Source organism: Agelaius phoeniceus, chromosome 2 (assembly GCF_051311805.1).
Source record: "Agelaius phoeniceus isolate bAgePho1 chromosome 2, bAgePho1.hap1, whole genome shotgun sequence".
NCBI classification, from domain to species: Eukaryota; Metazoa; Chordata; class Aves; order Passeriformes; family Icteridae; genus Agelaius; species Agelaius phoeniceus.
The window spans coordinates 38,172,148-38,315,036 of record NC_135266.1 but is presented as its reverse complement, the minus strand read 5'-3'; the positions used below and the strand labels follow the sequence as shown (position 1 = coordinate 38,315,036).

At 40.0% G+C, this 142,889-nt stretch overlaps 5 protein-coding genes across 13 annotated transcripts; 4 read left to right on the top strand and 1 right to left on the bottom strand.

The window, feature by feature from the left end:
* The first annotated feature begins 26,222 nt into the window (after positions 1–26,222).
* Positions 26,223–31,358, top strand: TEX30 (testis expressed 30). Of its 5 annotated transcripts, none has more exons than XM_054627714.2 (5): positions 26,223–26,300; positions 27,275–27,505; positions 28,532–28,583; positions 29,661–29,875; positions 30,986–31,358. In XM_054627714.2, the coding sequence occupies exons 1-5, from the start codon at positions 26,283–26,285 to the stop codon at positions 31,157–31,159; spliced, it is 690 nt and encodes a 229-aa protein (XP_054483689.2). In that variant the 5' UTR covers positions 26,223–26,282; the 3' UTR covers positions 31,160–31,358. The 5 variants fall into 5 exon arrangements, with proteins under 5 accessions (XP_054483689.2, XP_077029624.1, XP_077029623.1 ...); XM_077173509.1 differs by having other exon boundaries at positions 26,286–26,300; positions 27,333–27,505; XM_077173508.1 differs by lacking the exon at positions 26,223–26,300 and adding an exon at positions 26,307–26,693.
* A 945-nt stretch (positions 31,359–32,303) lies between these two features.
* Positions 32,304–41,475, bottom strand: POGLUT2 (protein O-glucosyltransferase 2). 2 transcript variants are annotated; one of them, XM_054655045.2, is made up of 10 exons: positions 41,055–41,475; positions 39,461–39,666; positions 38,844–39,049; positions 38,024–38,101; positions 35,841–36,013; positions 34,662–34,899; positions 33,876–34,085; positions 33,435–33,524; positions 32,794–32,898; positions 32,304–32,566 (listed from the first exon to the last, which is right to left on the bottom strand). In XM_054655045.2, the coding sequence occupies exons 1-10, from the start codon at positions 41,459–41,461 to the stop codon at positions 32,549–32,551; spliced, it is 1,731 nt and encodes a 576-aa protein (XP_054511020.2). In that variant the 5' UTR covers positions 41,462–41,475; the 3' UTR covers positions 32,304–32,548. The 2 variants fall into 2 exon arrangements, with proteins under 2 accessions (XP_054511020.2, XP_077029621.1); XM_077173506.1 differs by having other exon boundaries at positions 39,461–39,632; positions 41,055–41,320.
* Positions 41,476–44,148: 2,673 nt separating this feature from the next.
* BIVM (basic, immunoglobulin-like variable motif containing) lies at positions 44,149–58,828 on the top strand. Of its 3 annotated transcripts, none has more exons than XM_077173503.1 (11): positions 44,149–44,293; positions 45,436–46,036; positions 46,920–47,046; positions 47,971–48,066; positions 48,152–48,256; positions 50,028–50,122; positions 51,299–51,431; positions 53,662–53,733; positions 54,591–54,674; positions 56,263–56,359; positions 57,343–58,828. In XM_077173503.1, the coding sequence occupies exons 2-11, from the start codon at positions 45,547–45,549 to the stop codon at positions 57,631–57,633; spliced, it is 1,590 nt and encodes a 529-aa protein (XP_077029618.1). In that variant the 5' UTR covers positions 44,149–44,293; positions 45,436–45,546; the 3' UTR covers positions 57,634–58,828. The 3 variants fall into 3 exon arrangements, with proteins under 3 accessions (XP_077029618.1, XP_077029619.1, XP_054510512.1); XM_054654537.2 differs by having other exon boundaries at positions 44,251–44,385; XM_077173504.1 differs by lacking the exon at positions 53,662–53,733 and having other exon boundaries at positions 44,248–44,385.
* Positions 58,829–60,135: 1,307 nt separating this feature from the next.
* ERCC5 (ERCC excision repair 5, endonuclease) lies at positions 60,136–75,237 on the top strand. 2 transcript variants are annotated; one of them, XM_054654536.2, is made up of 16 exons: positions 60,136–60,281; positions 60,425–60,542; positions 61,240–61,415; positions 61,899–62,014; positions 62,111–62,203; positions 62,995–63,055; positions 63,991–64,134; positions 64,963–65,170; positions 65,433–66,578; positions 66,948–67,180; positions 67,532–67,651; positions 69,158–69,371; positions 71,170–71,314; positions 72,127–72,329; positions 73,206–73,288; positions 74,580–75,237. In XM_054654536.2, the coding sequence occupies exons 2-16, from the start codon at positions 60,455–60,457 to the stop codon at positions 75,132–75,134; spliced, it is 3,585 nt and encodes a 1,194-aa protein (XP_054510511.2). In that variant the 5' UTR covers positions 60,136–60,281; positions 60,425–60,454; the 3' UTR covers positions 75,135–75,237. The 2 variants fall into 2 exon arrangements, with proteins under 2 accessions (XP_054510511.2, XP_077029617.1); XM_077173502.1 differs by having other exon boundaries at positions 67,532–67,654; positions 69,161–69,371.
* Positions 75,238–76,985: 1,748 nt separating this feature from the next.
* LOC129117568 (protein-lysine methyltransferase METTL21E-like) lies at positions 76,986–92,704 on the top strand. Its single transcript, XM_054628311.2, has 5 exons — positions 76,986–77,142; positions 78,877–78,961; positions 87,659–87,813; positions 90,253–90,370; positions 91,287–92,704. Exons 2-5 carry the CDS (start codon positions 78,892–78,894, stop codon positions 91,709–91,711), a joined length of 768 nt encoding a protein of 255 aa, XP_054484286.2. The 5' UTR covers positions 76,986–77,142; positions 78,877–78,891; the 3' UTR covers positions 91,712–92,704.
* Positions 92,705–142,889: the final 50,185 nt, after the last annotated feature.

The following is a 142,889-nucleotide window of genomic DNA, read 5'->3' as shown; positions in this document are numbered from 1 at the left end:
ATTCTAAGTAATAATTTTAAATTGTGCTGACATGTAGGGGATCTTTATATTCAGGAGCATGAAGGAGTGAAGAAAAGCTCCAAGATTTATGCTGAGAAGAGGGGCACCCACCTTGCCATCAGCTCCTGGCTGCTGTCAGCTGTGTATAGTGCATTTAATGCCTGCTCTGTCCTTCCCTGGCAATGCAAGCACTACAGCTCATTAGCAAAGCTGTTGGGGAAACCAGTGCTGCATCACTTGGACCTATCACAAATGCCAAGATGGTGAGGAATGGGACTCTAAAATGAATGTTTATTTCCATAATCTAACCTTCCTCTGAAATTTAGGCTGCTCTGGATTAACCTGAAGAGCCTCATTCATGTGATGATAGGTGTGTTCTGTACCTTCTGTATCCATCTGTGTTGTCTGTTGAACCAAGATGTCTTCCTGTCTTGCAAAAAAAACAAGGGGACAGGTGAGTCAAAAATTTTTTGTGGGCTGAGTAGGACCTTCCTTCACTTTTCTTATGTGAAGAGTCCTGGAGTATTATTTAAGCACACACTGTAATACCAGAATTAACAGGTTGTTTGTTTTTTTTTTTAACTAGTAATTTCCTTGTTGAGTTTTTTGCCCAGCTTCTCTAAGTGTCTCTTGTCATGGTAAAGACCATTTAGATGCCATGCACTTGCATGAAGAGATTGGCTAGAGAGGTACAACTGCAAAGAGAAGGCAGGGAAGGAACAGAGGCACAACCTCTGGCTCTGCTGGATGTGGAAAGTGCCTTTGACTACATGAAATCATGGGCAAATCAGATCCTTTGCCCTCATTTTCATATCTTGACAGCAGAGGTAATATAACTCATCCACGGATTTCTTTTTTTTTTTTGACACTGATTAGTTCCTGTTTAATTATAAAGTCACACACTTCTGCTTCCCTCAGCAATGAGTTTTGAGGATATATTCAAGCCTTCTGTAGTTAATTTTTCAAAATCTGAAGCTGTTTGCCTTATTGTTTTAGTTTGAATTTCATCATTAATCTCAGTTCTTCTCTGTTTTAAATAGGGACAGATTTTTCTCTTTGGTGCCACCTCTTTCTCATCTGCTTATTCATCCCACCTGTTTGGAGAGCTGCTGCTCCCTGCAGAGAGAAGTCACTAAAGCTGAACTTTCATCTGAACTCTCTCAAAGCTCTTCACAGAGGAGCCCCCTGCCTTGCCATGGGGTGTTGTCTTACCTCCTGTGGTCCCTCTACCATTTCTCTGCCACTTGTTTGGAGAAGGACTCAATGCCATCTGCTATTTTTTCCTAATGGCAAGGAAAGATCTTGAACTAATTCCATGTGGCTTTTTATAGAGCTAAGATTGTAATGGTCCTAATATGCTGAACTGGAAGTTTAACAGCAGGGGCTGCCCTTACTCAATCTGTTTGGGGCTGGTAACTATAGACACAAATGAGGAACCAAGTGAAGCTGGCTGTGTCAAGGATGAACACTCTCAGGGCTGCAGACTTCAGCTTACTTTTTTGTTTTTGTTGGGCTGTTAGGTTTTTTGTTTTGTTGAATTTTGGGTTTTTTTCTGGTTTTGTTGTAGTTGTTGTTTTGTTGTTGTTTTTGTTATTTTGGGGTTTTTTTGTAGGATATATAACTATCCCCTGTTGTACCAATATTTGCTAAGCAATAAATTCTTCAAGTTCTTGTTCAGGTAAAGCTACTGAAGCCAATGAGGATTTTGTCAAGGTAGGGTTGATTAAATGGCTGAATTACAAGAATGCAGGTTCTGATTAATGGTATCCCACTGAAGAAACTCCTTGCTTCTCTTCCACTTGTGAAAAATATGGTGTTTCTCTAGAAGGAAAATAAAAGTGTATTTAAAGTAATTTCAAATGAATGACTAATGAGTAGCCCAAGCAATATTATAATGAAGCAATTTGTTTTGTAACAGGAATAAGTATTCAGAAATCAGTCTTTGCAGCCTAATACAAGCAGTATTAAAAAAATTAGATGGAAGAACCTCTATTGACTTAGAATCCTAGAATCATTAAGGCTGGAAAGGACCTCTAAGATTGAGTCCAACTGTTAACCCAGCACTGCCAACCCCACCATTAATCCCTGTGATTTTTAACAAACCTGGACTTGTATGAGCTTCACTGTACAGATGCACAATATAAATACAGAGTGTGTTTCCTTAACTATTGTGTGTGCAAATCAAAACATTTAATGCAAATCAAAGCAGCTCTGTGCCTGAACTAGTCCTCAGACTCATGATGACATTATTGAAACCATAGTGGAAATGTCAGGTGGTTACCATAAGGTAAATTTCTATGTCACTGGAGAGAGTGGGCTTTTTTTGCATTGGACTACAAAAAATTTATTTCATATTTTTTATCAAGTTTAGGTTTAAGAGGGCTCTTGTATACTTGGTATTATGCTTTTTTAAAGGTTTTTTCTTTCCTCTCCTTTCTTCCATGTATAGAATTAGTCTGGGTGCAAAAGGGATCGTTTTGAGACCTCCAGTTTAACTCAGATTTAATCAACATCTGTGTGCTGTGGTGTGCCTCATCTGAAAACTCAGCAGATTTGTCCAAGCAAGAACTGCAGAATTTAATCCTAAGTCACTAATGATATTTATTTTTTAAAAATCAAATGAGCTCCAATGTCTATCATCACATCTTTTTAACTTCTGGCTGAAGCTATAAAAGGGCTATAAATTCAGTGTAGCCTTATCCTGCTCTGTGTGTGCTCTCCATCTCATAGGTAAGAACAGGATGCCGATTTAGCTGTGTAGAAGTTTAAAAGGATTGCAATGTGGATGTTTAACAAACATCTTCAGTCAGAAGTGAACATTAAGTCCTTCCTAGCTCACTAAAGCACAAATTAAGTCCTTCCTAGCTCACTAAAGTGCAGAAGCACAAATTAGAGACATAAATCAAAGTCTGACTGTTTGAAAGGAGAGACTTGGCTTTTTTTATTTTATCAGAGGGACAGCTGAATCTTAGCTTATATCCTCAGCTTCACCTACTTTATCAGTGTGTTTTGTGAAGGTGAAAGGCCAGAAGGCCCAGGAACTTGGTGCCAAGGAAGAAGTCAGCCTTGGCAAACCTTTTGTTGTGCCCCTGCCTCTGCAGTCATGCAGCTTGCCTGTAGTATGTTAGGAATGGCCCAGAAAAAGCAGAATTACGTTATCTAGCAAGTACCAGTAATACTTAAAGCTATGAAAGATTTGCCTGGCAGCTTTTGTAAGGCTATTCAGAAAAGATATTTTGGGATAGCTATTACATCAAGGTTAAAATGATTCCCTGCCAGCACCACCAAAAAGATGAGGGGTTACTTTATGCATTTCACACCAGTGATGGGCCCCACAAATACTTTGTTGGCCCCCTCCCCTCCCAGGACATGGTTTCAGGCCTCCATTTTCATGCCAATTGGTCAAAACCACAGTTGTTTTAAAAGCTCTTTAAGGACTGCAATTGCAGCACTGCAGCACAGACAGATGCTCAGAGGAGGGGTAGCTGTGCAGTGCAGGAAATTATAATCAAGTGAAATGTATGCCATGAGTAACAATACTGTGTCACATAGCACAGGCTAATCCAGTGTTACAGCAGTAGCAATCCTGGACAGCTACATCTGGTGTTCCAATTTTGTGTCCTTTGCTCATCCTCTCCTCCATCCCAGAGCTCCAGCCTTCCTGCCTGCATGCTTGCTGTCACTGGCAGGTGCTCTGCCTTTCTGCTCCTGTGTCCTTGTGTGGGAGTGATGCTCACACCTGTCTGAGTGTTTGTGACCTGCTCTGGTGTCACTGCTCTGTGTGAAGCCTCTCTTTGGGGAAGTTATTACTCACATATTATTACTCACAACAACTGTGCTGTTGTGTGGATATTTTTATGTTGTTTCTCTTTCTGGTCAAACACTGAAATGTACTGCTAAGATTGCAAGGAGTTCTCTCCAGCTGTTTCAAATGTAAATAGTTATTATGGATGTTATGCAGTAAATGCTTTCCTAGGTAGTTCTCCATGCATGAGTTATTAAATTCAGTTAGAAGAATTATAGTATAATTTAGTTTTAATTATCACTTCTGCAATGCAACTCTTCTAAAGAATATTGCTAGTAGTAGTGCCATGTAAGCTAAACAGTAAAGCTCCTCCATTGATGAAGTGGCTTCTCCCTGCATGTGTTTTAGGAGACAGTGAGCAGCCTGAGGTGCCTGCTCATTGCTGATGGATGTGGTTCTCTCACAGCTGTTGGTCCTCCTGCCCTGCACTTGCAGAGGTATCTATTGCAAAGGCACCTGTGATGGGGTTTTTCAGTCCTCACCGACCAGATTCTGCCATGTCACGCAGGCACTGAGGACAATGAGAACTCAGAAATGTGCTCTCAAATAACAAACCATTTTAAGTTTGGGTGTCATCTTTGCTCTCCTGTATCACTCATGTGGTTGTGTCAAACTGATAATGGAAGCCCTTCATCACCTTGGCAGGGAGGTTTCATTTCACAGAATCACAGAATCACTAGGTTGGAGGTGACCTTCAAGATTGAGTCCAACCCAGCCCTAACACCTCAACTAAACCATGGCACCGAGTGCCACATCCAGTCTTTTTTTAAACACATCCAGGGATGGTGACTCCACCACCTCCCTGGGCAGACCATTCAGTACTTTATCACTCTTTCCATAAAAAAACTTTTTCCTAATATCCAACCTGTATTTCCCTTGGTGCAGCTTAAGACTATGTCCTCTGGTTCTGTCAGCTGCTGCCTGGTGAAAGAGACCAACCCCACCTGGCTACAGCCACCTTCAGGAAGCTGTAGAGGTGATAAGGTCACCCCTGAGTCTCCTGTTCCCCAGGCTAAACACCCCCAGCTCCCTCAGCCATTCCTCACAGGCCTTGTGTTCCAAGCCCCTCACCAGCCTCGTTGCCTCCTCTGGATGTGCTCAAGCATCTCAAAGTCCTTCCCAACCTGAGGGGCCACAACTGGACACAGCACTCAGGGTGTGGCCTCACCAGTGCCAAGTACAGGGGAAAATGACCTCCCTGCTCTTGCTGGCCACACTATTCCTGACACAGGCCAGGATGCCATTGGCTTCCTTGGCTACCTGGGCACACTGATGGCTCATGTTCAGCCGACTGTCAACCAGCACGCCCAGGTCCCTTTCTGCCTGGGCACTGTCCAGCCACACCATCCCCAGCCTGTAATGCTGCAGAGGGTTATTGTGGCCAAAATGCAGGACTTGGCACTTGGACTTATTAAACTTCATCTTATTGAACTCTGCCCATCCATCCAACCATTCCAGGTCTCTCTACAGAGCCCTCCTGCCTTCCAACAGATCGGCTCCCAGCTTAGTGTCATCTGCAAATTCACTAATGAAAGACTAACTTGTTCTAGACACCCTATTTAGGCCACTTAATCCTGCTGGGAGAAGGGATTCAATGCCAGGTGAGAACATCTAAACTCAGGCATCAATGTGGGAGTTCAGTTCACTCCAGTCCATGGAGATCTATTCTGTATGACTGATAAATCTAGAAATAATTAAACTCTCTAAACCCAGGATTCAGTAGCCTAAAATAAGTGTCTAATGCTATTTTAGGTGTTCTGGAGTATCCCAGTTGGCATCCAGTTGCTTCACCAAAAAGAATGTGGGCTTTCTCCATCTTACATCACATCTACCAGCCTTGTGCAGATGTCTCATCTGCCCTGGAGTATCAAATGGCAGGAGGAGGCAACATTAAAGAGCTGAAGCCCATCTGTGCTGGTAGGGCATCTGATTCCTCCTCCAGGCTCCCTTGACTGCATCAAACTGATCTCTGCTGATTGAAGAAGGAGCTAAAGTACTAAATTTTGAGATAAGATATAAGCTTGACTCCCCAAAATAAAGCTATCTCACTAGAAAAATAACAAGATTTGGGAACTGAAAGTGACAACTAGATAATTTTTGGGTGCAACTATCTCTATTCCATCCTTCTCTTAGCACACCAAATGGCAATCCAGCTTGCAAGGTAATGATTATTTTTAAGTCAGTTCTTCACAGTCCCTCTTGTTGTGACTGCACCCCGATGTGAAACTGGCTTGAGAATCCCTTGTCACCTAGACAAGGATGCCAACTAGGGATTCAGAAGCAAAGTATGACAGGAGGCAAGAAGTAGACTTAAAATTAAGTCTTGCCTTTGCAAAGTGAAAGAGGTGGGAAAGTGTCTCTGGGAAATTCACCAGAGATTTTTTTTTATGCTCAGACAAAAACATTTGGATTTGACTTATTGCATCTATGGCCAGCATCTGATGACGTGGAATTTTTACGATGGAAACAGAGCTACAGGGCATATTTAGCCAGAGACAAACAACAGCTTAGGGTGGGAGTTCACAAGATTGACATTGGACTTGGCTGCCCAAGAGGCTTACAACTGCCTTTTATGATCTAGACTTCTTTTCTGTCTGTGTCAACACTTGAGAGAAGTGACAGGTAAAATGGGATGGAAAGTATGTCCTCTAATCTGTAAGCTGAAAAGCATTCTCTTTCCAGCAGGAAACCATTCTCTTTCCCCCAGTCTCTTCCTCTTGGAAGTGATGCCTAAGTAAAGTTAGAAAGGTTTAACAGCTACAGAAAAATCTGAGTAATTAATATTTGTTTTAATTTTGGCTACTAGCTAGTAGCTGTAGTTGTCATCCATCTAATAATCTAACCATCAGGTGGCATAATTTCCTAGAAATTTTAGAAAAGTGGGTTGAAATTGCTTGTGGAAGGCCATTCTTCCAGTCCCAGGCAGGAGAAAGTACACCTGAGCCATTCCTAGGAGACATTTGACTGACCTGCTTTTCAAGACCAGCCAAGAGGTGCAGTCTTCATTTTAGTGAGATCTGTGAGGAGAATGTCACAGGTGCTGGGTGCAAGGGTGAAAGCAGGTTTGCACTGTTTGCTTTTGTGCAGCCTCTGGTTGAAGCTTCAGGTCAGATGATTGCACAGCTGTAGCTCAAACCTTGGGGACACTCCAAATCCCATTAAACTCAATAAGATTAAATTGAAAAATATATGCAAGCTCATTGCTGAATGACAACCACAACTGTGTTTGAGCATGAGGTGGCATTATTTGACACCTTTCCATATCCTTGGTACCTCACTAGACTGAGACTTACATGGCAAGAAGTTGCTCCAACCCCTTATGAGCCAGCAAGTTCCACAGTTGAGTGCCCTCTGAGTTAAATTGTGCTTCTTAGCAAGGTTAAAGGGCAAATGCTCATTTAAAGAGAAGAAATAGCATAGGTAGGCAGACACCCTACTCCCATCCCCACGACATTTCAAAACGTTTGTAAACTGAAAGTTGTGTGTGACTCACTTGGCGGGCACAGATATTGCAGCCATCTGTGCTGAAGGAGGACCACATGGAAGAGAACTGCTTTGGCATGTTGTTTTTTCCAAACTATATCACTATGAAGACCGGACAAGAATGTACTTACTCCTCAAAACTGGAATGAGAGCCTGCAAACAGAGCTATATCCAGCAAAGTTTTATAGACTCAGAATTATCTCCAGCATCTGTGCTGGAAACATGAGAAAGGACATTCATGCAGTGATTTAAGATGTTCCTAATGAGGATAAGGTTGCCTCTACCAACTCTTTTCAGCTTCCCCATGCACATTCAAGCTATTCCATAATTTTAAGCCCTTCTTTTGAACACCAAACTGCTATGGGCTCTCTTCTAAAGGCTACCACCCAACAGGTCTCATGAGCTCTGATACACCTTTACAAGCAGAAAGACTTGTCTAAGAGTATCCTCTTAGAGTGGCCACTCTTCTGCAGAAAGCTATGTCCCTGGTTTGTCCCTGGTCTGACTAGGAAAACATTTCTCTGCTGGGAGAAATGATGGGACAATTCAGGACCAGATAGTCATTGCCTTAGTTCTTGGTGACAAAATGCATCTTCCTAAGAGCAGTGCTGCTGGCATGACTATCTTGAGCCTTGTAGCACAGCTCCTTAAGTCAGCTCCTCCCTAGGACTAGAAGAGCAATAGCCAAAGAAGTATAAAATCCATTTAAAAGAATAGCACTTTCAATTTTTCAAATTATTATTTTTATGACAAAACAAATATAGCTTCAGTTGTCAGTTGAAGGGGACAATTTCTACAAAAGCACTTCTTATCTTGCAGTATTTTAAAGGCTTTGTCCTGCACTTCTAGCTTAAGGTCTGGCTATGCTGCTCTGAATAGAAGCAGCTCCTTTAATAAGGACCTTTGATTTGTTGGTTCTTAAGTACAGCTTCAAAAACACCAGAATTCTATCTGCTACTTTAGAAATATGTAATAAAAACAGAAGCAAAACCTGCATAGAGCTAGGTTTGTGGCATGTAACATTTATCTTTTCATTTAAATTCAGCAGTGAGTAATAGTGCCATATTACTTAGGAGAATGCCTTGCCAGTGTTCGCTAATCACTCTTCCTAAATGTAACAGATATCCATGGTCCAACAGATATGTATGGTCCAACAAATTGTAAGTTAATCTTCAAGTTCAGTGAAAGGCAATATCCTGAAAGAAAAATCACTTTGGCAGTTTGTGATCAGCGACTTGAGTTACAGTCTTGGTACTCTCAGCATCACACTGTTTCATTTAAGAAACATGACCACATATTTTTGAAGTGAGGACTGGCTTTTTATTTCATTGCAGAAGCCAAGCTAAAATTCATAAAGGCAACAAGAGAGCAACAGCCTGCCTCATCCAGAGGAGGAAAAATCAGAACGTAGCTGTTAAGTGTAAGAAGGAAATAATTATATTTAATATATATACTGGTTTATATAAGATATATAATACCAATTATAGCATCAGGCTGATGGTTGTTTAATAAGAGACTTCTGTACTCATTCCATTGCTCTTATCTCTGGATAATGTGGTATTTTTTTCCATTGTGAGTACCAATTTATCAGAAACAATGAAATGCCTGTTGTTCCCTGTCTCTGGAAACATCCCTTTCCTATACTTAGGGCTCTAAAGCATTGCTGAAAGGTGGGACAGAAGTGAAGCAAAGGCCAGGGGCTGTCTCACTTTGTGTCTCCCCCAGGGACAGGAAGAAAGAGGTGGTGGCCCTGCAGGCTCTGCCCTTGCTGCCAGAGCTGGCTCGGCTGAGTACCTGGGATTAACCCAAACAGTGCCAGCAGGTGCAGGGAGAACCTGCTCCGGTTTTTAATCCAGGGGAACAATGACAGTAGATGAACACAAAACAGCAGGCCTTTTAGCGGAGCCAAAAGAACTCAGGAAAAAGCATTTGGAAAATCCTTTATCCCTCAGCCTTCGGCAGAAAAGGCAGGGCTGGGCTGGAGCCAGCCAAGACTCACCTCACGGCGTGTGCCGGGCGAGAGCACAGAATGAGAGAGATGAGCTTTCCTCGTCCTTTCCCACCATGATACCAAGAGCCAGACAGGTTATTTCTGAACTGCTGTCTTCAGGGACTAATTAGCTCAGGCTTAGTTTCAAATGAGCCATGAGACCCTCTTAAGTCAAGCATCAAAATTCCAATCACTCGATCCTAGGTCTGACCTACTCAGCTCCCTGTGAGGCAGGAGAGGCCAGCCTGAATGGGCACCTAGGATGGTTCCCACTGGCTCAAGGATTTTTCCACAACATGGAGCCATCAGCAATCCAGGTCTTGGGGAGCTTGGCAGAGTAGCACCCATCTATTCACCCAACTCCACATCAAAAAGTGGATGCCCTTGGTGCTCCCACCACTGCAAGGAGGAAGTTTTGCTCCCCATGGCTGTGCCTGCCTTCCCAGCCACCTCCCAGCTTTTAGGTGGCCCTGGCACTCACTGGCTGTGACATCACTGAGCTTGGTAAGCCTCTCCCCACAGGAGAGGGGTCTTCTCCAGGAGAGTGTTTGTGTGTGCCACAGTGGCCAACCAGCACCCAAAGGCAAGGAAACAGTGGCACTGTGTGGTGGGAAGCAGTGGGAAGAGGAACAGAAGTGAGGAAGGAAGATGCACAACATTCTCATTACCATTCACCATTCTGTGCTGGCACAGAGGCTCCCACCCTACTAAGAGTCCTGCAGCTGCCTCATTTAAATCAATCAACGGGGTATTCACACACCAGGAATGAAGCCTTTGGTTGGAGGGCTTGTCCTGTGCAGGAGTGCTGCAGCCCCTTTCCCAGCCAGATTCAGTACAAGACACACCAATTTGCATTGTACATTGACAGCAATAGAGATGTTGAGAAGTCATCTCACTTGTCCATTTCTTCCCCATCCTCCCTCTTACTCTGATGTGCTCCCAGAACACTCTCCTCATTTCTTGGCTAGAGAAGTCCACTGGCAGTTTTATATGAGCAAAGACTACTTTCACAGGAACAGCAGCTTTTCTAATCTTACCCTCCACCTGCTTTAAAGGCCTGCATTTTGACCTCTGACCAGATGTCATTTGCCATGTCTGTTATGACATTTCTAGTGCAAGAGGACAGTGACTAAGTCAGGCTGCCTTTTCTGCTGGGCTGCTGGACCAGTTATACCACCTCACCCAGGTGGCTTGAGACTCTAGGCACCAGGATTACTGGGTCTCTATGCAAGGGAATGATAGTTTTCTGATGGAAAGCCATGACTAAAACTTGTCAAAATGTAATTTTAAAAAACCTGAATGGACGCTACTTATTTTATCTACAATGCAACCTGGTCTCAGCAGACCAGAGACTCTGGCCCTCCCAGTCCTGCTAAATTGGTACCTCAGCAACTGCATCATTCATTTTCACTTTCAACTGTCAAAGACTTCTTATTAGATCACATAGTGTTTAGTTTTCCTCAGTAATGACCTTGTCTGTTTGCCTGTAAAGCACTCAGGATACTGAGCTTGCCATAGCCAAGTGTCCTATCATCCCATGGAGCTGTCACATCTGGACAGGGATTTCCTCCTTCAGACACAGGCAAGGAGGGAAGCGATGAATCCTTTCAATTACAGCCTTTCATATACACGTGCTGTAACACCTCTGATCCAAGCCTCCTGGGCAGTGGGACACATCTGTGCTGGAATGGAAACACAGTCCTGTTAGAATAAAGCTCACTATACCAACAAAGCCACCTAATTCCATTATTTTATTTCACTAAGCCAGCACCCCCAAGCTCTAATTTGACCAAGGTCACAGAGGTACACATGTAGGCCATGACTCAAGCATTGGTAGCCATAACCACTGAGTAATGCCTGGCATGTTCAAGTTATGAATGTGCCTATGAGCACATGTTTGACTTTGGCCCCTAGATGTGAACTCCTTTGGATCTGATGTGGATGTAATGTTAGTTCCTTCTTCAGTTAAATATGGCCTGGAAAGCAGCTGTTCAATAAACTGCAGGTGCATTTAGGGGTCTTCACATTTAAGGTTATTTCTTACTTTAAAAGAGCCTGTAGGTGTTTATTTCTACCACAGGGTGCAACACTTGCCAAGTAAATATTCTTGAATCCTGGAGCTTCTCAGCCTAAAACTTCTCCTAAAATCTTTTGACTTTACTGTACAGAAGGATCCTGAAAGTGTTGGGAATGACGTGTTTCCTTATCTCAGTGTGCTACAGATGCATAACCCACATGGAATAGCCCCAACTGTCCCATTCAGTGACTGTGCAAACACCTAGCAGAAACCAAGTTTAGGCTGAAATATGTATATCCATAGGAGTGTACATGGACTACACACACATGCACACACATATTTCTTTCAAAAAGGGCTTCACAAGGTCTTTGACACACGAGGGAACAGCATGAAGCTGTGTCAGAAGAGGTTTAGGTTGAACATTAGAAATGGGTTTTGGATTGAACATTAGAAATGGGTTTTTCACAGCACAAAGCCTGCAAATATTTCAAGAAGTGTTTGGAAATGCACTCAGACACATGGTCTGACTCCTGCGGCTGTCCTGTGCAGGGCCAGCAGCAGGAATTCAACAATCTTTGTGGGTCCCTTGCAGATCAGGATATTCTATGATGTCCATATCTTTTAACTGTGACGCTGCATCCCTGTGGCACCAGGAAATACACTGAAGCTGGACACCTGACCCAGCCAGGCACACTCCTGATGCTGCTCCCCACACCTCTGAGGAAAGAGGGAATACCCTGGCATGGGCCTCCCCTGGGAAACTGAAACCTGAAGTCAGAAGCAGCCCTGTCATGAGCTCAGCTACCAACCTGCCAGAGTTCAGTGCCAGAGTGTTGCCTTTGATATCAGTCGCTGTCAGAGGTGTTAATATCCAATTATAGCAAAAAATGAGCTTTGCAACCAAGGAAAAATGATGTTGCCTTTTCATAAGCTGGGAAGTCTTTGTTCCTGGGAGAGAGCATTTTTTAATCAACTATGAAATATATCAAATCACTGTGAGATATGTTTTCATTAAATTGAGAATGAGGGCTTTTTTTAATGCATTGCTATTCTTCCAAAGTAAAAGAGACATTATACACAGAAAGATTTTGCTAATATGAGTGGGGAAATTAAACTGTCTAGCACTGTCAAAGGCTAAAGTTATCTTGATCAATATCTGACACCTCACTAAATTTCAGAAACACAATTTACCTTTCTCCATTTTTATTCCATTTTACACATCCATGGGCATGGCATTTTATTCTTGTTTTTTTCAGTCTGTGGCAATCTGCTGAGTGAGTTAAAAAGGCTGACACGAAGAATGGCAGCAGAATTGCCCTCTGCACCTCAGTATACAGGATCCCCCTGCCTCTGTGGGGATTAGATTACTGCTGAGTGAGAAGGCCTGCATGGTCAAAAATACCCTGAAAACAGTCCACTTCCTGACTTCCCATAATAAGCAGCAACAACAGAAAATCTGCCACGTGTACCTGCGGACAGCTCTTTTCTCTTCACTCTCTCACAGAGGTTTGGGGTGCTGCTGCCTCAGCGAGCTGGGCTGCTTTCACTCACCCAGGAGGAATGGCTGGGCCCCAGGAGAGTGGGGGCAGAATGTTCTTCTTCTCCAGCAGCTCAGAGATGAAACCAGCCATCATCTCTTCCTTCCCAGCCTTCACAGAAGCCTCGGCACGCTGGGGCTGCCTCCTGCCACCAAGAGATTTGTCACCTCTCCTGACAGACTGGTAATGGTACTCAGGTTGATGAAGATGAGATGGCAGTGCCCACTCGCCCAGAAAAGGAGAGTCCAGCCAGGGAGTGGGAATTGTGGAGTCAGTTCCAGTCAGACTTTTTCAAGTGGCACTCTGCTGCCTGGAGACATTCCTACTCAACCATAGCCATGATGGAGGTCACCTCATGCTTCTGGCAACCTCCCACAGCTGTTCCCAGCACTTCTTTCCTGCAAACACATGGACATTTATTAATCATATCCTGGCATCATTTCAAATCCTGCTAGGCCAGGCAGCCTGAAATTACTGTTTGGAACATGGTGGCAGTCGGGTGGGAGGCTCCTCCAGAGCTACACATTGCAAGCCTTAGGGAAGAGAATACTGAGAAGGGCTTTGTGCTACACTCAGGCCACTTCTACCTCAAATATGTCCTCAGATACAGTCTTGTATTAGCAGGGAGAACTCCCTCACTTGCTGACCTCTTGCTCACAGAGCTGCCTCACGAGCTGCTTACCAACACTACATATTTCAAGCATGACCTCAGAAACATCTCTGGAAAGTCCCATTCTCTGGGGACATTGATCTTGCAGCATCTGTATGCTTAAAGCAAGCAGGGCCCTGCTGCTGGCAGGCATGGCCTTGCCCAGGTGCAGGCACTTTCCAGAGTTTTCCATGAGCCCTGTGGGGCACATGGAGAAGTGCTGTCCTCACCTCCACAGCACTTTTTGCCTAAGCTGCAGACCAGATGCCTTTCATGAAGGTAGTGTCCCTTGCACAAATATTTATTTATTTCCTATATTCCTGATCAATATATTCTATATTGATCCCAAAGGATGTCACTCTGTAGGTGTTTCTGCCCCGTGGATGCACCTTCCAGCTCATTCCCCTAAGCACTGGGGACAAGCTTCCCCCAGGAGCCTGGGGTGCAATCTAGGCTTCAAACCCTACCCCAGAAATGAACTGAGCAGCTCAAGCTGAGCTCCAGCACTGCAACATTTAATGGGCTGACATTACTGGCCTAGCAGTGTTTTTCACAGGCTCATCTGAAATTAGGGCACTCCCCAAGCTGTTTGCACAGTGCTGCTGCTCTTTCCCTTCTGATGGGTGTTTTGACAGGGATTACTTTCATCCAGAGAATATCTGGGGAAGAATTTTCTGAAGGGAGCAGCTGACTGGCAAGGGATCCATCCACCTTCAAAGCTGTCATGTGAGATTTTTCACAGGATGCTAGAGAGGGCACTGAAATAATCAAGATCACAGGTTTTCCAGGCATGGATTCCTGGTCATCCTACCTCTAACTATTAACACAAGCATTACTTCACAGTGAATGAACTCTACCCACTCCCCTTGCAGAGATGTGGCATAGGCTCCTGCAACATTTAATGCTATTTAACCTCTCAGACTGGGGCTTTAATGAGACCTAAATGCTGAGTTTGTGCTAGACTGTCCAGAGGAAAGTTTGCTTCATCCTGCAGGCCTGAACTTGTAAGAATTCTGGTATAATATTAAAAAAAAATTTCTGCTTTGCATGTGCATCAGCATACCTGCACATTTGTGTGGGTATTCCCATGTGCTGGTATTTGAAAAAGCACCCCATTAGATTTTTGACCAAAGATTAAATGGTATAAATATAAACATGAGCAGGGATGTTTGTTTTGGGTTTTTTCCTGCTGTATTTTATTGGCTGCAAGAAGCACAACATTAACACAGCAAATTAAGAATGGGAAGTTCCAACACTGTGAACCTATCTCACCAATGTGTACATATTGCAAGTGTCTATTTGTGCCTCCTCTGAACAGAACAGAACAGAACACAAAGGATGATCCCTATGGTCCCTTGAGGCACAAGATGCTCTAATCAGTCTTTGTGGCTTGGAAAATCCTTTTATCCATTGCCTGAAGATTACTTAAAAGACCTAGTGTCATATAAATGGTGTAGTGAAGGTACATATATCTGCCAAAAATGCAGTCTTATTTTCACAGCTGTTTAGGGACTGGAAGGAGTAAACTGGGAAATAGAAAACCTTCTTGATTAATATTTCAATCATTTTCTTCCCTTGATTTTTCTCAGCACTTTCTCAACATCTGTAAGATGCAGAAGAAGGAATCCTACACTTACTACGCTCCTGCAGTTCTGGCTAAGAGAGAAACTCAGTAGGCTCTGGGAAGACCATGCACTTCAGGATGCAGAGCCAGCAATAGGCCATCCATGAAGATGAACACCTGACTTCAGCATGTGTTAGCTTTACCAATACAGCTACCACTGGGGTTGCTTCAATGCTTCTGCTGAACCAATAACCCAAGGAATGAGCAGGAATAGTGCAGTTTAAAAATGTCTGCACTTAGCATGGGAAACTGTCAGCACAAGTAGCACATGACTAAACCTTCTTCAAGGTGATTAAAAAAAGCTACTGGCACTGGAGAAGTTAAAGCTCTTTAAAAATAAAAAAAAAAAGAAAGAAAGAAATATAGTTGAGGTGAGCGTCCTTGGAAAGCTAAAGAAAAGGATGCAACAACTGGAGGAGGCAAAACAACACTTGATATATTTGAGGTATTAACAGCTTCAAACAATAAACTAGAAAACTTGTGAAAGGAGGTCAGAAAAAAAATCCACAGGCACAGGATCTTAAAGGTTAGATCTTCATGAAACTATGAGTTCTCTGCCCAGAATCAGATTGCCCAGAATCTGATGCTCTTGGCAAGGTCTGCAGGTGAAACCCCTTGGTCTCACACAGAGCATATCCAGTAGAGTGGGCTGTCAGAAGAGACACCAACTACCCAGTTTCACTTCTTTGGTAGCAAACAATGTTGTGACATATTTAAGAGATGACAATGAAACATTTCTGACTGCTCTGCTACTCCAAAATAAGGAGATGGGTCTGCAAGTGTCAAGGAATGGTAGAGTGGCAGAAACCAAACTCTTCTACAATGCTCCACTGAAACAAATCAGAAAGAGGACAGAGAAAGATCAGTCCATGAAAGACAAGATCCCAAAATTGCAGGCTGCATCCTCCAGCTTCTCCTTGAATGATTTGGCTGGAGTTATCTGAGGGCCCTGCCTGGTCAAAATTCAGCACACCCTGCTCAGGTCAGGCCATTTGACCTGAGCCCACTATGTGCGCCAGTCTGCAGAAAACTTGCCTGCCCTGCCAAACAAAAGGAGGAATGCTCTTGAGAGCTGAATACAAACACTGTGAAACTCTTAAGTGCAGGTCTGTATTAAACCTTGTAAGCCAGCATTCATTACTAGGTAGGTGAGGTCTGGGACTGGGACCTTGCACATAAACACTTTATCATATGAAAATTAAACATTCACTACTCTGCACTGATTGTGCAAAGAGAAAAGGAGCATTCAATTTCAAACGACAGCATTTGGTTGGCTGCACACTTCCTCTAGGCAGAGGGGGAGAGAACAAAGAGCTGATGTTAATGACACTGATGTAGGCATAAACTTACAGGAGAGAGCTGCAGGAACAAACAGAATTATCTACAGAGGATGTACTGGCACAGCCTCTTCCATCCCCTCTGTGGGCTGGGTCACTGCAAACACAAGGGCTGCTGCCATAACATGGTCTAAAAAGTTCCTGACAGTCACCACAGCAAATGCCACATAATGCTGCATCAGCAGGGATAGGGCTAGATGACATGGCTGGATTCTCTCATTTCTGCAGTCCTAGGAAAATGCCTTGCCATTTAAAAAATATTTAACTGCAGTGATGTCAAAGCATCTACTGAGATATGTTTCTGCTGCATTTCATTTCCACTAGTAAATACTAAAAGGGACATTTTAAGAATTCTAACAGATTGATGCAATATCAATGCAAAACCATTACTTTCTTCCAACTCTTCTTTGAGAAATCAACTGACCTACCTCACTGATTAATTGATCCAACCTGCTTTTTTGCAGATACAAATTAATTCCTCACCACATGAGGGCCTATAACCTCAGCTCAGCATTTAAACAAGGCCAAGAGCTCAAAGTGAACAGAGCATCTAAGAGAATGACAAGTTCATAAACATAGTTTGCTCCCATTGGGTCCTAAACCTGATTTGGATACAGTTCTACTCTGGGCTAAATCTGATCTTGATCCAAACTGAGGGTTTAGAAATCTCCCCTAACCTGGAAAAGGCTCATTTCTTAAGGGTCAATATTCTTGAAAACAGAACCTGCAGTTATTTTCTTTGAGGAAAAACAACAACAACCACCAACAAAACAAACAAACAAAACCCCAAACAAAACAAAATAAAAACCACTAAAACCAAACAGCAACCCAAAACTCCAAAACCAAAGTAAAACTTGCATCTAAAATTGGAAGGACTGAAAGCAGCAATTAAACCATAAAATAAATAGCACCATAAATTCCATCCTGCACATGACCTTTTCCTAGGTCATCTTTTCACCACCCCTTTCATTAGCTCAGTACCTGTCCATCGTGATATCAAGCACAAGGCCAAAAGCTCGCTGTGTGCCCTGGCACAGGCTGGCATGAGCTTGATGCAGTTTGCCAAGTCTGCCTCCTTCTGACTTTATCACCAACTTGCCTCTTGACTCCACAGTGTGCCTGATGTCATTGCTCAGACATCCGCTGTGTGATTTGCTGCAATTGGCAAAGACCTACAAATTCCCCATGAAAACAAGTCCTCCAACTTGTGAGTGTAATGTTACTATCCTTAGTGTCTTCCCAGAATGCTGCAGTGCAATGATCTTCTTTTTTTGTATCTGTTTTTCAGTTAATGAGATTAATTGTGGAACAGACATTTGAGAGACCTGTGGTTTTAGATCCAATTTCCAAAGGGCTTTGCATGCTGAAGTATTCAGGTAATCAAGACAAGGCTGCATATCCAGAAATTCAAAGGTTAACCCTGAGATGACATTAATCCCACACAAGTAAAATCCCACATAAATAAAAGTCTTGTAATGCTACAGGGTCTTAGGAGTACTCACAGTGGATGAAATCCTGTGCTTCATCTTTCTTCTTGTCATCTTCTTGAACTTATTCATATCATATAATCTATTGCTTTATAAGAGCTGAGGAGAAGAGCCAAACACGTCTGAGGCTGAAAGCTGTCATGTTGACTTCAGCAATCTGTTGCCCTTGCAGCATCTCATGAAAAATCTTCCACTTGGCAATCAAAGTGCCCATGTACAAGAAATGCACACTTTGTGACATGCAACACAACTTCAAGCGGAGGTCAGATACCTGACATGGTTAATTTCACCCAGCAAGAAATTCTCAGAGGAGAAATAGGTCGGGACACTCTTAATGGTATATCAGAGAAATACTTATGAGGCTCAGCTTTGTTTAAATTAAGGATTTTAAATGAGTCCAGGTACAACATGTGTCTTACTACCTGCATCGTTCCTGAGTCTTCTCTTCCAGCCTATCAAAGTCTTTGCAATGGCTGCAAGAGTCATACCCATACAGTTTTATAACAGCTTTGATCCATTAATCCCCGCTGAGTTCCAGCTGAGTAACTGCAGGGCACAAAATGTTTAGTCAGAGCAAAGAACATTCTTAGTTTTGTCACCATTTAATGCTATAGTTTCCATGCATCTCTGTTAAAAATTTTGCAACCAAAACTGCAGAGCATGAAGAGGTGTGGGAGAGATCACTCAGGCCATACTTAATTATTGCTCTTCAGGAAGCTGTAGAAGATGTGAAGAAATTCTTACACTTTGAGAACTGAAGTGAGAATATACTTGATGAGGACTAAAAGGCCCTGAAAAATGTTTCCAGCTGGTCTTTCCTTGGGAGGGAGATGGCAGATAAGAAAGAAGGGCGGTCAAATATCATCTCCCCAGATATGTTCAGATTGGTTTTAGATATGGCACAAAATGCAAGACTTAGGAATGTCCACTTACCTGGATTTGCAAGGGCATGGAGTAATAGGACAAAGAGCAATGGCTTTGAGCTGAAAGAGACTAGGTTTACATTGGCTGTTAGGAACAAATTCTTCACTGTGAGGGTAGTGAGACATTGGGACAGGTTGCCCAGAGAAGCTGTAGATGTTCCATCACTGGAAGTGTTGAAGGCCATGTTGGATGGGGCTCTGAACAACCTGGTCTAGTGGAAAGTGTCCCTGCCCTTGGCAGAGGGGCTGGAACTGGGTGATCTTTAAGGTCCCTTCCAACCCAAGCCATTCCATGATTGTGTGATTACCAAGTGCATCAAGATGCTAACAACTCAAGAACTGATGCATGGATCATCGGAACTGAGATGAATTCACTAGTTGGTTGAGCCCTGAGTGCAGCTTTGCATGACACCAGGAGGATTTAAAATAGCTGATGACAGCCTTGCAAGCATTAGAGCACCTAAGACTCCCTGAGCACAGTCAGAGGATGTATGAGCTGTCCTATGAACACACAATGAGCTCTAAGACTGTTCTGAGAAGTAACAGTTCTTTAAAAATTCTGCTTGGGGTCACTGACAGCTGCATGTGTCAGGCTTCAGACTCATTTCCTGGCATGCTAACACTTCTGGTGTGCATGTATATGAGCATGAATGTTTATATTCGAAAGTATATAGCTGGTAGCAAACTAGATCCTCTTGCACATGTAAATTTATGACAGCTTGTAAGATAAAAGGGGAAAATAAGAAGGTAATAATTAGACCTTTCAGTTTGACTTCAGTTCCATGCACTAAGCAAATACACATTCTCTGTGTACACTGAAATCAACTAACAAGTGAACAATATTCAGAATGGATTTGATAAATTGTGTGAAATCAAATCATTTCTCCACCTACTCCAGAGTAATAGACTTTGTGAACAGGAATAGATGTTGACATTATTACACTTTTCCACTGCTTCTTTCTATCAGACTAGAGAGTCATAGCATAAATTAACTTTCAACAGCACACATGCAAAACCAAAAAACATTTCTGACTGAGACTGATATTCTGTTGGAACAGAAGAATAAATCAGAGAGAGTTCATTACACTCTTTTCTTGAACTCCCTATGTTTAGAAATATCTTGGACTCCAGAGTAGATAAGATACTTCTTAACCATACAGGTAATGTGAGACTAAAAGGAATTCCTGGAATGCTTCGGAGAAGAGAGTTTTCCAAAGCATTCCAGGAAGATAAGGAGAGGATAAGGAGAGAGCTCCTTATGAGGAGCAGCTGAGGGAGTTGGGGTTGTTTAGCCTGGAGAAAAGGAGGCTCAGAGGAGACCTTCTTGCTCTCTACAACCACATGACAGGATGCTGTAGCCAAATGGGGGCTGGTTGGCAACCAGTGACAGGATGAGAGGACACAGCCTCAAGCTGAACAGGGGGAGGTTCAGGTTGGACATGTGGAAGAATTCTTCAAAATTAAATTAATTATTCCAATTAAACACTGGAATAAGGTGCTCAGGTAGCTGATGGAGTCATCATCCCTGAAATTCTTCAAGTGAATGTGGCACTCAATGCCATGGTCTAGTTGATATGATGGTGTTCAGCTAAAGGTTGGACTCAATGGTCTCAGAGATCATTTCCAGCCTAAATGATTCTGTGGTTCTGTAATTCTGTCTGCTTAAATGAAAGAAGTGACCTGGAGGAATGATAATTGAAGAAGGTAAAACACATATCTGCAGAGACTCTGCAGTTATTCATTCTGACAACTTCTGGATAAACAAAGGGCTTAGTTTTCTGTCAACCTATGTGAGAATTAAAGGCAAAGAGAAGTGCAATGTCACTTCCTGCATCTCATAATAATCATATTAACAGAAGTGAAAATGGCCTAGGATCTTGCAGCAAGATGCAAAATGTACACAGTGCCCATATTTAGGGGCTGTAGCACAATGTTTATAATTATAACTATCAATAAACTCCAGATAAGTAACTTGAATGATTGATGACACAACTGCTGAGGGGATCTGATTTTTGAATTGAGAATTAAAGAGACTAAAATCTTGAAACACTGTTCACAGCAAAAGAAACCCTAGCAGCAGCAATGATGTTCTTTACCATCCCTAACCATGTTAACCTTTTAAAAAAGCAACAGATAGAGTGAAACTTCAGAACAAAAACATACATGGAATTGAGCTTAGCATTCAAAGATTGTATGAACATGCCAAAACTACTAATTCTTTCCTTTCAGCATTGAGAACAGAAAGGTTTGTTCCACTGACTCCTGGCCAGGTCAGTTCACCATCAGCCAAGGGGAGAGAATAATGAGAGAGACCCCTGCCAGCAGTGGCCTGTGCAGTCCCAGCACACGCAAGAACTGTAACAGCTGCCACTGGAAAACAAAGTGGTTGCATTTATCAAGAACAATGAGGGAATTCAAAGTCTCTAACAAAGACTCTGAGAAATGTATAGCATCCAAATTTGTCATGCAGAAGCATGTGTTATGATGACACCTTCCTTAATTAAAGTAAGGAACTTTCATTTAGCACCACAACTACAAAGCCAGAAACATTCCCAAAGAGACTCGTGCACAGGGAGAGAAGTTTTTACGCACTACACATTTGTCACCTGACGTTAGCAGTGCTCCCAGAGTTTGTGACCTATATAATGCTACAAAAGGCACCATGTACCTGACATAATTTTATAAAAATAGATGCCTAATAGATGCCTAATATACACATTATATATTTATTATATACTATACATTGCATGTCAGTAACAGGCTTACAATAGTAAGTCTGAATAGACTAAAACCAGGTGGGCTTATTCCTTCACCCTTCCTGGAGAAAGTGGTTCTGCTTATCGCCTGCCCATCACTTCCTCTTTCATGGAGGACCTCAAAACTTCTTCAGACCCTCAAGAAGTATGGTGCAATAGCTAAAAATTAAGTAGTGTTATGGATATCACCACTTTTAAACACAGGAAACAATAGTGGCTTATCAGGTAATAGTTGGGTGATCACTTTCAGAAAATTATTAAAGGTTACTTTTGATACCTGTGAACACAGCACGTCCATGTGCTGATGTGTATCCACATCCTCAGGAAGAAAAAAATGAAGGTTCTTGCTCAAAAGTCAAGTTTGTAATTTAGAGGGAGAGTTGAACTTTTGGAACAAATATGTGTCTCCAGCCTAAAAAGGTTTTGCAGTCTTCTATTAAAAATCTTAAGGAAAAAAAAGTTTCTGAGCCCAATATCCTCAAGATTATATTTATTTTACACTGAAATACAGACCCCCCCAACATATGATTTTATACTTTTATAATTATTTTTATACATTTCTCTGAACAAATATATTCCAACAAAAGATTAACGCAAAAGGTCATCTCTGTTGTTCCCATTGTGTGTTAATCTAAGTCTCTGGTATGAAATGCTGTATTTATAATCCAAAGAAAAGAACAGGGATTGTCTGATGTGCTACTGAAAGTTATCGGGTCCCAAGTTTAGACCAGGGATAATGTCATTCTTTGGTAAACTGCCACTGTTTCTTTAAACCCAGCTGCCTTTGGCATATCAAATCTGTCAGAGGTGCTTACAGCAGTGCATAGGTTATTTTAACGCTCGACATATATTCCCATTGAGAAATGGCAAATCACATACCCTAAATGATTTTCATATTTGGAGACAGACTTAGATTATTATGTACTATGTAGTTTCCAGAATCAACTTCTATTTCCAGGAGTGATGTAAGGTTAAAGTTATGAAACGATGCCATGCTCCTAAGAAACCATGTTTCCTTACCTTACATGTTAAATTAAAAACATTTATTCAGAAGTTCAGAAAAGATTCATAATTGGTTTTTTGGGGGAGCTTTAACTTACAGTATTAATTAATATTTAAGTGTGTAAAAAAAAAAAAGTATTTTCAATGCTCCTGGAAAGGAATAAAACTGGATTTCGGAATAGTTACTCAGCACACTTGAAGATCAACAAGAATCTATCTAAAAGTCCTCCTAAACCCAGAAAGACCTAATTTGGAATAGTTTGATATGAGAATTGCTTTATGATGCCAAATTAAAAAAAAAAATCATTTGCACATTAATTAATGCATTTTATTAGATATGCAGAACTCAATAAAACCCAGAATTTATCCATCATAAAGAATTTGCCCATGAGTTGGAATCTAATATATGCATTTATAATTAAATTGCCTTTGACATACTAGCAATACTTGGAGTCATTATCTTCCAGAAAGAAAATTACAGCAGGAAAAGCGTGACAAAAATGTACTGGTCCAACCCTATTGCCACAGACCAGAGGATTAAAGAATGACAGAGTCTCTCCTTCCTCACACATTCTCTTCATCACAGAATCACAGAATGGTTAGGGTTGGAAGGGACCTTAAGGGTCACCCAGTCCCAGCCCTTCTGCCATGAAGAGGGACACCTTCCACTAGACCAGGTTGCTCAGGGCCCCATCCAGCCTGGCATTTGTGATGTTCTCAACTCTGCTGGTATTAGCTACCCTACCTCAAAAACTGTGCTTATGCACAGAAGAGTTTCACGTGTTGAAAGGAGATTGGAGCCAAGAAAATGAACTGAAAAAATAGGATGTAAACTGGTAGCAGCTTGATGTATGGAGAGAGCATAAGAAAGTAGTTTTCCAGTGGGAAGGGGTTACACATGGGTAGATTTAATGGGATACAGGTTCCTTAAGGACTACTCTGGAGACAGTATGTGAGTACAGAAGGACAAATACAGCAGGTGGACTCAAGAGGGAGGAAAAATTAAAAAGAAAGAGAATGCAAAAAGCAGACCAAGAAAGGAGCAAAACAGCACCAAAAATATAAACTATACCAGAGCACAAAAACATCCATTACATATAGAAATGAAAGCAGTTATAAAAAAACCCCAGAAATTAATATGAAGGAAGATTTTCTTAACCTTCTTCTTGCATACCTGTTTTCTAGCTTGAGGTTGTAACTACTTTGGCACAACAAATCTTCTCAGTCCACTTTTGCCAAGAGGCTTAACTGGTGTGAACTACCAGTTAGAATAGTGTGATCTCCGATCAAGACAAATTAATTTCCCTAGTCTGCTGCACTCAGATGTGAGCTACGGATCCAGGAGCAGCTGCCTGGACACCATCTATGGTTCAGCTCAGTGGAAGGTGCACAACTCACACAGGCTGTGCCTGACTTTCACTCAGCTTAACGCTTCTGCATCCCACTTTAGCTTGACATCTTTTAGGCAAGGTAGAAATCCAGATAAATACATCTCCCTGTAAATCTCCCAGGTTCTCTCTCGGGGTCTCTAGCTGGTCAGAGTGACCCTGAGGTGTGTTAGAAAGTTTCTTTTCCAAGCCCGGTGCTCGAAGAAGGAGTCAGAGCTCTTCATTTCTCAGTCTCAAGGTTGTTTATTGTATCTTATCTATAAAATTCTTTCTCCTGCCCTGCCGAGGTCTGCTCAGCAAGAAAGTCAGAGGCACTCTGCCCACCCCCAGGGCAGTGTTATCTTTTTATACTAAAAACTACGTGTACAATATTTACAATTACTTTCCAACACCTATCATCTATGTTAGACAGTGAGCTTCTACTCTAAACCAATCTAAAAGTGCCAACATCACAGCAGAAGATGGAGGCCAAGAAGAAGGAGAAAGGCTGAACACACTCAGATTCCTCCATCTTGCCCCCTGAGCCCCCATTCTAAAAACCCCAAAAAATCTATTTTTGACCCTGCGATAAATTCACTATCATTCTACTTAAACTTTCATGGCTTGTAATTCTTAATATAAGGTTGGTAATTGTTTTTTCCAAGGGCTAAATCAAAGGCACAGGGGTCTTGGGGTCTGTGCCAAGGTCTCTGAGCCCCCTGGGCAGGGACTCAAGTCCTCCAGGGCAGCCAGAGGAATTTCCTGGGTTCCCACAGTTCTCCACTTCTGTGTTTCACACTTACTATGATAATGCCTGGACTGGGAATTGGCCTGTGAGGCAGCAGGATGGTCACTGAGACCGCAGCTCAGAACCTGAGCTACCCTGCCAGGTTCACTTCTCAGAGGGCTGCAATATTTCAGTCCCAGTGTTTGACAATGTTCAGCTGGCAGGCCGACAGTGAGGCACTCAGAGCACAAGCCAGAGTGAGCTTATTTTCCATCAACTGAACATATGAAAAACAAAGTGCTGCTGGGTGATGCCATCTTCAATCAAGTAAGTAATAGGGCACCTTAATTGATATGAGCGAGTTTCATACACTGATACTGGAAGGAAACGTGAGCTCTGGCTAAATACCTTGCAATAGAAGATTTTGGAATTTTAATTGGCCTGTGAAATACTCAATATACAAATACTGCAAGCACTGCTGCATATTGTTGGTGCTGTCTCCCACCAGATTAAGGCTGTGTTTTGAACACAGTAGGTCACTACTGTACAACAGAGCACGGCCCCGGGAACAGATGTGTACCTAGAAAACCAGCCACCGAGTGTCTCTCCCCTGTTTGTCAATGTCACACAGATCAAGTGTGCTGACAGCTGCCAAAAGAAAATTGCCTGCTGTCACTCTGGACATCTAACCTTTCCCTCTGTACTTGGCTCTGCCGAGTCCACACCCTGACTCCTGTGTCCCATTCTGGGTCCTCACTTCCACACAGACATGGAGGCACTTGAGCTAGTCCAGAAAAGGGCAATGGAGCTGGTGAAGGGTCTGGAGCACAAGTCTCATGAGGAGCAGCTGAAGGAGATGGAGGGGACAAAAGGAGGCTCAGGGTGACCTTATCAGTCTCGACAACCCCCTGAAAGGAGGCTGTAGCTAGATGGGGGTTGGTCTCTTCCCCCAAGCACCCAGCAACAGGACAAGAGAAAATGGCCTCAAGCAGCGCCAGGGGAGGTTCAGGATGGACGTCAGGATAAATTTCTTCATGGAAAGGGTTTCTAAACATTGCAATGGACTGCCCAAGGAAGGTGGTGGAGTCACCATCCCTGGAAGGTGTTCAAGAAATGACTGGATGTGGCACTCAGTGCTGTGGTCTTGTTGACACGGTGGTGTTCAGTCATACGTTGGGCTCGATGGTCTCAGGGGTCGTTTCCAACCTAAATGATTCTGTAACTCATGCTAAGCATCTCATCTGTACTCCTTGAAGTCAGTAAAAACCTGACTTTCCGAGCAATCCCTATGCTATTTATTTGTGCCGAATTACCACCTAGCAGTCCGTAGAGTTTTTGTTCACACGGGTGAATAAGAACAATTTACGTGGGGCTTTATTTATTTCTGGGTGTTTGATGTATTTAACACGGCCCAACCCGCTCCCATCCACAGCTCCCTCTCCCCCGCGTAGGCCGCTGCCCCTCCCCTCACCGGGGGGAGCAGGGCCTCGCCGGTCCTGACCAATCAGCGCCGCGGCAGCCGGGCCGCGGAGCGGGACTGGCGCAGGGAGCTGTCACTCCGGTGACGTCACGGCGGGATGGGCGGGCGCGTGGAGGTATGGCTGCCGCTTGGCCTGTGCCTGCTGCCCGTGGGGTGTGCGGGTTTCTGCCGCCCGGGGCAGCTGCCCTTCCCTCGGAGGGAGCTGGACAAGGGGCCAGACTGCCGTCGCTGCCTTCCCACTGGAAAACTGCTGTGTGCAGGCTGTCCCGCGTGTCCTCCGCCATCCCCTGCCGTGTCTGGCATCTGCCACCCGCTCCGGGGGCTGCGGGGGCAGGAGCTCGGCAGGGCCGCTGAGCGCCTCCCCCGGCCTGTGCAGCTCCTCTGCGGAGCGCTGCAATGGAACGCCTTCGGGACATTGAGTTTATCTCAGCCCCGGGGTGTCCTTCTTGCTCTCAGAAGCCGCCACAGGGATGTTTGTGTTGCCCAGTCCCCGTTCATGCCGTAGAACGTGAGCAGGTCTTGTGCCTGGATCAGCTTCTCCAGCTGGCTGTGCTGATGGAGGCCCTGTGTCCTCCTGGAGCTTTGGCCGAACCTGTGCTGTCCCCTGTCCCTGGGGAAGGTTCAGTCCTCCCCTCTGCAGGCTGCTGCTTCACTCAGTGGTGATTGAAATCACTCTGTGATTTCAAAATGTTTGCTTAATGTCTTAATGTCACATATTATGGTCTAGGCAGCTAGTTAGGTCTGGAAAAGCTAGACATAGATATATAGAGAGGGTCAGAATCATTTTAGCTTATGCTTTGAAGCTTCATTCTCTAATGGAGAACATAAGGTGAGGAGTCATAAAGTGATTTGCCCATTATTGTACAGAAAATCTTTGAACCAGAGGTGCAGTCACTCATTTAGTACTCTTAAACAGAAGAAATAAAAACAGGCTTGCAATTTTGGTTTATTTCTTAATTGTCTGGGGTTTTTTTTCATAATAATGTGTAGATGTATAGACTGGGAACACTCCCTCTTGGGTTTTTTGGGGAAGGCTTTTTGCGTTTGGTTTTTTTAAAATAATAATACTGGGTTTTGTTTCATTTCTAGGTTAAAGTGAAAATACCTTTTGGAAACAAATACCTTGATGCTATTTTTTCTGTCCCAGAGAAGAAACCAACATATGGAGTGATTCTTACTCATGGAGCTGGAGGAGACATGAATTTCCCTCACTTGGTGTCCTTGGCAGCTTATCTTGCATCCCATGGAGTTCTGTGCCTGCGGTTTACTTGTAAAGGCCTTAATGTTGCCTACAGGACTAAGGCTTTCAAAGCAGTTGTGGTAAGGAGTGAAAAAATTCTCAGACCAAAGCTTAGATCCACAGGTGCTGTCTTCCAGGTTTCTTAAATTACAGCCAGAGATTAGCCAAGCAACAGTGGGAAAATTAGAGCCAATGTTTAGGTAAATGGAGCACTGTGTGTGAACAGAAACAGCAGAAGCGGTTCTTAGATGGGCAACAGCTGGAACAGCTGCCACAAGTGTGAGGGTTTGAGTGTAGGGAAAAAGAACAGCCTGACAAAGAGCAAGGGTGTTTCATGGGAAAACTTACAGTTTGCAAAAAGCGGAAGAATTTAGGATGGAAATGAGCTGGGTGAAGAATTTAGGATGGGTGATCTGCTTGCACTGAGCAGGAGGCATTTTCATAGGGGAACAAAGTCGAGTTCTAAAGGAATTTTGTGTGATATCATTGTGATTATATGTACATTAATTTGAAGTCAGACTTTACTGTCTTTCGTGGGCATCTTCAGTCTTTATGGAAGAAGCATAATGTTGTTAGCGTGTTTATGTTAATATGCTGCAATGTAAAGGTAATTTTAAGGCATCTGCTAAGATAACTAATCAGATGCCATCTTATCAGATGCTGTCTCCTAAAATGTGAAAAAATGTTGCTGAATTTTATCTTTTCTGTTGGACTTAACTGATTGTGTCACAAATACATAACCTCAATGAAGGGCATTTTTGCAAACCTGCTCTTCCTTTTGATGGGCCAAGAGTGTGCACGGGGTCTGTTACTGTAACTGAGTTGATACATAGTATTCACTTATGTTTTGGTAACTTTATAGGGCATCTGATATTTTAGACTTGCTGAAAGCTAATGTTAAATTGATTGTGTTGTTGCTGCAAAACCTTATGAAACCATTTATGTGATAAAACCCAAGAGAGCACCTTATATGTACCTGTTCTTTAATCTTCAGTACTGAAAAAGCTTCCCATTTTCTGTGTAGTAACTACAAACAGAAGAGATTCCCAGCTTCCCAGCTGTCTTAATTCTGACTTGTAATGCTTCTCTTTCTCTTATTTCTTTAGGAATACTTAAAACTTTGTGATGATTATAAACTTTCTGGTGTTTTCCTTGCAGGTATTGTTTTTATTATCAATAATTTTCTCTCTTATACTGTCTCTAGTAATAGCATTCTGTAAATATTCCAAGTCTGTCCCACTTTGGTGACAAGCAAATGAACCCTCCTTATGATGCCATAGATCTTACTGCAGAAGAGGATAGAAAGAGCAATAGATTGTATTTTCCAGGTACTTTGGGAAAAAACTTCCTTGTCACTTAGAATCACAGGGCATGACTTTTCTGATTATCCATGTGTACTTTTTAACTGCAGGTCTTGAAGAATTCTGGTTACTGATAAATGGAAAACAGTTTTCCTGAAACAGGTTTTGGTAATTAAAACCTAGTGGCAGATAAAAAAGTTAGCTATGTTACGTGGGAAGGGGAATAGATGGGGGTGGTTAGGAATATCTTGACAGGGAAAATTCTAAGTTTTCTCTTGAGTGAACCAAGTCTGTGCTGCTATAAGAACTAGTGACTTGTAGCACTCAATTTCAGTGCATTGTCAGCTCATATGCCTCCTCTTTGAGGAGATACTTTGATACTCGCTTGCTGTTACTGACTGACATCATGTTCCAAGTTCACACTTTTTTCCCTCCCTTCTACTTTTACTTTTAGGCTGAAGTTCAAGGTGTACATAACACTGGCTGGATTTGTTTTGTGAGCCAAGTGAAATCAAGCACAGAATTTTGTTTTGAATTTGAGCAAATTGAGGTTGCGTGAAAATAATGATACAGGACACTATCATGGCTATCTCAAATTTCCAGGCTCTGGAGCATAGGACCAATCCTTCTCTTCCTTTGCCCCAGGATGGAGTGTTGTTCCTTCCAGTATTGCAAGGGATCCCTATCCATTTATATTTTCTTTCTTTTCCCCTTCTTTTTTAAGCAGGAGTGTAAATGTTACAACTAGACAAATAGCTTAGCAGAAAATGTTGAAATTAGGATTAATGTTTTTCATGAAGGAGAACATCCCTAGCGTTTTGTGACACTGAAATACACTCAGTTGGATTGGTTTGGGGAGTTGTTTACTAAACCAGAATGTGGATGAGGTGACAGCAGATAATACATTTTTCCTTTATTTCTGCATGGGAGAAAGGCCGTTCCATGGGCTCACGAGCTGCTGCCTCTGTGATACGTCAGCTGAGCCAGGGTGGTGATGATGATGATGATGGCTTCATTCAAGGTCTCGTGTGTTTATCTTACCCATTGCATCGACCAAAACTGCAGTCCAAGCTCCGGGATGAGGATTTGTTACTGATCACATGTCCAGTGCTGTTTGTCTCGGGATCAGCAGATGAGATGTGTGAAAAAGTGAGTACCCTTGTAAATCCTGCTATGAAAGGGCAGTCTGGAGGAGCAGCAATGGGCCTCAGTGATGCCTGTATTTCACCTGATTAACAGCCTTCCCTAAATAGGTGTCTTCTGAAGGAAGCCTTGGGTAGAAAACTTCATCAGACACAAGGAAGCCTGACAGGGCTTCCTTTTGCTGCTTAAAATGTAAGGGACCATGCTTGGTCTTCCACTTTAGCAAGCTCATCTTTGGGTCACTGAAATACCCCTGATTTAAATGGTTTCAATAGGAGTGCATAAATTAAAAGTGGTCTATGGAAGGAGTGAGTTATTTGCTATTTTGTTTTAATAATTTCAAGTTACAAAACCTGTGTGGAGCCACCAATGTCACATTGGTCACATTTTCATGGCAAATTCTTCTAGCAAAGCCGTTCTACCCCCAAGTCAGGCTTCTGTGGTAGTGATATTTTTGTAGAGATGAAGAGCAGGTGTTCAGAGGGAGGGAAACAGTGCTTTTCTGCTGTGTTTCCTTGCAAACAGGTGTCTGCTGTTCTTGAACAGGCCAGTATGAATTTGGGGCTATGTGCAATTGGCATTTTCCATGCTTGGACAGTTTTTAAGGAGTCATAATGCTTTTGTGAGGATTTGTTGCCAAAATAAGTCAGGCCAGTGACCAGCAGATCCTTGGAGTGTCCTTTATGTGGGAATCTCTGACTTTGTGAGCTGGTTCTTAGATCTCTCTGTTTGCTGAGAGATTTCAACAGTGTCAAAGCTAGTCCCTAAGGAATTACATTGCTATTCAGCCTCTGCAGACAAATCTGACTTCAATTCTATCATTTTATTGCCAGCACTACCCTCTGACAGTAAAAATGGACTCCTTTGAGGTTTAATTTTCTGCTATTCTCTGTTTCAGTAAGAGTGAAGCTTTGAGCAGATCCCACTATTCATATCCTGAATAGAGAATAAAACCCATTTTCCTAGCAAGGTGTTTTTCATGTGCACACAGATCCATCTATCTGTTTTTTAGGAGCTGCCTGATTTGCATTACACAGGCAAAGCAAGAGACATCTAGGAGTTCCAGAGTTTGTAGTCGCCAATTCTCTAATATTTGCATTCTTGTTTTCTCCATAGCAATTGCTAGAAGGTGTGGTGAGCAAAATGAAAGCCCCTAAAAAAATCCATTGGATTGATAAAGCAAACCATGGGATGGCAGTCAAAGGACGAACAGCAGATGATGTCATGGAAGAAGTAAATGCACAAGTTTTTTCTTGGCTTAGAGAGAATGTTCAACTGCAGCAAAAATAATTTGCAGTGTTCAAGCAGTATCTTCATTTAGTTTTTCCTAAATGTGGCAAATAAGGGGTTTGTTATTTTTTAGAGGCATATTTTTTAAAAAACTTATGTTTTCAGAGGTCTAAGTGTAAATGCAAATAAAGCTTTGTATGAATGAAAAAAAAATGCAAAATAATAAAGAACTTCCAGAAGTACAGAAAATATATCATGACAGCATTGTTCTCTGTGTTTCTATGCAAATATCCATATATGACACTTGGGAATGTAGAGGATTAAATAATGCTTTTGACTAATATTTGAAGTAATATACTAGAAAAAAATCTACTTCAACAGATATCTTTAGGGTTCTTCAATTTCTGAGTATATTACTGATGCTGTACTCACTTGCAAAACCTACAGATTTTAGGGTTCTGCCAGCACATCCCCTGAGGCTGGCAAGCCTGGTATACTACTTTGCCTTGGTGCTGTGTGCTGGCCTTCCCAGGTGCTTCCAAACCTGTGGGGCAGGGAGAGGAATCTCTGGTTGGTCACAGTGTCTGCCACCTTAGGGAGCCAGATTCTGCCTCTGTGGGGAGGAGGAGGTAATGCAGGCACAGCTGGGTGTGTGAAGCAAAGAACATGGTTCAGTTTTGAGCAGTCCCCTTCACTAATGTCCTTTTTGTAAAGGACCGATCACAGAGACCCTCTGATAAATAAAAACAAATTGTGTTTAGTGATGGAGGAACTCCTGGAGCAGGAACCAGTTGTGCATCCATTGTGACAGGAGGATCTCAGGTCCCTGTCTGAGCTCTGACACTGGAGAGTGGATAAAACACTTTGTGTGTACTGGCAGCTGCAGCCTTTGTCATTAGGGCCTGTGAGTAATCTGTTGGTGTAACCGGGCCTACAGCAATATTGGAATTGTGGTTTTCCTTTGGGTTAACAAGATTTATTATGAACCCCACAGCATCACCTTTGAGATTCTCTCAGATGGAGCACAGTTATGGTCTGAAAAAAGAAGCCTTTGGCTGGATAGATTGAGAGGGAGGGAAGATACACAATTCTCATCTGCCCTTCTTTGCAGAACAGTTTCACGTTTGTGAAAAGACTTACCATATACAAGCATGAGTAAAAAGTATCTGCATTTCCAAGGTAACTCAGGACAGGAACACATGACTGATACAAACATGGTTTTTATTTAAAAAAAAAATATAAAAATGTGTTTGAATAAGGCTCTGCCACCACTGCATGATTAAAAGGAAATCAGGGGTGTTTTGTTTTCTTCCATACGTAGATCATGAAATGGTAAACTTTAAAATATCCACTGACATTTTCTGCAGGCACACTAACCCAGATTTCCCTTCTTTCTTTAAGAAGACAGTCTGAATTTAGGTAAATACTGAAAAAAATTATTTACTTCTGTCAGAGTTCATCTTTGGCCTGCAGTCAAAAAAGAAGAAACATGTTTCAGTTAACTGGAAGCCTATTTTTCACTGTCTAGTCCTCTAGTCCTGCAAATACATCAAGAAGTGTTTCTAAGTTCGATAGGTGTTAATGGCCTGGCCTGATAACTGATACTGTGGGACACTGAGCAGCCCTGCTCCAGCGGGGCTCAGCAGGAACTGAAGACACTCAGCACTTTACATTTAACCCTGCATGGACTGTACCTTTTTTCGGTGGCAAGTGCATGGGAAAAGGTCATCATCAGGCTGCTGCACCTTCTCCATCCCATCTCTGATTTTTGGTTCACTCACTTGCAAGCTGGCATATTCCTAGTTTTAAAAAAAGGAAGGTATCATTAATCCATAAATTTTTTAGATTGTACATGTAGTTGCCAATATTGTACCAAATCAGCAGAGGAATTTTGTAAAAACTCTGGGGCTACACAATCTGTTCCTGCAGACTGTCACAGACAGGGTGAGGGAACACTCAGCTGCAGACAGGAGCCCCTTCGGGTGCCTCCCTGGAGTTCGGTATCTTGGTGCTAATGCACAGATATTTTCAGCTGTGGTTCACAGGGTGTGTGTCTGATGTGGAATTCTTTGATCATTGTGGGCTACATAATCTGGCAGATTAGATCAAGATTTTTGGGATCCCACTGCCTCTCAAGCAGCCAGCATAGTCTTGAGGGGTTTCATAGCATATAATTGAATACAATGTTTGTGGAAACCAAATGAAGATTTTAATTGCTGCTGCTTGCTTCATGGCTTCAAGTACCAGACTGGCCAATTTCCAGCAGCTCTATTGCCCTAAATTCTTGCTGTGTGATTTCTATTTCTGTGCCAGTAGCCATTAAAAATATACTGACCTGGAAAAGTTTGAAATAGTAACAAAAAATGTGGTCTCCCATGAGATTGTTTCTTGCAAATTCTTGTCCAGATTTTGCAATATTTTTTGCCTGTCAAAGAAAATGAAAGTTTGGTTTATTTTTTTATTGCCCAGACCTAGTATTTATTTCAGGGTGCTACTGTTGGTTCCCAAGTTACAAATGAAGTTGACATTTCAGGATATCTCAAGTAAAACATTCTTTTTAAAAGTTAAGGCATTGTTAGGAAGATACTTTTTTTTTCCTGAAGTTCAATTTAATTTCAAATTAAGGAAAATATTATGCATTTTTGAGTGGTTTTCTTCTTCGAGAGTTGATGAAATAAATTTCAAGTTCTAGTATTTTTTTTGCTTTGTTTTAAAGAAATTCAATTTCTGTTCTCTTCTAGAAACATTACTGCATATTTCTAAATGTGTATTTTACCTCTTCATCATGATCTTTTGCCCACTGTAGTTTTTCTAGCAGATCACTCAGGTCACTTTTAAATGGAATGAAGTGTTTCCATGGCTGCAGCTCATTATAAAAGTGCTCATAGTAGATGGAGTCTTGCTTTAACACCACACTGTTTCCTGCTAGTAGATAAGGCAATCTGTATGCTGCCACTGTGCCATCAATATTAATTTGATATTTATACTGGAAAGAAAAGGACCAGAAGTTATTAAAAACCACAAGATCCCAGTGGCTTGGTTAGGTTATATTCTGAGGGCACTGGTGTTACTGACTTGCCGATATTGAGACAGGTAGGACTGGCTAGGCAAGCATCAATGTCTAAGAAGCTTTTATTATCTAGTTTGGAATTCATCACAGTGCAGGGTACACAGAGCTTCATCAATTAAGTTCTCCAGGAATTCTTAGGTGCTCATCCTTGGATGTGAGGGTAGATGTGCCACTTCATCCACAGATTTTCCCACTATGTTAGTTATGTTAGTAGTCCTGATCGCTGAATCAGGAAAAAGAAATAAAAAGGAACTTGAAGTTATGTAGGTTACACGAGGTTCTACAGAACCTATAGATGTAAATCAGACATTACTATCCTGAGGGTAAGAGCTACATAGCAGTTAATCCCACTGGAGGGAAGTCTAGTCATGCTTGTTACTGGTGGTGTCCTGAAAAACTAACAATCCCTTTATTTTCAATAATACATACTAAGTTATTTCATAATGGGAAACAGTGAGAACTGAGTTCTATGAAAAATAATTAGTGGCTTACCTTAAAAAAATCAAAAAATGAAATGTGCTTGACAATAGGACCATAGAGGCTTTCATCATGTTTAAAGAAAAAAAAGTTTGTGAAAGCAGCATCTATGATCTCTGGATATTTCCTGCTGAGTTTTACAAGCTCAAGCCTCTCTTTGCGGCTGTCACGTCCTCTCCAGAAGGCTGTGGTGTTCTTGTCTTCCCACGATGGGCCAGTGTTTGCTTGGACTGACATCATATCCAGGCTGACGCTGCACCAGAAAGAAGTGGTTTAATAGTGAAGCCTACTGGAAACTTTTTAAAGTGCAGTAACTTAAAAGAGTTCACAGTACCCAGAGGCAGAGAGCAAAGATGAAGGCGAGTCATGAGCACACCATCATGTGTTACTGTATCAGTCATTTTGCAGCAATAGAGACAGATAATGAATGTTAAGTTCACAGGCCTGTGGCATGACAGCATCATTCAACAACATGGCATGTGGAAACAATATGGAAAAAAATAGGTAAAAGTGGATACAGTTGCCAGAGAAGGTGATGCAAGGTACTGTAACTGGCTTAGTAAAATATATTGCACATCCTTAAAAATGTTAAGAAATGAAACACATAAACTGGGAGGGCAAGGGATAGCAAATTAGAAAAACTCTTGACAAAAAAAAGGAACCTGAACTAAACGCAGTGAAACGATAAACAAGTTCAAGATGCATTACAAAGATTTCTTAGAAGCAAGCTGTCTTTGTAGTGTTTCAAGACAGAAAAGAGCAGTTGCTAAGGCTAGTTATGGTAAGTAATCAAAGTGGGGGATGGTAGCTCCTAGTTCGAAAATTCCCCATAGCTATGTTGGGATTTGAAAGGTACACAAATAACAAATTCCAACAAAATCAGGAAAGAAAGCCACCTGGCCAGTTGTGAACAAATTCATGGGGGGAGAAACAAAGCAAACAAACAAACAAATCAAATGCCTAGCCTTGAAACATTTTAAGTGGTGTTTTTAGTGATTTGACCATGTTTAGATAAATTTAATTTTTGAAATGAAACAGTGAAGTATAATAATATATTGATTACACAGTCACTGCCTACCTGGGTTGCCAGTGTCTCAGTGGGTAAATGAAAATAGTTAATATACTGTTACCATACAGATCTCTATGGAAGATCATCCATTGTGAACTTTGTGAAAAGTTTAATCCATTTCTTACCGTCCCATAGTCTCCAAAACTGAGTCTGTTAAGTCGTATGTTGGCATGACAATGTCTTTTGACTCACTGGACCCACACCATGAGAAGATCGGGTGCAAGTTCTGTGGGGGCTTCCTTTTCTCCAGAGGCCAATCCCCCAAATTAACAAAAAATTCTACATCTGGCATTTTCACCTAAAGAGAAGCAAAGTAGGCACAAATGCAGTTTAGCACAAACAGTATTCTGCTGGCATCTTGCATTTTGAAAACAACCTCACTAAGAGAAAAAATTGCCAGGTGCCTAATATACTTAAAGTACCTGTAATAAATCATGGACATTTAGAAACCTGTTAGAAGTACTGAGACCACAGAGTAAAGCCTACAAAATAATATTTTAAAAAAATATTTGCAAAGTGACATAAGGCATAGGAGCCCCCTTTTTAGAGGATGGTTTCCTGTTATACTTTACATGATTGGCCACACAATCTTTTGATCAGGCTAGCACTGGGACCTAGTCAGCAATTGTATAGTTCCAAGGTAAGCTGGATCATTTTGTTACTGTATGGAAAACTGATGCTGGCGGGTAAATCAGTTTTCTGTCACATCAGTGATCTAATTCACCCTGTATCTGCAGGATGCCTAAATCCAACGGAAGAGAAGAAACAGAAATAAACAGCCATGATGGGAAGACCAATTTAGTCAGTGCTTTGGTTAATTATTAAGCATAACATCATCACTTAGTTAAAATATTTGGTAGCATGGAACCATACCTGAAATCACTGTTACAGCCAAAAGGCAAGAAAAATACTGTTGATGGCCAGGAAGCAGGACAGAGGGCATAATTTTGTGCTTTATGAAACTGTGATGCACCCCCTGTATTGAGTTTGGTTTGGGTATTTTCAAGTGAAGTAAGAAAAGGTAGAAAGAAAGGCAGCTTTGTAGTTTTCCAAAGAAAGGACCAGCTGCCTTGTGAGGAAACACTGAAAATGGTGGGACAGTTCAGTTTGGAGAGCAAAAGGCAAAACATGACAAATGGCTGCGTTTTACAGAACCCTGAAGGCACATATAAGGTCAGTGCAGAACTAACGTCATATCTCAGTTCACTCTCTTCCCTCTCAGTTGCCTCTTTCAAAACAAAAGAAATTACTAATTTGCCAAATATCAAACACTTCCAAATGGTGGAAGATACTCTATTCCTTTCAAAGGGTGTTTGCTACACAGACCAATGCTCAGCACTGAACTTCATTACTATGGCGCCATCTAATGGTTGTAATGGCATAAACCCTACAAATTTAATTTTCTACACATCCTCAGCAGCAGAATCCATCAGCAGCCTGAATCTTCTCCAACCAACTATCTACTGTCACTCAGTGACACTATCCTAATAAAAATTCTTATTCAATGATATTTAATGGGAATGAGATAAACTTTGTTTTCTAGATCTGTAAACAGTTTCTGGTTTTGGAGTTAGAAATCCTTTTTCAACTTTTAGTCTTAAGTCCTTAGATGAAATTTAACTCCATTATTTCTTATCCAACATTAGTGACACCAAGAACAGTTTACTTCCATCTTCCAGAGAACAATCTTTTAGATAATTGTAGTCTACATTCATGTTTTTCCTTAGACATAATATCCTCCTGTAGGCAGTGTTAGATGAAACAATCCCCAGTTAAATAATGTGCATTTGTACATTTAGTCATTTTCCCCATTTTCCTGTGCAATGTTAGTTCAGCAATGTTAGCAATAGAGCAATCCTTAAAGCATGACACCTAAAGGCAGATGGAGTAGCATAACTGATCCATTACTAATCCTGAGGATAGTGGAAAGGTTACTTGATATTTCTTTAAAATGTTAAACTTGTGTTCAGCTTTTTGCAGCAATGTACCTGCAGAGACAGAATTTTCTGTTAGATGCTACAGGATGATTTATTTATTCTACAGGGAAAAAAACCTCAAACCAACACACCCTGTTCTGGCTTATCAAACTCACCGACAAAAGCCTGCTTATTCAATTAACTTTTGTGATAATCAATCAGATGGCATTCTAGAACATGACAGCTTCAAACAAGGAAAATCCATGACCCTTCCATAATTAATCAATGAGCAAGAATTTTTTAACAGAAACAGCAACAAATACACTGATGTGTATTTAAGGCCAGGCTTCTATAGCTTAGGACATGCAAAGTGGCTGTACAGATGTACTCACTTTTCTGGTCAAAGAAAGCAGTATGGCATCCATGAAAATTCTGAAGCCAACATGTTCCCCATATGTCTTTATATAAACCTGAAAATAAACAAAGGTTTTACTGGGTGATTTCATTCCAGAGAATGGCTGGCACAATTCAGGGCTCTTTTAATCACATAGTAACTACTCAGACAGACTATATGGCTGTATAGATTTATGAATCAGCTGGGAAGCAGTAGAAATCTCATCACAGAAAAGTGATGAAAAAAATTACAAGGTTTGTTTGCTTTTGCAGATGTTTGAGGTCTGTTTCACGAAAGCAGAAACTGTTGCCTGTCTCTGTGGTGTTCCATTCTTCTAATATCCACATAAAACTCCACTGAAAAAAGTACAGTATATACAATTCTCTGTTACAAAGAATTGCAGCTCTGATGCTCAGTTCAGCTAAAAGTGGGTATCTCAGAATTATGCATGATATAATTTATTGATGTACTTCAAATTAGATGATTGTGACACCTCACAGCAGTATTTCTCAGAGAACAGGAAACTGAATTAGCATTTAGGAGACTTGGGTGGGTGCCCAGTACTCACATTGATTGCCTGGAAAGTAATTTGCTTTCACTGTGTTTCAGCTGTAACATGGACAAAAAAGCACTTACAAAGTAGGAGAGACATTGCTGAGCTCATACACAAACTGCAAAGTATTCAAGGACAGAGAAGCAAGCAAAGTCTTGTTCTTAAAGAATACACTACAAGAAGCTTTTACAACTTGGAACAACCAAACTGCTCATGGCTTGCCACCAAATTCCCATATGGACTTCAGATCAACCAGATTCCATACCTCATTGTCTTTGATGGTGTAGTGACACAAACTCTGTCTTTGTCCAAACCTCTGCGGAATTTCTTTTGCAATCTTATCTGGGTCAACAATGGGAAAATTTGCTAGGTCTCTCTGAATCTGTGGAATGGTTTGAGGGCAGTTCATCTCTTCCAGCCATGCACTGCTATCCTCCTGAGGGCAGTCACAGTTTTCATGGTAAATAGGTCCTGTTGGGAACAAAATTATTATTTTACTTTTAATAAGTCATAGTATTGAGCTGTTGAGATCACAGAACAGGGTCAAGCACTGAACATTCATTGCTTAGGGCCAACACTTCAGCAACTCTAAATGGGTATGTCTGAATTTTTTTTAACTCTAATGGAGTCATGTCAACCTATATCAGCTTATGTGTGAGCCTTCCACCTGTATTTATCAGGCAACAGCTTCATAGCATTTGCTTCCTTTTATTATTTTGAAAACTATGTGTAGGATGCATATAATGAATCCATAATTCCAATGGGATTTGATAGTCCAGAGAAGTATGAGGTCCCAAAGAATCCCGTGCTTCTAGTAGAAGACATTCTGGGACACGCTTTGTCAGCCCTGACAGGAAACCTGTGTGTAGTGGTGCCTCTTACCTTTTAAAATATATGGAGACTTGGCAACATGCTTATCTCCAGTTTTGACTTCTATCCTCAGGCTTTTGTAGCTCGCATACATCCTGTACCTCACGAGGAAGGAACCATCTTTCCTGTCCAGTACTTGCACACCAACACGAGTGAACTGTTCTTCGGGAGCAGTGATCTTCACCTGGAATGCATTTTCACCTGGTGATGAAGTGAACCTACCCAGAGAATAAGTGGGAGCTTAATACACAAAGGAAACATACAACAGATTTCCTTTGCTAGTCAACAGATTTCCAGCGAGCCATGTTAGCCACAATTTCCTCTGAGCCATGTTAGGCCTCTACAAGCACATCCAAATGTTCACTTTAACAGGTTAATAAGTCTATTATTTTACATTCAGAAGCAAAATGTTTTCAGATTACCTTATTTTCCAGATATTATTTAAGGAAGTTAAGAACAAAGTTACACTTCTTAATCATTATGGTAGCTTATATTGGAAAAAAACAGGGAAAAGAAATTATAGAGGGATTACGTAATTCTATGTGTACATGAGATATTTTGGTATAATTAAACAAATACCAAAACAGAAAAACCTCTATAAAACCAAATAAAATAATCTGAATAATCATGAAGTTATCACATATCATTGATGTATTAACAAAGTTGGTGCAGTCAAAATGCTGTCAACTTCCTTCCACCTTTCTTCCAGTGACCAGGCTCTTGGGCTGTAACTCCTTACTTCACCTTTCCTAAAACATGTCCAGTCATACTCGAAACCTGCCAGTTCAATTAAATGCAAGAAATATTTACTATCCAAGTTAAGCTGAATTGGCAGCCTCCATACTGACACAAGCCATGGTGCATCTAATCTTTCTGAGCACCTATCTAGGTTGCATAACCAGTTTTCCTAAATAAATGGAAAGCAATGAGTATCCTCTGAAAATCATAGAATCACACAGTTGTTAGGGTTGGAAAGGACCACTGGAGATCATCTAGTCCAATCCCTCTGCCAAAGCAAGGTCAACCTGCAGCAGGGGACACAGGGGGTTTGCAATGTCTCCAGAGAAGGAGACTCCACGGCCTCCCTGGGCAGCCTGTTCCAGTGCTCTGTGACCCTCAGGGCAAGTTTTTCCTCGTGGTGAGGTGAAATTTCCTGTATTTTAGTTTATAGCCATTGCTCCTCGTCCTATTTCATTGCTAAGAAATTTACCTATTGGTCTATGGACTAATTCCTAAATTATTCCACTGATCTTGTGCCTCAACACGTAGGAGAAATGCCAATGTTCCCAACAGTGGAAACAAGCTTGATGCCTGAGCCTAACAAATTAAATGTATTAGTCACTGCTAAAGTTTTGACAAAGAAGAATAAATAATGAACTTTTCCCACTGACTAACACATATGCTTTGCTGCTGAACGTTTTCATCCTCTTATCTCATCCCCTCGCGCCGTTATTTGACACTCCTTGAAAGGATTAATTAGCTCTTGCCAAGTGATATGCAAAGTCACGTAGAGGGAGCTTTTAGCCCGCACCTTCTACGAGCAAATCGCAAGCCTCTCGGTCAGACCATGCCCAGAATCTCCCCGAAAAGCCGCCGCCGCCCTCACCTCAGCCCTCGGGCGTCCACGGCCTGCACATAGAAGTACCGTGCGGGGAGCGCGGCCGCGGCGCGCAGCCCGGGCCCCCACACGGCGCTGCGCTCGGCGCTCGGCCGCCCGCCCGCGGCCGCCGCCGCCGCGGCTCCCAGGGCGAAGCACAGCGGCCACAGCGCACGCATCGGCAGCGCTACCGCCCCGAGGGACGAACACCGCCGGCACCGGCCTCCTGCCCTCGGCACGCCGCCGGGCAGTCCCGCCCCCGGCGCGGCTCCACGGGGCGGGGCCGCGGCATGGCGGGGCGGCGCTGCCGGGAGGCGCCGGCAGAGTTCCCGGGAATTACTGGGACCTAGCGCATGGAAAGCATTAGGGACAGCTGGCTCTGACGGCCCGCGGCCCTGACCTACGCACCCGGACATCTCTGAGGCGCTGTTTAATCCCTGCCATGAGCTGAAGTTCTTCCCCCCCCCTGCCCCCCAGCTTCCCTTCAATCCGCTCCCAAACTTTAGGGTGGGAAATGGAGTTTACAATCCGGAAAATGTGTTTTCAAAATCCTCCCCTGAGCAGCTGGAGATGAAGAGTTTCTTTGAGCTGAGGGTGGCAAAGCCCTGGAACAGGCTGCCCATGGAGGCCGTGGTGGCTTCCTCTCTGCAGACATTCCAAACCCACGGTGTTCCCATGCCGCCTGCTCCAGGTGACCCTGCCTTGGCTGGGCGATTGGATTAGGTGATCTCCCGAGGTCCCTTCCTCACTTAACAGCTTTGTGACTCTGTGATATGTGGCTGCTGGTAGTGCAGGTCTGGGATTGTCTGGAGCAGAGGTGAGGGGGCACCTCACCCGCTGCCACCAGGGCAATCGCCCAGTTCAGGCATATGGTGATTCCATGGCCCTTTGTCAAATAATCCAGCCTCCAACTGCAGAGAGCTAGTCCCAAACACTAATGCTGCTCTTAACTACACACAGACTCATTTAGGTTGGAAAAGACCTCTAAGATACTTTCAACTTGGCTCCTGACTGCTTCTCTCTTGTTAAGGCAAACAATAAAAAAAAATTGAAACTCATCAGCAAGGACTCATGAATTTCAAAAAGATTTTGTATTTTACAGTTTGAACTAAGTGCAAATTATTATTATTATTAATTATTTTGAAATAACTGCAAATATGCTTAGCTAAAAGCACACAAAAAGCACTTGTTTGAAGAAAATTTCAAGCTGAGAAATGACAACTTGGGTTGATGAAGAGAGTAGTTTCTAACCAACAAGGTCATTACAAAATGCCTTAAATATTACCAGCTTTTAAAGACATGGGTTTTGCCCTGTAATGTTCTAACTGTCATGAGTTTTCCAGGACATTCAGCAGTTAGAAGACTTAAAATTTCCACTAAGAATTCACACAGACTCTATTGTATATCCATGACTCTTTAGCTCCTCTCCTTTCCCCATCTTTACTCTCCTGATATGTTTTACAGGCAGAAATCACACTCCTTCTAAGTTCATATTTTGCTGTATGAGAGAAGCCAGTCTTCTCTAGTGGCAGAACTTTAAAGATATTTTTAATTAAAAAGAAATTTGATAGCTGTAGAATTCACAGATCATGCTTCCTCCTCTTAGCAGGATGGCACTGACATGTTAAAAGCACAGCAGTGGTGAAGTAAAGGTGACACACTTCCATCCTCCTGATGTTCTCTCCTCCAGATTTTTTCCCCCACATAAGTGCAGCTCAGGGAATCCATGCAGAGATTTGGCACTATTTGTCAGCACCCGAACAAGTTATAAGATAAATCACGCAACCTAATTTTAGTCTTGGCTGGCAAAGCCAACATCACTGTTTCCTAATGCCTATAATTTGGCTCAGATAAAAATGCTGTGGAGGCAGAATTATTTAATTATATCAAAGGCTGTTGGCCGACTAAGGCTCAACAGGCTTCCAGCTGGCAAAGACATAAAGGATGCTCTCCTTTACAAGGGGCAGGTTGCCTCAGGATAAACCACATAAACTATGGAATGTGATCTAGGGCTTCTGATGTCCAGGGGATGGCAAACATGGCTGTACCCTCAATTACTTGAGCAATTTGGCAATTCAGCTCCGCCTAACCACTGAGAACCATCAAATAACACTAGCAATTCAGGATATTAGATTCTGGTTTTTTCCATTAATTGCAGCACCTCTCACAGAAAGTATTGCTGGGAGTAGAGGCTCTGTGGACTGAGGCACGGTGTCGTAATTGCCAGGAGTGAATCTTCTGTCAGCAGGACCTCATATAACTTTTTGATATCTTATTTAAAATTTTGTAGCGACTTTGTTACAAAATCAATCTGAATAATTAAAAATCAATTAATTTTACATATTTGTGGCAGTAGCAGAACAGCTTCAGTTGCATCTTCAGTGTTGTTCATGCTGACCGCAGTGAAGGATGAGATGACAAATATTGTCAGCAGTTCCAGACAGTGTTACCTGAAATAAACTTTCGTTCCTTCATACAGTTTTACAGAAGCATTGTTATTACACATGTTCTTACTACTGTCAGGGGAACCAACCCTGGTGCATATATAAGGTAATCTGGTCCAAGCTGCCTGCCCAGGCAGGGTCAGCCCAGAACACATTGCACAGGATTGCATCCAGACGGCTCTTCAGTATCTCCAGTGAGGGAGACGCCACAGCCTCTCTGGACAATCTGTTCCAATGTTTGGTAGCCTGCAGAGTAAATGAGTTCTTCCTCATATTTAGGTCCAATTTCCTGCGCATCGATCTCTGCCTCTCGTCCTATTGCTCGGCACCACCGAGCAGAACCTGGCTCCATCCTTTTGGCACCTTCCCTTCAATACTTAGAGACATGGATGAGATCCCCTTTCAGCCGTCTCTTCTCGAGGCTGAGCAGGCCCATTTCCCTCAGCCTGTTTCTCACCATTCCGCGCCGAGCCCCCACACAGGGGCGCTTGCCGCCCCCGCCATCCCCGACCCGCTCCGCTCCCCCCCTCCCTCCCTCCCCCGCCCGCCCGCGGGGCACCAGCGGGCGAGACCATGAGGGCGCAAATGGGGGGGAGGGCGACCGAAGAGGCGCCACTCACGGCGCCGAGGCGCAGTCGCGGCCCAGCCGGGAGGCGCTCGCCACTGGTTCCTCCGAGGCACCGTGAGGGCCCTCAGCGGGAGCGTGGCCGCCGGGCAGCTCCGCGCCTCCCCCCGTCCCCGTGCGGCGGCGGGAGTTGGTGCGGGCCGGCGGCGGAGGAGGCGGGGGGCGGCGGGGGCGCGCAGGTGAGCGCGCGGCTGTGTCTGCTTCCGGCGCGCCCGCGTCCCCGCTCCGCCGCGGCCGGGGAGGCGACGCCGGCGAGCCCCGCTCCGCGCAGGTAACACGGGCCGGGGGCAGCCCCGCCGCCCCCGCTGCCCCTCGCAGGCGCCCAGGAGGGGAGCGAGCCCACGGTCCCGGGGGGCCCCTTCCCCCAGCCCGCGGCTGTTCACTCCGGAGCCGACTGGCGGCAGCGCGGGGGGAAGGGCGGGTGCCTGGATGTGTCCCTGCGCTCCGCCAAGCGGAACCCGGCCGGCCCCAGGCGCTCCCGGGGCGCTGCAGGTGCGGGGCAGCGGCCCGAAGCCAGTGTTGCAGGAGGAGGCTGTGGAGCGGAATTCCTGCCTCCCTCGCGCCAGGTTCCCATCTGCGGCGCGTGTCTGCAGACGTGCGAGCTGCTGAGATGACAGATAACACACACGCTGTCAGCTTGCCCTTTAAAAATGATCGTTTAAAGCAAGCCAGCCAGCCGTCTAAATTTCATTTTGGTAATTCTTAGCTGCCATAAACAAAACCTGCTTTTCTTTCTCAGGTCTTGAAGAATAAGAGGCACGTAAAAATAAAAGGGAACCTTTAACAGCTATAGGAGGAAAGCACTGGAACAGATTGAGGGTGATGTTGTCAATTTACAATCGATAAGGTTATAGTTACTGTAATTGTATGCTTGAATTTCACTTGCAGCAAAAGTTTGCAGGATTCAGCAGAATTAAGACCTTTAATTATGACCTTAAATTGCTGTATGATGATTTATTAATTTGTATAAATTATTCTGTATTTCACAGTGTATTGTGACTGTAAGGGATAGAAGAGAGCAAACACAAGCAGGAACATGTGGAAAGCTTTTAATTTTTAATTTTTTTTATTTGTGTCCTGGTTTATAAGTGTAATTATTATGACCTCATCATGATATCACTGCGGTGTATGCTGTTGGCACCTCACAAATGATAAAAAGTGCTGATTGTAGAGTTCTAGAGAGGCTTAGGGAAAGACACCCTGTTGTGTTGTGGTAACTCAAAAGGTATTTCAGCTTTTATTGGCTATGAGTTCAAAGATAACCTTTGTGTATATTTTATGCAGAATGAGACACCTGTACTAACTTACCATTTTTTTTCAGGCACTTCATTGATACCTTGCAGAGGCAATGGAGGCAATGATGAAAACCCTGTTGTAATTAAAGCATAAAGAAAAAATATTCTTCGCTGTGCAATACCCTTAGTATCATTCAATGCCTACTATTTCAGAAGATGAAAAAGAAAATGGTTCTGGAAATAATGGCAACACTGAAAACAGACCTGGGAAAGAATCCCCAGAAGCTTCTCTTCACAACTCCGTGAAGCCATACTGCATGTCAGACACCTCCACTGCATCCTTGGTGTCTAGGGAAGATGGGCATTATCCATGGGGATGTCCTGTGACTCACACAAGAGAGAAGTTTTATACCATCTGCTCAGACTATGCTTTTTTAAACAGAGTCACATCTATTTGTAAAAGTCCAAGTGCTTCAGTTAGTGCCTGCCTATCAAGTAGTGCTGCCTTAAATGTTGGGAATAACACACCTAACTTACTCAGCGTTCAAACTGGTGCTTCAGAGATTATCTACAACGAGGATGCTAACTTGGAAAGCCTGCCTGGCAAACTTGGAAAGCTTCCACTGGCATGGGAAATAGACAAATCTGAGTTCAATGGCGGGAACTCAAATCTGAAGAGCAAAGCAGGTGAGGTGGTGATGTTTTGATGTGAAAGGAAAAGGCTTCATGTTTCTGGCTTGTTTGTGAAGGGAGCTGGGCATCTCACGTGTCCTGTGAAGAAGTGCTACACAAGAGCCTGTACTTCATTTCAAGGAGCCTGCTCATCAGGATAGGAGAGAGAAAAGGAGTAAAAATCAAGTGTAACTGCCAGAAGTGGATCCAAAGGAAGGCTGACTTCTGCTTAACTGTGTAGTATTTGGGGTGGCTTCTTCCCCCCGGCCTTCCCACAGTGTTGTTGGAGTGGGTTTTTTTCTTTTTGTTTTAATAGGACCTAGTATATTATGCATCTGGATGTATGGCTTCAAAAGAGGACAAAAATATTTCTGCTTTAGCATGTGGCCCAGCTCTCCATTTTCTACTGTCACAGTGGCTTATAAAAAGGAAAAGACTTTGGGTGTATATTATTATTAATGGATTTGCATATAAGTTTTGTCAGAAACTGTAGCTGGTTGCAAGGCTGACAGTGAAAAACATGCATTTCATTATGTCCTGTGCCTACATAGTGTTAGGAGATGGGAGGTCCACATTGGTCTGAGTCTATTTCTGGGATGGGTGATTTAATGCATTAGAATAATCAGATTGACTTATCTCTCTAAACAGTTGGGCAGGTCATCATTAATTCTGTTCATGATCTAAACACCATGTTGTTTACAGAGCTAATGGCAGATTTACAAACCTGTTGACAATTTAGATTATGTATTTGAGCTTTCTTCTTTCAGTGAGTGTGTATTCCCAGTTTACGCTTACTAACACAACTGGTGTCTACTGTATGCTATTACTAAAAGTACTTAAGGAGAAAGCTGCCAATAGCAAACTAGACATTCATTTGATTCTGAAATTTGGTTTGCAGGCAACATGAAGAAACAAGGGACAAAGAAAAAATCCGTGGACAAAAAAAGCAAACAATACAGGGAGTGTCCTCAACGTTCAGCTCTTGAAGACGTGAAGGAGAGAAAAGTATTGGACCTTCGGAGATGGTAGTATTTATGAATTAATTTCTGAAGTTAGGAATTTATGAACTACACTAACTATGTAGTTTCTCAGTAAGCACTGTTGCTAGTTACCTGATTTCAAACTTCTCAATAATGTCTTTGTAATTTTTTTTTTAGTAGAGATATTAAGCATATACACACTGTCTCATGCATTCTAGAAGAAAAATTAGAGCTTCCCTCCCATCTGTTGAAATTCTTAAAACATTTTTCTTTCTAAACATGCTCTTTGCTTTCAGCAAAGGGAAAAACTTAGATGGGGATTCATTGCAAAACAAAATACAAGTTCAGTAGCATGGTCAGGCAAAAAGTAACCTTAAACATACCACTGATATGTTTTATTTCTGATGTTATTTTTTATTGGGAAATACTTGATCAGAATCCATCATTTCTATACAACCGTTATTGTATTAATATAGTTCACTAATTCAATTAGTTTAATGCATCTGTCTGGTTCTAACTTTATGTCTATGACACCAGAAAGTTGGAGTTAAGCTAGGGAATCTGTGGCCCAGAATGACATTCATTAGTAAATTGGTAGAGATGCGGTTTGCCACAAGGGCACGTGTTAGAAGGGACTTGATAAAACTGTTTATTGTATTAGTACAGAATCATATTTTCCTACAGGATCGTTTGTACAAAACTCCCATGGGGTTGTTAGAAATTCGACTGATTTATATGAAATAGGGTAGAGGCATCTGGCAAAGAAATTGATTAACATATTTCTTAATTTTTGTTTTTAAGGTACAGTTGTTTTGGATTTTTTGCTTTTTTTGTTTTAATACAGAAGAAATAAAAACATTCAATATAATGTGGCACTTTAGTGACATAGCACACAAAAAAGTAGTTCAGGTTTGTCATATATGTGAGTCAAGATTGTGTTACTAATATGTTTGAGGTTTTTTGTTTAAGGTATTGTGTTAGCCGACCTCAATACAAGACTTCCTGTGGAATTTCATCCTTAGTGTCTTGCTGGAATTTCTTATATAGTACACTGGGAGCTGGAAGGTAAAGTCACACATAGACTGCTTTGCTTTGCCTCTAGATTGTCAAAAATATGTTTCTAATTACAATGCTTTTGGTTTTTTTTAAGTTTACCCCCCATCACTCAAGAAGAAGCCTTGCATATACTGGGTTTTCAGCCCCCATTTGAGGAGATTAGGTTTGGTCCCTTCACTGGAAATACAACTCTAATGAGGTATGTTTGGTTCTTTTGATGCAGCTAAGAGATAGAACCTTTAAAAATATGGTAGCGGTTCATTTATTTAAAAACAAAGGGGCTGACATGTTAATCCTCTTAAGTTTTAGAATAATGAAGCATACCTGAGTTCTCTGACAATGAAACTTCTCAAGGAGTTGTTTGCACTGGCAATTTTGAATGGTGTTGTTACACAGGTCAGATCAATGTGAAAGTCTGTTTGGTTTTTGGTTCAGTTTGTGTAATGGTTATATAATACTCTAACGAGTCTAGTCTCCTGGTTAGGAAACTTTCTCTTTACACCTATTTTCCTGTTTTTGAAAATGCATGTTAAATGCTTGTTAATATCACTGAAATGGCCTGAAAAGACAATTGATACACTATTAGCTTATTGTAATTTAAGAACTGAAAACGAGGTAGTGCTGAATCCTTGCTGCATTGGAGCTATTCAGGAACAAAGCATGGGGCTGGAGTCACAGAACATTTTGAAATTTTTTATCGCTTCTGCTCTGCTGTTTCCTGATACTTAAAGGTTGGACCTAAATTCTTTGTAGTTTGGTTTTTTTTTTTTGCATTAAATTAATAAGACATTTTAGGATTAAACAGAGCCAAGAGGCATCTTGTACTAGAGTGCTGAGCATTTTCACAGGGCTTTGGTGTGTTACCTTTTGGTGAGATTAGAAACTTTTGTAGTATTCTTGCTTGTTTCATGAGTTGTATTTGATTTAGTTGTTTTTTTTAGGGCAATATATAGTATTTGGCAGATCAGGTTTGTGCTAGATTTGAAAATGTGGCAGCAGTCTATTCTTCATCTAGCATACTGGTTAGATCATTGGAAAACGTCATGAAATTTTCCTTTCCTGCTTTAGGAAATTCAGATCCAGGATTTGTATCTCTTCAGGAGTATGTCGGGGTATAGCAGCTCTATGGTATAGCAGCTCTTATAGACCAAGCTGATATGGTGTTCTGTCTCTTCGTGTCAGCAGTCTGTGCAGACAAAAGTTAAACTTATAATTCTTTTTTTATTTCCTCTTTGAGCATTCTCTATGCAGCAGAGAAGTTACCCATCTTTTTGTTTTCTTTTTTTTTCCTGCCTTGTCCAATCATTTTGAAGTGCTTAGCAGACTGGGAAACAGGAGAGCTGGAAGCCAGCCCCACTGCCCAACATAGCTTTATGATTGAGGTATTATCTTCAAACATGTGAATTTGAATCTTCTAATGTGGAAAAATTGCTGGCCTGTCCTCACTTAGTGCTGCGGTGAGGAGTTGCAGTATGAGGCTCCTGTAATTCTCAGGCTTTGTGAAATTTAGGTAAGAGAAACCCAACAGGATAAGTAGAAAGTCTCACTTGAAGAGTCCCTTCTGGTATCTTAGATTTCATTTATGTACCCTACAAATCATGGTTGAAGTTTGGTACCTCAGAATTTGTGTCTTTCTACAGGCTGAGTAATTGAACATTAGAGGTGACTGGGCTAAATACAATAGGACCAATATTTCACATCCAGATCTTTGGTTATTTTTATGTATCTATGTCAAGTCTGGAAAAACAAAATGAAGGAAAAGGCTCTGTGTATTTACTTCTCTGTCTAGGATATGTTAAGTTTTGTATTGGGTGCTGTGGTTGTCTACAATTTAAATATCAGTGAGGTAGGTATTTAGTAGCACATCAAGACTTTTTTTCCTAAACTGTCTAAGCACAGGAAAAGTGTGAGAAATGAAATTGCATTTAATAACTCTTGAGTTACTACATTCTTTAAGCTTATTGTTTCAGATGGTTTAGGCAAATAAATGATCACTTCCATATCAAGGGATGCTCATATGTTCTGTATAAACCTCATGGGAAGAACAAGACAGCTGGAGAAACTGGTATGTAGCTAATGCTAAAGTATTCATCTTACAGTGTATAATTTGAAAAATCCTGCAGTGTGTAGCATTTGACAGGACAAACTCTGTAAGTAGTAATTCCAGTCCAATATAAGGTATCAAATATCTCCAAGTTGGCTGATTTTTCTGGTTTTACTTTTTCTCTTATTTATCTAAAAATTTCATTTATACTTTTATTATGATAAAATACATTCTGTGCTATGTATTCTGCTGTCACAGAATTGGAATTTTAAGATATCCAGGAAAACAATTGCATTTCCAGTTCTGTGTTGGTGTGTGGGAAGATTTCTTTGCTGTCATCCACTGGGAGAACAAAAACAATTTGTCCTTACTTAATGTTTTGTGCTTTTAAAAAGCCCAGTTTTAAAGGTAATGAACTGTTCTGCCTGGCTGTAGCTAACATCTTTCTCAAAAGTTAGGTGATTATTCTCAATTAGCTTATGAAGCTGCATTTTTGTCTACTTCTTGGGTGTGCTGTTTAAAAAATTTTACTTTCATGTGCTGTTTACTAGCCTTTGGTATAGCCTGGGTAATTACCTTCTAACTGAAAGGTTCTTTGAAAGCACAAGATCATGCTGAGAAGTTTAAGATATTATAAAAATGGATTGATTTTTTTCTTGACATCCCACTTGAAAATTGTCATGTTTCAGTGCCTCTTCTAGTCTTCCCCTGAAACTGAGCACTGTGGTCACATTATAAACCATTGCATGCCTCTATGTGTTCCTGAGACTAGGAAGCTGCAAGAGGCTCATGATACCAAAATGTTTGAGTGTTTTCAGTGGTTTCAGTATTATCATTAATGGGTGCCACATCTGACCTAGGACAGCTGGGACTGTGTTCTGTTGCAGTGTGTATTTCTTGGGTTAAGAGATACTTCTGGTTCTTTTTTAAGTTTGATTTTGATCTAAACATAAAGCATAAATTATATTGCCTTTCCCTTGTACAGAATGTGCTGCAGATAGTGTTTAATTTCCTGTCTGGTACAAAAAAGTAATAAGTTTGAAATCAAAAGTGTATTTTGTGCGTGCCTGTCAGGTCATGTCCTCCCACTTAAAAAGCAGTATAACTACTTTGTTGTCAAATAGGTATTTTTTTTCTGCTGACTGTGTTACACAGGATCCAAAGCACCCTGGCCTGTAACCTGATCTTTCTGTGTAGCTGCAGGGGCCCTAGCGAAGCTAACACGTGGACTGAAGGATGAATCAATGGCCTACATCTACCATTGCCAAAACCATTATTTTTGCCCAATTGGATTTGAAGCAACCCCAGTAAAAGCTAGTAAAGCCTATAGGTAAGATACTGTGTTTATGCTTATTTTAGTGGAAGAAACATACAGAAAAAAATACTGCAAATTGATAAAATTTTTCTCCATAAATAATGGTTCAGTTTGTGTCATATAGGCATCTGTCTGAGCTAGAAAAACTCTACATTGTGATTTGAAGGGACTGACTTAAAATGTAATGTAACTAAACAGACTACATTGAGAGAACTTAAAACAGAAAACTCTAAGTGGTATTAAGAAATTGGTCTTTTAAGACCTTCTAGCCATGTAGAGAGAAGGTAGTTATTTTATTGAAGGACAAGTGAAGGTAACTAATCTGCAAAATAAAAACATATGGGCTTAAAAAAGGGCAGGTGGGTTTTTTTTAAGGCTAAACAATAAAAAGACAGGTAATTATGGGGAGAGTCTGTTCCTAGAGAGCTTGGAAGGGAAAACAAAGAAAGTGCGTGTATGTTGCAATTTATAAACTAGAAGCAAAAAGTTTACAGTAATGTTAGTCCTTCATGAGGTGGATGTGATGAAATTTAGATTTAGAAACCAGTGCTTGAGAATAGCAATAGCAGGGGTTGTGTAGATATCACAGGTTACATACTTCTGTTGCATTAATACTGACTAATAATGGTGATCGTAAACTCCTACTACTGGCATGTAAGGCATAGAAAAGTAAAGATATGTGAAGAATTTGTTACTGGGAATGGGAAGGGAATGGGGGAAGAAAAGCTAGAAGAGATCTTTGGGCTAAGACATTAGGTTTGGCTTTTTTTTAACAATGCTTGAAATGCTGGAGTACTCTATAAGCTTAATATGCCAGTTATTTTAGAATAAAGTTCCCTGTATAATAATTTCAGATTTGTCAGAATGACTCTACTAGGATAATATAATGCAGTAGTTGATATAGTTTTCAATTAAATACAGATTTAAAAAAAAAGGTAATAGCATTAATAGTCATGCAGAATTTGGAGAGTCTTGCATTAAACCCACAAATTTTAACTTTGAAAATATTAATTCTTGAGATATGTAGTAGCTTTTGTAAGGCATTTACCTTGCTTCTTGATATAGAGTGCTGTGCATTGTGGAGCACTCTGTGCACTCTCTTGAGGAGAGTAGTTTGTTTTACCTCATTCACTGAGTCACATTAAGCTGTTTTTCCTCTCTCAGAGGGGTTGCAAACGTGGTATGTATTAAATGATTCTGTTGAGCTTTCTCTGTGTTCAGCCATTGGTCAGTATTTATTAGTATTATCATAGAGCACAAGTAGTCAATCCCTGAGAAAATTAGCAGATACCAGAATTGGGGAATGTTAAACAATGAAAAGTGTAGGTCACTAGTATAAGGTAAACTTCTGCCTATTTGCTTCCTGTGCAGTCTGATTTTGAGGTAGGGTCACATCAAGGAATAGAGAATGGTAGCTCTACTTTTGGAGTTCAAAATGGTCATTGATTGGTTGGTAAAGCATAATCATTCAAATCTAATTGGTTCCCAGTGTGAAGATTATGATAGTGTTAATGAAAGTCTTTACTATATGAACAAAAGAATACAGTTTTTTTATTGAGACTGAGTTCACTGACTTGCCAGGTTTGTGAGAAGAGTGTAAACAAAATATTCCCCAAGTAGAAATCCATCACATCAGTCTACTTGAGTTTACCAAAATGTTAATCTCTTACTTAATCAGTTAGAAAGAATCTGCACTAGAAGACCAAAGTAAAAAAAAAGTTACTAGATCAAAAATACAATCTGAGAAATAATATGGTCCAGTGTGTGGAAACATAACATGCCTTTTAACTAATTTAAATTTATGTTGTTTAGTAATGACTAAGAACAACTTTCCTTCTTTACCCATGGCTGAAATGGATTCTTAGTCACTTGTGATGTTATTTTTAAGTTGATATTAGCTTTCTTTCTTAACAACAGTTCTCTTCTAACAATGTAGCATGAAATAATAAGTTCAAGAAGCTTTTATAGCCTTACTTTAGGCTGGAGGTCAGACCAGATGAGCATCCTGTTTTCTTTGAATTTTCTGATCCTACTGAGGAAAAAAAAAAGTTTTGTTTTCAGAAGGACTATCAATAGATTCTGGAGCAGTTCTTGTTTATCTGTTTTTCCACTTACAAAGTAAAGTTTTTATTTAAAAATCCAGCTAAGAAACATTTTAGGTCCCAAAAGAAGTGGGTGGATAGGTTGCTAGGCTGAGCCTAGAGACAGTTCTTAGGTCACCCACAGACTTCCTGTATGATCTTAGGTTGCTGGATTTGGACTCGGGAGACCTGGGTTCAGTTCCCAGTTCAACCACAGACTTCCAGTGTGACTTTAGGTAAGTCGATCAATCTATCCTGTGTCTTGGTTTCCCATCTTTACACTGATGGAATACATTGTTACTTTACAGGGAATTTTTTGTAAGTAAACAAATTGTTCCAAGCAGTAAGGCCATATGCTGTCTAATACCCTAGGCAGAAAAATGCCAGGTTTTGTCACAGTTGCAACTGATGTTTTTCATGAAATAATTATACACAGGAAGTCACAGAGCAGTCCTGTGTAGCTCATCAGTTTTGCCCTAATACTTGTCAGAAATTTTCCTTGACAAGGTTACTGCAAGCTTTGAGCTTCTTGGAAGTTGATTGCAAAGTACTATTAATTCAAAGGTTTGGATTTCAGTATCTGGTATTGGATGTTTAGAAGGAAGCATTTGAAGTTGCCAGTTTTGTTCTTACAGATTACCCTACAGCTCTTAGTAACAACTGTCAGCCAAGGTATAGTTTAAAAATAGTGGAAAGGACTCTTTCATGTCTGTTAGACATCAGATAGGGAGGAAGCTGTTTGTACCACATTTATGTGGCTTTCCACAACTCTTATTTCTGTTGTTTCCTGTATGTTTATATTTACATCATGTACCAGACTGTCTTTCATCCAAATAAAACTGCTTTTAGTGAAAATCTGTCTTCCTCTCAAATAATGTGCAGTAGCATCCCAAGATTTGCTTTCAGGCCTTGTGGAACAAAATGTTCCCCATATGCAATTGTGAGCACTATAGCACAGGAGCTGGTTTTCAGTTTGGCTGAGGAAACAATTTTAAATGTTAGAAACTCCTAAAAAGAACAAGAGACTGCAAATATCTTTTTCTTTTTATTATGCACAATGAATCATACTAGGATTGTATCTTCTATTGAACAGAGGTCGTGTCTTGCAGCAAGAAGTAGAATATTGGATCTTAATTGGAGAGCCCAGCAGAAAGCATCCAACAATACATTGTAAAAGGTATGTTACTTGGTAAGAATGTAAAAGAATGTTTGTTCTCAAAACAGTTTGTAGTTCTCAGAGTCACTGAGTGACTTTTTAGTTCTTTTGAATGAATATATACATGCGTATAAATATATGTATCTAATAGAAACAGATGCTGCTTTAGTGAGAAGCTTCGTGGTTTGACCTCAAGGCTGGCTCTGCAGTTTTATATCACCTGTCAGAACATTTGTGGGCTGCTGAGAGCCCACATCTCTTGTTTGAGTGTGACACAGCTCATATTAGTCAGGAAGAAAAGGCAGTTTCAGCTGTTGTTGTGCCAGTTGTGACTTACAGACTGCATGGCCCTTGGGGGAGTTTGCACTGGAGCTGAGGACATCCGCAGGCTGTGTCTGGGATGTGCACAGAATATTCTGCTGCTGCTGAGATTGTGCACAGAATATTCTCTTAACTCAGGTGCAGCCTGTACTCTGTTGTGTTATTTGCATATCTGTGCATTCAAACAGTACATTTAAGATGAGGTTGACACAAACAAAGTTGATGTCTAAATTGGATGTATAGACTAGGAGAACTAGGGGGTGCTGTGTAGAAATCTCATGGATTAGTTATATTTAATAATTTTTTTTTTGTCAGTGATGTGACCTTGTCAATAACTGCAAATACCCCTGGGTATTTTGGACTATGAGATTAAGTGCAACAAAATTAAAATCACAGTATGCATATGATTACTGAGAAATGGCATATTGTAGGTCCCAAGGATAGAACTTTGTCATGTGGTATATTAACTACAAGTGGCACAGGAAGAAGTTTCAGAATATATAATAAAGCCATTTGTAATACTAATTTTGATTGTGGAGACATTCTTCCTCCTGCTGCACTCCCAGTGAGAGCTGGCAGAATGTTCTGTGCTTAAGGAAATGGGGCAAAGGTTGGAGTAGAAATGCATTTTCTCAACTTGGAGGATGGTGTTAGAGAGAAACAGGTAGTTAGACATTGATAGAAATGAAAAGGTGATGTAGGTTTAAAGAGGTCTGGGATGTGAAAGTATTTGTTTCAGTTGGGCTGGAAGGAATTATGAATCTTTGAAAAGCTGAGTGAATGGGGAGTGATTGAATTGATAGTTTAGAATTAAATAAAATGTAGGAGTGAGTTATGATGAGAGCTGTCTGGTAAAAGCACATTTAGTGTGCAAAAGAAAGCAAGGAACTGAACAAAATAATACAAAAGGGTAGGAGGGGTTTAAATTTAAATAAGGCTAATGTTTCTCCTTGCCTAAGCCACACTTTGTTTCTTTCTTTTCCAAACTGATGAATTGCTAAGTGTAAGGAATGTAACTATGATTCATGGTGCTCTTATTAGTTTTGGAAGATGTTTCCCAAGAGTAGGAATAATCACTGTGAATGCTTTGATTAAAAGTGACACTTTTACATCTAGCTTGATGTCTTTAATATTGAGGCTTTTGTAACTTTACACATATATTTATCTTTAAATCACTGATAAGACTGTTTAAAGCTACAGGTCTGTATTTGCGTGTATGTGTACCTGAGTCTTCGTGCTACTGAGGTTTCATAAATATCAGCTGAGTAGTAATGATTTTATTCTGTAGGTGGACAGATATTGTCACTGACCTAAATACTCAAAATCCAGAATATCTAGATATTCGACACCTAGAGAGAGGATTGCAGCATCGAAAAACAAAGAAGGTAAGGTGAACTCACTAAGATGGGAGGAAACTCATGGTAGGTTTTTGCAAACTTACTCATATTTCAGCAATGTAAGATAACCTCACTAAAGGAATTTGTTCTGTTATGAAGTGTTGCTGAAGACAAAAGTATAATGTGGGTTCTTGCATACCAAAGTAATTTAGATTTACTTGCTGGACGAGATATAAAACATGTGTAGCTTGGTATATGCCGGGATGAACCAGGATACCGGTGTATACAGAATGTATTTGGTCAGAATATTTAACTTTGTTGGTTTAAAATGTAGCTGCAGCAAGTATAGAAATGTTCTGCAGACAAATTACATAGCCTTTGGGGTATGACCCTCTGATGACATTAAGGTGGGAAAGAAAGTACAATTGAGTAGGGTCAGGCATAAATGAATGTGTGTGTCTCCCTTAGTGGAGTTACTGTCAATGCATGTGGCTTTCTTTCCTATAAATAGGGCTTGTGTCTCATGGGTGGAGGATGTGTTGGTGATTTGCAGATTGAAACTCTGCAAATAATAGAGAGAAATAATAGTGAGAAATAATAGACTGAAGAAATTATTTCAGATGTGAAGACCCTATGGAAGACTCTGTCAGCAAGATCAGAATGAACCAGAACAGATAATTGCTGAGAAGATAGCTAGAAAGTAAAAAAAGACTAGCAGAAGATAAGTGATACTGGCCCATGAAGGATATAATTGATAAATTAAAAAGATGAGTAAGAAAGTAGTAATTGAATCTGGGAAATAATCAGAACTGATTGATGCAAGTTGTATATTTCTGTATATGATTTTGTGGTGTTTTGTTGTTTGTTGTTTTTTATTTTTTTTTCCTTGTTTGTATATTGTGGCACTTCTTGTTTGCTTTCTTTTTGAAAGTATCATGTTACTTGCCAAAATGTTGATGTCAAGTATCTATGAGCGTTAGAAATGTGCCTGTGGTGTGCATTTAACAAAGAACCTTTTTTACTTTGATTAGGTTGGAGGAAATCTTCATTGCATCATTGCCTTTCAGAGACTTAACTGGCAAAGATTTGGTCCTTGGAATTTTCCATTTGGGAATGTTAGACAGAATAAACAGTCCCAAACACAAGGGCAAGGAATTTCCAAATCTGAGAGTGAAGACAATATATCTAAGAAACAACACGGGCGACTGGGTCGATCTTTCAGTGCTAGCTTTCATCAAGAATCCGTGTGGAAGAAATCTAATCTTCGGGAGAGGAGAAACAGTGGGTATCAGAGTTACAATGATTATGATGGAAATGATTAAAATTAACTTTAGATGATAGAGTTGATATATTAAAGTTAGTTTTAATCAAAACATATTAGGGATTTATTAGTCCTAGAACACATAAGAATAGAAATTATGGCATAAGATACAGCTTCATAATTATTAAACAAATATGTTGATATGGTTGCAATAGATGAGATCTGATGTATAATGTGACAGATAAGCACAGATTGTTGTAATTTTGCAATCAAAGGTGAATATGATAGCAAAATCAATAATATCTTTTGAAATAATTGTACTATGTCCTGATCTGTGAAAACAAAAGAGCAGGTTGAAATCAGTCAGTGTAATAAACAGACTTCATTGAATATATTTATTGTTAAAAAGCATGAAAAATTATGGTATTATAAAAAAGGGTTATTCTGCAAATGGTGTAAGGATAAAAGTAAGCATTGCCTTTGTTTTTAGCACTTCATTTTAGTAAGGCTGCCCATATCCAGTGCAAATGAAAAAAGAGTTCACATAGGTTAGAAAACCTTGTTGGATTTACAAAGAGAATGTACATTCTCCATTTAATTCCTATTTGACTTCTGTCAGTCAGATAATCATATCTTGTCAAGCAGGTCTCAGTTTCTTTTCCCTTATCTGGTTGCCTGTTTTTGACCATGAGGAATCACCTGTTCGAGGATGGAACTTCTCTATTATTTTTGCTCTGTGGGTAAAGTGGCTGAATTCTTGCCCTGGAGCCTCCTGAGAGCACGGACTCACTTAACACAAGCTTATGAAATTAAGTATTAAAAGCTGCATTTTACCATTAGCCAAATGAGCTAGCTGAACACTGGGTTCTGTTGGCAGTTCTTTTCCTTGTTCAGTCTAAATCTCTGTCCTTTGTCTGCTGCTTTTTTCATTTTGTGTGAAGGGGATGCAAGTGCTGAAAATTGCTGGCAGCCCCGATGATATACCTCTCAGCCAGCACACAATTCAAGCTTCTTCAGGTGTCCCTGGTAAATTCTTTTTTTCCTTTTTCTCTTTCCCTGTTAAATCTAGTTGTTTGCCCAAACACATCTCAACAGTTGTATTGTTCTGTGTACAAATGTTCATACCTGCTCAAGGATTAATTTTTTGACATAAAAAGATTTGTCATGGAATGCAGGGGTTTTGTAGGTTGCTGCTTTTGTTAACCAAAAATGGGAGACTTTTAGACTTTTGTTCATTCAATAAAATTTGTTTTCTATCTTGTTGTTTGCTTTTCATTTGTCTTGGAAATGATGGCCCTGAATTAAGTGAAGGTCTTCAGCAAAGTAGGTAAGCGACAGATCAGCGTTGCAACTACTGCTTAGCAAAGTAGGTGAGATCCCTTGGGTCATAAAAAGTGGTGCTCAGTGCAGCCACTGTGACTTCTATTTAATTTCTCAAAGCCTGCAGCCTCATGACTGAACAAAATTCATAGGTTTTGAAATTTTATTCTCTGGATGAGCTCTTTTCAGCCCCTGTTTTTGCAAGCTGAGTTTGAGCTGAGGGCTCGGGTTTGTTTAGAGTATTTGAGCTGTGTTCTTTACGGATTTAGGACTTACATAGCCAGAGTTCCATGTGTGTCTCTTAACTTTTGCTTGATAATGACAGTTGCACTGAGAAACGGGGTCTCTCCTCTGATGGTAGCTGATGTTCTGCTTAAGTAGGTTGGGATGAAATTCTGGTTTTACATTTATTTTGCTCTTGGGCTGGAGGTGACCGTCACTTTTTTCACAGAGTATGTAGTGTATGAATTCTAGCATTAGAAGGAGCCATGGCATGTCCTTGGGGTTGTGCTGCAGGGAGCTTTCCCTAGGGATTCCCTAGGTGGGGTGCACCAGGGCTGTGGTTGGGGGAGAACAGAGAGAGCGCAAGGTTGCAGGGGAAATCGTGTTTGGGAGCAGGAAAAGTAGGACTACTTTTGGTCTGCATTGTGGGATTTGTTTTGGGACAGGAGACTTTCCATTCTCCAACGAGAGAAGGTCTATAGAGCTCTGGAGCACAAGTTGTGGGAACTGGGGTTGTCTAGCCTGGAGAAGACGAGGCTCAGGAGTGACCTTATCACTCTACAACCACCTGAAAGGAAGGTGTAACCAGGTGGGGGTCAGCCTCTTCTCCCAGGTAACAAGTGACAGGACGAGAGGAAATGGCCTCAAGCTGCACCAGGTGAGGTTTAGGCTGGACATAAGCGAATTTGTTCACAGAAAGGCTGATCAGATATTGGAAGCGAGCTGGTCTAGTTACTGTTGCTGAGCGTTTAGACTGGACATGGCACTTAGATCATGGTCCAGTTGAAAAAGAGACGTTCGGTTACAGGTTGGACTCGATGATCTCAGAGATCTTTTCCAACATAATTGATTCTGTTATTCTCTGCTGTTAGGTACGAGGCTCTCCTTCAGGCAGCCGGGGAGCCCACCGGCCTCAGGAGCCGCAGCTGGAGAGGGAGCGGTGGGAGCCGCCCGCCGCGGTGTGAGGGGCGGGCTGTGGGCGGCCGCTCCCGGGCCGGGCCTGCGCTGGCTCCGCCCCGCGCACGGCGACTCCCGGCGGCCCCGGGGCTGCGCCGGGCGGGGCCTGCGATCCGGGCGCGGGGAGGCCGCGGGCGCTGGGGCCTGCGCCCCTTCCTTCCGCGGCCCTTCCTGCCGCGTCCCTGCGCCGGGATCCGCTCCCCGCCGCAGGTCAGGATCGCGACCCCCGCCTGGTCCTGCCGGTGTCCCTGGCTATCCCGGCCCGAGCGGCTGCCTCGTTATTTCCCTTTGATTTAATAAAGCAGTCGCGGGCCGCATAATCTTTGGGTTATTCCTTCCTTTGTGCCTCACAGATTTTGTCTCAAAGCAGCTAAGGAAGGACAATGGGAGTTCAAGGACTTTGGAAGCTGCTTGAGTGCACCGGGAGACCCATAAACCCAGAAACGCTGGAAGGGAAAATTCTTGCTGTTGGTATCCTTTAAAAGTGAAGCTGGGGAACCGAAGTTGCAAGGGAGATTGTTTTAACTATTTCCCATAATAATAATAATAATAATAATAATAATAATAATAATAATAATAATAATAATAATAATAATAATAATAATAATAATAATCTTATATTCTTCTTCTTCTTATTATTATTATTATTATTACATTTAAATTGCCTACATTTTCGTAAGTGGAATTTTTGCTTTACAATATGTACTAAACCCTTTTACTTTCATCTTTTTAAAAGTAGACTTTTTTTAAATAGGTTTCTTATATGAGTGTTGGACTATAGAATTTTGCACTTTATTTATAAATGTGCTGTTCTTAGTAGGACTACAAGATGAAGAAGTTTTATGCTTATGCATCAGCTTTCCCATCCTGTATACTTGGTTAAATGCTGGAAAGATGTGGAAGGAAGTTAATTGTCATTTACCTGTAAAAATAACTGGGGAAGTATTTGCTGCGCTTTTGCTTCCACTCTGCTTTTTGTGCAGGGCAATAGGGATGGTAGTTTATTCTTCTTCCAAGTTCATAGCTATTTGGATATTCTTGCTTTTGACAAGACAAGCTTGGAGCCGTGGGCTAAAGCCATTTAGTCAAATCTGTGCACTTTATAGGAACTCACAATGTGGTATATGTGTAAAAGAGAACATTTTTTTCCTCTCAACGGTTCTTTAAGATATCAGTATTTGGTTGAACCAAGCAATAAAGGGAGCCAGAGATCGTGGTGGCATTTCTGTACGGAATGCTCACCTGCTCACTCTGTTTCATCGACTCTGCAAATTACTGTTTTTCCGGATTCGACCTGTCTTTGTTTTTGATGGAGAGGCACCTCTTCTGAAGAGACAAACCTTGGTAAGTACCTTTGTGAGTTACTGCAATGTAAAAGAGGCTCTATGCTGATGATAAGCAGCCATTTATGTTTATGTTTCTGAGCTATGGGGATGGAGGATTGAAGTCCACTGCTCTGTGGGTGTCCTTTGCAGTCCCAGCCTGGGTTAGTCTTGGAGCATGCAGCAGCTTTTTAATCTAGGCAGATTTGATTTGCATGGGAGCCAGATTGCAGAGAAGTGGATGATGGCACAAGCCTGGCTTGTGCTCCAGAGTGGACCTGAATGCAGCTCTGCAGGCATTTGTAGCCAGAAGATGAATGCTGCTCCTGAGTCCCATAGAAGAAATGGACATAGATTCAGAGGCTGTGATGGCTCTGTCCCCCTTGGTGTAGAATGAGTTAGGAGTAGCTCTTAGGCTCAGCACACAGAATTTTAACAGGGATTCACTGGAAGTGCGTCTTCAGCATCCAGCAAAATCTTGTTGGTGTTAATCTTATTTTCATAGGCTAAGCGAAGACAAAGAAAGGAAATAGCCATCAATGATTCCAGGAAAACTACAGAGAAACTCTTGAAAACACTTTTGAAGAGACACGTTATCAAAACTGCTATTACAGGCAAAAGGCAAGAATAAAAATTATTTTTCCCTTGTTTATAAGTGACAGTAACTCTTTCTGAAGCTGTTAATTGCTGTTCTATTTTTTCTTTTTTTTCCCCAAGCAATGAAGCTTTGCCCAGTATTACACAAGTTCGAAGAGAAGGAATTGATGATATGTATGTATTGCCTACTTTAGAGGATGAAGAGAAGAATAGGTAGGTAGAATTAAGAAAAATAGCTTAAATGTATTTTAATAAACCTGGGTAAAAGTATAAACCCCATTTTTTGATGCTGATGAAAGACCTCTAACCCATGAGACACTGTAATAAATATATAAAGTATATTTCTTAAATTTATATTTTTTTTCAGTTTCTTTTTGGATATAGAAGCCTCCTAGTTATCTATGGGAAAGTAACAGAAGAAGCTTTCAGCTCACAGATTAAATTTCTACCCTGGATTCATGTATGAGGATCAAAGTTCTACCTCAGTCTCTATGGCCATGTCCATACAACTAAATGGGACTGATTGTTCAAGCTTGGGTGTGGCAGCTCGATTCTGTTTTGTGTTGACATGTTCAGCAGAGGCAGGCTTTGTCTGTACTTGTCACACCTGTGGCATCTTCTTAAATAACACTAAGTGAGAATGTGAAGCTGCCCTGTAGGTTATTCTTTGCACATCTGTACTATTATATACTTCAAATGCTGACCCAGGAAGAATTGTGTCATGATCTAAACAGCAGCAGTTGTCTCCATCTAGTTTTAACTGACTTAAGTTTGCCTTCTAACTTTCTGCTCAGATCTTTATGACCTGTGTGCGTATTTATGTGTGTATATATATACTATATACACATATAAATATGTATGTAAACATATATGTTTGTGTGTGTCTGATGCTGCAAATTTTTGTGCTTGACCAGCGAAGGCATGACTAATGTCTTTTTGCTTAAAATAGAAACTCTGTTTTCCTGGGTAAATATCTACACATTTGTTTTCTCTGTGATTTTTAGCTCAGAGGAGGAGGAAGAAAAAGAATGGCAAATGAGAATGAGCCAAAAACAGATGTTGCAAGTAAGTGCAACATAGTTGCCTTGTTACTGTGAACAATCCTCTCATTCATATGCTGTGCTTAAAAGACAAGCAAAAAGCTTATAAAATCCAATTATTTGGAGATACAGGTCTTATTATAGCATTACTTATAATAAAACAAGTTAATTTTCAGTGCTCTAAGAATTCCTATTAATGAGGAAATATAAATGTGATTTCTCCACTAGAATACAGCAGAACAGAAAATTCTTGTCATAGCCTTTCTTTTTCTTTTTACTACTTCCTTTGAACATATGGAGAAGACATTGGTTTTGTAACAAGGCAGGAGAAATGCATGCGTTTGTGCATGTGTATGCACATAAATAATAGCAGATTTAACAAAATTCTTGTACTTCTCCAAATGTGAACTGAAGTTGAAGCATTTAAGTCCTTGTGTTTTCACAGATCAATTCTGTGTTTGCTTCTGATGTGCTAATTTGATTAGAAGAGGAGAAGAGAAATACATAACCTAAGAAGAAGACATAATAAATAATAAAATTATCGCTGCTTTCACCTATAGAAAAAAAAAAAAGAAACACTCTTGGAAAGATTGTTTATTTTTGAAGCAGTTCTCATTCAGAAGGAGAACCTCTTTAGAAGGACAAAATCTGAGTAGCTGAGGCTATATGACCTGGTTCTGTGTTTTATACTAAGTATCTTTTTGTAAAAATAATAAAACCAAGTTTCTCTGTATATTGTACATCAATAATCAAATATTTAGTGCTATTTTATTACACTTTATATGAAAATATGAAAAGTAGTTACTTTTTTTTCATATTTTCTTCACTATGTGGGGAAGTAGCAACAAACTTCTTGAGGGGTTGGGTTTTTTTTGTCTTGCTTGGAATATGCTCTAAATATTTTATTATTTTTGTTGTGCTGTAATATAAAATTTGTATTCTTGTTTTCCATTTTTATAGGAACAGTTATGTGAAAATCCTTATTCTATAGATATTGAATCAGAAGATTTCCACAAGCTGCCTCCAGAAATAAAACATGAGATCTTAACTGATATTAAAGAACTTACAAAGCGAAGAAGAACGTTATTTGAAGCAATGCCAGAGGTAATATTTAAAATAGCTTTCAAGACATTGGAATGGAGCTGTTGCCATTAATGCAAATAAAGAAAGAGTACTACATCTGGAAAGCTTTACACCCTGGACTGCTTAATAAGACATGTTAACGTGAGGAGAAAAAAATCCAGTGAGATAATGACTCTTAACAGCCTTATCTCTTGATTTCCACTAAAATTAGCAGAGCTAATTCAGTTTGGCAAAAATATTAAAAGTGCTGTGTTTTGTGCCTCATCATCATTATGCTGAAGATTGCATAACATGCTACTGGTGTGGATGAGCCAGGCAGGATAAACACAGCTGGGATTCCAAACCCTGAGGTTGTTAGAGGAGCTGGCAGCTGGGAAAAGGCTTTTGTAACTTAGGCAGATGTGTTGAAGCTGGTCAGACATGAATGGGGAATCCTATAGTGCCACTTCTACAGTGAGGTTTTGAAAGTGCAATATACATCAGATCAAATGATGGCTTGTGTCCAAGTGTCAGCTAAGAACCATCATTTTAAAATGATCCACATGTGGATTCTCTTTTAATTACTTTTTTTTAAGATGGGGATGAGCTCTGATAGCCAAAAGTGAGATGTCATGTTCTCCAGCACTCAGAACTACTGGTACTTTTCAGAGCTGTTGTATGTTGCCAGGACAGTATTGGTGTTGCTTGTGAGTGCAGCAGCCAGTAAAAGACAAATGTTAGCTGCTTAAAGGAACTCTTGAAAGAATTCCCACACTTCCAGAATGTGGGAAATTAATTTGCTTTAAAAGAGGTGCTTTATTTCAATTGATTTGTTTGTTTTGTTTTGTTGTTTTGTTTTGTTTTTTTGAGGACTCCAATGACTTTTCCCAGTACCAGCTTAGGGGTTTGCTTAAAAAAAGCAACCTCAATCGGTGCATAGAAAATGTGCAAAAAGAAATGAATCAACAGCACTCGGGTGAAATCCAAACACAATATGAAAATGAAGGTGGTTTTGTGAAAGAAGTGGAATCAAGGAGGGTGGTCTCTGAAGAGACTTCTCACTATATTCTGATAAAGGGTATGTCGGGTCTTAATTTTGTAAAACCTGTTGTTTGGAGTGTGCACACTTAAAACTGGCAGGTTTAAGACAAACCTGAATATTGTTTATTGGTGCACCTAGCCAATACTTTGTTTGAAATGTGCATTACTGTTATACGTCATTAACTGTGATCTGTAAACCTGTAGAAGAGTGGTTTAATAGTCTTTATATAATGATATTTGTTATGTAAAATGGAATGTTTTTATAAAGCAGTATTTTTCCACACAAAACTTTCTTTCAGGTATTCAAGCAAAAGAGGCTATGAATAGAGACTTGGAAACTACTGCAGGACCCTCATCAAAAATGCATGAATTGCCTAAATTAAATAAAATCAATGAACCACCTGCTAATGCAAAGCTGTCTGTGTCTGACAAGAAGCAGACAGAGGAAGATGACAGTGTGGTGGCAGCACCCCCCTCTCCTCGGACTTTGCTTGCTATCCAGGAAGCCATGGTGGAAAGCAGCTCAGAAGAAGAACTGGACACAGGACAATTGAACGTGGACCAGTTTGTGTCAGAGGAAGGCAGCGTGTCTCCAAGAACACTGCGGGCAATTCAGCAAGCTCTGAGTGAAGATGATAAAGGGGGGGAAGTTGTTACTGCTACAACTGGTGGAGTGCTATCAGAAAGACCAGAAGGGAAGGATTTTCTGCTTTGTAGCTCAGATGAGGAAGAGCAGATTCCTAAAGTTGAGGGGAAAAACATTCCTACAGCTACAATTCATTCATCAATCCAAGTGACCACGCAAGATGCTAAATTTAAACGGAAGAGTCAAGAATTGGAAAAAAATGATATTGCACCCAAAGACACTGTTATATTCAGAGATGAAAATTATTCTGCTATTGAAAATACTAGAAAAGGCAAAGAAGATGTAGACAAAGAAGAAAATGATTTGGAAAAACATATTGCACCCAAGGACACCAGTATATCCGTAGCTGAAACTTATATTGACAATACTATAAAGGACATAGAAGATGTAGACAAGGAAGAAAACGGTTCCAAAAATCTTATTTCACCAAATGATACCAGTATAACCAGAGCTGAAAATTATTCTTATATTAACAATACTAGAAAAGATAAAGAAGACTTGGACAAAGAAAAAATTGGATCCAAAATAGACTTAAAGTCTCTGGGAGAGAAGGATATGAATTCATGTTTGCAGAAGCCAAGCTGTTCCCCTGAGCAAACCAGTATAGATGCTTTGATTCACACTCAAACAACAGACCTTTCTAAAAATGAGAAAAACTTGAAAATTTCTGAAAATACACAGGCAGTAATTTCACAAACAGAAGAGAATGTATCTGAGGATATTGGACTTTTTCCAGAAGCAAGAGATCCTGAGGTGGAAAGAAAAGGGTTATCACAGTCTGAAGACAGTGATTCTGATGGTATGTGCTTTTTGATTATGTAAAAGGATAAGAAAATAGGACAGTATTGTGTCTGTAGTCAGTTGAAGGTAACCTTTTCTCTTAGTAAGAAATGCTTAAAAATGCATCCCCTCCCACATATATGGGGGGCAGGAAGAAAATCTGAGCTGTGTTTTTTCCACCTGGTGTCAGATTTTACCATTGAAACCTGAGTATAGAATATGGAGAGTCAGGAAAGCATGTTGTGTACATTGAATTTAATTGGTGTGTTAACCAGTCAGCCACTTGGTTTATGTAATTTCACAATTGTTATATTTATTTGCTGCATAGAGAAAAAAAAGTCACTGCCCAAGTTAAAAATGTGTACAAGTCTCTGTTTTCCTTTGATAGGAAGCTTTATTGAAGTGGATGCTGAGGTCAGTAATGAGGCTGAGTCTCCTACTAAATATGGTGAAAAAGTGAGTGATGAGCCAACACTTGCAGAAATGGAGACAGACAGACCTGATGCTTTCACACAGGACTTGCAGAAGGAGTCTGATGAGGTGCAGTCGAGAAACACTCAGAATGTTGAAGGAGAAGCTGATGGTAAAGGTGCAGTGGATGAATGGCAAGACATCAGTTTGGTAACTCATTGTTTCTTGTTTTGAACTTGTAATGGAGTCTCCAAATAGATGTTAATGAAAACTATTGAACAGCTTCTTATTGTTTCATTGCTTTCTCACATAGCTATCTAATTGTATGGGAACTGATGTTTCTTTAAAAGTGGTTAATTATAATCTCCCTAAAATCAAAGGAAGACTTCAAGGTAAATTGATGGCTGGACCATCTCTGGGCTTACAATTTGCTGTAACAACTTCCTAGAGTGAATTAATGGAACATATACTACTAGAATAATTGTAGTTGGATACTGTGCTTTACTTTCCTAGGCATACCTGAATTGTTGAAATAATAAAAATCTTGGTTTATATTTTCAGGAAGAACTAGAAGAATTAGAAAAGAACCTTTCTGCTGAGCAGAGTACACTTCAGTCTCAAAAACAGCAGCAGGAACGTGTTGCTGCTTCTGTAACAGGACAGATGTTCTTGGAAAGCCAGGTAGTATTTGTTGAGTCATTTTGATATGTTTCCTTCCTCCATCCCAGTCATTTATTCAAAAGCTATTAGTAATTTTGCTTAGTTATAGGTCATCTTTTTTCCCTCTTAGGAGCTCGTTTTCTTCAGTTTGCTTGTTTTAAAATATTGAAAGTTTTGAGGTAGTCTTGAATTCCTACTATTTTAGGTAAGTGTAATAACATTATAAAATAGTAGTATAGTTATAGATAAATCAGTATATCTTTTAAGCACCAACTTTTAAAGCTTGAGCCAGTTTGATCTTGGCCTCTTTTTGTGAAAGGTGCAAATTGAACAAAAAATATTAGCAAGCTATGTTCGTTCGGCAGCAAAGAATTGGTGCAGTCTGTGTGTTAGGTAAACTGTGATTTCCCTTAGGGATTAAAAGGTTAAAAAATGCCAAGAAGTCTGTATAGTTTATGTAAGCAATTTGAAGGAATCTCACCAGTAAAACCTGAATAAGCCTGATATTTCTGTGTCAGTGTTTCAAGGTTTGGGTTATACAATGTGTTTGGGTTAGCAAACCCATAATACAGTAGACTAGTGATAGTATCTGTGATGTAGCAAACTAATGTTAACAAATTAATTCTGAGAAATATGTAAATGCTTGTATTTTTTTCTTCATGGAACAGTTTAGGTAGTTTTAAAATAATATTTCATCTGGGTTAAATATTTGCACATACTTGTTTTTTCTGGTGATTGTTTTTAAGGCCAGTAGATTGCTTTGGCAGTATTATGTGCCATGTAGTCATATGCACACTATTATAGTTGTAAGTCTTTTGATCTTGTGCTTTTATTCTTAATCACAGTAAAAATTTAAAGTCTTGAGGCTGATTGTGTCAAGCCTCAAAAGCCATCTAAGTGAAGAACATAATCCAGACCTGTGTACCTAGCACAAGCCTGTAAACCTAGTGTGTGTGGGATATTTACCTGAGGTTGTGTAATGTATCCCATAAAAGCAAAAATGCATCAAATAGAGGCATATCAAAATACTGTCCAATGAATGATTAGCCTTCCCACTGTTTCTTGCTTGATATGAATGTTTCTCATATACTTTCATACTACTTTCTTAGATGAAGTGATGACCAAATATTTTTTAAATTTTTATTTAAATTTTATTTTACTTTTTATATTTAACCTGCATCTGTCTTTCATGAAGCCCACATAATTGTAATGCATGGAGTTTTCTCCTTGCTGTGCAAAAGAATACTTAAGTATGCTTATGTAATTAAGATGGCAGGTTCTCAAACTGTGTGGTAAAAGTGTGCTCAAGTAGTGCTTGACTTCCATGGCGCTGTCTGCCTGAGAGGAGTAGAGTGGGCATTCCTCCTTGACTTAACTGAGCTTGGCACTTTTTACCGGAAGTTTGAGATTTGTTGTCAAATATTAAATAACTCCCAAGTGTGAATCTAGCAGTTCTGAGTCAAGCAGAAGTGGATTAGTAGTTAACTGTTTAGATGAATTATTAACTGTTTTCCTTCCATCCTCCAGGAGCTCCTCCGTCTGTTTGGCATTCCATACATCGAAGCTCCGATGGAGGCCGAGGCACAGTGTGCCATATTGGACCTTACTGATCAGACCTCTGGGACAATCACTGATGACAGTGATGTTTGGTTGTTTGGTGCACGACATGTTTATAAAAATTTCTTCAGTCAGAACAAATATGTAGAATATTATCAGTATGTTGACTTTCAGAACGAGCTAGGTAAGCCTCAGCTATTGATTTGTTAAACACAGTCTTTAATAAGACAGCTCTGTCATCTGTCTCTTTGTATTTTCTACAGAATTTTGTGTCTCTTAATCAATATCTGTTCTTTGGAGAGTCTCTAAAGCCACTAAGTTAGGTTGCTGTTTTACTGCCAGATGACCCCCCTGAATTTGCAGGCCACCTGCATTTGATATACTGAGTCAGTATAATGATCACCAGGGCTGGAGATATGAACTATTATACCAGTTTCTGGGGAAATTTTAGCATGACTTTTCTGATGTGGTAGAAAAATTATATTCTCATGTCATCAGATTTTTAGTCTTCTGGAAATAGAAGTTAGTTTTGGACATGCTGAGATGTAATATATTAAAAGTGGATCTGGGATATGTGTAAAACATTTAACCTATAGTTGACACTGAAAGATTTTTTTCTTCTATCTGATTGCTCTTGAGCTAGTCTAATCACATTGTTGCCAATTTTTACTAAGCTTCAGTGTCACATAAAGGATTAGGCAAAATTGGAGCCAATTTAAACTTGTTATTATGTCTTGAGCAGAACTCTTCTAAAATCAGTTTTGACATTTTCAATTTGAGAGGCTACAGACTTTGAAATACTAGCACGTAAAATTTCATAATATTTTTATGTGGTGAAAAATGTAGCTTTGGTTTCTTCCAGCAAATTGAATGAAATAATTTTGCCCTACTTAAGTATGCTACTGTGGCTTAATTGGAAAGGATTGCTGTAAAAGCTTGTCTGTGATTTTTAATTGGTTTTAATGTGATAAACCAAATATTTATTTATTGGGAAAAAATAGTCGTCATCATCAGTCTTTATGTCACATTCCTCTGCAGTCTTGTTCTTCTTGTTTCCCATGCATTGCAGAAATTCTTCTGTCTGGACAGCTGATGGATATCATGACTAGCATGATGATGGTCTTGCTTTGTGTGTTTAGACTCACATCCCTTCTTTTCTGCATGGAATTTTTAAAATTTTTTTTCAAATCCAAACTCTTGAAGCTGGTCACTGAAAATCAGTCTGGTTGCCTCAGACCTTATAGCCTATCAAATAGAAGTGGTCAGCTGAGTTCTTCCTTCTTTCTGGCTGTTTCATGAGCTCTTCTGGTCTACTTAGTAACTGTACCAGCACAGAGCAAAAGACTCACAGTTGAGGGACACTTCTAGGAAGCAGAGGAATTGGTATTATGGACTAGAATTCAAACAGAATGTTTTTATTTGATTCTGGCATTACTTAATTCAGGTCAGCATTGGATGAGAACAGAACAGTAACTGGATGTAATAAATGTAAAAAGCCCATCTTGTAACAACCCCAAATTTTGAAATTACAGAATCACAGAATTATTTAGGTTGGAAAAGACCTCTGAGATCATCAAGCCCAATGTTTGTCTGATCACCACCTTGTCAACTAGACCATGGCATTGAGTAACACATCCAGTTGTTTCTTGAATATTTCCAGGGATGGTGACTCCACCACCTCACTGCACAGTCCATTCTAATGTTTAACAATCATTTCCATGAAAAAAATTCCTCCTGATGTACATTGTAACATTTTCATTTTGGCAAGAAATATTTGCCAAATTAGCACAATTATTAGTGCTTGAGCTAGCACAGGAGTATATTGATATTGCTCCAGAATATAACTTAACAAATTCTGCTATTGAATTAAAAATAATTTTATGGAGTTAATGACTTTGTGTTCCTTTCAGTTTTTGCTTTTCTGATAACATTTTTTATTTTGTAAGATAATAAATGCTGAATCTATACACTTTCTTTTTCAGGGTTGGATAGAAACAAGCTAATTAATTTGGCATACTTGCTTGGAAGTGACTACACTGAGGGCATCCCAAATGTTGGCTTTGTAACAGCGATGGAGATTTTAAATGAATTTCCTGGGCATGGCTTGGAACCTCTCTTAAAATTCGCGTATGCTTCATTATGATTTGCTTTTTTGGATCTCCATACGGTGATTATTAGTTGATATGCTTTTCTGCTGCTTAAGCATGCAGCAAAACATGTGACCATCATTGTTTAATGGGACCATCATTAATGGGACTAAGTAGGCTGTAAAACATGACTCCATTGTATCACTATTTGGAATCACAGGTAGATAAGGTGACAAGTTGATAGAGCAATCGCAGTGAGACAAAGACAGCAGAACAGCTGTAGAATTGTGCATCTGCCTCAGAGTTTATTGGAGAGCTGGATCCATATCATTCTCCCTGGTTTGGTGGGAGGTTGCTGTACCTTGCTCATAGAGAAAGGGAACTTGACTGAGGAATGAATGACCTGGAAGGAGACAGGCAGGTAGGGTGTGGGCAAGAACAAGATTTGAAGAAGGGTAAGGCAGCTGTATTGACAATAGCACGGATGGTTAGAAGTCTTTTTTTCCCCCTTCCTTTTCCTTGCATACCAAAAAACCTCTAAAAATGATCATTGTGTGGGGAACATCCTCTGCAAGTGAGGCTAAAGTTGAAGCCTTCTGATTAGCAGCTTATGGGGAATCCAGGTGATATTTGCTACTTTGGCTTGCAATAGCTGCATTTAATATGTATGTTTTGTCTTTTCTGCTTTTCAGATTTTTTGTCCTTTTGGCCATCTTTCATTGGGACATTTTCTATATCATCTCTTGTAGTAATTGGAGTAGGGAGACTAAGACTATTGAAATTAGCATGGTGGTTCTTGATATTTCAAATTTTATTTTATGAGGCAGATTAATAATTTTCTCTGTTTTTCAGTGAATGGTGGAATGAGGCTCAGAAGAATAAGAAAGTGATGCCTAATCCACATGACACCAAAGTCAAGAAGAAACTGCGGGAGCTACAGCTTTATTCAGGTTTCCCAAATCCAGCAGTGGCAGAAGCATACCTGAAGCCTGTGGTGGATGAGTCACGGGGTTCATTCACCTGGGGAAAGCCTGATGTGGAGCAGATCAGAGAATATCCTTTTACTTGTTGGGTGAAAGTACTCAAAGATTGTAAGGAGTCAGTAACGGAGTGTCAAGTTTTTAACATCTCTTTGTTGTGAGGGGCCCCAAGCCCTATCTTCATGTACTCCCCTAAAATGATACCAGCTCTGGAATAGAAGGGAATGCAGCCATGCACGTGTGGCAGTCAGGGCTGCTCTGCCCGCCTGAGAGAGTGAGCTGCCTCACTTTGCAAAGAGAATCTTGTAGCTGAACTGACTAGTTTGTGGTGGTGTTATATTTCTGTAACTGCTATTTTTCTGTAACTGTTCTGTGCCTGTTTCTCCTCTTTAAGTGGGATTATTTGCACACTCCCTCTGTATGTTTGCCTTTTTTCACAAGTAAGTCTTGAAGTCTAGACAGAAATGGTGTTTCAGTCTGCACTTAACTCTAGTTATTCCCTGCGTGTCTTCCAATAATGTCTACTTTTTGCTTCAGTTGCAGTCTGAGCTGCAGCAAACTATTGAAAAGTAGATGGCAATAAATGCAGAGCTAATAGTGTTTTAAACAGTAAATGAAACTTCCAGTAGGTACAAGTGTAAAAATAAGGTTTATTTATAGGCATTTTGTGTTATGGCAATACCATTTAGACAAAATGAGTTCTGTCTTCACTGAGACAGGCTTTTGAAAATATTGATATTAGAGAAAAAGTTCTGCAACTAATGGAGATGCAGCAGCGTGATTGTGATGTGTTGTTTTAACCAAGAGTCTTTTGTCTGATTTTGTAGTAGAAAAAGCTTTGAAGTGGAGCAACTTTCCTCCAGTCATTGTTTACTTCAGGAATTTTCTTTTTAGGTATTTACAAAATACCAGTAGTAGCCATTTTGAAAAGTTCCTTAACTTTCTGCACATTCTGCAAGGATCACTTTGGCTGGACTAGGACAAAGATAGATGGAATCCTTTTGCCTGTGATGAAACAACTGAACTTGCAGCAGGTGAAAATCTACCTATAGTTTAAGGGTAATTGGAAAATTGTGAGAGAAGCGTTTTGAAAAGAACACCAAGGCTTTGAAGTAAAATATCTTTCTCAGAAGCTGGGCTTTGGTTTTTAATTTTTTTTTTTTTTAATCACTAAGCTTGCTTTTCTAGAATTCATTTCTGTATGACTTGAGTGTGTTGTAAGGGACTTTGCATAATTTCAGACATTGGTTTCAAGTTTCCTTACCTATCAAGCACCTATCTCAAGTCCAGGCTGCTGTTTTTTCTGGACACAGTCAAGCTACCTCAAGCAACTCCAGTACTTCTAGAAGACAGTGTTCCATAAGCACTTTATAAAGTATATATGAAAGTGCCCCTGAGATTTTGGTGGAGTGATACTGCCCATTTGATGCTGTACACATCCTTTGAGGAAGAATGCAGACTGAACTGCTGAGCAAGTGCCCATTAGTAATAGTACTCTAATTTCCAAGTAAATATTCTGTCAACTTTATTAGCACTTGAAGGTGAATGGTGATGCCCACTGTGGTAGCTGTCAAAGTAGGTTGTAAAATTGATCCCAATGTCTTTTTTCCTTTTGCCATACACAAGATAGATACATTGTCTAAACCAGTCTGCTAGATTCTCTGTGTCACTGAGTGAAAGCCCTGTAGTTACATGTATATACTTTCAGGTTGACTGGAATGTCCTTTGGAAGCGTCTGTCTCTCTTAGGCAATGTTAGGGAAAAATTAGAGGACTGGCTTGGCCTATACAAAAAGCCTAGCTGTGGTTGAATAGCACAAATCCACACTGTGTGAAGACTACTAGTTCTACTCTTCAGTCTTAATACTGTAGCAGCATGTGGTGCAATGAACCTGAGTCAAACACCTGCATGTTCTTGCACTTGGAGGCAGAAATGCAAAGTGCACTTACAGCATTTACTTAGTAAACATTCTGTTTTCACAGCTGGAAGCTAAGGGTGTGTTTGTAAGGACATACTTAAGAGCACTACAGAGATTCTCTGTATTAGGCTTGACAATAGGAACATATGTCTAATCACCAGCAGTGCAATATTTATGAAATCTTATTAGAGTCTGCTAATTATTAGTTTCTATAAAGGTTCTTGTTGCCTAATTTATTATAAAGTATGGGTATTACTATAATGATGTGTCTTATTGTTCACATTTGTGTGTGTGTGTATTATTTCATTACTCCTTTGTCCTGCTTTAGTTTCAGATGCTTTATAATATAGCTAACAACTGAATTCCCACAAAAACATTCAACTGTGTTTGTGTTTTATTTTTGATAGACTCAGCTTCGAATTGATTCATTCTTCAGACTAGAACAGCATGAAAAACAAGCTATTAAAAGCCAGAGACTGCGCAGAGCTGTGACTTGTCTGAAGAGAAAGGAAAAGGAGGAAGAAGATGATGAAATCCAGGAGGCCACTGCTGTCATGGAGATGGAACTTAAACAGCCTGGGAAAAGGAAAGGGGAACGTACCACAGGCCGTGCAAATCAAGCTGCAGCAACAAAAGTTCAGAGTGGAAAGAGAAGAAAACAGTCAGATTCCAGAAAAGAATTTTTATATGGAGGTGGTTTTGTTGGAAATTTGCATCTTTCAGAAACTTCTAGTGACTCCTCAGTGGAGGAATCCAAAGGCAGAGATTTAGGCAAGAGCAAAAGGAGGAAGAACATGTCTGCAACAGAGACAGCAGACCATAAAGAGAAAAAAGGGTGCAGTAGCTCAAGTGGTGAGGATGACGATCTGGGAAATGTAGTCATGGTGACTGCCAAACCTGTGTTTGAAGGCAGAAAAAAGAAATCACGGAGCAAGAGAGGAATAAGAAAGAAAATGTCTTAAATAAAAGAATTATTTAAAAAGACTGATTTTTCTGACTTGAGGTTTGTAAATATTCTAATGAATTATTTTTAAAATATAATAAATTATCCCTATTTGTATTGCATTTTGTCACGCATTTTCTGTCCAGAACTTAAATAGAAGCGATTCCAAACAAAACACTAATTTTAGCACACTTACTCAGAAAGACCTAGATTTCACTTGATAGAAGTTTCCAGGTTTCAGATTTTAAAATTGAGTCAAAACATGTTGTCCATTTATTTGCATTCTAATTGAGTTGATAGAGCTGTTAAAACCACCTGCTATCAGTTGTTTCCTTAACTTCAAATTTAAATGAAATTCTGAAAATTTCTTGGGTTCTTTCTAGGTGTTGGGTGAAATAAAATAGGTTCAGTTTTTTGCTTTTCTTCTTCCCTAAGCCTGTCTTGAAAGTTTTATGCCCAAAGTAATGTATTTATTGAAGAGAGATGATGCAGACCCTCAAAAAATCTCAAGGAAAAACATACAGTACAGTAAGTCCCTCTATAATCTGATGTGCAGTAATTGTTCATATTCTGAATGTTTCTAGATTTGGAGTTGCATGTTACAAACTCCATTTGGAGTTTGGCTGTGTACAATGACATTATTTGTTGGCAAAGGTGATGTTCAGAGGTATCTACTGGTTGCAGCACTCACATTGGATTAATTTGTGTGAGGCGACGTGAAGCTCAGACTTCTCACATGCCTCTCTTCTCTGAATGTAACATTTATCTCCAGCTCCTGGATGTTGAGGAGGGAAAGCCCAGAATTCTGCCCGTCTTACTTCTGTTCTTATGATACATTTTAGTATTTTCTTTTTGTGTGTGTGTGTGTGTTCTCATTTGATATTTCTACTGCATTTCTCATTGTTTCATTATTTGAAATCCAAGACCATACGTTAAAGTATTGTATGAGACATTATCCCTCCCCTAAATGGGCAAGGGGCTGAGGTGAACTGGGTGGTTTTTGACCCTTACAATTGCAGAGAGTCTGACTTCATGTACAGTTTATACTGGGTGAAAATCATCCCTTTTGACACTACTTTTAGAAAAGATTATAACATTTTAAGCAAATTCTCAGTCTATCCAGCCAGTTTACAGCACTATTTCATAAATCACTCATTAGCATTACTGAATTTTACTTTAGAAGTGTGTATCAGGTCCTGGTGAGTTTTTATATAAATAGAAGAGCTCCCTTTAATTTCTTCTGCTAACTATGGTACAGAGACTCTCACATCTCTCTAGGGCTTGTTTAGTGTTTTGGTACAATAATTTATTTTTTGGTGACACCTAGAAAACCCAGTTGAGGTTGAAGTCTAATTTTTCTTAAAAGTGTGTAAAGTGAGAGATGGCTCCTGTCCTGAATTGATTGCAGTCTAAAAAGGAGAAGCCTTAGACACGTGTATTTGGTTCCATGACAGTATTTGTGATCTGTTGTGTGCATGGACATCTTGGATATGGAGCAGTGGTATGTTTGTATTTATGCAGGGTGACAGGGTTAGGATTTTGGGGGTTGTGTACCTTGTTACAGTTCTGCATTCCAACGGGAGCATGCATTCCTATACCACAGCTGCAAAAGCACCGCTTCCCCTTGGTAAATTTTTGTCCTGGACGACCCTTTTGGCTCTGAAGAATGACTTTTTGCTCTTCGGTTACTTTTTAGTAGCGGCGAGGAGTTGCTAACACGCAGCCACTATTTATTTTGTAAACAGTGCTCCCGAGTTGGTTACTTTGTGTTCAGAGCTCCCTAGAGAGGCAGGGGTGTCTCTTGCTGTTACAAAATTGCTCCCTTACGTAAGGGCTGCCTGGTGCCCTCTTTGTGCTCGGGCTGCAGCTGTCGGGATTCGTGATTGCTGCCGGTGTGGGGATGTTGGCAATGTGTGACACAGGCTTCGGAACACGCCTTTGCCTGCGGCTGTCACGCGGGGAAGCCAATGGCAAGATAAGGACTTTGCTGTTGGAGCACCATCTTTGGAAATCTGTGAGAGATTCAGGTAACGTTCACCGAAACGCGGTAGATGCCAGTGGTGTTTAGCTTGTCTCTGTCTTTTATGCTAAATTAGTTTATATCATTTATTTTTAAAAGTGTAACTGAGCTGTTCAGCACTGTTTAGTTGCTTGTAGCACTCCTGAATGCCCATGTTGGACTATTTTAGGTTACTGTGTAGCTCAGTGCACCTCAGGATATTTTTAGAATGACATTAAAAATGTAAAGGACCACAAAATACAAAGACTTTGTCCTGTAGGGTGATTTTACCTTTTATTTTGTCTTCTAATGGGAAGAAAATCTGTCATTTTTAATACTTCTGATATCAACGCCAAGGTGATGACTGTGTGTAACATTTTCTGGTTAGTATCCCTGTAGTTTTTTATACCACTTGTTATTCTGAAGATGCATACAAAGACTGAATCTGAGTCTCTTTTCTGTTTCCTATCTAATGATGTTGCTGTTGCTAAGCTCATGTATAGACATAAATATAATGGCAATATTTTTGTTCTGTGTGCTATGGAGACATGTAGAAAGCCCATAAGTTATTTTCACCTTCAAACAGGATAATGGCTGCTGGTATTGTAGTAGTAAAGTTAAGCATTAAACCTGTGTGCCTTTTGTGGTGTGAAGTCAAGAGAGTAAGGTGCATCCTCTCAAACAAGAGAGGGCTGTTCCATACTGTCCTCTTGATCCTGAAGTTTTGAGAGAAAAACCTACCTAAGACTTTGCACTGTGAGGACAATTTGATATTCAGAATATATTTTTATTTTGATTGTCCTTTCATTTTTCCTTTCTTTTTATTGTTTTGTCCCACTGTGGAGAGATATTCTTTTAGCCATTGCCTTATTTAATTGCATCCCTATTGGGTGTTTCGACATCTGTAGATTATTAACTATATGCTACCTGTAACCATCCTGGCAAAAATCAGTCAAATTTCCATGTAAGAGTGGACATTTAAATATCATATCAAAGTATCAAAAATAATCAAAGCACTGTGTGGGGTTTCTTGTTTTGGGGTGGGTATTTTTCCCTGTGAACTCAGTGTTCTTTCTGATTGTAAAATATCAAGAATTGGAGACTATTGGTTATCTGCAGACAGCTGGCAATTGTATTGTATTCTGTCCCATTTTTCCTACTAGTTTTTTCTCCAGCATGCTCCTGTTCATATAGGCACGTATTCTTTCTGTTCAGCATGTTATTTGTAGATCCTGCTCCCTTATTCTTATGTGCAGCTTTTACTGTTAGATTGTTTCCTTCCCTTCCAAACCTTAACTGGTTTGGAAGGGAAGGAAACAATCTAACAGTAAAAGCTGTTAGCTGAGAAGAAAAATTACACCAATATGATCTAATCTTGTTAGATCATATAATCTTGGTGTAATTTTTCTTCTCTCTCAGGAATTTTTCTCCCTTTCCTTTCAATCCTTTATAAGCCTACCAAGCCTGATTTTGATTCTAACTTTAAAATTTCATAAAATAGATCTAAACATTAATCAAAACTATGGTTTGGGTTTTTTTTTAATCTGTTCTTTTTCCTTTGTGAGAATACAACAGTTGAACTAGTTTGCTGTCTTGTACTTTTATGCCTTGAATATTGATACTTATGTGTCTTCATGTCTTTACTATCAATAGAAGTAAATTGTAGCATAATACACGTAATTTGCTTTTTAAAATGAAGCTTATGTGTCAAAGAAGAGATAAAGTAATTTTATTGAGACAGACTTGTGTTTCTCTGTCCTAGGGTTTGTGGCATAGTATGGATTTGACATCATCACAGCATAATCATCAACAAAATCAAGGGGTCAGAGAATTCAAAAGACAAGACGGTAAAATGTTTCTTATTTCACTATGTTTCCTTGTTGCACTTAAGAATATTATTAAGTATAAGGAACAAAGTGTCTTGCTGACAATGAGCTATCTTCTAATTTAGAATTTTCTGAAGAACTTTTGTTTATGGCATTGGTACAGAAAATGCAACAGATAGCACTGTTGTAGTATGCTAGCAATGCACGAGGTATTTCAAGTGTGTTATACCTGCATGCTCTTGTCTTGGCAGCTTCCTGCTGGTGCCTGGCATCTGTCCTCCAGTTACTTGCCTCGCTCCAAGGAATGAAGCTATGACTATGATCAAGCTTTTCAGACAGGTTTGTTTACAGGCTGTCAGTTAGGAGAATTGGTTATTACAAGCCTGATTTCTGTCTAGACAGCCTCAGAACCTACCTTCAAATACCTTCAGGGACTCTTGCCAGTGTTTTCTCTCAAGTACTTTCATGGCTGCCCATCTTTGAGTATTCTAAAGCTTCATAAATTGTCCCTATTTTTTTTAGTGGTTACCAGGAGTAGACAAGGTATTAGGATAAATGCATATGTTTTGCGATGGGGTCTAGTTATGTTCTACAGCTGAGTACAAAAGGAGGACATTTGAAAAATTGTTTTATTTTTCATAATATTTTTGTGTAAAATCCCAGCTGAGTTCTGGTCTGTGTAAAGCCAGGTAGTTCTCTTCCATGTCTATAAACATTAATCTAAGAGAATGAGGAGACATGAATTGGATATCTTTACAGGCTTTGCCATCTTAAATTCTGTGCCAGGTTCTGGAGCTGTAAGAGTGCTGAATCAGATGCATGGAGATTTGCCTGCTCGATTTCTTTGAGCCTCTGCCTTCCTTGTTCTCATCCTTTTTCTCTACTGCTTTCCCCATTCCTATTTCATTATTTCACCTGCCCAGTCTCAATATCTATTTCTCAGGATTCTTATTCCGGTTCAGTTTCTTTGCAAGTTTCAGTCATAGGATCATAGACTCAGAAAATGGTTTGGATTGGAAAGGACCTTAAAGACCATCTAGTTCTAAACCCCTGCCATGGGCAGGCACACTTTCCACTAGACCAGGCTGCTCAAAGCTCCATCCAACCTGGCCTTGAATATTCCCAGGGATGGAGCATCCATAAATTCTCTGGGCAACCTCTTCTAGTGTTGCACCACCTTCACAGTCTCAGCTCTTTATATTTGGTGCCTTTCTCTTTGCTTATTAATTTACTCGTCATACATTCTCCAGTTTAAAACTTATTTTTGTTCATGATTCCCCTTGCTACTAGTTCTCAGTTTACAGATCAATCCTCACCTGATCATTCCTTTTGTGGCTTTAAACAATCAGTTCTCCACACCTGCATTTTTGTCTCTCTTTCCTCCCATAATTTCTCGTATTAGCTTTAACTCTCCTTGGCTAAATGTTTCTGAGACCAGATGCTACCACTCCTGTCTTAATTTCTTGGGAAACTAAATTACTTTACCCTAGCTGCATTATGTAAATTCACCCAGAATAATTTTATCTCTGAGACGAAAGAACAAGTTTGCCAGGTGTGCTTGTCCTTGACAGTCCATCGTCTCACTTCACTCGGCCATGGCTCAGTTTTTAATCCATAAATATCTGAGAAAATGCTGACCTAGTAACCTTCTCGTAAATCCTGACATTTTAGAAGGGACACACTCCTTCTACTTGCCCTGCCTGACAGATGTCCTAATTGATGGCAATTCTTGCCATCATTTCAAGCATCTTGGTGGAGTCCAGAGCGGTGCCTTAAAAGGGACATACTTGGAATGGAGCCAAGTGAAAAGCATCCTAACCCTCTAATTTACAATTTAAGATAATTCATCTGGGAGGAGGTAGTGATGTAGCACCTCATTCATATTTCCTGGGTTACTTGTAGAGATACTTCTTTCTCATTCTCTTCTGCACTGACGCTTTTTCACTGACTTCAAAGACTTTGTAATAAAATGTGAAAAACTGTGGCCTGAGTATGGACCCCAAGTCTGCCTCTTCACCACTGAGTGCCTGATTTGTAGTTGGACTTTTCCTTGCTTTTATCCTTCTAGCATGATTCTTGCAATCCTGCTTTCCTGCTGGCTCATCTTATTAATTTAACACTTCCCTGTTATCTTTCTCTCCCCTCAATAAGCAGACATGCTATTTCAGCTTAAGACATTGCTAAACTCAAATGAAAACTTCTTGTATATGGACAGAAGTTGGAGGCAACACTCAAATAATCAAAGTATATATGATCTTTGTGGGTAAATCAGTAACTTATTCTTCCCTCTCAGCCATGTGCCCATCTTTCCTATTTTCATTTCTTTAGTCTTTGCAGTACCTGCATTTTGACAATAAATAATATATCTCAACTTCCACATAAGAAAAGTGGTATGACTGCATGGGTTGGTGTTCAGGTCCTTTATGCAAAGGAATATTTTAGAAATCAAGAATTATTGGTAGCTGAATACTCACAGTGTTTTTAAGGTCACTTCCTATCTGTCAGGAAGTTAGCTGCCTTTTATAATGTATATTAGACCATCTAATTTAATAACAGAGTCTGCTTTGCAGTCAAAGGGACATAATTTAGTTATTTTTAGAAAGTAAATAGCTTCTGAGCCTAGACTTGGAGATGTTTTCAATGACAGACAAACATGATGAAGTAACAAGGAAAGTACTTGGCAAACTTGAATTCATTATGTGTTCATGAGATAAAATGACTACAGTACTTCTATTTTCAGCCATTTAATGGTTTTTAGATGACCTTTGACTTGGATAGGGCTGGGATATCAGTGTTGTAAATTTGAAACTGAGTGCCTGATTTGTAGTTGGACTTTTCCTTGCTTTTATCCTTCTAGCATGATTCTTGCAATCCTGGTTTCCTGGATTCTCAAACCTGGGTAAATACATTGGCTGGATACTGTGAGCAAACCCTTCTCTTGTTCTTGTGTCCTCATGCTCTGGGCTAAGTGCATCTTGTCTTTTGGCTGAGAAGAGCCTGCCTGTGGGTGGCAGTTTTGTATTTCTGCATTTCAAAGTGTAAAGTTTCAAGCATTTTGTTACCCTGACATGATATCTCAGATTAATCGATACAATACACCCTCACTGCCATCACTTCAGCAGACAGGGCTTGTAATGAATGTAGTGGAATGCCTACACTTATGTGATGATATCACTTTTTGTAGGTAGGGATAAAGTAAGGAAAATTTAACTGTGCAGTTTAGACATGCTGGAAAGGAACTTTGCTTTATATTCTTAGAAAGGTGTAGGTACATCTGACTTCTGTGAAGTCAAGAGCATGATTAACTTTCCCCCCTAGCACCTTCCTGTTAAAGCCCTTAGGCTGAAATGGAATAAAATAGAAATAAGTGGAATGAAATAAAGATACTAAAGTGATGCTGCCTGAAATTTAGGGACTATGTTGTGATTCAGGATTGTGTATGTTTCCATGGAGCCATCTGTAGTGCCTGTAGGACTAGGGCTCTGATCCTGACCTGACAGTAGCTCAGTAAAACTTCTGAGACTCCAAAGTCCCTTACTATTGTGCCCTTTATGTAGTTTTAGGATAAATTTGGTGTGAGCCATTGGAAATATCCACATGGATTTATTGGTATACCTTTGGATGATTTCTGTCAGTGGAGTAATGTAACTCTTCTCCAGTCATCTTTTACAGTCACAGTAGAGTTGCAGATTTGTTCCCTTACTGATCTTTTTGCAGGTATCCTCTTGACTTTGGGATATATAGATAGTGACAATATATTTTTTAATATAAACAATATGTATGATATATATTATTTCCTCATTATATAAATAAAATACATCTTTAAATATTTAGTTTGGATGACTCCACTCCTGTGTGTCCAGAGTGGGGGGTGATCTGAAGAGTCCTGGATGTTATGAATTTTTGGAATCTCTTGGAAACTCTCTAGCGTCACTCAATCAGTAATATCAGGACAAGTAGTACTCCTTTCCAGAGGACTGACTTCTCAATTGCTGAGAAGTCATAGAGGAAACATCTTCACAGCTGTTGATGCATGGTATTAAAATATTTGTAAGGACAAGTCTAAATGGTAAACTTTAAATCTAAACTCTACAGGTGAAAGTATTCTCCTTCTGAAGATGGGAGAACATGTTGCTGTAGGGGTGAAGTTTGTCAGGGCAAATTCATGCTAAAGTCTTGGATTTCATTCCTTTTGCCAGTTGGAGAAAATCCATCAAAGCAGGCGAGAAGCAGATGACTGGATCTTATTTCCTTATGACATTGGGCTGTGACACCATTTAACCTCCTGAGATTAAGCAGAGTCAGGCCAACACTCAAAAGAGACTAATATATTTTTTTCTTCCCTGCTCCCATGAATCAATGGGTGAAAATATTTTTTTTCTGAATGAATCAGAAATCAATTCTTCTAATCCACTAGCAAAGTACTTGGAGTATATTTTGTTACTCTGTGTGGTTTTTGTGAATGAGTCTGAAAATGGAGATATTGAGTGCTAGTATATTCCTCACAGCTTTCATTGTGGAAAGGTCCTTTACTTTTTTAGCTATGTTTTAGTTCAGATATCTAGATTTTATGTGACAGGTGGTGTAAATAGCTGATCATGTATCTTGTTTCTAAACAGGTAATATTTCTACTAATTCTAAGCAAAATTGAGCACGTAAAGATTGCCCTAATTTTATAGAAAAAAAGATGCTGCAGTTTGCAATTTTTTCCGTTCTGACCTGGTCTGTTTCCTGTTACTTTCTTTCTATCTTCCCTTCCCTGCTTGAAGGGCTTAAGCTTTCTCTTTGCAGAACTGACATAATTTTGTTTCTTTAGGTTTTTGTTCTAATACATAGCATTTTAACATTTGTTTAACATGACATGTGAATGTGTCAGCAAAATCCTCTGGTTCCTACACAGGATTTTGCATCTTGACACACATTTCTCTAACCTGCCTCTGACTTCACAACTCCAGTTTTCCACATGATTAGTACGTCTGTTTGGAAAGCTTTGTTTGCATTTCAGTTGCTTTGCCTTTAGAATGATGTTTAGGCTATTTGAAGTAGTTGATTCAGTGCAAGATGTGTCAACAGTACATGAGGTTTTCCCTCAGTCCTGATATTAATGTAAAATCAAGGGAGCTCATGGAACCTGCTCCAAAGATGTTAGACTTACATAATAAGCATTGCTTTATCTAAAATATTCCAAAGAACACTGTAAATAATTAACCTATCAGGCAAAAAGTCTTAAGAGACTTTAAGGTATTATTGAAGGATTTGAGGCACCTGTAGAGGTAACTTTTTGTACACAAGTTCAAGACAAAGGAGTTCACTATATTTCACTAAGAAAAATGATCTCAATTTCTGTATGTTACCTTGACTGGATCAAACTGCCTCATTTTACTGTAAATAAGGTTCTGGCACTAGAAACTCCAGTGGTCTCTGTGTTTGCTCATGCAAACAGATGAATAGGCTGAAGAAAATAGTTCTGTGTGTATACCACTTCCACACTTCTTCACATCAAAGAAGAGGGGTGAAACAAGCCTATCTTGTCAAACACAACCTGTGTGTTTCTCTTCTTTTGGTTCTGTGAAGAAGGGAGGAGCCAATCCTGGCAGACTTTTCAGTTCTGATGGTTCAGTATCTGTGCTCCAGTAGTATTGCTGGAAATGCCCAATATGTACTTCCATCCTTACAAGGATTGATAGCCAGGTCAGTCAAGCCTCCTCTTCTCTTATCCTACCCTATTCTACTGATGAGTAATCTCTTTTTTTATTTAAATGTCATTAGAGTCCATTTATTGACTCATAAGTTCAAGGCTTTTTTTTTTTTCTGAACAAGAGAATATTCACTAACATAGAGGTAAACACTTCCAGAAGAATAACTCCCTTTCAGCTTTTTACACCTGTTATCAAGGAACTAGTTTGATCAAAGTAGTTTTCTTAATGTTTTCAGATATTAAAAGAGTTCATATCACTTGGATTTTCCTTACTCTTACAACAATTTTTATGTCACTTTATGTCACTTTTTATGTCCCACTAGTTCTTTATTTTTCTATTCTCAGTGCTTTGAGGGCAGTTACAGAAAAAATAACCTATTTCCTTTTGTGCACTCCCACAAGAAGTTGTTCTGAAAGATAAGAAGCAGCAGAGGAGTGTTTCTTGCTGTTCAAAGGGAAACTTGTACAAAATAAGTGAATCTGACTAAAACTCTGCACTCCTTATTTGTCAGCATTCTTTGTCAGGATCATTAATGTCCTGGTTCTGATAAAGTTTCTCCTTTGGGCCTTGTCTAACATGATAACTCTGATGAAACAAATATTATTTTTGATTCTCCAAAACTCTGATGAAACAAATATTATTTTTGATTCTCCAAAATAGTAGAATTTTCTTAAAGAGAAATAGAAAAAAAAAAAAAAAAAAGCGTAAGCTTCTGCAGATAAGCCACTGGAAGATTACCAAAAGGATAGGATGGGCAAAAATTCAAGAGGTGTTCTTGACCAGCAGATTTGGGATTCTTCTTTCAGGGGCACAGACAATGCTCAGGAAGAGAGCAGTGGCTTACAAACTCTGTTAGTGTAGGTGCTATGCAAACCTGGAGTAGAAAGTTTGCTGATCCTGCAGGGAATAGGTGGGAAATGTTTATTGAGTGCTAGAGGGGCAGCTGTAACTCTGCTAAAGTTTTATAGATCTTCTTGTAGGAGCTTTATAAGTTAAGACCTAATAAGTTACCAGCTTCTCAACAAAATTGGATCCAAAACAGATGTCAAGGGAGGAAAATCAAGAAAAATGGTTGTAATTGAAAGGTAATAGAAAGGATAGCTTTTACTTCCACAGCTAGTAATGATCACAGAACAAGATCAGACTGCTCTAAGCAATGGGAGAAGATGAAAAGCAGGCGATATCTGGTGTGCTTGGAAACAGGATGATCTATTAAATACACTTATGATATGTGTAATAAGACAGCTTTTTATTATTTCTTTCATAAGAGAAAGATTAATTTTGCCCTGAAGCAGCATTTCCCTGGCACTTAGCTCATGTTTGTCAAGAGCTCCCTGATTACAGGCACAGTGATGCATGTGTTTTCTCCCAGATTAACATCAGAGGCTTGAAGAGGCTGACACATACTGCTTGTTTTCCAACATCTTAAAATACCATAGTTTCAATGTTGGGCATTTTATTTTATTTATATTAATCAAATTTATGAAAACTTTTTTTCCCAGCAGTATATGCATGATATTGTTTTTAATTTTGCTGTATCCTGTGATTAGGGTTCTTCCCCCCTGCAATAGATTCTATGACTAATGTGGTTGGTTAGTCAGCTTTTATTTGGTTTTTGTGCCTTAATGTCAACATAAATTCAAATATTTTTTGTTTTTCTTCCTTGTTTGATGCTATTCTCTATTTTCCTGTGATGCTGAAATTTGAGTTACAAGCTTAAAGCACTGGCTAATAAGTTTGAGCAACTTCATGATGTATTTTTGTGTGGTATAATCTTTTTCTTTGTTCACCCCTGCTTTTATTCCTTGGAACAAAGAAAGTGAGACTTTGTCCATAATTATCATAATAAAAATACTGAGGCATATGGCAATATAAATGACAACACTTGGGGTCTTTATGTTCTTTGTGACCACAATGATTCAAGGGGGAAGAAAATGTAAAGAATCTTCAGTAGAGCAAAGTATTTTATGTTGATGAAAGCATAAATGGTTTCATTTTCCAGAGCCAGCAGATCCCAAAGTTAATATCTGTGATTTTGATGGGAGCTGCAGGCTTGATACAGAAACTCTGCTTTGGACAAGGTGGTAACTGAGTTATCTAAATCTCTAGCATGCTTTCTAGGTGTAGCTTGTAAGCATGTTTTTCTTTCACTGGTTTGCTAACAGACTATTGTTGGCTATGAAAGCAAAATTCCCATGAAAACTTGGAAGGAATCTAGACTTTGCTAAGAAAATGCTCTAGACAGTTTCACTTACATATTGTTTTCTGACATTGTGGTGCAGTTTTGTGTGATGATGGCAAAACTGAAACTATCTTGGTATTCCTCTAAAAAGGAATGAATCCTCTTCTGTTAGAACAGTTATCCAGGATTTTGTTAGCTATCATAAATATTCTTTGCTTAGCAACAGGGATGGCATTCAGGATACCAAGCCAGCTGGAAAGAATCCCTCTGACAGGGCGCTGTTGGGGTGGGTGGATAAGCTTTCCTGACAACACGAGTGCTTTCACTCCTGTCTGTCATAATTTGTGTTGCTAGGATCTGTTTCACAAGTTTTGTGACAGACTTATAAATGATATTCTGGCTCCTTTTGTTTACTGTCAGAAAGAACCAGAATATGGGGAAAGTGAACAATAAAAGGATATGGAGAATAATGAAAAATCCAGGTGCATAAGGCTGTGAGTGTCTTTACTAGGGCAGCTGTTCTTGAAGGAAAAAAGTTTAAAAATTTCCTTTGGGTTGCTGAAATGGAAAACAAGGTATGCTAACATTCCCCTTCTTTACTTTGTACGAACTTGGCTACTTCAGTGAGACATGAAAGAAGTTATTTAGTCACACACTGAAAATTTCAATTAGAATTCAGGAGAATAGCTGTGTACCATGCTAACCATTAATGATGAAATGTATTTTATTCATGGATGTAATTTATATTCTTGCTTCCAAATCAGCTTTTCAATATGAATTGATAGTTTTATTATCAGTCCTCTCAGCCTCTCTGACCTTTTATACTTTTGCTTCCAGGGGAAAAAGAAGATGAACAGATAGTTGCAGAAATCATGGAGAGGCGTTTTTTTCCTGACCAAGCTTATAAGACCTGGGAAGGCTTTCACTTTGCTGGCCATGAGATAAGAATTACAGAAGCCACTGATTGCTACGGGGCAGTCGTCTGGCCATCGGTACAATATTTTTGTAGTATAGTTATTTTTCATTTTTGGAGCCATCTAACATTTTAAGATTTGTTTTGTATAATAAATATACTTTTTTATATGTTATAAACCCAAGGAAATAATTCTGTGTTTCTCTGTCTCTGTTCTGCAAATCCCAAACCTGAATTTAACCTGTTTTTTTTTTTTTTTGTGGATTTATGTTTCCCAAAGCTTACTTGGTATTTCTTGTGCATGCCATAATTGCCCAAGGTGGATGATCCTGTGTCCCCTCCTTGCTTGCCAGTAGCTTTTAATCCTATTAGCCAATTACAAGCATATTTTGAAAGAAATATGGCAGTTTTATGATGATTGCATTTCTGTACATTTTATAAATACAGACGGCTGTGTAGCAGGCAGATCCAGGTTGCAGAAACAACTGTGATGCAAGTTCACAAGGTGTTATCACTCATAGAAGCTGTTCAACCTACTCATGTAAGGAACAAATTTACCTTGTTAATACATAGACATGGGAAAATGTTCAGCTGGAGCTTTCAGTTTCTTAAACAGCTGGAAATCTAGTTGGAGAGAACCATTGTCCTTGGCTCTTGATATAAGAACCATCAACACATTTGCCATACAAGTATTCTTCCTCAAGTTTTGAATATGTACAATGCAGCAAACTTACTGTTTTGAAGTAATTAAGACTGAAAGAAATCTCTAGGGAGGTGGCATGATGCATGATGAAATTTGTGTCCCTAAAGGAGAGACCCAGGATGCTCCATTTCTTTCCCAACAGCCTCACCTAGGGTCATACTGTTTTTTAGAAGTATGACCATAGTTCAGCTGAGGATAATTGTCCTACTCTTCTGCTTTGAAGTCCAAATGATATTCCTGGTTTTAGGAGACCTGGACCAGTCATCTGTACTATATGTTTTGGTGACCTCTGTGTATGTCTTCATGGAAAGTTTGGCTGACTACCAATTATTCGCACAAAATCATGGACTTTACTGGAAAACATATTTTTTTCCTGGAATGGCTTAGCCAGTTTTGTTGTAGAAGGAAGACAACCCTTTGATCTCTGTCTCTTGATATCCTCCCTTCTACTTCCATCTATCTGTACTTGAAATCTGAAAAATGGCAGCCAAATTTTTCAAGAGTGCAGAAACTTTAAGGAAAGTAAAGTTTCTGCATGTTTCATGGAAAGGAATGCGGATTTCAAAGTTTCCCTGATTTAACCTTCAGAAACTTTGATTATGCCAGTCAGTTTCTACAATAGAATATGGCAAAACCCTGAGGGAAGGAATTATAGGAATTAATGTAACTAGGAGGAAATCCTAATGTAAGGTCAAATATAATGTCAACATAATGTCAAATATCAGACCCAGCCTTTAGGAACCTGACTTTTATTATTCCTGGTTCTCACAGACTGATTTCTATATCAGTGCTGTTGATTAAACAATATATGTAAGTTTGGATTACCTTCTCTTCTGTGCTCTGAATTAAAAGGTAGAAAAAAACCCCCTTTGTTTTACTTTCTAGCATGTTGACACTGGGTCAGCAGTCCTCCTGCTCCTGTCCTTCTCATTCATAATTGCTTAAAAGCAAAACTAATTTTGCTGTGTCAGAGCAGGCTGCTAATGATTGCCTTTCCAAATGGTCATCTGTATTGTGAGAGGATATAGCAATCATCTTATTTGTCAATGGAGATTATATAGCTATCAAAGTCTCAGAAAGATATGGAAGTAAATATGAGAGAAATAAAATTAGCAATTTCTATTTCACCAGTGAACTAAAATGCACTGGTCAATGTGTGATCGGGCAGAAAAGCTGAAGATTTTTTTAATCACTTTAACTGATCAGTTAATCACTTTACATATACATGTGTAAGGAGTCTGTTGTAGATGCTCTTTATGGCTGTAGTTGCTATGGAAGTTTGCTAAGTCTAACAAGATAAGCAAATAGAAACTGCAAACAAAGCCAAAAGAAAAGGGGGTAAATCTATTTGTCCCTTTTGAACCCTAACACTAATTAATTATTGCCAGAAATAATTGATTATTGTAAGAACTTAACAAGGTTTCTTGGCTATTTTCTCTCAGAAGCAGTCTTTATATCTAGATGTTTTTTGTGAAGGACATATTTTCTCTCAACCAGAAGTAAGTCCAGTTATAAGCAGGAATTGGTGACCGGAATTTTAGAACTCGTCATGAGCTGTGACAGATTATCTAATTGTAGTTGCTCCTTCTGTCTGTAATAATTCACAGACCTATATGGAGGCATTTTGTATTTTGTGACCTATAGAGCATAAAGATCATGGTGAGCTGTGGTCCTTTAGGGACAGTGCTTGAATGAATATTGCTCATTTGAACAGACAACCATTTTTTTGCATGCTTTTAAATGACAATTCATATTTAGTAAAGGGATTTAGTTCATTAGTTTCTTCAGTATGTTAATGGATTTCCTCTCCTACAGGCTCTTGTTCTGTGTTATTTTTTGGAAACTCATTCTAAACAATGCAATTTGGTTGACAAAAATGTGATTGAAATTGGAGCTGGAACTGGCTTGGTCTCCATAGTGGCCAGTTTGCTGGGTGAGTATGTGATATTTTTCTTAAGCTCTTGGAAACACCTCTCAGATGAATAATGGAGGACAAACTATGTGGCTTGGTTCTTCTAAGAGACTGTTGTTTGAAAGTTTCCAAGAGCAAGAAACAATAAATTCTAAAAGGCATGTTTGGAAACATGCTTTGGTGGTTTTTTTTTGGGAGTGTATTGATACAATAAAGGAGGTCCCAGTAGATATGTTGTCATTAACCATGTTAAACTGGGGATCAAAATAAAAAAATAGTGGCTTTGCAGGGTATCAGTGGCAAATAGACTGAGCCAGATGTAGGTAAGACCAGTGCATCCCCTTCCTTTGACCAAACAGCTCTTGGATGCCAGGTCACCTTCTATCCAATTCTATCCGTATCTATTTGTGTTTCAGTATTTTCCTTCAGCAACTTGATCTCTGCTACAGACATTGTTGTGTTTTCTCTCATGGCACCCTATTCATCTTCAAGAGTAATCCAGGTCAGTGGGTTCTGCATTTTAACAGAACTTTAGCTTTTGGTAGTCTGAGAAATCTTCTTCTTGTGTGAGAAGGGAAGAACCTGAGGTAATGCCTAAATTTCATGCTGACTTCTTGGACTCAGTAATGGGTATTCATCAATCCCTAGTCAGCCACTGTACTTTTAACCAATGTGATGATATCAAGGTACAGTAAGTATCTGATTTCTCCCCACCAGCTGCATTTAGATGGCAATCTGTAGAGTAGAACTACAAGGAAGAAAATATTTATTTTAAGCACAATATTTAAGAGTTATTGGGAGCATCTGCATTTTTTTATTGCCCTCAGTGAGAGTTACCTGATAAAACCAATTCCTTGTGCAGCGGCTTTTGTGAATGGGCTTTTAGTCAAGTGTTGTTGTATATTCAAATATTGTATTCGTTTTCTCTGTGTCACAGGTGCCTTTGTGACTGCCACAGATTTGCCAGAATTACTGGGAAACCTTCAGTACAACATTCTCCAAAATACAAAGCAGAAATGCAAACACCAGCCTTGTGTTAAGGAGTTGTCCTGGGGAATTGATCTGGAAAAGAACTTTCCTAGGTCTTCTTGTCACTTTGACTACATTATGGCTGCTGATGTAGTTTACCACCATCCATTCCTGGATGAACTCCTCCTAACTTTTGATCACTTGTGCAAGAATGATACTGTTATTCTGTGGGCCATGAAGTTTAGGCTGGAGAATGAGAACCGATTTGTGGACAGATTTCAGACACTGTTTGACTTAGAGATGATTTCTAATTTTCCCAGTTTGAACATAGCCTTATATAAAGCAATGAGGAAAGACAGGATGAAAACCAGACCTTCCAAACTGAAGGTCTGAAAGAGGGATATAAGGAGGTGACAGTTGCAGCTGTTCTCTCTTTAATAATTTCCATTTTAGTAGCTGCTGACACTTACATGAATGACATTTCTAGAGATAGGTAAAACAAATCATCAAATTCCTAGTGCATTCCTATAAATTCCTAAATTCAATTTGCCAATAGTGATATACACAGAAGAGATATATCTGTGACATTGTCTTGACTTTTATGTGCCAAGCTGACAACTCTAATAACTTTTACAAGTCTGACCATGATTGTTATGGGTCATATAATGAATATTTCCTGAAGTTTTCAATTACAGCTTTGAACAGCCTCTTATAAGTTTGAACAATTATTTAAAACTTTAGACTATAAATCTTTGTATTTAAAAGTTTTGGTGTTAAATCTGATATTTCCCCATTTTCACTATCATTTTAATCCTTCCTTTGAATGCTCTTAATAGGACATTAAATTAGCTGAAAAAACCTCACCACCTGGAAAGCACACTTTTGTGATAAAGAGATAGAATACATTAATTACTCTTAATGTAATGATCATACTTTCATTTTTAAATTTAAATTTAGGGATTCTTCAACACACAGAACACATGAGGCAAGAGGGATTTAAATGTTTTGTTGCTTGAACAAAGGTCTCGTATTAGAAGCGTACAACAACCAGCTGCCCTTTACAAAGATTTTAATTCTTGGTCTGGAGTTCTGCTCCTCCAAAAATAGACAGTTATCTGAACATGAGGGAGCAACAATGGAAAAAGGACAGTGGCCATCAGGAAAGAGCTTTGCACTGCTGGCTGCTGGTGGCTGGAGACAGAAAACTCAGCCAGCCTGTCATGGTGGGGCTGAGGCATGGATAGACTTAGAAATTTGTTTGTATTTTTAGCATGGGCAAACACAACATTTTCCTCCAACTCAACACTGCATGCTCCTGTTTTCAGTGGCCTATCCAAGACTTTTCTTTTGGGTAGATTAATAAAATTTTTCTTTCCACACACCATATTTTTCTGATTCTGTTTGTTATTTATTTTGAGGCCTTCAAGTCTCTTTCAGGGTAGAGAAGAGAGCTTTATCACCTCTACTGTAGCAGGCAACTGCCCTAGTAATGTGGAGGCTCTGGGGACTGTAAGGATTTATCTTTTAACTCCTATTTGTATTCTCTCAAGGAGTGGTTTTTTTGTTTGTTTGGTTGGTTGGTTGGATTTTTTTGGTTGACTTCCTGAACATACTATTGTTTTTATCTTTGATTCTGCCAGATGCATGTTACTTATTTACTCTGGCAAAAGTCTGGGGTAGAACTATGGTAAATGTGATGTGGAATGTACATTTTGTCCCAGCTGAACATTGGTGCCCAGTGCTAGAGGTGAAGCATTGCAGACAGGAGAGGCTGATCTGCCAAACTTTTCCAGTGGGAGCTGGATATCCTAGGGCATCCTTGATGAAACACAAAGGGTGATCCTAGGCTAAAATTAAAGAAAACAGTAGCATGTCTTAGCCCAGAAGCAAAATGAAAAGAAAGGAAGTTAAGTCTATTTTTTTACCTCTCCTGCTGAGAAATCACATGTGAGATTTTGGCTTGAAGGTTATTAGACAAAAATCTAATCATTAAATATCATCAGTAAATTTCCTGTGATAAAGTTTGTAGAGGTAGAATCCTTTATTGCATCAATCAGTTTAGCTAGAAAATTAGACTATACCAGCTGACAGGGAGTATTACCCCTCCTTACAGAAGTTACTGTGCCTATGTCCTTAGATAATTACAGCTGTAGAAAAACAGACTGCAGAATGGAAATATTTGGAAATAATTTTCTTTCTCCATTGTGTAATAGAAATAGTTTAGTGTAAGTAAATAAAGAAACAAACAGGGATCTCAGCCCTTGCTTGATTTCCTCTCCCTGCTTCCTTCCTCTTAACTTGTTTGCAATCATCGAATCTTCTGCAATTGTAACCATAATCCTGGTATCCAAAAGGGCATCTCAGTCTACAAATGTTTTATGGATAAACGGATTGTCACCATAATTAGTGAAATGACCTTGTGAACTCCAAAATTATGAAGGCAAAAGAGGAAGACTACAGCAAAGCCGTGGAGTGTGATCACTTTTAAATAGCTGTCCTGCTGACTAGCCCTCCTGTTTGCACCACAGACTCACCCCTGCTGGGCTCCTGCTGAATTCTGCAGGAGATGTGTTTGTCAAATGGAGTCAGGATTCAGCACTCCAGGCCCAACAGCTTGTTAATATGTACTGGAATGTAACATCAGCTCTCTTTCTCACAAGTCTGCCTAGCACTGCTGTGTGAAGCTTCCTGGGAAATTTCTGGTGACTGGCTGCTCTATTGTACAGCCACCTTTTGTCCTCTGGTGTGACAGGCAGGTTATTAGCCATGACCAGTGGAGGGTGAGCTTGTACTTGGCATTTGCCTATGGAGTTTATTTCTGCTCTCCGAGAATAAGTCTCACATAAATGTCAAGTACTGCTGACCCCTAAAGTCAGTCATAATTTTAATAATCACTTATTCTTTGTTCTAATAGCTCAGATAAAGGATCCAACTGTCATTCAGTGCATTATATTGCTAATACAGATGGCATTTGTGGCTGCAGTTTCTGAAACGCAGGGGAAAGAAGGTCAGTTAAATTTGTGGGTGAAAGAGCTCCACTTTTAAAGAATGCCAGAGGATCTTCCTATGCTGGTAGGCTTTTACAGTCTCTTCTAGGGTGTTATGATAATCAAACTAATTTAAGAGATAAATTTGGATGTATAGGTATAGGCTCAATCCATTACCTGGGTTTTATGTATTTCAACCTAAGAGCAGCAGTATATTTAAGTAACTTGATGGTATTTGCAAAATTTCCCACAAACAACATGTTTTTCAAGTGCATATATATTTTCAGGAAGGGTTCTTTTTGAATAAAGCGTGGGTAGAATTATTACAGTGATTTACTTTGCTGCTTATTTTAGATTTTCATCAAGGTTTTTTACAAATCTTTGCCTTTTCCCTCTCAGAATTAAAGAAACAAATATTTTCAACATTGTAGAGTTTCCATATGGTCATATTTTGGTTTTGTCTCTCTCGCTGAATTTCAGTTTTGCAGCTCTGAGTTATTTGGTTTTGTTTGCATTATTACACCCACCCACTTGGGCTTTTACCTCTTATAACAACTGTAAGAAAAAGCTGTAGCCGCTGAAAATTTAGGGAAAAAAATTCAAATGGCAGTACAGATCCACTGTGCAAACCTAACTTTCATTTAGAAGTAGAAATGGAGCCCCAGCCTAAGAAATACAACTGCTAAAAATACCCAAATAACTACCCCTGGCCCAAATGGTAGTTGAGTGATGCACAACTCATACTGGTCATTATACAAGCACTAGTCAATGACAGGTGAGCAAAAAAGACCAAAGAACACCAGGTGTGTCCTCCTGAATGGATCTTCATTTCCAGTCACATTGAGTATGTCAGGTGACTCAGTCATCTGAAGAAATAGTACATGTACCAAACAACCCAGGACCTTGAAACCTAAATGGATTTAGAAATCACCAATTTTAAAGTCACCAATTCAGCCAACACCCTTTGAACTCTGGGGACCTGAATGGTGCAAGACTTTTCCCTATTCAGCCACTGCTACTGCACTGGTAACCTTGAGGTGATCTCAAGATAAGTTCAGTGACAAAGAAAGAAACTGTCAAGATGTCACTGCTCCATGGGTGTAATTAAGAAACTGACATGTTCATTCTTATAATAGGTCTGTGACTTCAGGGAAATGTTGTTGCACAAGTGTAAAGCAAAGAGGAAATTGAGCTAAATGTCAAGGGATTTAAACCTCACTCACAGGCGAAAGTCCAGTATCAAAGTTCTTTCACAGTAAAAATACCATTTCCTGTGCTCCACCTTGTTTGAATTCTTTACATCAAGGAAAAAAAGTAAATCAATTTTATTATTCCATAAAAGCAAATACTTCTGAGCCACTCTAGATAAATTATAAACACCCTAAAATTATAAGCACTCAGAAATAGGTCAGAATAAAATAACAATTTTTCCTTTTTCATAGTTAAGCCATCCAAACATACAATACACAGGTTGTACTGGATTGTCTAAAATTTCAGAATCATTCAGGTTGGATGGCACCTCTGAAGGCTATCTGGGCCTACCTTCTGCTCACATCTAGGCCATATTCAAAGTCTGAACAGGTCCCTCAGTTTCTCCAGTAGTACATGAAAATCTTGAAGAAAGAAGATTCCACAATACACCTGAGCAGCCCGTTAATTTCTTCCCCCCCACCTCACAAATCCAATTGGAATTTCTCTTGCTGCAGCTGGGCACCTGCCTATTGTCATTTTGCAATGCACCTGTGGCTTCATCTTCTCTATAACCCTCTTGTTATGTAGCAGAAGACAGCTATGAGATCCACCACTCAGGCTGAAGAAACCTAGTGCTCTCAGCCTTTTGCTTCCTCCTGCCCCTTAACCCTTTCAGTCCTCCTCTGTGTTCTCTTTAGTTTCTAAAGATTCCTATTACTAGTGGCTCCACAAGCTGGCACAGTCCTGCAGATAGGGCACCATTCTGCCATGTGGAAGGGTCATGATCACTTTGAATCATCTGCTGGCCACACTCTTGCCAGTGCAGTTAACTTGCATCAACTGCACAGCTACAGCACTGTCTTTGTTCCTGGTCCATCAGGACATCCAGTTCCTCTCCTGCAGATGCAGTCTCTAGGTTGTCAGCTCATGAGCTGGCATGAGTTAAAGCCTGTGCTTTTGCCTTCTGCTACTCTGTTGGACCTAATGTGTATTTTATTGGCCTATTCCTTCCATCTGCCAAAGTCCCTCTGAGCAGCAGCTTTGCCCTTCCCCTGTTTGGTGTCGTGGCAGCATTTAATTTCAGTTTATATAGTCTATTGTCTATGTCACTGATGGAAATTAATGACATCAGTCCCTGTCATGACCCCAACCTGCATCACTCCTATACACTGCTTGCTTGGGCTATTTTTTTTCACTAGCTTTGATTTTAAAGGCCCATTCAGTTTTTAACCACTCATCCATCTGCATCTTTACAACTGAACTACAAAGCTTCTATAGGAAAAAAATGTGATAAAGTGATGGAAGAAAAAGGACTGTGCTCTGCTTTTCCACAGGAACAGTCATAGAGAGCAGTTAGTTTGTTCAGATCCTTAGCAAATTTGTATTGGTTGTTTGCAAACATATATGCTTGGAAGTGTCTTCCAGGAGTGTTTAGTGCATAGCCTGCCTGGATATGGGATGATGCAGAGTGGACTGTGGTCTTCTTGAGCCTCCCTCTAGTTCTTTTTGAATATGGACTAATATTTGCTTTTGTTCTCAGAGACTGGGAGCTGCCTCTGTTGCCTTTCAGAGCTGATAGCACCCTTACAGTGACATCAGCCAGCTTCCTTGGCATCCTCAAGACACTGCTTTGTTCCATGGACTTCTGTGTGCCCAGAGGGATTAAGTGGAGCCCAACTTGGTTGTTCCTATGCCTATTCTTTCACCAAATTCTGTCACTAAACAGAAAGATACAGAAATCTTGAGAGCTGGCCTTGCCAGTAAAGACCAAGGAATGGATTAGCTCAGCCTTTTCACAACCTTTTTTATACGCTACCCCACTCAGCAGTAAAGTCACATTTTCAGTTGTCTTCCTTTTGCTGTTCAAACTCTTCACACCCATATCTTCTTATCCAGCCTCAGCTTCCCCAACTCCTGCACTGCCTGTTAGAGCAATGGCTCTTATTCCTCCTTGGTAGCCTATCCATATTTTGACTTTTTGGGTATTTTTTCTCTTTTCAATTTTAGCTCAGTCAGAATATATTCCTTTTCATACATGCTATTTTTGCAGAGTTTTCTTGGTTTTCCAAATGATATGATAGACCAAACATCATTGAAGAAGTTGCTCCTGAATATTAGTTAACCTCTTGATATTTTTGCTCTTCAGGGTTGTCTGCAACAAGATCTCATCTACTCATTTCTTGAATCCTTCTCTTGGGAAATCTAATTCTTTAGAATATCTTTTAATGTCATAGAATCTAAGTCTTTATTCTGCTACTTGTCTTCTCTTTTCTCAGACCCTACAACCCCCATTTCAGGTTGCTGCAGTCAATGCAGCCACAGACTCTACTTAGTTATGAAACCATTATTTATGAGTAGAATATCCAACAGAGCACTTTCCCTGTCTGGCCAGTCCAGCATCTGCTTCCAAAAAAAATTGATTTTTGACCTCAAAGCACTCCAGAAACCTCTTGAATTGCTTGAAGTGTTGCAAGTTACTTTTCCAAGATATATCAGGGAGGATTAAAGTCCTTGTGAGAGCCAGTGACCACAATCCTGATGCTTTCTCAGACTGTTTAAAGGCTTGCCCACCATCTTTTCTCTATGGGATGGTCTACAACAGATGTTTGTGTTGGCCTTCTCTCTGATCTTACCCATAAGCTTTTGGCTCACCCACTGTCTAATCCACAACAAGGTGTGATTTCTTTAAATCTCTTCTCATAGAGTGCAAATCACTCCTGTTTTTGTACTCTTTTCCTGTCCTTCTTAAAGACAGAGGTTGTGCCATTTACCTGAAATAGAAGACCCTAAAATACACCAGTGTGACTATGACTACCTCTAAGGAAGAAAAGTAATTGGAAATCAAGAGAGAAGTAAATCAGGATTATTTAAGTGAGTAAATCTTAGTGGCTATCCAGGAATTGAGTCCAAATGCTTTGAAATCCTGGATGCTTATGTCCTAGGGGGTCCATAATTGGATGAATTTTCTAGAGAAATTAATTGATTTTTAGCGATTATTAACCTCTAATATGACATGATTACTTTATTGGATTACCCAGATTATCTATTATCAGATGATTATTATAACAAATTAGCTATAGGCCATCTGTCCTCTATGTTATTGACCCTACTCATATTCTTTCAAGTTTGAAAGCAGTTTATGTAAACAGAAAATGTTGCTGCTCATGGGATGCCTGTCGTTATTGCACCCCTGTGTGCAGCAGTGACTGTGGCACTCTGAGGGGCTCAGCCTTGGCAGCAGAGTAGAAGGGTCATTAAATTCTGCCTGTGCTCCTGCCAACAGGCAAGCAATACTGTATCAGCTGGTAAAAGTGTATGAACACTCTGGGTAACTGTGCAGATTTCTTGATGGTAGAAACCATCTTTGTTCAGACCTAATGTCTGGGGACCTCTGTTAGTGCTCTGTCTCCCAGAATGGGTGGAACCCACCACTCCAAGACAGGTGCCTCAAAGATTTTGTCTCAGATGAAACATTGGACTCAGAACCTTCTACTTTTGAAATCTAGAAGGTTTTCCTAGAAGCACAAAAACCAAATAACCTCAGTCAAAATGCTTTTGTTGAAACTGATGTGTGCTGTTAAACTCACTGTTTTATACTGCAAATGAACTTTGTCAGTAGAGTCCCAGCAAATTCTAATCAGGAAAATGCAGTGGGAAAAAAATTTATTAAACAAGCTGTGCAAAAGGTTGCAGAGATAAGAAATAATATGCAAATTATTGCTGAGCTATGTAAAATAGCTAAGCTTTATTCAAAATTTGTTTGCAGTCTAGTGCCCATTTTTCAGTAACCTCCTAGCAGATAGTCCATATAGTAGCCTTAAGCAACTGAATAATAGGAAAAAAATTTAGAAGACAAATTGTCTGGCACAGCCTGTGAAGAGGAATCTGCCTTTTATTTAGTACATAAGGATACCCACTTGTAATCTCAGCACTACCAGAGGTTGTGAGAGCTGTGGGAAAAAAAGGATGTCAGAGTATAGAAAGAGGAGGAAAGAACAGATCTGGGATTCTTTTTCATGTGTATGGCCTCATCCATTTTTTCCTGTCTCACAGAAGTTTGATATAAAATGTATATTCAATTTAGAGAGTTACTGGGAAACTCCTGGCTGTGTCTTCCCACCTGAAAGGTCTTTGTCATTTGTCATGCAGGGCTAAGCTTAGCCTTGGGTCTCTGGTGCATGATCCCATAACTCCTGCCTTCCTGGATGCAGAGTAGTCCAGATGCAGAACCAAAGCAGAGATTGTTCCCATCTAGGTCCATGAAAAAACCTTGAACTTCAGTCTTCATCTTCTTGAATAAGTGTCATAGCCACTAGACAAATACAAAAAATCCTGCACCACTACTTGCCAGTCTGGATCAAGAGATGCCTGCTCTTTCTTTTAGTGGGAGAAGGGAATACATAATTTAAGCAAACTAGATTATTACCATGGTGTTTCAATTCTGTGTCATATAAATGGAGAGATGGAGACACTGATGACAAGTGAATTTGAAGACTTGTCAGACCTCTTAAGGCATTGCCTCTCTGCTAATTGTCTGGGGAGTATCAAAAATAATACTGAAGAGACCAGATATATCCCTACAGTCCCAAGCAAAAACCTAATATTTCACTGAGATAACACTGAAGACAAGCATGAAAATTAAAAATCCTATTTATTTATTTATTTAATTTTGTATGTTACATTTCTTTTAGCCATTAGAAGAATTTACTCCACTAGTTCATTAGATGATTAGTATTTTCTTCCAAGAGGATATTTTCTCCAGGTACGACAGCAATTCAGAGATAAGCCTATGATATTAGACAGAGAGTTTTGGTCCATAGATATTAGACAGTCAGCTGTGGTCCATAAGCCAGATACCAGATGTCTACAGGAGATACAGGTTCCTTATTTGTATGAAACAGATAATCATCCCTTGAAGCTGTGTCCATTACAGATAGATGCAGATACCATGAAGTTCCCACAGAGATTCCAATTTGTATATTGCCTGAGGAACAGGTAATCTGGGTCAAAGCAAGCTCTTCAATACATCAAGAGCTGGAAAGCCTCTCCTCTCCTCTCCTCTCCTCTCCTCTCCTCTCCTCTCCTCTCCTCTCCTCTCCTCTCCTCTCCTCTCCTCTCCTCTCCTCTCCTCTCCTCTCCTCTCCTCTCCTCTCCTCTCCTCTCCTCTCCTCTCCTCTCCTCTCCTCTCCTCTCCTCTCCTCTCCTCTCCTCTCCTCTCCTCTCCTCTCCTCTCCTCTCCTCTCCTCTCCTCTCCTCTCCTCTCCTCTCCTCTCCTCTCCTCTCCTCTCCTCTCCTCTCCTCTCCTCTCCTCTCCTCTCCTCTCCTCTCCTCTCCTCTCCTCTCCTCTCCTCTCCTCTCCTCTCCTCTCCTCTCCTCTCCTCTCCTCTCCTTTCCCCCTATGCCATTTTGTGTCTCTGCTGAAATGCAAACCCTATTTTTCAGTCTCTTTTTACAGGATTTCTTCTTTTGAGGGTCACTGCAACAGGAGGTACTACCCCTGTTGCTATGCAAGAAGTCTCACTTGACCTTGTCTCAACATTTGGAGCTCATGCCACCCTTCTGCTGTTTCTTGCAATCCAGGCTGACAGTGGCAGGTGTCTCCTCCTTCAGCCAGAAAGTTCTTTCCAACAAGCTAGCAGCCTGTTCTCTCCTGTGAAATGCAATCCCCACACAAATGTGCTGATGCTCTGAGAGGTTAGAGCAGGACTCACGCCACCTTTTTGCATGTTTGGGGCCACTTTGTGCCAATAGAGATGCACAGCACCACCATGGGCTGAACCTTCCCTCCCAGGGACCAGGGATCTGTTCATGCAGGAGATCTGATACTGAGCCAGGGTGTCTCTTGCCACTGCATTCTCCCAAAGCTCAGCTGTAACTGAGCTAAGTGATGAACAGAAAGATTGTAATAATATTTTAATAAAATTGGATGTAAAGGTGGGTTTAAAATAACTGGAGAACAAGACTGTTCAGGAAGACCCTGGTTGTATCTGTCTACAGCTGAAAGACCTAGAAGCCTTGCCATCTTGGGGCAAAGATGGGACAAGGTACTATGATAGTTCAAAGTGGATTCTGTCGCTGTTTAAGTGACTCCTGCTTTCCTTTCAGGCATTATGGGATGCAACTTGAAGTTTTATGATATTACTGGAACATGTCAGTTTGATGACACCCCTGTTTCATTGTCCTTCAGTCTTTTTTTCAACCAAGACCCCCTCATCTCTCGGGGGATGTGTTGATGTGAGTCACCTGCACCGTGAATGAACCTGTAGGGAAGCTCTTGACACAAAAAGAAAGAATTCCTATGCCTTTTAAATACACAACTTCTGTATGTACTTTAACACTTGTCCTATCAAGGCCTAGAGGGTTTTCCTGGAAATCTGGTGTTGAAATGAAGGGACATGACAATATTCAGGTAGTTGTGTGGAAGGAGGTGGGAGCCTGTATATGCAGAAGAGAAAAATGGTTGTGCTACCACTAGTGGTGAATGCATGTGGTAAATTCCATAGCACCACTTGGAAAAGGACCAGTAAGAATTGCTTTTCCAGTATTTGAGCTTGTCTTAAACCCAGGCTTTTTTCATTTATGCCTACCGACAATCAGGCTACTGACTGCATCAGTATATATCCTCAGAAACCATGGGAGTACTTTAGTAACCTAGAAACCATAATGAAGAGTGTCACTTACAAACATGAGTGGTGGACAAGACGAAATCTCCCACCTCAGGCTGTGCCTGAGGAGGCTGAATGTGCTGGTTGGAAAATCTGTCTGCAGTCTGAGGCAGGAGCTACTGACAGAATAGGATTTAATATAGGATATAATCCACAGACTGTGGGCTCTATAAGGGGCTACGCCATCACAGCCCTTCTCCCATGACAGTTCATCTGTCCAGCGTGGGAGTGGACAAAGCTCTTGCACACATCTAAGGCTGAAATAGATAAAGTTGTTGAACCATAGTACCAGAAAGTAGTTAATGCTTAGGATATGTGTTTCTGCACTTTTCTCTCACACTTCAGCTGTTCATTCTTGTAACTTGGAATTTGCTTTTCCATACTTTACAATATTTGATGGGGTTTTTTTACTGCTTGGGTTCATGTTTGATGAGAAGAATTTATCCCTCTAAAACTAAACTCTAAATGCAGAGATGCTGCTAGAAGGATTTATAGATAGATAAACAAACTCTGTTTAATTAAAAGCATACCAGCTAAAGAAATGTCTAGATAATGAATACTTTAAACTTCTCTCCTGTTACTTAATTCAAGATAACGATGATAGTTAGTCTTCAGCTTTGATCCAGAAGTACAGGGATCCAGTTTCCGTCTCCATTTCCAGACCCACCTGTCACACATAGATAATAATCAGGGATAGTTTTACCTTCCTAAAATAAGTCTAGAAGCATGAAAGGCTTCTTTTGGCCGCTGGAGGTCACTGTAGCTCTGCAGGAGGAAAAAAAGCCCTCGCACAACACAAAAAGCCAAGCCAAAACCACCCCCACCAAAAGCCAAAACAAAAATCCAACCCCCTAAAAAACATTAATTAACAACTGACCAGGAAAAGGTTTGAAGATTGAGTGTTCTGGGACTTTCTTTACTGTGTTTACAGTGTGAAGACTGTGGGATATAAAACAAAAACAAAACCCACTGAAAAATGTGACATATTTTTGCACATTTTTTTTCAAATTGTGCATGTTTAGGATATATTTTGAGCAAATAGTGTAGGAGTCCACTTCCCACGGCTCCTCTTACATGCTGAGATTTCAAGTGTTCAGTGTGAGAGAGAAGGCACTACGCTAATGCTCATTCTCTCATCTTTACATAGGGAAGGATTTTCTCTACCACGATTTTTTTTCCAGCCTCATGTGACTGTTATCTAAAGTATCTGCATCCCTTTGCTGGCCACCTCTATAGGAGATCTAAACCCTGAGGATACAGGAAGTGTTACAAATAAAAAAATCTGCCAAATTTCTTTTGGAAAAAAAAAAAAAAAAAAAAAAAGAGTTGCAAACCAGTCCACCCAGTTGTGGCTGCTACAGTTCTACCTGTTTGTTATTATAATCACAAGTCGTCGTGATTAATGGCTCCTTTTGTATCAGTAAAGGCCCTGACTAGGGCTAAGTTAATGGCTCTTCTCCCTGGACAGGACGAGAGGTAGGAGGGGGGCATCAGAAGATGCAAAATAACTTCGGGACCAGCATGCCATGGGAAGTGTCAAACTTACCGAAAAGACCCCAAAAACAAGGAGTCAATACAGAATTAAGAAATTAGAGTGATGTCTGGATGTAAGGAACAGAGTGCTGAGCCTGCAGAGAAGCTGAAAAACATTTGTTGCTCCTCACCCTGAGCACAGACATCATCTGAAACCAAGATTAGAAGCCGGGAGTCAACTGAGAATTGAGGTCGGGGCTGTGCTCAAGGTGCCCATGAGGACGGGTCCCATAGCTCTGCCACCAGTGGACAAAGCTGTGTGTTATCCTCCTTTTCTGAGTCACTCTGGGAGAGATGGATGGAGACTGCAGACCTGTTGGGCTTTCCAATCTTCAGCTGATCACTTTTAATAAAGGCATTAAAAGGAGAAAAAGTTTCCTGCCCTGTTTATTTCAGGAAGCATAGTAACTGGGGTTTTGTGGTTTCTCAAAATTTAACTTTTGTCCCTCTTTGCTCCACCAGATGGTAAAAATGCAACATCTGCCTCCCAGCAGTTAGATGAAATGCTCAGTAAGCCCTGGTGTACCAGGACCTAAAACCAGCTCTCATTACTCCTGGTTACTGATGCATATGCAAGCACTGTGACTGGCACTCTAACGAGCACTGTGAGCTGCCTTCACTGAAACTTGTTACCTGCTGCATGGTAGCAGTGACACCAAAATGGGCTGCAAAATCTATGTGAAAAGGTGTTTGGACATCATGGCTTTTACCCTGCCCTGAGCTCTGTGCTGCTGCAGCAGTCCTGCCATCAGCTGTCGAGCCATCCAGTTTAAAGTCAGCTCGGGAAGAATGAAATTTGGCAGTAATACACAAAATGGTTTCCTGCAGCTGAGCACTTTAACATATGCTCAGTCAGTCCCTGACTTCAAATGGTGCATAAGAATAGGGTTGAAGAATGCAAAAACTTTTTAAAAGACTCAGAATTTGTTAAGTTCTTGCACCAGAATAGTTTCCTGTCACTTGTACTCTAATAGGTGCATCTCAGAGATCTGCCAGTAGAAGTTATAGTTCTTGACCCAAAAAAGCTTCTAGTTAAAGACAGCCAATCAACAGTTAATATGAAAAATACAAGTGAGGCAAAATACAGGGAGACTAAGGATCTGCTCCAGTAGATTGACATCTACTAAAATCACTGAAGCCTAAGTTCCTCCTAGGCAAGGCACAAGCCTCAGTTTCCTTTTACACTTTAGCTCTGAGAGGATTCCCCCTCTCTGCCTCCTTTCAATTGTGCAGAAGAAAGCATATGAGTGAATGAAGGTTGGCACCTCCAAATCCACCTTTAGGTGACAGTCTTGCCCTGTGGTGAGTAAGATGAGCTGTGCTATCAGGAACATGAGAGATCTCAGGAGCAATGTGCCGGTTTCCCTGGGAAGATGTTCACTGTAAGCAAGGTGAGCTGGCAGCTGAATGGCAGAAAAGGTCACAAATGAGCATTTCAAAGAGAAGCTGTGTTCACTCACATCTCTTTCTTTGAGGTGGCAACAAGCTAATTTAATAGAAAATTCATGCATTTTTAAGTGTTGATTGTTTATAACATGTATTTACATCTGATACTTAGTGCAAATAACCTTCAAGCACATGTGTGGGCACTGATGATGCAACATGTGGCCAATAGGCTTGCAAGAAAAGTGTGTGGTGGATTAAGAGAAAGGATGACCAAATAATGGAGTGGAACCCCCTGGATTAATTTCTCTGCATATATACTTACACTGCAGTGTGCATGTCATGAATGCAATTGGCTTGTGCAGAGGACAGCAGCCCTGCAAGGTGTGTGGGGTAGGGATGAGGCATGCAGCACTGCAGCTGCATGGTGTCTGTATTTCAATAAAATGCAACCAATTCAGAAAGGGCTTAAGACTCTGATGTTTCCATTTCAGATCAATGTTGCCTTATTATCTGGTGACAGAAAGTCTAAAACCCTCTTTAGTTCCTGTTAGAAATGCTCAAAATTATTATGAATGGGGCTTTCACTTGTGGCCAGTAACCCCTCTTTTAGGACTACTGCTGCTAAGTAAGGCTGGTGCTACCAGCCTTAGAGTAGGCTGGTGTCTTAATGGACTTGCACAGCACCTCTCTCTCCTCTAAGGAGCTGCTAGGAGTTTAATACCAACATATTTGGCTTTACTATGTGCAAAAATGTTCTCAATCAATGACTGAGAACAATTGGATTGAGTCCCAAGCTAGAGTTTGGAGGGCAACAGAGAAATGCTATTCCAGGAGAGTTCATTGCATGTGTGCCATGCACAAAAGGTGTGTCAGGTAAAAACTGCATGTGTGCCATGCACAAAAGGTTGTCAGGTAAAAATGCCAGTGAGGAGGTGTGGAGAAGGTGGGGAAATAGGGGAATAGGTTCATAGCTGGTCTTGTGGTTAGGCATTGGTACCATAAGAGGTACAGCCCCTCTGGCACAAAGGTGTTACTTAAATCCTTTCCTGTCACGAACTTGTGTCATGGGATTACAGAGAGAAGGGAGAGGCTGGTACAAAGGATGCCATGTCAGGGTCAAGGTATGTGCTCTACTGCTTCCAGCTGGCAGAAATTTGAGACATTTAGAATGCTGACTTTGGATTTTCATCTGATTTACTAGCCTTCTGGGCTAATTTCTTTGAAAGTCAAGTGTGGGAAAAGACCTTATTTGAGGTCTACAATTTTCCCTGTACTGTGTGAGTCTGTGCTTGAGTCACGTCTGAGAGAAGCAGAGAGCAGTAGTACAAGTTTTTCTCAAAAAGGCCTGATGAGGGCTGCCAGGAAAGAGGGCTGAATGCAGAGTGTGAGCTGAGTCTGGATGCTGTTCCTGTAGAAGAAGGGATGGGGAAGTCTCCAGGTGCAGCAGTTATCCTTGGAGGAGGGAGAAATATGTGTGGATGGGTCTGGAGGCACACACAGAAGGGAGAGTCCCAAGTGCAAGTGGCCACTGGTGCTCCTGCTCACTATTGAGAAACCTCCTTAATTCTTTTTCAAAGTGAAAACAGAAATCATATATTTAACACTTCACCAACTAACTCTGTTGCTTTCAAAATGTTTTGTGTTTACATCCTTTCTTTATCATTCCATTTGGGTATCAGGCCCAAAGAAGAGTTTCAGAGGAAGAGAAGGTAGGTAAGTCCCTTTCTAAGGGATTTGCAACAAGAATTTCACTGTAGGAGCACTCAAAGGGAAATTTTTAGAAAAGTAAACATTTGATCCTAAGCCACAATCTAATTTGGAAAATCAGCTCTTTAGCTCATGATTAAAAGCTGTGGCTGACAACTCTACAAAAACCAGCCATGCTTTAAACAGGAGACCTGGCATCTGAAAGACATTATCCATCAGTCTGTCCTTAATACCACATCAACATCCTTGGGAGAAGCAGGACCAAACACAGGGCGATGTACTTGAAGCTCAACTTTGCTAATTATCTGTAACTGCCTGAGTGATTTTGGGCAAGCCTCTGCACTCCTGCCACTGTTTTCTTGTCAGTCAAATAGGGTTTTCCTGCTGAGTGCTATGAAGTCTGCTTTTTCTCAGGCACTCCAATGTTTCCAGTCTGTTTACCAGTTCCTCCCTGTTTTTCCAGGACTGTTGCTTGACCTGTTACCATATGTTTGACAGGGATATCAGACAGCCATGGGATAAGCTGCCTTCCCCTCCTAGATCTCCCTGAGGAGCCTAAAATGCAGGTTAGTCTCCACTAAGGCTGTATGGCACCCACCATCTCATGCTGACCTATGTCTGCCCCAGCAGAATATCTGAGAAAAATAACCAAAACCTGCTGGGTCTGTGAGGCTTCAGCTCACTCATGGTCTTTCCTTTCTATCACTATCAATATCAGTCCTAACGAAATGGTAACAGAATTATTTACCCAACTTCTAGATGGTGGAGATGAGCAGGTTAGAGCAAGTCTTTGTGTATGCTTCCGAGTCAGGTTGGGTGCTAAGCTTGTGCTATTGTGGGTCATGAAACATAAGAGAGGGGGTGGTAGTGACAACTGGATGTGTCAATCCGTGCCAACAGTTTTACCAAGTCCTTTCTTGGCTCCTTCAGGGCAGGTTGCCTTTGAAAGAACAATTTGGTCTCTCACTTTCTCTTCCCCCTTAGTAAGCTCAGTCCTGGTAACCTGTTTTGTTGTTTCCCTTTTATTCCTCTGAACTTTCTGAGAATATGTTGTCTCTGCTGGGGTGATTTTGAAGTGCAGGCAGGTTGTGCAGGTGTCACCATCATGCAAGCTGTGGTCAGAGCCCTGCTCAGCTTCAGGGCTCAGGCACAACACGCATACAGGCTGCTTGAAATCCTCTGCTTATCAGAGGAGGTGAGCTTTCTCTTCTGGCTGCTGCAAGGCTCAAAACATTGCCAGCAAAGTCAGGAATTCTGTAATGGTGTTTGTCAGGACATCTCCATGGTAAAAATGAATCTGTTTCCATGTTTCATGCTCACAGAGAGGTGGAAGTGTTGCGCTCACTATCTATCACAGCACCTCTACACAAGACAAGGGAAGAAGAAACAGCCTCTGCTCTCTAAGCCTGGCTCCCTTTCTTCCAGGACAGACATGCCAGGACAAACAACCTGCCTTCCTGTTCTTCCCCTTTTCCCTGCCTGCTGGGGCTGTCCTCATGGTCTTTTTTCCACCCGGCAAATGCTCTATTGCATTTGCACCTTGCTCTGCTGGAACTTGTTTCCACTGGGAGCTTGGAGATGTGGGCATCCTATGAGGCAACTTGCACATTCCTATTTTTAACATTATAAACTGAAAAAAGCCACCCTCAAATGAACAGTTTGTCAGGTCTGAGCTATCCACCAGTGAGGATGAATCATCCTCCCAACCCACTTTGACAAGATTTGACCGTGCAACAGTGGGTGTGAAAAAGACTCAGAAAGAGGGGACAGATGGACACATACACACAACTATTCACACACTTATGCTGTTTGTACCATTGCTTCAGTAGAAGCTCACGTCCCTTCTTTACTTGCTTTGCAGGGGCAGTGGAGGCATTTTCTCAGATTGCTATTGATGTTGTGTTCCTGAGTCACTGAGGGTGTGCAATTAACAGGGCTTGTTTCCAGCTGTTGGGATTTTGGTTGCTACATCCACAATTTTGGACGTGCTTCTGAAAGGTCCCCTCTTAGTATGAAAAGATCAAAAAGGATTTTCATCTTTTATTTTTTATTCCTTCTCAAAAATGATCAGAGATCTTTCCATGTTTGTTGAAAAATTGTTGAGAGGTGTATCCTGAGCTGCTCTTTTCAATTCCCCCTGGGAATTACTGCAGTAATGCATGATAATACATATCCAGCCAGTCTTTCTCTACACATTGTACATGGTGAATAATAATGTCTGACTGTGGGCCACAGTTTAGAGAACATAAAATCGGGCAATTTGCAGTAAAATTTGGATTTAGACACATTACTGCTAGTCTCCATCATTCCCAGTATAACAGACGGTGGAAAAAGGCATTAAAATAATAAATTGTCCACTGAAAAAGCTGTAAATCCAGACTGTGCTATGAATTTAGCACCGCAGAACCGCCTTAATGAGGCATGGGCTGCCACCTACTGACATGCTGTTCAGCAGGAGACTGAAAGCAAGACAGCACTAATGTTAGAAATAGTATAGGATTCACTGACAAGCTGCAGAGGTATGAAGAAAGAGGTGAGGAGGCAAATCATTAGTCTGCTCGTGTTTGGAGTAGGAAATAACAGCTGCAGCTCAGGGAGGTGGTGTTGTCATACTGTAACTGCTTAAACATCACATAACTTTGTGGTAAGATTTTTTCCTTGGGATTTATTTGCCACTGCCCTTCACCCTGCAAAATGAGCATGATATTTGGTCAGTGCAGTCACACCAGAGAGGTGGGTACTGCAAAGAAAGGAGGCAGAAAGACATCCATTTGACCCAGTGCAACTTAAAGGAGTTTGAGCCTGAGTCAATCAGCTCAGAAGCAGAAAAGAAAGGCAACTACTTCTGGGTTTCAGACAAGTCTCAAGACTATTAGGATTTGATTTAGCACTGCTGAAATCTTCAAATTATCAATAGTGTAACTATCTGAGCTAATGAAATGAAAAAAAAATATTGAAGAAATCGCAAACTAAGCTGGAAATCAGAGATTTATATATTCCTAAGGGTATTATTATTTAACATTACCAATATAATTACCTTAATAAAATAACAGCTATATAATAAAAATACAATTGTGTTATTAAGAAGCATTTAGATTTTAATATTTAGATATTAAGAGAAATGCAAAATTCTGTTGTTGAATGGATGGTGTAATTCCCCCCTCTGGGAGAACTCAGCTTCTGCAAGAAAGAACCAAAGCTTTAAAAAGTGCAGAAAAGAGATTGAAAATGAAAGCAAAGGCAAATTATTTCTCATTCCACTTTGTGTCTGTCATTATGAAAGGTACCAATGAAAGTACATTTCCCAAAACATTAGCACAGTGTGTGCAGGGAAGAATTAGATCATTACCTCTGGACTCTGGCGTGGGACTTAGGTTGCACAATTTCAGACACTTGCATTGTCTTTTTGTACATTTTCTGCTCGATAGGAGACTTCCCAAGCACCTTTGAAATTCACAAAATGTGGTTCACCTCTTCTGCTTTAAATGTCTACCTGAGGATGAGATGGGTTGTGTTCCTTGCTGCTGGTGGTGAAGGGAAGTGACAGAGCAAGTTCAGAGAAGCCCACCCCATCTCTCATCTGGGCACTGGGAGAGCGCACACAGCTGGAAATAGCAGAAGGACATTTCTGAAATCCTCTACCACTGCCTCCTGCCCTTGATTTTGAAAAACTATGCAGAGGTGGAGAAAAGGAGAGTCAGCTTCTCTAACCATGTCTCTCCATGATCTCTGAGAAGCAGCTGTGAGAGCATCTGCCAGCACAAGGTGCCAATTGCAGCCCAAAGCCTTATGGACAGCTCCTTGGGGTGGTGGGGATTGATCTCACGGTCTGCTCTCCTCGTGCGGTGCCCCTTGCTTGCACGCAGGCAGCACTGTCATCTCTCAAACACTCTCAAAACTATTTCTCCTTTCAGTTCTTGCCTTTTCTGTTATCAGAAGAATCAAAAAGTCCAAACGGGTGATAGTTCTTGTGAGGAGGACACACAATCACCGAGATCCCGACTGAAAAAAGCAATTACTTCCCAGGTGAGAACATTTCAATGACAGGCTGCCTTAGGATGGGAGAAGAAAAGAAACTGACTGGGGGACTCAGTTTGTCTGCATGCCAATATACTTCAGGAATTTGCAAATTTAAATGAAAAACTAATGAAAATTTAGGTTTCAATTTTTTTCCCTGTAACTGACCTTACATCTCACAGCTGATCAATAATTTGCTTTGACATCTGAGTTTCAAAAAAGAAGCAAGAAAAAGGGAAAATCATGGCAACATGCCACCTAATTATAGCTGCAACACAACATCACTTCTTCAGCTGTATCTGACAAACATCAGGGAAGCTTTAAATCTAGCTATGCATGAAATTTCTAACAGACTTACCACGTGTGAAAATTGTCTGCAAAACATTGAAAAGGATAAATTCTACACTTATTGTGTTCTAATTAAATAGACAATGAGGCACCATATCTGGATTTTTTTTTTGAACCTTAGATACTTGCATATCTCATTATAATAATTAACAATACTAAGTGAAAATCAGTTTTGTGGGAGCTGATGCCCAAGTTGTCATGAAAGAGAATAGTGAGGAGAATTGCTTTCTACTTGGAGAAAATCAAGCTGTGAGATTTCAAAAATAATTATCATGACTGTGAAAAATCTGCTTGGCAGCTCATTTCATTTGTGTCTCAGGGTTGCCATTCTTTCTTTTCAATGATTTCTTGCTAGGTCTAAATACAGACCTCCAGTCTGAAGTTAATTCCCCACTTCAACTTCTAAACTCACTTTTGAAGAGAAGAATTATGTTTGGTGACTTCTATGATACTTGGCGTTTAACTGCACTTCATTTTCACTCCTGGATGTAGATTTCAAAGTACCACAGAGCTATTAATCCATCCTCCAGTGTTTGCCATTTACTCCTACTCTAAGTTCTTATTCTGCTGTGGTTGGCAGCAGAAAATGCAGGCTAACATTGGCAGGGGCACCAGCAGTGTGTCCAAGGACTTCACTCTGGGGTCTTTCTTCTGTGACTGTGCAAATGCTTTAACTCTTCTTAGCAGTCTGATTGTGTGCATCAGGGTATATTAATTAAAAGAGGGAAATGAGGAACCCTCATAAACAGTTTCAAATGTTAAGCTTTGTTGTAAAGAATCCCTTGGTGATTTACAATGCAGAAGCAGTGCTCTGTTGATCACATGGGGTTGGCCTAGTTTGGTTTTCATGCACTGCTATAGGAAGTGTCAAGGGTAGCACTATAAGGTAAACTGGAATGAGCAGTGCTTATTATGGGCCCCTGTTATACTTTGTACTTGAAATTGAACTGAACTATTGAACTGAACTAGTAAATTATGTCTGTGCACTGACCCTTGTCAAATTAAAAAAGAACCTAAAAACACAGAGGGTTATAATCTAAAAATGAATGGGCTTGAATGAAGATGTTGCTGATCCTTTTCTAATCTATTTGAAAATATAATATTATGTGACTCCCTTGCTGCCTGTTTTGCCTGCAAAGGGTACCTTTGCCTGCAAAGGGCCTCAAGGAAATTCTTGAGGCCAAGTCTCTTCTGAAACATGCTGTAAACTTGTGCATAGCTAGGATCATGGCAAAAGGAAGCCCAGGCAGATGGAGAAGGATTCCTGGATGTAGCAGGAATCTGCCTAATTTCAAAAGGCCTATGAAAATTTTACACATTTATCTCCAGGTATTGTATCATGAAAAATTTGAGAGTAACAGTGAAAATCTCTTTTGTTTATATGAGGCTTGTTACATCTATTGACCAGATTAGATCCATTAGATTTATTTATATTTGCATGGATTTATATTTTATATCTTGAGGGGTTTTTTAAAGGGATGTGACATTACTCCTGCTATCTCTGCTTTAGGGGAAGTTCTCTCCAAAAGCACTAATGTGGGAAAATGCTCACTTTTTCCATGTCTAACTAGAAGAACTGGGAAGATAAAACTCTGAACACTTGGGCCTGGAGGAAAATATTCTGCATATTAGGCAAGTGCTCAAAAAGGTGGGCAGTGACATAAAATGAGGACACACTATTTTTTGCCCCCTTTTTGTTTTTGCACTGTTACTGATGGGCTCTGGACTGCTGTCATGGGAAGTCTATGGCATTCCCTCCTCAGCTGAATGGTACAAATTCCTCCTGGCCACTCCAGGGCTGTCTTGCATCAAGTATGTGGATGGTGACAGCTTATGGTTTGAAGCAGACCAGGTTAAATGCCACAGAGAACAATTTTTTTTTTTTTAACAAACACTTTTTATTCTAAGAGTGCATCCTAATCACTCATTAGTGGACATTTGAAGGGGGAGGCAATTCCTGATGCTCAAACCACCTGAAAACTGTTTTCCTTGCTTACAGATCTGACAGCTCTCCTCTCCTGCAGCTGTATTTATTGATTAACTGTGACTAGTCCAATATTAAGCAAAGCAACCTGGGAGGCAATTTTTAATAAAAAAAATCTATACAAAATAAACTTTACTGTATTATAAAGCTGCATGTCACAACTTGAATGTTCCTACTGGCAAACCAACAACAAAACCCACATGATAATTTGTACATTCTGATCTTACTGTCAGGAAAGGAATTTTGTTCTCAAAGTGTTATATACTAATTTTTCTCCTCATCACAGGCTAGACAAAAGTAGAAGAAAGGCACTGCCTTTTCTTTTCCTGGACATTGGAGAAAGCTCTGTGTACCTTTGCACTTCAGTGCAAATCATGTATTCAGGCATTTATGGCCTAGTTGCTGAGACTGATTCCTCAATGACTGACTCTCCATTTATGGGAAGCAGTGTTATCTTTGCCTCTCCATTCCTTCTGCTGTAGCTCTGGCTCACCTTTGATTTAGATTTTTTTCACCCCATGCTAATCACCAGATTTGGTCATGGAATTGTCTTACTCCAGTAAGTTGGGGAAAACTTTAAAATGATGGATAAGCTACCGAAATGTGTGTGTACAAGAAACAAATTTCTGATTTCAGCTGTTTTGAACATGTCTTTTTATCAGCAAAAAATGAAATGACATGTCTATGACTGATTACAATAATTAGTGATAATTTAACAAAAGATTTTGCAACCCTGTAAAAATTGGAAGCAGAAATAGATTTTTTTGTGTGATTTTCAAAATAAATATGCATCTTAGGGAAGGAAGAGCAAGAAGAAGGCTTTTCATATATTGCTGAAAAAAGGTTGAAAGACCCTCTTTGAACTTTTGAACTTTTTAGCACAAGGCTTTTGTTTTCCTTACAAGACTGAAGACCTTGTGTGAACGCTAAGTATCCGCTCGTTGCTTTTGTTCCCCTGGTTTGCTGCAGCCGGGTGGATGCTGCCAGCCCCACTTCTGCTGCCTCAGCTGCTGCTCTGAGCACGGAGTGCTGCTGAGCCCTGGGCCAGCTCTCAGCACAGCTGGCTGCACTGGCATTTTACCCACTGTATGGCTCCCCAGAGACTCTCTCAGATCCTTCAGCTCTGCTCCTCAACTTCTGGGGTCTGGAGTTTAAGCATTTGCATTTCACATGCACTGTCTTCAAATCCTTACAGAAATGGGACAAACAGATACACAGTTTGGTCCTGAGTTTGTGTCTGAAATGCTTTTAGATATAAATCCTTGGGCTGGTGAAAGGAGAGTTTATCAGGGAAGAGATTAAGTTTAAACCCAACATTTCCATGTTGATAACAGCATTATTATTGTCATCAAGCACATTCACTGCCTATCTCACTAGTAAATAGCTCTGGTGTATCACTCAGCTTCAAGGTCTGTTCAAAGGATTTTTTGTTGGGCTCTTGTTAGCTTTGGATTGACCTTGTTTTGTCCCCTTCAAGTTTTTGTAAGTTTTTGTTTGTCTGAGGCACAAGTTTTAGAGAAATTTTATAATAATTTACAAAGGCAAAACTAAATCTACTCAGGTTGTCTTGTCTTGGGGCACAAATGCTACGACTAAAAGTTAATGTACAGTTTTTAAATAAAGGCATTTCAGCAGGTTAATATTTAATACTTGATTAATTTTACTTATATGTGGCTGTTGCAAGGGGAAGAGCAACAGTGTTCTTGTTGGCTGAAACTTCATTGCAAGCAGATACTTACACATTCTTTTATACTTTCTCTTGGCTTCTGCAGTTCACCGGATCCAATTGCTCATGGTGCTTCTTGGAGGCCAGCCAAGGTCCTGGGGCATGGAGCTGGGCTTGTGTCCAATGTGTTTGGATGATTTGTGGGTGCCCATACAAAGAATATCTGCAAAACATTTCTTTTTTTCGCAGTATACAGTCTGACATCTTCAGGAATTTTCATCTTGTCCTCTTCTTTGGCTTCCAGCAGCGGTGCTCCTGCAACTTCTCAACAGTGTCTCTGTCCTTCATTCTCATCAAAGGTGACACTCTTTCTTAGTTCAGCCAGCAACACCTCTGTTATTTAAGAACAATTATGCGTGTAGCTGTGTAGAGGGATAGAATATACAGAAATAAAGGTAGTATAGAAAGTAATCTTACCCCTTAAGGAGTTGTAGCTGAGCCAATTATTAGAGATTGGGAACAGGCCTGACTTTAACAGGCCACAGCTGTAGCCAATAAGAAGAAGAGTGTTATAAAAGAGTGGGTTGGTTGGTTGAGAGGGGAACTGGAGTCAGTTGGTTGCTGTGAGAAGATAGAAGAGTCAGTGCCTAGAGGAGCTGCCTATGAGAAACATCAAGGAGGTATGAAACTCTAGTAATATGGAACCTTTGCAATATAGTAACAACATAGCTGTTTCTCTTATCCCAGGCTGGAGTTTGAAAAGGTCAGACCTCTACAAAGCTGTAGTTCTTTGGATAGCTCTGCAGATTGTGTCAGGTTAATGTCATGTGAGAACAATCTTCGTTCCACTTTTCAGTGTGATGGACAAACAGTCATCCGTGCACCTTGTGGTCAAAGCCCGGTCACTTTCATCAGACCCACAATGCCCCTAACAAGTTGAAAATGCTGGAGTATTTGTGAATAATGAAGTTGTGTTAAATATCTGAGTGGTGTTTTTGTGTTCCTGAATGTAGAGGACCAACATATTAATATATCTACTTTAAACAAATGAATGAAAGTCTTTGCAGTCCATCTTCCTACTTCTGTGTCAGACTTTGTTGGTCTACAAGTATTTCAGTACAAACATTCTACTCGCCTCTCTATTGGTCTCAGAATTACACAAAGTGGGGGTTGTTTCAGGACCTGACTTGAGGTATCAGCTAAAGGTGCCTAAATAAAAATCAGTGTAGACAGAGTTCAGATGCTGCTTCTCTGTGCAGATAGCACAGATTTGCAGCTTAGGAACCTGCCTTAGGATCCTTGAGTTGGATAATGCTGTAGCAGACTAGGGCTGTGCCTTTGTGTGCTCTGAAATTCCCTAGTGTATACTATACCAATACCTACTGACTGTATATCTGGTGAACAGTTTTCAATTGTGCAAAGAGTGAAATATCTTGCACATTTGTTTAAATAAAATCTGCAATTAGCCTAGAAGATTGTTGTGTTTTGCTTGGCAAAATATCAGTGACAGTCTTTGGTGGCCAGTATTACAAATATCACTGTAGTAATATAGAATCATAAATTTCAGTTGAATTGAAACTATATGTGCTGAATGATTTTTCTTCCATACATGGGACTTCAGATGGTTTGAAAAATGGACTGAAATTTCTCTTGGTTGCACAACACCATCGATCCTCATAAGATGGAAAACCTCTCATATCTCCTTTTAAAAGTCTAGTGTGTTGCTGCAAAATGAATTGCTTCGTATGAACGTCTTACTTCTATGATTAATGGTAAAACTGAAGTTTTTTTTTTTTTTAAGATACAGGAAAATATTAGCTTTATCGAAAGGGGAACACCAAAAGGACAAATAGCATGTTCATCAGGCAGGAAAATTTGACAGAGAAGAATTTAGCGGTGGCCAAAGATTAGAGTTTTGCACATTCTGGCTTTTTCTTTGGTTGTTTCTCTTTAAGTGCTATTTATGTAACTATGATAATGTCAAAAGGTGTTGAATAAAAATGTTGCAGGAAAATGGGATTTGCATTTATATGCCTGATGGCTTCATGACTTGGTATAAGTTGGGAGTCGGTTTAGGCAGAATTTTGACACATAAGCTTTATAATGCCGGTGTCACAGTCTCAGAATCTCTGCTGGTCAGAGTGACCCTGAGATGTGTTAGAAAGTCTCTTTTCCCAGCCTGGCAGTCAAAGAAGGAGTCAGAACTCTTCAGTTCTTGTTCTCAAGGTTGTTTATTGTTTTTTATCCATTACATTCTTTCTCTGGCCTGCTGAGGTCCATTCAGCAGGTCAGACAGAGGCACACTGGCTGCCCTCGGGGTGGTGTTATCTTTTTATACTAAAAACTATGTGTACATTATTTACCATAACTTCCAAATACCTATCACCTATGTTAGACAGCAAGTTTCTACTCTAAACCAATCGAAAAGTGCCAGTATCACCGAGAACACAGAGGCCAGAAGAAGAAGGAAAAAGGACAAAGCGTGCCCAAATTCCTCCATCTTGGGACCCTGAGCCCCCATTCTAAAAACCTCAAAAATCTATTTTTCACCCTGTGACAAACTAACTATTATTCTACTTAAACTTTCTTGACTTGTAATTCTTCATATAAGGGTGGTAATTGTTTTTTCCAAGGGCTAAATCAAAGGCACAGGGGTCTTGGGCTCTGTGCCAAGGTCTCTGAGCTCCCCAGGCAGGGACTTGAGCCCTCCAGGACAGCCAGAGGAATTTCCTGGCTTCTGACATCACAGCAGTCCCTTCACCACACAGGAGTGCCTCGCTCAAGAACAAACAGCTCCATGCTCATGGCTCCCTTGCTCCTTGACTCTCTCTTAGCCAAGCCATACTCCTTCAGTTTTTGATACTCCTCACTTGAGCCAGCAAGCAGGCTCACCCAGTGGCCCAGGCTCACCATTGATGGCTTCAGGCCCTACCTGAAGCATGCAGAAGCAGCTAAGGTGCAGCTCATGGTCGCCATTCAGGATCCTCCGGGGTACCTGAGACACCTGTCAGGATCAGGCAGATACACCATGAGATTTAGGAGAATCTGTGCTCTTCCAAAGGGGCAGGTGCAGGCTGGGCAGATACTCTGTGCCATCCAGAATAGAGTTGGCTACCAGTGCTCATGCAAATAAAATCACACTCTCAGAGCCCTTCTGTAGTCAAGGAGGAGCAATAATAATTTCTAGAGGATTGTTCAAGATACTAGGTATGTTGAATCATGCTGCTATTTCTTTTTCTGTTGACTGCAGAAGACTCTTCAGATGATAATGCTCCCAATGTTAAGCATCCCAGTTTGATTAGATCTGGGTTTGTACATCTCGTGTTCCAGATGACACGGTAACTGTGCAGAAAAGCATATGCTGATTCTAATTAGTTTCTGATTAGACCTAGGCAAAGTGTTTTTCTCTGAATAACATATTTACAAAAAAGCCCCTACTGTTTCAAGGTGGCTGATAATTCAGGGTATTTGTCTCAGTTTTGCTGAAAGACTGGGTTACATAAAAATGACAGTATGCTGTAAGGAAAAGTCAGAGGAGTTTACTTTGATCTTTTTTGAAGTGGTTGTTCCCACATTTGTCTTGAGGGTGAAGTTCTTATAATGACAAGAGAAAAAGGGGGCTGATACCTCATTGCCAGAAGAAGAGAAGAGAAACATTCTGCCTCTTCTTCCTCAGACCACTGTGGCTTGCCTGCTGATAATAATTCAAAGTCTTATCCTCTTTATTTTTCAAATTCTGATTGGAAGCCTGTTAGTCCTTAAAAAATGGTGGCTTGGCTGGTAGACTGAGGCTGTGTTACATCGTGACACTTTTCTCTGCTTCTTTTGCTGCTGGATTGTTTTTATTCACTCTCTGCCTCAAAGCAGCTGCCAGCTTGCTGGAGGCAGGGTTGGCCTCCCTATCCTGGGGCTACACCTCTGCCTCACTCAGACTGTTGCAGTCAAAGGCTCATCTTCTTCTCCTGCTTAAGATCATTCTGGTCTTTCCCAGGGATGTGGGGTGAACACACATGTCCCTGACAACATTGCCTCTGGCTCTTCTGCTGATACTTATCTTGGCTTTGTAAATATAAACCAAGAATGAACCGGATTAGGAAGGGGACTGGGGCTTAAGTTTCCCTCTTACTGACTCATTCTCATTTTACACAAAACAGAGAGGCATCAAGGGGAGGGATTACAACACCATCAAGGAGCAGCCCGCAGCTTGGCTGTTACGAAACTCTACTGGAGCAGGGACATCCCTTAGGTGTGTCCCACACATCCATAATGTGCATGCTCGAACTGTCAGACTGCTGCCCACGACCTGTGCTGCCTCCTTCAGCAGGCTTGTGAGACAAGCCTTTTGTTTCCATTGCCCTTCCCCCCTATTTCTTTTCCCTCTAGAGAGCAAATGTCAGGATGACAGCACATTTTTCAGGGGCATTGTTTTTCTGGCTTGTTTTGACAAGGATTGGCGCATAGCACAGCTCCATCCCCATGAATGTGTCTGTGTGACATAATGAGCATTCCAGCTCATCACAGAAAAGGCAGGGGAAACCTGAGAACTCAGCCTGAGTAGCCAGGTCTTCTGAGGCTTTTTTAAACACCTCATTTTCTCCATCAGCTAAGGAAGAAATAAACAAGTCAAAGTGGGCAGAACTGCTCCCCTCACTGCTGCTCCTATCGAGCTGCAAGACAAATGTCTGAGGAGGCAGGGCCAAAAGCTCTCCCTCTATCTTCACTGGGTGCATTGGCAAAGAATAGAAAAAAACAGTTGCAATGACGTTAGAATATAGTAATAAAGAATTAGTAAGACATCTTGGAAATTCAGTTCATTTCAGTACATTTCATGAGTAAATTGCCTTTTAAATGTTTTCTGTGTATCAGCTAGGATTGCTGTAGAAGAGATGTTTAATTTATTTACTTGCTGTAATAAATTAGATAATTTACAGAAATTATCAGTCATAAATTGGTTATGGAATGAATCAATCTGATCTATATGAATCAGTTTATCTGTGACCTGCTTTAAGATACCTGATAGGATTTAGATGCAGAATTCATTAATTATTTAATTAAACAGGGCAAATGTTGTCACGCTGAATGAGGTTCTAGCTCACTCATCTTATGAATCACAGCTGTAAGAGTTCATCTCAGTGGCCGTGCATTACTACATGATATATTCCTCATCTGAAAGACTGCTCTCTCCAAAAAATATTTATAAAATATCCTATTTGATACCCATTGGCCTGATTGGTTATTTCTATACTGCTGAACTCATTTCCTCTGAGGTAATTGAGTCAATCGGTTTCTCGTTATTTGGCAAATCCAGCTTTGGCATTTTAATTTTAGATATTCAATAATTTCTATCCTGTCAGCTTCTAACTTTGAACTTTGATGAACACATCCCTTTATTACTGAATTTTAACAATTTCCTTATTATTAATTTTGATGCAGTTGATATTTAATCACTAAGAAACACCTATTACTTGTGAATTGCTCTTGGTTTTGAATTATTGTTATAATGTTTTTATTATTAATACATATACATAACCCAAAATGGAAAATAGATGTACAAACTTTTATATATAAAATTATGGACAGTAAAATCAATTTATTGGAAAGTTGAAAAAGCTATTTAGGGGTTTTTTATAGATAGAGAATAATCATATATTTAAATGTCTATATTAAAATGATATATACAAAATTATATGCTACTGTTAACTCATGTATTCAGCAACTAGGAGAGGGACAGATACTTAATAGTAAGGGGAGTGAAATAAGATGTAGCATATTTGATGCATTATTTCAGACATGAATTGATAAGCAAATGTAAGAAGTTGATGTGAGAGAGGAGTTTGAAGAGAAAAACACTGCTACCACACAATGTCCTCATTTTTCAAAGTACTCTTATTTTTCTTAAGGAAGTTGTTCTGCCTCTCTTTTTCCTCTCCATTTTGTTGTGGAAACTTCCAGCAGCTGTTCAAAAAGTTCTTTGCTTGCAGCAGGTCTAGAATGCCACCTTTGACCCATTTTTCTTCAAGGTTGTGGCTGGGATAAAACAGCCTTGAAAAGATAACTCTCAAGGCTACCTTGAGCTAGTGCCAGCTTGCTAACTTGGGCTCTGAAGATCTCCTTTAGCTGGAGTTATAAGGTGTTGGTGATCTCTGCTTGGAAGCTGTTTCATGGTGGCCCGTGGTATAAACATATTTTTATTAAAACATTTTCATCAGGCTGTTTCCTGTGTTTGTGGTGTTATTAAGCAACATATGGTTTGGCTATATCCTGATTGCACAGTGATTGCTGGCCATGTACAAACTAATGCTCCTTCACCAGGGTGTCCTGGAAAGGGAAAACTCTTCCTGTATTCCAGCAAGCAGAATATTTGTGACTGCAGTTTTCTGGAGGCTGAGCTTTATCCTGGCCTGACATGATCCCAGGATGAAGGGTGTTACAGCAGGCATTGCCTACTGAGATTCTGTTTACATGGCTGGCCTTTGTTGCTGAATCACAAGCATTTATTGACTTTATCTGACAAACTGATGCTCATGCTTTACCTTTCTGAATGCTAAGATGCTGCTTGTGAATTTAATGCAGGGTGTGAGTCTGCTGCTGGTGCCAGAAATGCGGTGAAAAACACATCCACAGCATGAAAAACTAGAGAATCAAGGAGGTAGTGACAACAGGCCAGGCACAAGTCAAGGCAGCTTCTGGGAAAGGTCAGTCCTGTGCACACAAGAGGGGAAAAGGCCTTGGGCTAATGAACTTGCATAAATTAACTTTTGGCACTCCCTTTCCTCCTGGGACTCTAGACACAGTAACACTAGTGAAATGCAGACAGATGCTTCAGTTCATAGTCTCTTCATTAAATTAGAAAACACCTCCAAACAAAAAGCCAAGCAAAAACATGAAAAAAAAAAGTGAGTGGCAAAAAAGGCTACTTGGAATGTGTAAAAGGAAAATAACTGCTGAGGAACCCTTTCCTCTCATTTTTTCATATGTTAGAAATTTCATTCCAGCAAACCATATTTTCTTGTCTAAGAATTAACTTTGATGTCACCCCCACAAAGACAAGCTCTATGGGCAATAGCCTGATAGCAGAGCTTCTGCCCAAAGAAAACAGAGCTCCCAGATAAAAATCTCCTCCAGACTTAACAAAATATTCTTCAGACTTAACAAGATTATACGACGATCAGACCTTTCCCAGATTCTCCTCAGAGCAATTTCTGCTCTTGCAAAATGCCTCTTATTTTTCATCTCTCTGATCTGGGCAAAGCAGTTGTTACCTCCCCTGGCTTTCTGCAGCTGTCACCTGCAGCAAGTAGTACCTAGGCAGTAGTACTACTACTAGTAGTACCAGTAAGCAGAACCAGTGGTAGCAAGTACCTAGGAGGGAGGTAAGTTGTGAACTTCACATCTACAAAACAACTCTTAGAGCTTGGAAGCTCTGAAGTGTTGGCACTAATTCTAGAAACCAAGCAGTCCTTTGCTCTATGCACTCTTGGTTTTGTTGGTGAGCATAAAATGCATCAATTAGCAGGCACTTCCAAAGTGGTTTTGTCTTACCTTGTTCCTGTGTTAAGGAAAAAGGCAAATTAGAAGTTAAATTTGGCTTTGAGTATTGTGCATTAATGGATTAATTCTCACGTAGTCCCAGTGGAAGAGACAGCACTCAGTTTGCTAATGTGTTTGCAATATTAGACAGCCCTCAAAATGTGACATTGTATTTAAAAGTGACCTAAAAGCCACTGAAAGAAAATTTCCCATGGGACAAAAATTCTGATGAAGTGTTTATAAATATTTATGTATGAACATGAAAATCAGCACTAATTTTAGCACTGTGGTAACACCAAAGAGGGCAGGATACTTTTATGGTTATTCTGAAATTCAGTTTGTGTGGGAGGCATCACTGAGCTCTAGGTCTTCCACTGTCCTTGGAGGGCAGTATATATAAAGCTGATATTTGTGTCCCTGTGAACTGCTCTGCACTGAGACTGTGTCACTGGCAAATTGTCACCCACAACCCAAGATGAAATATCTTCCTAATTCCTGCTCTCTCTGTGCCTCCCTAGTTTCAAGAGTAGCGCCTGGGAGAAGGTAAGAATGACAAATCCCAATGTGCAGGGTAACCTAAATTCAGCAGCAGTAAGGGATCAGGTGTGTGTGTGTGTAATGCAAGACATCTTCGGATGGGCTCCTCAGGTCAACTTTCTTTATCGGCCGCAGGCAGGAACACACATCTCCGGTCTAAACAAGGGAGAAACCAGCACCTCCCATCCTAAATATGAAGTTAAGGGAAGAATGGACAAACAAACAATATCTGAAAATATACCCTCTAACCAGGCACTTGGGATGACTAATTAGATGCAGATTGTAGACATTGGAAACATCAGATAAGGGTGAATCTGTGTCTGAATCCTCATTTTTCAGAGAAAGTATATTATGGCAACATTTATTGCTCTAGGTGCTTTTGATCAGTCCCAAAAGTTATTTGCTTCTGGCCCTGTATTTTCTGCTGAGGTAAGCATACATGTAGCTTTGCTGTTCTGAGTCTACTTTAAATAGATAAATGTTGCACCATCCCAGTGTTGTCCCTTACTGCATTCAAATTTGTCATTTTCCTTGAGGAGAGAACTGAGCATACAGTGTAGATTTTCATTTCGTGACACTTCGAGACGTGTGTATCAGCAAAAACTTGTTTTATAGAGCATACTTTATGCAGAGTTGAAGGTCATGAAATATGTGATGATTTAGCATTTCAATGGAAACCATATACCACGTTTGCTGTCTTTATGCTGCAGAAGGAGAAAAAGAGATTACCTACCTTAGTTTACCTACCTTACTCTTTTTCAAGTACCCAAATGCTATACTGATTACTCCTTTCCTGAGTTGGATATACATTTCTACACCTTTAGATGAAAAAAAACATGACTGAAGATTACTGAGACTTAGTTTCTCAAGTCAAGTGAAATGTGGGTTTGTGGCAAGCTACAAGAATATAATTAGAGGAGGCAATATACAGCCCTATCAGGAAGTTTAGACCCTCCTGCTACAAAGACATGCATTTTTTTGTAACAATACAGAAATCTCTTTGTAATGACAACAGAGGGGTCACAAAACAATTCAGATGCATTTCTCAAGCAATGATAAAAAGATCATATGGCTCAGTCAAATTTTGTTGCATACAGGATATCAGGACATTTTCTGCTAATAGGAAATAATTTTGTTTCATGCTGTTTGTCACCAGTCCCATGAAATCTGTCAGTCTCAGTGTGTCATATTTTCCAGCACCAATTATGTGAGGACTCCAAAGCTCAAGTGTCCAGTATTTCCCAGAAAAAAGAAATTTGATGACAAAATGAAGAGATCCATCATAAGTGTGTGCAGCTCACTCTGGTTCCTGCATTATCCTGCACTTAAACGGTGGCCTTGAACTCCTGGCAGCATTATGAAGCAATGTTCATCAGTTCTTTGCTCTGGGCAGCACTTGTTTTGCCAACTTGAATCACCTCAAAGTTAAGTGCCTGAATTCTTTTTCCAGTTAATGAAGAAAAATCCCCACTTTCACAGTGTAATTCATCTTGGCTGGTGCTTGGACTCCAACCCCCTGTTTCTATGGGATCTCTGGCTAAGTAAAAGTCATCAACTCACCTGTATTCACCTATATGGACAGCTTCTCTTTAGCCTTTCATAAAGCATATATATTCACAACAAAAATAAAAGAGAAATAGAGAAACTCTTTTGCTTCAGTGAGAGAAAAAGACCATCCTTTCCAGTGGTGGTGAAAAAGATGTATGAGAATTAGTGTGTGAGAGAAAGATAGAAGATGGATAAAGTGAAGGAAAAGTGGCTATTTCCAAACATATTAGACAGTGAACTTATTCTGAATCTGCTTTCATTTAATTTAATGGTAACAATTCTGCCTGCTTCAAGGTATGGGATAAAGTCAGACAACACTGCAAATGAACACAAACTCATTAGGAAGTTAATGATCACTGTGATAAGAATGTTTCGAAGGCTGAAAAATTAGGTCAGCTTTAAACATTAAAATTTAACTTCACTAAATTAATTGCTAGCATCATACTTCTCAATAATGGCTAAATCTTACAGGATATTAATCATCACTGTTTTGGACACAAACCTGTTAGTCCTGAGCGCTTATCCTGAATTAGCTGTGAGTATGTAATATCAAGTAGCTGATGCTGTGTCTAAAAGAATACACACAACAAATGTTAGTTTTTATCCCAGGGGCCCATGCATCAAGTTCCAGATCTCATGGGTATGAAAGCCAACAAATGATGTAGGGCTGTTCTTTTGAAGAAGCCCATTTGAAGCACTTTTTGATGAGTCTATGGTACTGTGGTGCTGTGTTTGTAACCACGAGATGCACGGTGAAGCTAAACTAAGTTTCACATTCCTTTTAACTTCTCACCACTGTGAACAGTACAGACAGATAGAGTCTTTGTATGTGAGCTTTGTGTCAAAGGCAATGCTTGTAATCTATCTGAGAATGTAAACCTTGGACAGTTCTGATGTCTAAATTCTCTAAATTCCAATGAACAGTAGCTATAGTACTATTTTATTTCACTATGCATTTATCAGTGAATATCTTGTACTTTATCCTGCTTTGATTTTATAGAGTTAACAGCTGATGAAATCAGGATAGCACAGTGCAGGCAGTATTGCTGAAACTTGTGTAATGATTAGCTTGACAACATATCCTTAAAGTGAACGAAAGAAATTTACCCAAAATTTTTTTTTCGTTCTTCATGCATCCATGAGAGGATGAAGAAATAAGTAAATAAGTAAATTCTGGGAAATGAAGCTTCAAATTAATTCTATACTTTCTCTCTATATTTTCTGACTGGGCTCTGAAACCCTTTCTTGAAGCTCAGGGAGAGTTCTAACTTTGGGTGGTAAAACTTAAGGTAGTCTAGCTTAAGTAGTTTCCCTTAGTCTAAATATAGACTCCCTTTAGAGAGAGAGGCTAGGGAGTGATTGAAAGCAGAAATATAATTTTGAGTGCTCTGAGGCTGCATACAGAAATACACCTGTCTTGTGGTATCTTGCCATGGCTTGTTTCCTCAGCAGGAGGGACACTCAGCACAAACAATAGTAAAGCCTGTGGCAGTCAGCAATGCAGGCATTGCTCTCACTGACTGGGGCTCTGGAGTGAAGCTGGAGGAGTTTCAAAGTGGTGATAATTTTATTATATTATAAATTTGATTATTTTATTCCCTCATGTATAAAGGGAACTTAGAAAAAACAGGCTTATTTGAAATATTGAGTGCCCAAAAGCAGGTGGTGGGAAAGCTCTCCAGCACGTTCACTGTTGGTCTGTGATTTTTCCAGAATGACAAGACAAACGTTTGTACCATGTCTGTTCTGCTTGTATCTGATGTTTCATGCATCCCTGTACATGTTTTAAAAGGAGTGACAATATTTACTGAGTGAAACTGCAGCCTTTGCAATCACCTTTCCTTCTGTTTTTGTAGAGAACTAGATGGGTACATCAAAAGATCCATCTCTGTCTTGTGGAATAATTTGGGGGATGATGTAAACTGCTACAACTACTGTGAGACAGAGGTATAGCAGATGAAGGTTTTAGTTTTGTCAGCTACAGAGGCTTCTGTCTCATACCAGTAGGAGATCAAGATTCAATCTGCCATGCTTTCTCTACATTAATGCTGCTATTCAATTTTCCTTTTCTTGGCACAAATGTAGATACTAATAGTACACTAAAAGTTAGTCTTTTAGCCCTTTTATGTTTCATTTGGAAGTGAATATGTTTTCACAAAATTATTATCAAGTTAAAAGATTTAGTTCTAGAACTTTCTTCTCAGTTTCATAACTGTCAGCTGCACTACTAGTTAAGGAGGTCAGTTTCAGAAAAGTACAGGAAGGGGAAGGTTTATGGGAAAGGCAACCTTGTGTACTGAGTCATAGGCAAATATCTTCTGACCTCTCCTGATATGACATCAGCAAATTTCAATGCATGGAAAAAGACACACAAGTGGAAGAGTGCCAGAACGTGCTAGAGAGAAAGGAAAGTTTCTGCTAGACTGAGAATTATAAGAATCTGAAATGTTTAAATGTAGTAACAGGTCAGCAGTGTGCTGACTCACACACATACAGTTTGTTCTCTAGTCTAGAGCGTAGAATGTGGCAATTGATGATTTTGCTTCTTTTGAAATGCCACTACAACATAAAAAACCAGTTATTTGCTTTCCTGAAAATTAAAAACCATAAAAAATGCTACTCACAATTCAGAGGTTCACTCAGAAACATCTGGTGGGTTCTTGCGTGACAGCAGGCTCTGGAGGCATCCCCCGCCCTTTGTGCTCTGAGGCTGTGGCAGTCCCTCACACTGAAGTCCCCTGGAGCTTTCCTCTCCATCCTTTCACAGAGTTCCAGCTCAAATGCCTGGTGTGATCCCTCTGAATGGGATGGAGAAGGGTACAGAGCCCCCAGGAGCCACAGGCTGGCTGGTGAGGGCAGCTGTCCAGCAGCCTAACCTGGCTCTGCCCAGACATGGTGTCCTTCCTTTCAGACAAAAAACTTTCACTCTGAGAGGAACAAGTGTCAGACTTCTCCCTTTCAGTAGCAGATTTTTTTGTTTTGTTTAGTTTTGTGGCTTTTTTTTTTTGTTTTAGACCCAGTGGCAGAAATTTCTGTTATCTACATTGCATAAATTGATGTCATTTGTTGCTGTTTGAGGATTCAACTTATATTTACATGTGTAAATGCCTGTTTATATATGAGCAGCATATTTTTAAAAATTACTAGTGATTTTCAGGTTGACAGTGTACCATCTTAGTGCCAGTAGTTGAGAGGTAATAGTTTTTAGTGGCAGAAGAATGCTGGATTTAGACTTGAATAATTTATGGGAATTATTTTGATGCTTGTTTCTACTTCTATAGTTTTTTCATGGGTTTGTTTTTACACTCTCCATAGGCAAAAAGAGACATGAAGGAAGAACTAGAGTAAAAAAATACCACAATGAATATTGACCAACTATTGGAAAACATCTCTAACCTTCTAGGAATCAAAAATGGTTGCTTCATTAAATAAGAAATGCAGACTAGACATGATGATTCTTGTGGTGGACACAGAATTTCAAAGATACTTTTTAACAGCAGATTTCCAGCGCTGTGAAAAAGTGATTTGAAGAATGTAAGACACAAGTAATATGAATTTCTAAAAATGATTTTGAAAGTCTTCAGTTGGAAATAAAAAATGAGCTCATTGTGTCAAAACATAAAGGCAATACTCCAGATGTATGACCAGCAGAAAAATCCCCCAGGTTTTCAGGTGTAACAACTTTTTCTTGACTCCATGGGTAAAATTATAAGATTCTATGGAAAGTGTTAAAATTGTGATCAGAAAAGATAAGCATAACTCCTATTTTCATCTGAAGGACAAAGATATTTTACTATCGCAATACATAAATTATTCCAATCAATCATTTTTAAAAAATAAAATAGCAAAAATAGAGAAATTAATTAAATAATTTTGGAATTCTCTTTGTTCATAGTTCAAGAGTGGTGTACTTGAACCACTGTATCTTCAAATTGCTATAGATTGCAACATTTTTCATTGCATTAAAAACTAAGTACTTGAACACTTTACATTACATTGCACTTGGTATGAAATCTGTGGAGAATTTGTAATAGTTAGGTAACTAATTTGGGAGATTATTTTAAAGTATTATTTGGACTTGTTTCAAGGTTACAGTGTGAAAAGCTAAACTGGTTTTTAAACAACTCAGTACAATGAACTTGACTTAAAAAATGTTCTGGAAGTTTCAAAAGAACTATATATAGCATTGTGAGAGTTCTGCAGCACAATTCAGGATGATTTATTAGGATCACCAGTTCTAAGGCTTATGGGCAGAAAGATAAAAACTTCAGTACTGACACCTTGAAAGCCTTGTGACACAGAGACAATTAGCCCTGCAGAAGTTATAAAAAGAAGAGTGGGTCAGGAAAATGCTTTGACAAGAATGCTGCCCAGTCATTTCTTTTTGAAAAAGGGAGAAAATGTGAGCTTTGAAAATGAATCTGCTGGCACCTCCTAAGAAAAAATCAGTGTTTCCTCTACCTTATGTTTATATGCTATAGCCTTACTAATTATAGTGGAAAGAAAGGGGACACTTGTAGAAAGAAGTGTAAACACTTGAACACTACCAGCAGTGTCATTGTCCCTTTCTTGAAGTCAGAGAGAATGGTTTGGCAAAGGTGACAAACTGTCCCCTTGGTTGCTGGGAATAAAAGATCCTGGACATTCCAGCACAGCTCTGTGTGGGAAATGCACAGTCAGCTGCATGGGGAGTGTGGTAGAGAAGAAAAAAAACAGTGTTTAAGAAAGCCATAGTATTTGAGAGTAAGTGGTTACAAATTTTCTAACAATTGATGAACAGAAATTTCTTACTGAAAACAAGAACTGTTGGAATTCTTTACCTATATATCATAAGTAAAAAAAAAAAAAAAAAGCCAACCCCAAAAGTTTTCATTTTTACATCTTTTTTCATCTTGGGTACTGATGTATTTTTGATTTCCATTAAAAAAACCCACAGAAACAAACACCCAAAATACAACAGTTGTGATAGAAAAAAGATGATGATGTCTTCTATATGTGACTTATCTTGGAATAAGTTTAAAGAAAAAAGAAACTTGTGAAATTATTATAAGGCAAGTTAGCAGAGGGAAAGTAGGAAGAATTCCTTTATAAGAGAGGATTTGTAGGATCACCATTCATAGCCTGCATACTATTAACAATATGATAGAAATTATAGTATCTACCTGTGAAAGATGATTTTGTTATCTCAGGGCAAAAGTTTATGTTTTTAAGTGTAAGTTATCTGATTTTCAGGTACCTTATATGTACATGTGTGCACCAAATATGTGCATGGTGAACCAAATTTCATGGTATGTGTTGAATTTTTTCTCAAAGAAACAAAAGGAAGAAGTGGATGCTCATTATCAGTTAAAAACCAGGCCACTTCTTCAGGCAGGCTTATATATTATTTCAGATATTCAGGTTTCAAAAATTTGAGTTTTCTACAGATTTATAAAGCAAATTCTTCATCTAGAGAAGATTTTATTTCTGTTCTCCTCAGTGCTTTTTGTTGCTGTTCTAAGGGAAAGCCATGCCAGCTGATTCTCTAAGCAGATAAGATTGTGATAAGCTCCAGTAGTTCAGTAAAGTCTTTCTCACTCATTTTATAACATACAATAAAGTATATTTACAGTTTACTTTTTTGTTCCTGAGAATTTCCTTACACAGTTCATAGAATAGTTTTATTGGTTTGTCACTGGTCAAGGATCATCAATAAATTTGGCAGAAGGGAATGGAATGATTTCTGTTAACTGAACATATGCATGCTTTCTAGGTACACTGATGTGGTAAGGATGCCTTTAAGATGAGAATGTGTCCTTTTTTTAATAGCAAATGCATTTTAGGGAGATTAAGAATGAAAGATGTCTGATTTGCATATGACCAAGTTACAGGTGATTTTGAAAAAGCTCAGAGCTCTTGGTGTCTTTGATAGGCTCTCATAGGCCTTTGGACTCAGACCCACTCCAGCACATCACATTACTTTTCATGTACTGGTTAGGCTAAACTTCAAACCACCAAGTCTTCAAAGAAAGAAAAAGCTTAAATTAAATTTATTTAATGCAAAAGTGGCTTATTATTTTAACAACCTTAATTTTAAATGTGTATTTTCAAACAGATGGAGGTTAAGCTTCTTAATATTCCTTAATATGCTCCCAGCTCCACACTTGTGCAGACATTTAGGAGTGATTATTAATATGTAAGCTCTCCACCTCCCATCCCTTAGGCTTTGCACCAATAACACTGCAGCAGTAGCAATTGCATGCATTTGTAGCTGAACTAGGAACTTGACTGAGTGCAATGGGGAATGAGAACAGTATTTCTGACAGGTGAAGAATGGAGAGACCAAATTCCCTTACAAGAGTCTCTTTGAGAGAATCAGCATCCTCTGGGAGTTCTTCATTGAGTCCTGACACTTGCTATGCTGTTGAGTTAACCAGGTAGAAAACACCTGGGGTGTCAATATATGTCTGTTTTAGACACTGGCAGTTCAGGGATACAGAATGTGCAGGGAGAGCAAAGCCTGACTACTTGTCACCATAAGAAATACAGGACAGAGTAGGTGTTATTTAAGTCCCCATTTCTGATGCATCCAACACAGAATTAAACTATAAAAGTTTAGTGGATTTGGGGATCTTTAAAATCTCATTGTAGACAAAAAGAAAAATTATAATGATGCTCTGTAGCAAAACACATTGAAATGTTGATATAAAATAGAATAAATTAATGACATTAAATAAAATATTTACAGTATGACCATGTCTCCTATTACCACTTCCTTGCTCTGACAGCAATGTCAGCTGTCTAGCAGAGTTTCTGTGTCTCAGGCTCATAATAGAGGGTAAATCAAAGGCATCTATATTTCAAATACCCCTAGTTTAATTGTGTAAGACCTTCAGCTATTCAGGTAATGACAAGTGGGGGAACCCTTTCCACTGGAATTCTGACACCAGTACTGCAGCAGAAGGCTGCCTACCAAAAACTTGTCTCATTGCAGACAAATAAGAGTGAATGTGAAACTTCCTAAATCTCACACAGGTGTCACAGCAGAAGCACAGAATCCTGCATAACCCAAAAGGTGCTAAACTGTGATAAAACTTAATTGAGCACTTTTTCTTGAAAGTTAAGAACAAAGAATGAAGATTCAGGGAGGTTATCGCTATCTTATGTGCTGAAATCCATTGTCTTGTGTAGGCTGTGGGAGCACAAGGGACCATCCCATATACTTCAGATTCTGATAAAAGATTTCTGCCTTGAATCATGCTTCAGGCTGTGTCTCCATGCCTTTCCACTGAAAAAATCAGTAAATGTGCCTCACCTCAGGTACTTTCAGTAGATGAATTTGTGTGCTTCCTCTCCTACAGCTTATGTATTCAGGGAGAGTAATTAGGGGCAGTGAGACAACAATCATCCCTCTCTCCCTCTAATCACAAAGTCCACTGGACTTGCTCCAGTATGTCCTTCTCCTTCTTGCAGTGGTGGCACCTTGGAATATAGCATTCCAAATGCAGTTTCAAAAGTACCAAAAAAGTCCTTCCTTAGATCTGTTGTCTGCACTTTTACAGCCAGGATACTGATGGTCTTTGCTGCAGCTGCTGATGCTTTTTTCACTTGTCCACTGAAGTCAATTTCTGCAGAGCTGCTTCCTAAATGGGAGCCCTGAAGCCTGTACTGTCTTATGGAGTTGTTGCCATTCGAGATGCAGGACTGAATTTGTTTGTCATAGAATTTCTTCAGTTGGAATGGACACATAAGCATCACAGAGTCCCACTCCCTGCTCCTCACAGGACTGCCTAAAGCTAACCCATTTGACTAAGAGCATTGCCCAGGCTCTCCTTGATCTCTGACAGGCTTGGTGCCATGACCACTTCCCTGGGGAGCCTGTTCCAGTGGCCAGTCACCCTCTCAGGGAAGAACCTTTTCCTAATGCCCAGTCTGGACGGCCCCTGCTTCATCCCATTTCCTCCTATCCCATCACTGGTCAGCAGAGAGATCAGCACCTGCCCTCCACTGCCCCCCCGAGGAAGCTGCTGGCTGTGATGAGGTCCCCCCTCAGCCTTCTCTTCTCCAAGCTGAATGAGCCAAGTGACCTCAGCCCCTCCTTGTGAGTCTTGCTCTCAAGGCCTTTCACCAGCTTGTTTGCACACCTCTAGGTGCTCTCATAATTTGATGTTCTGCCTGTGTTGAGGTGCCCCAAACTGAGCACAGGACTCAAGGTGGGGCTGCACTGTGCAGTGCAGAGTGGAGCAAGCAGCTTCCTTGGCAGGCTGGTGAGGCTGTGCCTGGTGCACCTCGGGGTACATTGGGCTGTTTTGGCTGCCAGGGAACTTCTGACTCATATTCAACTTGCTGTCAACCCCAACCTCTGGATGTCATTCCGCAGGGCTGGTCCCCAGCCTATGATTCCCCTATTTGTACATGTAACCAAGATTACACCCATCCCAGATGCAGAATTTGTCACTTGCTCATGTTAAATTTCACATGTTTGCTGGTTGGCCAGCTCTTTATCCAGAGTATATCCAGATATCTCTGTAAGGACACTCTACCTTCAAGGGAGCTCACACTCACTCCCAATTTGCCTAGTTTGCATTCTAGTCCTGAATCCAGATAATTTATAAAAATATTAAAAGTTTTGCTGACAGCCCATTTCTCCAGCTTGTCTAGGATCTCTCTGAATCGCAATATATTTGGTGTCATCTACAAACTTGTGGAGTGTATACTGCTGCCCACAATGGAGACACTTAATGGAGACACTGAGCAGTGTTGGCCCCAGCAATCTACCCTGATGGATGTCCCTATTAACTTGCTGCCTGCTGAAATTTGCACCACTGATGACAACTCCTTGAGACCACCAGTCCAGCCAACTTCCCACCCACATTGTTGTTTACTCATCCAGCCCATGTCTTACCAATTTGGTGATACAGAGACTGTGAACACTGTGTCAATGGCCTTGATAAAGTCAAAGTGTGTAGTATAATACTCCCCTTTCCCTTATAACAGTGTCAGTCACCTCATCACAAAAAAAAAAAAAAAAAAAAAAAATCAGGTTGATCAGGTATGATTTGACCTTGGTAAATTAATGTTGATTGTTTGCAGTCACCTTATCTTTTATATGACTGGAGAAGGCTCCTAAACACATTTAGTCCATGCTCCTAGGGCCTGAGGTAAGGCTGACTAGCCTGTGGCACTTGGGCTCTTATCAGTGAAAACTGAAATAAACAAGGGATTGAGGACCTCTTGTTTCTCCTTGTTACCTCTCTGTCCTAGTTTTAACTGAACTGGGATAGAGATAGTTTTATTCCTACTAGCTGGTGGTTCAGTGTTGGTTTCTTTTGTATTTAGTATAAGAATAATGTTGACAATACGCTGATGTTTTATTTGCTCAGTAGTGCTTACACCAAATCAAGGGCTTTTCAGTTTCCCATACTCTGATAGTGAGGAGATGAACAAGAATCCAGGAGGGAGCATGGCTAGAACAGCTGATCCAAACTGGCAAAGGGGATATTCCTTACAATAGAATGTCATTCTCGATATATAAACTGAGGGGAGATAGTCAGGAGCTGCTGGTGGACATCAGTCAGGGGTGGTGAGCAGCTGTGTTATGCATCTTTCATTCTCTTGCTTCTCTTGGGTTTTATTTGTCCTTCTCTCCTTTGTTGTCTCACTTTTCAATATTCTTCTTCTTCTTCTTCATCTTATTAATCTTCTTCTAGCCTGTATTTTGCTTTATTTCAATTACTAAACTGTTCCTGACTCAACTTCTGGGCCTTACCTTTTTTCCTTGATTCTCCTCCCTATCCCACTGGGGATTGAGTGGGGTGAGTAACTACATGGTACATAGTTTCTGCAGTTAAAACATGGAAATCTCAGTCTCCTTAGACATCCTTTTGTTGCTTCTATCCTCATAGAAACCTTTCTTGCTGAAATTTTTTTCTTTCTTTTTTCCCCCCTAAAAGTATGCCGTCTAGATTTTCCACATAATCACCAGATCCTGAATTTCTTTTGTCCCATGTGCTATTTGTAGAGGTGAAACACCATGAACAAACACAACCATATAGCTGATTTGCTGTAGGATACAGTGAATCCCAACTGAGATAGGATTCAACACAGCCCCATGGGTGGTGGACAATTATCACAGCAGGATCTCTGCAGCCTGCCTGCCTTAATTCTGTCCTCAACATAAGAGGCACAAACTGGGAGGAATGGCCATCCTTACAATGAACTAACTAGTACAAAACAAGAGTGAGAATTCATACCAGCTGTGTGAGAATCCTATAAAGGTCTTTATTTTTATGTTAGGGGCTACAGTGAAAACATTCCTTTACTTTATAAAATCCTGCAATATAAACAAGAAGAAAATACTGAAAAGAAAACTTGTATCTGATGCAGGTATTCTTTTTGCAAAGTTGTCCTTCAAATAGTAACCTTTTGGTCAGGGTTTATTGGGCAATAAATTCCAAGTATTATATTTACAGAGATATGTAGACAGCCAGCATTATATTTTGCAGTTTCTGTAGCTCCATCTGCATTGGTCTCGTCGGGTGGTGCACACATATGGTGCCCAGTGAGTCATGGCCCTGTGCCTCAAGGCTCACCCTACCCAGGGTGTGCTTCTCTCATCCACCATGCCTTGGGCTTAGCTTTGGGTATCTGATGGGCCATGTGGTCTTAGGACACCGCCATCATCTTCTTAGTATGATTGTTCATTTCTTTGTGGCTGAAACAATGAAAAAATGGTTGTGTTGAAGCCTATTAGGGTAGTGATTGTATAGCATGCAGTGGAATACCTGTGTTTTACAGGAACATAGGAAGTCACAGGGGAAAATATCTCTGCAAGCTGCCTGACAGTGAATGACTAGGTAGGAAATATGTGAAAATATGATTCCTTAATGTTAAATAATTCTTTTTCTTTTGAAACCAAACTTTGCTTTAACAAGCAATAATTACGAGATCCTTCGCTTCTTCACCTGGCTTCGACTCAAGTTTCCTTTAAAATGTGGTTTTATGGAATCCTTTTATAGCTTTTACTAGTGACCGTGGTTTTCAAACGTCATCAGATGTTTAATGTTTAACATGCCTTCTGATGTCCTTAACCTCAGAGTTTACCAGATTAGATATTAATTTCCTACAAAGGGGATAAAAAAAGGAAAGTTTCCCAGCTGATCTTAACAGTGTATTCTATAGAGATGTTTACATTAAGCTGTGATCTGTCAATAGTTAGGAAATAGCAAATGTGTTTTCCCATTACTGCCAGAGTATGATTCTTTGAAAAATGTTCTTTCTTTTAGAAACTGAAAAGATGTTTCATGAAAGTACTGCTTTATCCTCTACTCATTTTGAAGCCACAAAGGTCTTCAGGGTTGCTGAAGACAACAAACTTTTCTCTATACATAAAGCTGGGAAAAGTGGCTGTACAGAAATATACCGATACTAATGACATGTTGACTTGGTTATGGAGGTCTAGAAATGGCTGGATAAAGAAGTTTCTTCTTTCCACCTGTAAGCTGCACAAGGATTGTTTTTTATGTACAAGTATCTCTGATATTGTAATCGTGTTAAGTGCCTGCAAAAGATCTGTTGCCCCAACAACCCTTTGGTTTTTTTTTGTTTTTTTTTAACTCTCTTTGTGAGTATTTTTGTAAGATACTTTAAAATATACATATATTTCTAATATTAAAAAAAGAATACCACCGATGCTGACTTGATGCCTTTCTTTTAGGGAGGCAGAATGGTAGAGCAAACATTTACTCGAGATCCATGGGAATCTCTCATGGGGACCTTTGCCAAGCAATGGGAACAGATAATTTAGGTTCTGTTTTATTTTCAGTTTCTTTGCAGAAAGCTGAAACCATCCAAGTACATTGTTGACAGAAAAGGACTTCTGGAAGATACTTGCCTTTGATCTCCTGCCATACTGTGCTATGGAAGTTATCAAGTGCTCTCAGAACTGCTAGAGCAAATTTTGCCCTCTGAATGCTCTTATCCATCAGAGCTGTGTCCCATATCTCTAACAGCTGTCACAGTTTTCTCACAGAGTTATCTCCATCTGAAGGAGAGCAGGTGTTATTTCTAGCACTCCTTCGTGGCCTGGCATCAGCAGTCTCTCGCTGTCACCGCAGGACCATGGCAATGCTCCAAGCTGCACATTTCCCACAAACACTGGATGGTGAGGATCTAGAGATTAACAACAGGGCCCACACCTAATTTTCTGATATAAAACTATAGCACTCAGGAGGTTTATCTCACCCACCAATATTATTTTTCCTCCAGTCACATTAGAGTAATATGAGTTCAAATTGTCACCTTTCCAAGGACAGGGCATCTTGTTTTTGCTTGTTTTCAGCATACACTCTGGCCTCATGAAAATCATAATCTTAGCTAAGTGAAAAAAGAAAAAAGCCTTCTTTTCAACACCTCTTTCAAGTATGGGAAACAGATGGCTCTCTCCATGCTTCATGGCTGTTACCATTTGATGTGAAGTATCTCCAGTGTTTGAATTTGACACATGCAAGGGCACCGCTCTCTGCTTTAACACATCTTCCATATCTTGAAGATATTTAGAGATGCAACAAGGCATCCCTTCAGAACTGTTCCTTAGGCTATGGTTGCTTTATGAGGTAGTTGATATAAATGAAAGCAATGTCCAGTGATTATTATGGAGAATATTGTGCTTCACACCAGTTATACATCTGTATTGTCTGGCTGCCTGTTCATGACAAGTTAATGTCAAAAAGGAAGAACCATCTCTATTTCACCTCTCTTACTCGAGTAGATCAGAGCACCATCCATGTTCATGATCCCTTTCTGCTAGACAGAGCAAAGTCATGTAGGAGGACCTAATTTTTTTTCTAGATAGCTCTGGACAGCTTCAGATAACTTAGCTTGCCTATCTAGAGTTCACATTTACCCATTTTGCTGAATCACATAGAGGATAATTTAGCCCAAAAGAAGAAAACTTGCAAGATTAGAAAAAATACGTGATGGATTCACGAAACCTAAGAAACTCCGCAGGTTGACTTTTTGTTTGTTTGTTTGTTTTGTTTTAGGAATTTGCTGTTTCTTACTACCTCCTTGTTCCCCAAGCTGTGTGTTACTAATTTTGCGGGTTCTTAATGAATGAGGGACATTCATTAGAATTCTTCAGCAGTGTAGATAATACTTTCTATACCTAATTCTTTTCAACAATGAAATTTGTTTTTTTTTAATCTTACTTTTAACTAAAGTAAGATTTTAAAAAGTGAAAGATGAGTAATAAAGTTTTGTCAGTTTTAAGTTAATATAATATAGTAAAATTTCCTCAACTAGTTTCAAGGAAACTTATGCTACTGGTTTTCCACACAGGAGTCAATTAGAGCCTTAATGTTATCTTAAATTGTAACATTCAGTACCCTAAGTCATAAAAAGATTGAGTATGGATCACTCATAAACACAATATATATTACAGTTCCCCAGCTGTGACGTATTGTTACACACAAAACCTTAGTGAAAAGGACAGAATATTTATAAATTATCACTATCATTTTGTGCTGTAGAAAAGAAAAGCACAAAGCACTATTTGGAATGTTTGTTATTTATTCCTTTTCCTCCACTGCTTTCATGAAATTGAAAGAAATATTACAGGAAAAAATTATTTCACTTATTGTGCAAAAGATGAATGGCAGCAGTGGTACTATCCCCTCTTTCAGCTATGTTTTGAAGTAGGGTACATTAACATCCAATTACGTAACTTTGAAGAGGCTGATATCTGTGTCTGAGAGTCTTATTTCCTCATTTCAATAACTGGGTATGTTAATTTTTCCACTGATTTGAAGCTTACTGTCTTATGCTAAACTGCTGCTTCCTTCATGGCTCCAGAAACTGCTGCTGTGAATCTCTCTTTCTACTGCCTTCCTCTCCCTCTGTGTCACATGCGGAGTTTAGGCAGTGACCTTGGCATGCTCATGTCCCTGAACCCCATTGTTTGTTTGTTGGGTGTAGTCCTAAATAACCTGCCAGGTTGCCCCAAAACCACTTGACTAAGCAGTAAATTGAACCCAGCTCCTAAACTGTCCTTCAAGCCATTTTCCTAATGTCTATTTGTCTGTGCATAAATATCACGGACGATGTTGCCACATCAGCTGCTTTGTAAAGAATTATGGTTTTGGAACAGTGATGACTGCTTAAATATCAAATGGGGATATTATATGCTATTTGAAATACATGTTTCTATTTGAAATACTGTGCATTAGGTAACTGCAATGGCCCACCTAAACAAATGATTGGTATCTGAAGCTTCCTGTAATTGGACATTCCACTGATAGCAAGGATTATAACTGATGATATGGACAATACAATAAAACACAATGAAAGGTAATGAAATCCTGTACCTTGTCTTAACAGATTTATTTGCTTACTTTCTTTTGATGTCTTCAGCAAGACTAGAAGCCCAAACTGCCCAGTCTACTGTTTGTAGGCTGTGATATCACCCAAATATGACATGCTTTTTGAACTGGTACAAGAATACTGCCCCAACCCTAAAACATGTCAGTGAATAAGCCATTTTGAGATGATGCTTTCCTAGGCTATTTTGAAGAATGCAGTGGTTAAACAGAAGTGACTAGAACTGGAGCACTAACAAGGTATCTCATTTCAAATCAGTTTCTTTTACAGCCTGTAGCAGAGTCATCAACCTGTAATCTGCCTTTTAACTTCAATACTTTTGTTGAGAGAAGGTGGGGAAGTGAAATTTAACTTTCAAACATGACAAATAACAGGGGAATAGCTCATCATGGCAACAAATGTTTTCCAGACCAAAGGTGCCCAAACAAATCTTGTTTCTCCCAGAAAACATACCTTCTCAGCCTGTAAATCCATGTCTCTTCTCTTGTATCTCCTTCATTTATATCAGTGCATAGGAAAACAAACAAAAAAAAATTTAATTTGTATTATCTGAAAAGGATGACTGTTAGGAGAGAAAAGTACTCCTTTAGAAATCAGAGGGTTGAAGTGCTTTAATTTAAGCTCAGATGATTAACAATGCATAGTTTAAAATTTCAGGGTAAATGAGGTTGGCATTCTAGAAAAATCAATACAGATCAATTTACCTCCAATTATTTTCTTATCACTATGCCAGAGAAGAACACCTGGTTTACTGAAACAGCAAATAGTAGTGGAGGTTCATTGCACATCACAGTAAAAATTAAGAGATGAAGTAAAAAAGAGAGAGCTTCTGGTCTCAGTCATGTCAATGCCAGGGAAGGATTTACTAAAAAGGAATTTAATCCCACCACGCTTTTAGCCCTTATTCACTTGAATTTGGTTCCTGTGATGAGAACACCTGTATAATGCCCACCCTAGAGCTGCAGTGTGACCTCATTCAATCTTTAGTAACTCCCATCACTCTTTAATTGAGATATCAGGAAAAGGTATATCACTGTAAAATCCAGTTCTCTTTATTTGGTGATTCATTTGAAATTCTAATTAGACACTTCCCTCCCCTCCCCACTTCCTCCCCCCCAGATTACCAGATAATAGAAGTAACAAGTCAAATTAGATAGGATCTCTTTCTACAAGCCTTCATTAGAGTTCCCTTTCTCCCTGGACTATCTGGGTCCTTAGGAACTTGTTTTAAGAAAACCAGTTTCCTTGAGACTAAAACTCTGAGTGTATGTTACATGCCAGAGGTAGGAAAATTTTACCTACCCCATGAGAATTTTCATTGATATCTAATAGATGCATGTATTTTATGTGAGTGTGTGTCTATATTTCTGACTATTATGTACACACATATGGCAATATCTAATTAACATGAACAAAAAAATTCTACTTTACAAAAGATGTTAAGCCATATAAAGGTGTGATATTTGTATCAAGAGCCAAGTTAGAAAGGACTTTTGCCATTTAAATTGCCAAGTTAAATACAGCACAATTGAAGCAAACGTGTCCCTCCAGGCATTCATAAGCTTACACTTGGGAGCTCTTGGAAGTTAACTTAGCACCAATTGTATCTTATTTAACTTGGCCATTTAAAGGGCTAACCCTTTAGCAACTTGGCTCATACTGACTGTATCACACCTTTGCATGAGTGACCTTCCCCTCTCAACTTTCCCTCTTTTAGTGCACGCTGAGTGTTTTTGATCAGATCTGATTCATGCTATTTTGGCCAATTAACATGAAAGACAAAAGCAAAATCTCTGAAGGACAGGTCTGCAAACATAACACATAATTGGATGGAAATGGACCTGTTCCCATTCTTTTTGCCTTAGCTCAACATGAGAGCATTAAGTTCCAGCTGCCTGGTTTTGCCTGTTGTCTGTGCCACCCTACAAGTAAATTTCCCCAAAGTCTGGGAGTTGAATATTTTGTACTCTTGTGCAGGGCTCATGCACTGCTCTAAAAGAAGCAGGTACCTGCTCTGAGAGGCAATCAAGGTTGGGTGCAATTAAAGAAGAAAATGGAGAGGGCAACTGGTGTGCAACTGAAGGCTTCTGCAGTAGATATGTCAGGGCATGCATGCAGTAGGACTAGATGGTAGTGTTAAAAGTACACAAAGATTTAGATCTCGATTCTTTTGGTAAATAAAAGCCTGAAAGACACTAAATTAGAGTATTGGATTACTGTGTAAAAGTATCAATTGTGAAGTATCAGTATCAGTGAAGAGAGAATTCAACAAAAAAAGGAATTTATTTTTGGCATTAAAATGCTGTTGCCATACAGGGGATGGGAAATTGAACTTCTTCAGATTGAAAATCATGCATAATTAAAGACACTCCCAGGAGACTTCCATCATTTGAGTCAGCAAAACCAGAAGAAATGGCAATAGAATCTGATGGAAACATTGTGTTGCAATCTTTGTAGAATATTACATAAGATAATTAAACACTTATAAGTCATAAGAATGCCTGCAGTATAATCATTTAGATTAGATGTAAAGAAGACAAAATGACTTCTCTGAGATGTGTACGTCATCATATACATGGTGTCGCACCATCTTCCGATCTGGCCTGACATTCCAGCCCATGCAATAAAACCTCTCCATTCACGGTGATGTATGGACAGAGATGCATGGGGAGCAAACAAAGAGGGGTGAAATGGCCCCCAAGAACTGGGGTGGATAAAGATGGATTTATTGGTGGTAGGAGAAGGGAATGAGTATGTCATCCATCTTCTTGGTGGTCGTAACTGTGTAATACACAGATTGAACAGCACTCTTCACACTGTTCTGAGAACTGGCTCCACAACAACAAATTTAATATTATATAGCCAGGGTATGGTTCTGTTTACAGCTAAGCCTAAGGAAGTGGTGTCTTCCACAAGAGGAATCAGGAGCACCTTTCCCAGTACCTGGGATGTATCTTCAGGAATCAATGTACTTGCTCTTCAGGAATCAATGGTGGACTTGGAACTGCTGGGTTCACAGCTGGACTTGATCTTAGTGGTCTTTTCCAACCTAAATGATTCTGTGATTCCGTGACTCTTGGCCATGTGGGATGATCATCCCATGGGCTGTGTGAACAAGCAGGATGACATCTTGCAGTGCAGGCAAAGCCAGTGGTGGAAGGAACTTTTGTTCACATCCACCACGGCAGACTGGCTAAGGACATGTTCATGAAGCTGATTGAATATCTGTTTCCTCTTGGGTTGTCTGGGTTGGTTTTCATTGAGTTGGGTAAATAAAGATGATTTAGTAGAAACAGGTGCATCTTGGCAATACACTATCAGCATACCCTACATCTATGTCATACAGAGCTAAAAATTAAACCAATTTGTGCCTGGATTTATACTCCACCTTGCTATCTGATATCTCTAGTATCAGTTTTCAAGAACAAGATATGCAAAGAAGCAATATCTTTTTTCACACATTTTGCTGTAGATAATATTTATGGTCTTCTTTTTATTTGAACACATTGTGCTGGCACATCTTGCTGGGCAGTGAAACCATCTGATCTCAGGAACTGATTATGCAAAATGAAACTGAAGTTCAGTTTTCCCACTCCCATGTTAAATGGTGATATTTTCTGATTTCTGTGTCAATATTTCTCATGATTTCAAAAGTTTAGTTTCAGGACATAGAATGAAAAATAGGAGACAAGACAAAAAAAAATAACGTAAGCTTGTTGGAAGGAAGGAAAAACAAATGCAGCAATTTGTTTCTCAATTGAAATAGCAGGTGACAGGTCTGAGATGACCTATGAGTTTAACTCCACAGTTACTTGTTTTTTAAAGACTATTGAGGTTGTTTACCTTGGTGGTATAGGATAGAATGTGGAATTCACATCAAAATTTCTGCAGCCAAAATCTACTCTTGTTCTGAAAAGAAAGTAAGTTTTAGTATAGTGTTTCAAGAGGTGGAGTACTCACTATCACTTAGGCCAAAATTTCAAGGGCTTGATTAAGCTGCAATAAAGAATTTCAGTTGTCTGTGTTGAGATCTAAAATTAGTCTAAACTCTGAATTCGGAAATTACAATCATCTGTGCAAAACCTTTCTCCACACAAAATTCAGATCAGCCTCCACA

What these genes read in the sequence shown, in the direction of transcription:
- TEX30 (XM_054627714.2), top strand. An exon ending in TTCTGGTGTTTTCCTTGCAG is followed by an intron (nt 28,584 to 29,660) that starts GTATTGTTTTTA and finishes CATGGGAGAAAG; the next exon opens with GCCGTTCCATGGGCTCACGA. An exon ending in CAGATGAGATGTGTGAAAAA is followed by an intron (nt 29,876 to 30,985) that starts GTGAGTACCCTT and finishes TTTTCTCCATAG; the next exon opens with CAATTGCTAGAAGGTGTGGT.
- POGLUT2 (XM_054655045.2), bottom strand. Translation starts at nt 41,461, where the DNA reads ATGTCCGGGTGCGTAGGTCAGGGCCGCGGGCCGTCAGAGCCAGCTGTC. An exon ending in CATTTTTTGATTTTTTTAAG is followed by an intron (nt 34,086 to 34,661) that starts GTAAGCCACTAA and finishes TTTTCTTTCCAG; the next exon opens with TATAAATATCAAATTAATAT. An exon ending in ACTATTTCAAACTTTTCCAG is followed by an intron (nt 32,899 to 33,434) that starts GTCAGTATATTT and finishes TTTTAAAACTAG; the next exon opens with GAATATGCCAGCTTGCAAGT.
- BIVM (XM_077173503.1), top strand. Translation starts at nt 45,547, where the DNA reads ATGCCTACTATTTCAGAAGATGAAAAAGAAAATGGTTCTGGAAATAAT. An exon ending in AAATCTGAAGAGCAAAGCAG is followed by an intron (nt 46,037 to 46,919) that starts GTGAGGTGGTGA and finishes TTTGGTTTGCAG; the next exon opens with GCAACATGAAGAAACAAGGG. An exon ending in GTATTGGACCTTCGGAGATG is followed by an intron (nt 47,047 to 47,970) that starts GTAGTATTTATG and finishes TTTTTGTTTAAG; the next exon opens with GTATTGTGTTAGCCGACCTC.
- ERCC5 (XM_054654536.2), top strand. Translation starts at nt 60,455, where the DNA reads ATGGGAGTTCAAGGACTTTGGAAGCTGCTTGAGTGCACCGGGAGACCC. An exon ending in TTCTGAAGAGACAAACCTTG is followed by an intron (nt 61,416 to 61,898) that starts GTAAGTACCTTT and finishes TTATTTTCATAG; the next exon opens with GCTAAGCGAAGACAAAGAAA. An exon ending in TGACTTTCAGAACGAGCTAG is followed by an intron (nt 69,372 to 71,169) that starts GTAAGCCTCAGC and finishes TTTCTTTTTCAG; the next exon opens with GGTTGGATAGAAACAAGCTA.
- LOC129117568 (XM_054628311.2), top strand. Translation starts at nt 78,892, where the DNA reads ATGGATTTGACATCATCACAGCATAATCATCAACAAAATCAAGGGGTC. An exon ending in AGAATTCAAAAGACAAGACG is followed by an intron (nt 78,962 to 87,658) that starts GTAAAATGTTTC and finishes TTTTGCTTCCAG; the next exon opens with GGGAAAAAGAAGATGAACAG. An exon ending in GGGCAGTCGTCTGGCCATCG is followed by an intron (nt 87,814 to 90,252) that starts GTACAATATTTT and finishes CCTCTCCTACAG; the next exon opens with GCTCTTGTTCTGTGTTATTT.